Source organism: Mustela erminea, chromosome 16 (genome assembly GCF_009829155.1).
Source record: "Mustela erminea isolate mMusErm1 chromosome 16, mMusErm1.Pri, whole genome shotgun sequence".
In the NCBI taxonomy this organism is placed as follows: Eukaryota; Metazoa; Chordata; class Mammalia; order Carnivora; family Mustelidae; genus Mustela; species Mustela erminea.
Window position 1 is genome coordinate 60915422 of NC_045629.1, and position 144179 is coordinate 61059600.

Genomic DNA, 144179 nt, shown 5'->3' on the forward strand with positions numbered 1-144179 from the left:
GACCAGCAATGTATGAGAGCTCCTGTAGCTCCATCCACACCAGCACTTAGGGTTATCCGTGTTCAAGATGTGGGCCATTTTAATAGGTACAGAGTAGTATATCATTTTTGTTTTAATTTTTATCTCCCTGATGAGATATGTGACACATCTTTTCATAAGTGTGTATGTCATCTGAGTATTTTCTTTAGTTAAGTGTCAAAGGCTTTGCCCCCCCCCCCTTTTTTTTTGAGTAGGTTGTTTGTTTTCTATTTGTTGAGTTTGGGAGTTCTTTGAATATTTTGGATAATAATGTTTCATTGATCCTTTTGCAAATATTTTCTCCCAGTCTGCATTCTCTTGATGTTGCTTCTCATTTTTTTATATTGTCTACCATAAGGCAGAAGCTTTTAATTTTAATGAACTCTAGCTTATCAGTTATTTCTTTCATATATCAAATCTTCAGAGTTGTACCTAAAAGGGCATCATCATACCCAACAGGTTTTCATCTGTGATCTCCTAGAAGCTAAATTTTGCATTTCATATTTCCATCTATGATCCAATTAGAATTATTTCTGTGAATAGTGTAAAATCTATATTGAGATTCATTTTTTGGCATGTAGATGTCCAACTGTAATGTTCCAGTACCATTTGTTAAAGACAATTTGTCCCATTGTATTGCCCTTGCTTCTTTATCAACTCATCAGAAGATGAGTTGACTATATATATTGGGATTATTTCTGGGCTCTCAATTCTTTTCCATTGATCTTTGTGTGTTCTTTCACTAATACCACACTGTCTTGATTACTATAGTTTTGTAATAACTCTATAAGTTGGGTAGCATCAGTCCTTCCATTCTCTTCTGCCTCTTCGTTATTGCATTGGTTATTCTGGGTCTTTTGCCTCTCCATACAAACTAGAATCAATATGCTGATATCCATAAAATAACTTGCTGGGATTTTTATTGGGATTGTATTAAATCTATATATCAAGTTAGGAAGAACCAATATCTGGACAATTGTGAGTCTATCAATTAACTTGGAACATCTTCCCATTTATTTAGTATTTTTGTATTGTTTATCAGAGTTTTATACTTTTTTTATAGTTTTCCTTATATAAATGTTACATATGTTTTGTTAGATTTATTCATTTGGGGGATGCTAATGTAAAATGATGGCATGTTTTTAATTTCAAGTTTCACTTGTTCATGGTGTTATATAGGAAAGCAATTTTTTTTTTTTTTTGTACACTAATCTTATATCCTGAAACCATGCCATGACTACTTATTCCTGGAGCTTCTTTGTCAATTCTTTTTGATTTCCTCAGAGACAATCCTGTCATCGTCAAGCTAACAAACAAAATCTTTATTTCTTCCTTCATTATCAGTATACCTTTTGTTTCCTTACCTTGTCTTATAGCATTACTAAGGAATTTCAGTCTAATGTTGAAAAGGAGTCATTAGAGAGAACTTCCTTGCCTTGCACCTGATCTTACTAAGGAAGTTTTTAATTTCTTACCATTAAATAAATTTTTTTTGTAGATAGACTTTATCAAGTTAAGGAAGTCTCCCTCTACTCCCAGTTTATTGAGAAATGTTATCATAAATGGGTGTTAGAGTCTGTCAAGTATGTTTTTCTGAATCTATTGATATGATTGATCCTGTAATTCTTCTTTTTTAGCCTGTTGTTTTAACATTATATTTATCAATTTTTGAAGGATGAACCAGCCTCCCACACCTGGGATATACACTATTTGGTCAGAGTGTATAATAATTCTTCTTATATTTTTATGGATTTGATTTGCTAATATTTTGTTGAGGATTTTAAATCCATGTTATGACAGGTATTGGTGCCTAGTTTTCTTTTCCTGCAAAGTTTTTTGTATGGTTTGGTATTACGGTAACAATGGTTTCATAGAATGAGTTTTAAAGTATGTCCTCTGATAAAGATTGTAGAGAATTGGTATGACTGGATTCCCCTGGAGTTTTGAACTCTGGAGAATTATCTGCACTGAGCTTTCAGCAATTTTTCAATTACAGTTCAGCTTCTTCTACCTAGCACTGGTTCCTGTGATAGCTTCACCTTCTGAGTCTCTGCTCCTGTTAGTCACAGCTCCTTATATTTGCCTGTCTGCCTCCACAGTCCAGGCAGCAGTTTGCCTTGTGTGTTTTTTCCCCAAACCCCTGCTTTTAAAAAATATTTTATTTATTTATTTATTTGCGAGAGACTTCAGGGGGAGGAGCAGAATGGGAGGGAGAGGAAAGAATCTCAAATAGACTCTGCTGAGCACAAAGTCCAATGAAGGGCTCAATCCCAGGACCCCGAGATCAGGACAGAAGTCCAAACCAAGAGTCAGATGCCCAATGGAGTGGGCCCCCCAGGAGCCCCTGTCATTTCCTCTTATGCATCCGAAAAGAGTTCTTGATTTTTCAGTCTGTTCAGCTTTGTACTTTTTCTCAGAATGGAGTAGCATCTTTAAACACCTAAAATGTTGAAATGAAGGCAAGAGATTTACCAAGACTGCTGCCAAAGTGTAAAATAATAACCAAAGATAACGGGAAGAAAATGAATAAGAAGGGATTTCTCTTATATAACATACATTATCCTAGAATCACAATTATTTGTTGAATATGTTAGCAAAAATTATTAACAAAAATACAGCAAAATCACTGGTTTTAAGCCAAATTGATTATTTACAAATATTATCAACCTTTCCAATCTTCTGATATAGTCCAAGAAACATTTCTTCAATCTCATTATTCTAAGTCATTTATTTAAGAAAACATGTTTTGTTTTTTTGTTTTTTTGTTTTTTTTTTTTTAAAGATTTTATTTATTTATTTGACAGAGAGAGATCACAGTAGGCAGAGAGGCAGGCAGAGAGAGAGGAAGGGAAGCAGGCCCCCTGCTGAGCAGAGAGCCCGATGCGGGACTCGATCCCAGGACCCTGAGATCATGACCTGAGCTGAAGGCAGCGGCTTAACCCACTGAGCCACCCAGGCGCCCAAGAAAACATGTTTTTGAGATGCTAAATATATTATTAGAACTAATAGTCACAGATCTACTGCTTCAGTAAGAGTCCCTTCAATAAACTGAAGCCATTGCACCAGCAGTAAATTTTACAAACTTGTAATGACTGTACACGTTGCTACTATAGAAATGCATGAAAATTTAAGAGAAATATATGGTAGATTTGTTGTTAAAACTGTCACACAGATCTGAGTGGTCACTGAATTCTGAACGATTTTCTATCCTCTGAAGGCATTATTTATAATTAACATATTTTTTAGTCTAGTCTTAGGTTTTCAATTAACGTGACTCATTCTTTTAATTGGATGTGAGATGAACTTGAGCAATTTCTAGGACACTTCGAATACTTGGATCATAAACATGATTGGGGCTGGCTTTGTAGATTAGCATATCTTGTATATCCAGCACAAATGTAATTGTTTTCTTACAAGACCGACATGCTTGTTTAAGATTGTTTGAAATAAGTCACAAAAGGATTTTATAAACATTTTTCAAGCCACATAACAATGGCTTATAAGTAAGAATTATTTTTATATTTTCTATAACATTAGAGTCATTACCAAATGCACTTAACTCTTTCGGAAGACACTAGAGATTTCTTGATCAAAAGTCTTTTAAATCATTTGCATTAGAAACTTAAGGTCATTGTCCAATATAATCAAACAAAGCTCTAAATATGTTTTGCATTTTATAAATATATTCCCAAATAAATATGTAAGAATAATAGATGTTTTCCAGCATCAAATCTAAGAAATTAAATCACATCCATAGCACCAACCTTTCGTTTCATTTCACATAATCAATATCAAGCCAAATATCTCCATCCTACTAACTATAATAAAAATACTCCATTATTTTACTGAATTGCCTTCATCGATTTGGAAATTGATTAGATTTAATATTTTGTTTCAATATTTTTTTTTGGTAGTATTTTTTTAATCAAATTTTGCCACTTCATTTTCAGTTCTTGGTCTTTATTATGAGATATGATAATGCTTTTTACTTTTTTAAGATTTATGTACTTATTTTAGAGAGGGAGCATGTGCATGGGCGGGGGGTTACAGAGGGAGAGAGAATCTCAAGAAGATTCCCCACTGAGCACAGAGCACCACACGGAGTTCATTTCACAACACTGACATCATGACCTGAGCCTAAATCAGGAGTCAGATGTTTAACCAGCTGAGCCACCCAGACATCCCTGATGCTAATGATAAAGTTTACCATATCATTATATTTATTTATTTTTATTTCACTTATTTATTTGAGAGAGAAGGAGAGAGTTTAAACAGGCAGAGGGGCAGAGGGAAAGGGACAAGCAGACTGTCTTCTGGGAAGAGAGCCCAATGCAGGGCTCAATCTCAGTACCCTGACATCATGACCTGAGCCCAAGTCAGATGCTTAACCGACTGACCACCCAAGTGCCCCTTCATAGCATTACATTTATATAAAGTTGTTTGTCGGTTAAGGAAATATTGTTTTAAATTGAGTGCAGTTAAGGTGAAGATATGACCAAAGAAGGGGAGAGAAATGTATATAGAAAGCTGCAGTTTGGACTCCTGGGTGGCCCACTGGTTAAGCGTCTGCCTTAGGCTCAGGTCATGATTCCAGGGTCCTGGGATTGAGTTCAGCTTCTCCCTCTTCCTGCTTCTCCCTCCCCCTGCTTGTGTGTGTATGCTCACTCTCTCTTTCTGGCAAATAAATAAATAAATAAATAAATAAATAAAATCAATCTTAAAAGAAAAGAAAACAGCATTTCCAGTGCAAGAACGATTAAAGTTTGAGAAATCTGACACAGAAGATTCAGGAGACAGTAACTTTTTAAACAATCATTTTATCTATTTTCAATATTTGTTTTTCTTCTTTGTCAAACTTGTATAGGTGATTCTTCTTGTTCAGTGCCACAGCCCGATATCTCCTTATTTTATCTTACTGTCGGGTGTTTCATAGTGATTTAAATTAATTCTTAATTATGCATCTTAAATTGCTTTTCTTCCCCATTTCTTAAAGCATTCTAAGATTTTTCATTAAATGACAATTCATATAATAGGATATTTTAAGCTTCTCTTTTATAAAAAGAAGCTTTAGAACATTATTCTTATCACCATGTATTTTGGTAAGAGCTCTAGTATGAAAATGGGATTGTTACCTGCAATTTAAATGTACAGAATGCGTTGATTATACACTGATGTTTTGTCAGAATATTTTTACAAAGTAACTACCTTTTGTGAAAATTAAACATTTCCTTGATCCTGCCTTTCTGAATTCATAAAACATACTATTGAAAGCCCTTTTGGAATTTCAGAATATTATTAAATGGAAAGAGGATGGTAACCAGGTGTGCTGTTCAAGTACAAATGAATAGTCTGGATCTCTAAGACATGAAAATTCTAGAATAATTGTCTTTAATAGCTCATTCCCTATTAAGTATGAATATTAACAGAAATTCCTTCCCTATAAATCATTCTTTCATTCCAGTCAGGATCAGTTGAGGTACTGAATTATGATCCTGCTTACCACAATAAAAGTAATTAAATAAATAAATAATATTAAGATAAACAAGAAAAATAATAAAACTTGTCAAAAGACAAAAATTTCACCATCAGCCTTAACCATCTAGTCACAGGACTATGTCACAGCAGCCACCTAGAACATTTTTTTTCTCTGTTTTCTCCTTTCTTTTTTTGTTTCTTAAATTCCACATAAGAGCGGCATCCTGTGGTACTTTCCCTGACTGACTGATTTCACTTAGGATAATACTCTCTAGCTCCATCCATGTGGCTGCAAATGGTAAGATATCTTTCTTTTTTATGGCTGAGTAGTATTCTAGAGTGTGTGTGTGTGTGTGTGTGTGTGTGTAACTCAAATGATATATGCACCTAGAACATTTAGAAAGTGCCTACTTCCCTATTAAAGAAAATGGACAACCAAACCACCAAAAATGTTATGGCAACCAGTAGCATTAAGGGAAAAAACAAATTTTAAACCAAAATAAGACCATGTAAAAAAAGACTAAAAAAATAGTTAGAAAAAAAAAAAGAGGGGTAATCCCTAGAGTAAAACCTGTTAAACAGAAATCAAAACTCCTATTAAAATTCTTAGAAAATTTTGGGGTGCCTGGATAGCTCAGTCAGTTAAGGGTCTGCCTTCAGCTCAGGTCATGATCCCAGGGTTCTGGAACTCAGTCCTGCATTGGGCTTTCTGCTCAGCGAGGACCCTGCTTCTCCCTCTGCCTTCTGCTCCCCCTGCTTGTACTCTCTCTCTCTGACAAATAAATAATTTAAAACAAATAAATAAATAAATAAAATTTTTAGAAAAACTCAAAGATAATTTTTTTCGATTAAAAAAACGGAGCAGCAAAAAATATCAAAGCAAAAATATATGTTGCTGAATATAATTAGAGATAGATAGATGACAGATGATCCATGGATAGCCAGATTATGGCTAAATTAATAGATAAATATCATCCAAAACATATAGTCTGGAAAATAGTGTGAAGACTTTTCCCGTCTTTATCTTTGCAATGAAAAAGACAAAGATATGAGAAGCCATCCAATCATGAATGTCAAACGTCTGCTATGTAGCGGTTAAAGAAAATGACAAAAAAAATGGAAAAGAGAAAATTAACTAAGATATATATAAAGAAATGTTGTAGAACAGAAGATAAATTATAGCAATGGCAGTATATTAATATTTATACACAGTTTTAAAAGTTTATGATTTTTTAAGGAGAAAAATAAAGAAGCAAAAGATAAATATATTCATATGCTTATTACAATACAAGACCAACTTAAAAACGATAGTTCAGAATTTCTATGGAAAATACACATATGATTATTGAATACATACATGGAAAAATATTAAAACATTTTAAGCTTTGATAATTAACCTAGACAAGGATACCATGGCAGCTCAGTAGAATAGGATAAATCTAAAACCATGACTTTGTGTGTGTGTGCATGTGTTTTACATATATGCAACATCATATGTAGATAGGCAAAAATGTATGGGAGTTTTCACAGGATATCTGTGATGTTTATAACCATTGGGGGATGAAATGATTTTGTGACATATTGTCTAGGAAAAATGAAATTATGCTTCTACTTCATGTTGTCAAACAAGTTAAAATATAAGAAAATCATTTAATAGTAAGGCAAAAAAAACAGAATAGTAAGGAAAATATTGACATGTTTATCTATTTATAGAGTATAAAATAACCCTTTATGCAAAAGAAAATGTGAAGGTATAAATTAAATGACTGATAGAATTTATTTTATTTTGATCTAAAATTTATTCCTGTAACAAAATCTTTGTATAAGAAAGTATAACCAAATATGATTTAATACCTGCATTTAACATTATTTTAATATCATGGGGCCAGTTTTATGTATAAACACACATACACACACTTTTAAGGGAGAAAGAAAACTTAAAATTCAAGAGAAAGTGGGCAAATAATACAAAGATAAAATTCAAAAAATGGATCAAAGTGACCCACAAATATAAAGAAGAAAAGCTGTCTTATTCATAAAAAATCATGAATGCAAAAAAAAAAATAACACTTTACTAGGTATAATGTTCTTGCAAATGTGTTTTGTGGACCTGGGAACATTAAATATAATTTATTAACCTGTTTTAAATGTAATTGCATAGAGGAACACTGAAAATTTAATACTTTAATTATCTTTTAGAACTTCCTGTGTGTCTCAGTGAGGAAGCTATTCAGTAAATGTTGTTCTGGGTCCAATATATTTTTTATATTTTCAAATCCTAAAAAATAAAATAGAAGGAAATCCAAAGTGTACATATTACCTTTCAACCACGAAACATCACCTCTTTCTTTTCTGGGTCTCGCCTGCCCTGTGATGTTTACGGTGAATAAGGAAAGGGAATCCACAGTCATGACAACCTTCTACACTCACTGCCATAATTACCTAACTCCATATTCACTGTTCAACAGATTGAAATTTAAGGTCTTTCTCAAACCACTGAAATTTTTTTTTTACTCAGATAACAATGACACTATATTGAAAAATCTAATAAATATTTTTATTTCTCAGCTTACCAGCTCTTTTTGTAATTGTGTATACTCATCACTTCTTGTTAAATATCTTTGGCTCTTGCAGCAAACCTGTTTTCTTAATTATAAGTTTTCTGTACCTTCCTAAGTCCCTCCTTCCTTTATGATATCTTTTTCTTCATGAAGAGCTATATTTATAATCTCTTATAATAATCAAGTATCATAATATTAAATCCATGAAAATCTAAGGAAGTCAGTTTTACTCTTGTTTACTCTTACATCCAAGCAAACAGTCATCAATTCCTTCTAAATTTATTTCCTGAATATATATTAAATCTATCCTTTCCTTTCCATCCCTGTCACTGGTGCCTTTGTTCAGATCCTCATCAAACAAGGATTATTCTATGCAAGATAGTCTAGCACTTTCTTAATTGATAATTCATGTTCCAATCTTGTCTTCATTTAACACTTTCTCCAAATTACCACTGAGCTTTCTAATACTAATATGCAGATATACTCTAATATAATTATGCTGATATAATCAATGCCTACATAAGAGATGTCATGCTCCCTAAGGTCAAATAGATGCCATCCATAGTTTGGCCTCTTGAACCTTCCATCACCATAAATGTGCATGACTTTTCTGCCTTAAATATTACCTTCAAGTGAACCATTGCAGTTTTAAAACACCAGGGTTTTATCCTTGATTAGGAAGGGTTCTTTGCTCATGAGGGTCCTTTATGTACACTATCTTCACTTCTTCCTTTACTCTCCGTTTACCTTTTAAATTTGAACTGAGGTTTAAAGAATTAACTTTTTTTTTAACTCATAAAAATCAGTCTTTCCTCAAATCTCCTGCAAGATTGTCCTTTGATGAATTGTGTAAATCTGTCACTGAAATTAACATATAATATATTTTTTTGGATTTTAGTCTATGATCCTTTATTTATTTATTTTTTTTGGATGATTAATTTTAATGTGTTGATTGACTGGGCCACAGGATACTCTGATAGCTGATTAAACATTTCCAGGTGTGTTTTGAGGGTGTTTGAGAATGAGATTAGCATTTGAATTGGTGGACTGAGTAAAGCAGATAGGCTTCCCCAGTGTGTGTGGGCTTCATCCAATCCTCTGAGGTCCTGAAAAGAACAAAAAGGCAGAGGAAGGTTAAATTTGCTGTCATTCTGATTTTTGAATCTCGACATCTATCTTCCCCTGCCCTCAGTGCTCCTCGTTCTTATGCCTTTACTGTGGGCCTGGAATCTGCACCTGTAGCTCTATAGTCTTAGGCCATTGATTGATCATACTGGCTTTCCTCTGTCCTCAGCTTACACACAGCAGTTGGTAGACTCAGCCTCCATAATCACATGAGCTGGTGAGTTAGAACAAACCTCTTTACATGTAGTATATTCTATGAGGTCTGTTTCTCTGCAGAACCATAAAGCAGTCTGTCTCTCTCACTCCTTGTACATGTGGGTTATTCACTTGTATATCTTCAGTCACTAGTATAGGGACAAACATAATAGAAATTCAACAATTATTGAATGACAAGCAGTGAATGCATTTGCTCCACTGTTGGATGGTGTATAACAAAAGCCTGAACACATCATCTAGGATGGAATGACAACTATTAGAGCCAAAGAAAAAAAGGAAACAAAGCCAAAATGAACTTAACATATCCCTAGTAAATTTATATTTTTGTATTAATGTTAACATAATTTCATTTTGATGGTTACTTTTTTTTTTAAGATTTTATTTATTTATTTGAGAGAGAAAGTGAAAGAGAGCACAGCAGTGGGGAGGGAGAGGAACAAGCTGACTCCAATGAGGGGCTCAATCCCAGGACCCTGGAATCATGACCTAAGTCAAAAGCAGAAGTTTAACCAACTGAACCACCTGCACCCTGATACTTATTTTTCACTTTTCCCAAATACTATGGTATTTTAAGTGCTTTATAAATATCTTATTTTGAGCCAGATGTCCATAATCTTAAATGATTAGGAAATATCTATTATTTCAGGCAAATATGGAAACAAAAATACATATTTCATTCCTTTCATATATAAAATAATATGACCTAATTTATATGTACTTCTCAGTAAATTCAATTCTATATAATAAAAAAAAGATGTGAGTAGGTTCTCAATTGTTGTAATTTTAGATCTAAGTTATAATGGAATAAGTAAAAATCATATTTTTATCTACTCTGTGGCTTTCTATCATGAAACAGTTTCTTGTACTCAGACTTTGAACTAAAATTAATTATTTCTTTGAGTATAGCAAACATTTGATGCAGTTTCTATTTCACTAAGACAATTTCAATAAAAGTAAAAAAACATATATTTTTGCCAAGCATGAATTTATCATTTATATACATAATTCTATAAAGTTATATTCAAAAAGAAGTAAAAATTGTTTAGTTTATTAATGATATATGTTTTCATTATAATGTAAGCTAATTTTATCTTGAAGCATTTGGAAGTTAATGATCCTGAAGAGTACATATAGGAAGCAATATTCTGATAGTTTCAGGATGCATGGAACTATTATTCCTTAGAACAAGATAAATAATAATGAGAAGAATCAATATTGTAGTTTAAATTTTATGGATTTTTTGTTATCAAGGCAAAATTTGATTGCCAGTCATATTATAATCTACAAATATGTAAAGTTTATGGTATCTTTCTTCTGAGTATATTAAGATTCTTTTGTTAAATATGAACTATGTTTCACCTACTTCTAGACAATTATTTGGATACACCACAATGCTCCTTAAATGAATAGTTTTAGAATTAATAGTGCATATTTTTCAACCAGGAAATTTTTTTTTTAAATGTGTTTCAAGATCCTACAGACAGAATGTGAAGTCCAATTGTATCACTTTGTTACTGCATGCTTTCGTTTCCTTAAGTAAGGATATTCACATAACATACTTTATGAAGACTCATATATGAATTTCTTTGGGGAGAAAAAAAGAAAAGAAGAACTGTGGGGAGAAATAATAGTTCATTTTTTAAAAAAACTAACAACTTGATTTTTATTCTTAGTAATGCCACGATCTCATATGCTTTAGGTTTAATCCTTTTCTAGCTTCTTAGAGTAAAATTTTAAAAATTTCTTGGCAACATCTTATTTTCTACTATAAGCACTTATTGTTAAAATTTTTCCTTTGTGGGTTGCCTGGTGGCTCAGTTGGTTAAGCATCTGGCTATTGATTTCAGTTTATGTCATGATTTCTGGGTCAAGGGATCTAGCCCTATATCCAGCTCTGTGCTCAGCAGGGAGTCGATTTGAGATTTTCTCTCTCACCTCTCTCTCTCCCTCAAATAAATACATCTTAAAAAAAGAAAAGAAAAGAATGTTTGTTTGCCTAATATTTCTGTTGCATCCTCAATAGGTTGTGTTATAATTTTCATTCAATTCAACATAATGTTTAATCCTCTAGTGATTTCTTTCTTGGCCTGTATAGTCCTCAGAGGTATTGTTTTTAATTCCACATATTTGAGGATTTTCCAAAAGTCCTTCTGAAAATAATTTCTAGTTTTATTCTGGTTGGCTAGAGACCATAATTTCTAAGATGTCAATCCTATTGAATTTATTGAGACTTATTTATTTGAAAATCATATAAAATAGTTTAGTGAATATCCTATTTGCGTCCCACAATTTTGGCTGGAGTGTTCTATACATGTCAGTGGGGTCAAGTCTATATTTTTACTGATTCTGTGTATGTCAAATTATCTTTTCACTTTTTCAGACTGCTTAAATTCTCAACCAAAATGGTGAATTTGCCTATTCCATTAACTGTTATAGATTTTCTTTGAAGTATTTTATGTATGTATATATTTATATTTTTATAAACTCTGAATGATTTTCAAGAAATATCAATTTTTAACCCTCATAATATTCCTTGATTTTCAATCTACTTTGTCTGAAAATATGTAGTTACCTCAGAATGGGATTCCTTTTTAAAATTTATTTTAACTCATGTCTTTATGTCTAAATGGCTTTTTAATAGAATTACCTAGTTGGACCTTGCTTTTTTATCCCATCTTTTCTTCTTTAGAATTTTTATATCAACTACTTTATTATGAATAAGTTACCATTTTATGATGTTTTATATTTGTCTCATTTGTTCTTGATTCCTTTTTATTATTTTCCTGCCTTCTTTTGGGTTAATTATTTTTAATAATTCCCTTTTTATCTTCACTATGGGCTTAGTAGCTATATCTCTATTTACTGCTTAGCCCGGGGTTTATAATGTATATATTTAATTTTTCAATGTCTGCTTTCAAATAACATATAAATTATACATAATCTAGGAAATGTGGAGTACTTTTCTCCTCCTATCCCTTGTGCTGTTTTTGTTATAGATTTTCTTTAGACATATATTACAGATTTCACATTGTAATTATGTGCCTTTAAACCATTATAATTTAAAGACGTTTAACAAAATAATAAAAAATGTTTTATGTTTACTCATATATTTGCCATTACCAGAAATCTTTATTCATGTGCGTAGGTTAGATTTTCCACCTGCATTTGTGTTCTTCTTTATCATTTTATTCCTGTCTAAAGAACTGTCATTACCATTTTTTTATAATGACTGCTGACAATGAATCCTCTCAGTGGTATTTTTGCTGAGAAAATCTCCATTTCATCTTCATTTTTGAGTGACATTTGAAAGCTTATTGAATCCTAGCCAGCTAAGATACCCCTGACTACCTCAAAGATAGCACTACATTGACCTTTGACTTGCACAGCTTTTGCCAAAAAATCTATAACTTTTTACTAATTCATCTATAAGTAATGTGTCATTTGCCTCTGACTGCTGTTAACATTCTTTCTTTATTACTGATTTTCTGTCTTTGTGTCTATTTTAATAAAATTCTGTGGGTTTTATTAAAGATTATGTTGGCCAATACTGACCTTTTGCACAGAAAATATATATATATATATATATATATTCACAAGTTGTTTCAACTTGTGAATATTTTCAAAAAAAACTGTAAAACTTTTAAATGATTTACACTGAAACAGGTGAAAAAATATGGAGAGATTTAACATTAAAATAATGAGTCCTCTAATCTATAAACATGGTAAACATTTTTTCCACATTATTTATTTTCTCATGGCAACATTTTATGTTTTTAACCATGCACCTCTTTTATTAGATGATTCTTAAGGACTTAAATTTTTGGATAATACTATAAAATCTATATCAAAAATCAATTCTATCTTCTTCTGGTATGTAAATGCAATTGATTTTCTTGTTTTGACTGTGCATGCATGTAGCCTAAAAATTATCGTGTTGGACATATGCCATTTTTTATGGTTTGGGTTTATTTCGCTGTACATGCACCAAAGTCTCCACAACTTGCATACTAAACATATTCTTTGTATGTATCTTTATATATGCATTATTATATATTATTTATAGATTTCACATATTTATAAATATACTTGGATTTTATTAATGAATATAAATAATAATTATTATGTTCAGGACTTGATACTACATAAGAGGCATTCCATATAGTATTCTCTATTTAAGTCAAGCATACGTACACACTACCATCAATTCACTTTTAACTGGACATTCACAGAATTGTACCTAAATATAAAATAACTTAATGGGATTCAAATGAAAATATTCATATCAGTTTTATGAATAGTAAACCCAAAGCAGAAACTGTCCAAATGTCCATAGGTAGTAGAATGTTTAAGTAAATGGAGGATTATTCATATAAAAAGACAATATATAGCAACAAAAATAAACTATAGCTATTCTAGTATTAAAAGTGTTTTCCCATAGTAAGCAATACATAGGAATACCTACCATATTTATTTCCGTATATTATATTTAAAGCAGGCCCATCGAAGATGTCATTCCAATGACTTTTAGATGGCAAAGATTTTGACAAGAAATCTGTCACTTTTATCCTTTATCTGTAAACGAGGTTTCATTTTCCACAGTCCCCCCCCCCCACCAAGTTAACATGCTTATCTCTTGGGAGAAAGGTGAGGTTTGTTATAAGAATGGGCATTGTGCCTGCTTGGTTTTGATATCTGTTTTGTGATGTGGGTGAGTGTAGATCTGTTCATTTTACAGCAATGCATTGAGTTCATGTTCTTGGTATAGTGTCTATATACATGTTATATGCAATTGAAACATTTAAAAATAATAGAAAGGTATGTTATACATACACAGAGGTACTTCACACATGTACCTATATATATGAAAGAAAGAATGTCATGTGTGTGTGTATGTGTGTGTGTATATATATCCATATATCTCATTTTAAAAATTTTATGTATCTTATGTGTGTGTGTATATATTGATATATACACACACACATAAGATATATATTGATATATACACACACACATAAGATACATAAAATTTTTAAAATGAGATATACATATGTATATATTTAAAAATTTTAAAATGAGAGATATATATATGTATGTGTGTGTGTATACACACACACACATACCATTCTTTCTTTCTTACAGGAAAACATATTCTACATCATATATAACATTTTTTCTTTTTTTTTTAATATTTTATTTATTTGACAGAGAGTTAGAGAGAGAGCACAAGTAAGCAGAGCATCAGGGAGAGGAGGAGAGAGAGAGGCAGGCTCTCTGCTGAGCAAGGAGCCTGATGTGGGGCTCGATCCCAGGACCCTGGAATCATGACCCGAGCTGAAGGCAGCTGCTTAACCAACTGAGCCACCTGGGCACCCCCATTTTTTTCTTTCTTATATGCACTAATATTTAAAAAATATTCTTCTGTATTAGTTTATAATTATGTACCAAGATGATCTAATTTTAAAATTTTATGTATCTTTAGGATTAAGCAAGTTGTCTTGAATTAGAAAGTATAATGTATTCATCAGATTAGATATTTTTGTTACATGAAAATGGACTATTATACATTGGGTTCTCATATTGGTACATAATTAGATAGTCATTCCTTTATGAATGTGCCCTAACTTGTTTTTGCCATTTTCCCAATAATGACTCTTTGTGTGTATATTTATTTGAAAGATAAATTCTTGGAAATGAAATTTCTCATAAAGCTAAGTATTAAAAATGTTGATAGATAATGCAAAATTCATCTTCTTAATTGATTAAATAAACATTCATTCCTATCAATAATGTAAATGGGTTACTGCTTACAAATAGACTCCCTAAACTAGGTAAATAGTAAAATACATTTTTTAATCTAATAGGCAAAATTTAGTCTCATATTGTGGCTTAAATATACAATATGCCTTTTAATAAGGCAGAGATTAGACATACATTAACACATTACATATAAGTAACATTTTTGTCAGTAAAAAGCCTGACTCCTTTTCATTATTTCTCTGCTCGGTTATTTATTTTTTTCTTAATTATTTTGTATGCAGTGTTGAAAACATAAGACCAAAGTCCCTAGGAGAGATACTATCCTATAGTGATTTTAACACTAATACTTTAGCAACATAAGCGTAATACTTGTGCCCGATGTTATACTGAGACTTTAACGCTATAGTTCTTTTACAATGGCTCTCCATTAATTTTTTGGTGTGTGAAGAAACAATGCTGCATACTCATGTGTAACAAAATATCAGACTGTGAGCACCACAAAGATGTTCTTAATTCAAGATATGCTTACTTGAAATAAGTTTTTGTCATTGTACATCCTTGAATAACCTCATTGAATTGCTTAATACTTACTATGTCTAAATATATAGTTATTCTTAATATACCCAACATATAAGGTATTGCTCTTATAAATACTAATGCCAATAATAAAAAAAATAGCAACAGAAACAGATATGTTACAGGGGTTTTGAATGAAGTCTAATGAAGTGTATATAATGGAAGATGCTGCTGTTTAATTGCATAGAAATTTCAAAAGAATTATACACTAAGGATAAAGATTAGTAGTAAAAATAAATATTTTATAAACAAATATTAAGAGATCATTTTTAACATAGCCTAAAAGGAAGCTCAAATAATATATTTTTTGCTTTCACATACCAAAACAATTTTTACCATGCATGCTATTGGGGTTATACTTGATAATATTAAATACTGACTAGAATGAAATAGAATTTTACCAAGAAAAATTTAATATTGCTTATTTTCACACAATTAAATAATTCCCTGAAATCATATGCACAGATAAAGCTATAAAAATAATAAAACAGCAGGGATCAGAGCAGCATGTACTTTAGCAGCACTAATTGACAAAAATTTTCTCCATCAGTAATATTTAGATTTTTGTGTAAACTAGGGTATTTACTACACTATAGTTCAGACTCCAATATAATGGCAGTGAGATGTAAAAAAGGGAAATTTAATTATAATAATAAAATCTTGTGTACATAGAACTATGTTCATTAGAAAGTGTATCCCAATTCTACTTTTGCTTGCAACTAATTAGGCATCTTTACTTTCTAATCATACTTCAATTATTGGCAAATAAAATAGTGTACACTGTAAGTTCAAGTCATATCCAAAGTTTTCAATGCATATCCTACTTAAAAATAATTATCCTTACATTTCATTGAAAACATAATATATGTCACTGGTGTGCTTGTTATTTCCAGAAATGGAACTACACTTCCCCTAACAAAGAAACAAAGGTGTGGCAGCATCTTAGCAAAGCTTCCATTAAACAACACATTTCATGTTTTAGTGTTTATCTTCATATTGTATTGCATGAGTTTAGAATCACTACAAAATACCCCACTACAGGGAACTCTAATCCCACTTTTCCAAGTTCCAGCATCAGTGTCATCTTTTCCAGCAAGCATCATTCAAACATACCAGGAAACTAATGTTATGCCCGAGTTTTCGCATCGGAGAGACGACCAAGGAGCCAACACCGATGAAATCACACGAGAGTTTATTTAACAAGCTAAAGCTTGGGCCCAAGTATACCCGACACAGCGGAGTAGGGACTTGGACCCTGAACCGGATTACAGTCAGAGTGTTTAAAGGCAGAGTAAGGGTGGACTCGGCAGTGGGTGAGGACAAAGGAGATATTCAGAAGGGTTATTAGGGTAAAGAAGACTGTCAGGATATTGGAGGCCTGGTTATTATCAAGCCAAGGCCGTTTTTCCCTCTAATGAGGCACTAACATGAAGACAATTGGGAGTTTCCTAGTGGGATGTCACATTTCTCCTATCAAGCATCCTTGTTAGTGAGATTTAGCACTGGGACATTTGTAAACCGAGGGAGACTCCTGTCTTGCAGGATTGTGATCTCTTCAAATTTGTTTTTCTTTTAGGGCAGCCAGGAGTGACTGAGGAATGTCACACATACTACCGAGGGGAGAGGAGCAAGTGGAGAGGGGGTGCAAGGTGCCAGCTTTTGCTTTGTCAAGATGGCTGTACTTACGTCAGGGCTAGACTTGAGGTGGGTACAGCCTTGTTTTTCTTGGCCTCCACACTAATGGTACTCTCCTGTGTTTCCAAAGTCCTTAATCGTGACAGTTACTTGATCACACTTCTACCATGGCATCTATTACAGTGTGTTAGGATTTATCTCCATTTCTGTTAATCATGGACCTATTTTAAAGCAGGGATGATGCCTTAGTCACATTTGTATCACTTGCTCCAGCTTGGTGCAGTGCCTTTTGTAGCTGACCTTATTGAGTGAATGAAAGACTTATTGAAACATGTAGATGGAACTTACTGAAGGACAGTTTTCACCAAGCACTTGATACATTACCTATTATTATGCTGCCCCTAAAAAAAAGTCAAGCATAATTTTTATTGAGAGAGAAGTTGCTTTTGCTGGTATTGATTTATTCTGTGGTTTCATAAACCTTAGCATTACTACATTTTTATATATTTTTTTGTATGCTGTCCTTTTAAAATGTTGCATCATGAGTAAATGGTGAAAGAATTAGATTTTTATTTTGGTATTTTTCAACTTTATTGAGGTATAATTGTTGAAAATTAAGTTTCACATGTTTCAAGTGAGTACTATAATGGATTTTGACATAAATATGCTTTCATGACACCATCTCCATGATCAAAATAATGAATATATCTATCACTCCAAAAAGTTTCCTTTTACTATTCCTTAGTAATTAAAGTTAATTGCTAAAAAGGGCCCCTTTGTAATCTTTTCCCACATCTCACCATTTGCCTATGTTAAAACAGTCAATGAGGGGCGCCTGGGTGGCTCAGTGGGTTAAAGCCTCTGCCTTTGGCTCAGGTCATGAACCCAGGGTCCTGGGATTGAGCCCCACATCAGGCTCTCTGCTCAGTGGGGAGCCTGCTCCTCCCCCCTCCCGCCTGCCTCTCTGCCTATTTGTGATCTCTGTCTGTTAGATGAATAAATAAAATCTTTAAAAAACAAACAAACAAAAAACAGTCAGTGATCTTTCTGTCATTATATATCAGTGTGCATTATTTAAAATTGTATGTACATAGAATAATGAAATATGTGTTTTTGTTGGAGGACTTTTTATTGGGGTACAATTGAGAAACTACATTACATTAATTTCAAGTGTACAATGTAATGATTCAACATTTGTATACATTGTGGAAAGATCACATTAAGTCTATCTACCATCTCTCACCACACAAAGTTACATTTCATTTTCTTTTGGTGAGAAGTTTTAAGATTTACTTTCTTAGAAACTTGCAAATATTATTACAATAATATACAATATTATTGATTATAGTTCCCTCAATGCACATCACATCCCCATTACTTATAAGTGAAGTTTGTACCTCTTGATCTCCTTTACCCCTTGTCCACCCCCCAACCCCTCCATCCAGCAATTACCTGTCTGTTCTCTGTATCTATGAGTTATGTTTTGTTTTGTCTGTTTACTTCTTTTGTTTTTTAGATTCAAGATTTAAGCTGAATAAATTAAGATTAATTATTAGGTTGTTAGATTTTTAGATTAATTATTAGGTTAAGATTTTATAGCTGAGTAGTATTCCATAGTGTATTAGTATACCACATCTTTTTTGTCCATTTACCCATAGATGGACATTTAGCTTGTTTCCATATCTTGGCTATTGGAAATAACACAGCAGTGAACATAGAAGCTACTATTGTCTGAGTTCTTCCATTCAGTACTACTGTTTTTTAATGTATAGGTACTTTACTAGTTTTACCATTGAGTGATATTCCATTGTATGGATATATTACAATTTATTCACCTACTGATGGGCATTTGGGGTTATTTCATTTTTCAACTATTACAAATAAAATAATATGACATTTGTGTACAAAAATACTGGCTTCTTTTGTTTTCCATTTCTTTACCTTTTATTAGATAAGTACCTGTTCAGATATCTCCTTTTCATATAAAAAATTATATGAAGGATAATATGTATTGACTCATTTATTAGATATAGGGCTATTCAGATTATTTTTTTAACTTGTATGATATTTGGTTGTGTCTTTCAAGGAATTGTTTAAAATTTTCTTTTATTTAAATTTCAGTATCCATACAATAAGTATTGATGGCATCCCCCACTTCTGATATTATTTTGCATTTTCCTTATTATTTTCATGGCTACCCTCAATGGGGTATCAATTCATTATTTATCTTAAAACAAAAGCTTTTTTTTTATGAACTTATGATGGTTTTCCTGTTTTCAATTTTATTGATTTCTGCTCTAATTTTTATTATTTCTTTGCTTTAGACCTAAATTTCCTTGTTTTGGACCTAAATTTCTCTTCTTTTGTTACCTATGGCGGGAGTTTATGTTATTGAATTCAGGTCTTCCATCTTTTCTAATATATATGCATATAATGGTATTAATTTTCTTCCAAGCACTACTTTCTCTTCATTTCACAAATTTTGATGTTATATTTTCATCTTAACTTAGTTCAAAGTTTTTGATTTCTCTTGAGACTTTCTTTGGTCCATATATTATTTAAAGCTGTGGTGTTCAATTTCCAAATATTTGGGGATATTTCAGCCCACTTTTATTTGATTTCCAGTTTATTTTTATAGTGGTCGGAGAACACACGTTGTAAGAATTCTTTTATTTTAAATTTGATAATGTTTTGATAAGGCATGTTTTATGTCCCAGAATGTGTTGTTAGAGGAAGTCCCATGGGAGCTAAAGAAGTCTGTGTACTGTGTTGTTGTTTAATGAAGTATTCAAAAAAGTCTTTCATATCTAATTAGTTGATATTACTATGTAAGAAACTAAATCCTTTCTGGTTTTTGCCTCCTTGCTTACAAATTAATGAAGAACAAGTCTGGAAGTTTCCAATTATTTTAATGGATTTGTCTGTTATTCAATTGCAGGTCTTTCAATTTTTGCCCATTTTGACACTCGGTTTTTAGGTGCATCCATGTTAATGGTTGTTAGGAATTCTTGGAGACTTGCCACTTATGATTATGTAATGTTCCTCTTTATGCCCTAGAACTTTCCTTGCTCTAAAGTCTTCTTGTGCATAGGTATTTTAGCTTCCTTTTATTAATGTTAGCATGAGATATCCTTCTCTTTCCATTTACTTTTAACCTACCAGAATTTTTATGTAAAGTGGGTTTGCTCTAGATAAAACATGTTTCATCTTTTTTTTTTTTTTAAGATTTTATTTATTTATCAGAGGGAGAGAGGGGGAGAGAGCGAGCACAGGCAGACAGAATGGCAGGCAGAGTCAGAGGGAGAAGCAGGCTCCCTGCTGAGCAAGGAACCCGATGTGGGACTCGATCCCAGGACGCTGGGATCATGACCTGAGCCGAAGGCAGCTGCTTAACCAACTGAGCCACCCAGGCGTCCCAAACATGTTTCATCTTATTCACTTACTCAGCTTGACAATTTCCATCTTAACTGGTATGTTTAGACTGTTCACAAATAAAGTGATTACTGATTTGTCGTATTAATATTTACCATGTGTGTAACAGCTTTCTATTGATTGGACTCCTTCTTGTTGTTTTTTTTTTTTTCCTTTCTCTCTTTTTTGCCTTCTTTGGTTTTGATTGAGCATTTTTTATCATTCTAATTTATCTCCTTTATTAACATAAGAAGTATGGTTCTTTTTTTGTCTCTTACAGTGGTATCTTGTCGTTTTCCATTTACAACTAATCTAAGTCTCCCTCCAGATAATATTGGACCGCTTCATGAGTAACACAGATCCATTATAACATCGTGTTTCCAATTCCTCCCTTCCATCCCTAATGGTATTGCTCTCATTTATTACTTCACTTATCCATATACTCAAACCACCCAATACTATTATTACCTCAAAATTATCTTTTACTCTTAAGTTAATTACTAGTTCAGTAATCAAGTTATTTTTTAAAGATTTTATTTATTTATTTATTTATTTGGAAGAGAGAGAGTGGGAGGGAGAGAGAATCTGAAGCAGATGATGGTGAGTCCAGAGGCTGACACAGGGGTTGATACTGGGAACGTGAGCTCATGATCCAATCTGAAACCAAGAGTGAGCCACCCAGGCACTCTTCAAGTTAATTACTTTATGGTTATCTTTTTAAGTCAGTAAGTATAATAAAATATTTTATTTTACCTTAATGTATTCCTTTTTCTGTGCTCTTCCTTTTGAGGTAGATCACAATTTCTGACCTATATTATTTTTCTTCAAAAGACTATGCGTCTATTATCTATTGATGGAGCTTGCAATTTTGCTAGCCTTTGTTTATTTGACATAGTATTTAATAAAAAGTTTTCAAAGAAAACAAAATTAAATAACTAGAAGAATCTAAGTATAACCCTTTACTGTCTAAAAATCTTTTCAATGCTCCACAATTCTTAGAATAAACCTCATTTTATTTATAGTGTTTGATAACATTTGGCTCAGGTTTATTGTTCCAGCCTTAAGTCTGTTTACTCTTCTTTCACCATAATCAGATATTTTTGCCATTTTTTGCAAAATGTACACTCAGGCCCCTCATGTATTACCCTCATATATGTTGTCATGTCTGCCTGGAAAAACATTCATTTATTGAGTTTGTAACTGATTATTCTTTCCATTCCTTCAGTTTTATAACCATATGTTTCTTATAAAGATAACTTGCCTTTGACCAGTGTAAACAAGAACAGGTCTCTTGTGCTAAAATTATGTAAAAACCAATATTTCTTTTTTAAAGTATATATAAAAATTATAATTACCAGGTTTGTTCTCTAATTATGGTCTATTATTGCTGCTTATCCTGGTGCTATGGTTCTATTTCATGATTATATCTCTAGTGTTTACCTTAGCGTCTAGCACTTAAAGTATATCCAATGAATATTCTTTGAGTAAATTCATTAATGCTTGGTGAGAGGGCTATCGTTATTTTGACCTAATAGATAATTTAATTGATAGGCCCAAACTAGTAATCCATTTTTGTTTCTTAGTCCAGACACTGTCGTATCTTTACAAAAACACAGACAGTATTTTTATTTTGTTTTCTTCAGTGAAGGTGGCTATCACTTTTTCTTTCTAGTTTGTGCATAGCATCATTTTAAATTTATTCTTGTAATGACTATGATACTTTTATTTATTTTATTATTTTTTAAAGATTTTATTTATTTGACAGACAGAGATCACAAGTAGGCAGAGAGGCAGGCAGAGAGAGAGGGGGGAAGCAGGCTCACCGTTGAGCAGAGAACCCGATGCGGGGCTCGATCCCAGGACCCTGAGATCATGACCTGAGCCGAAGGCAGAGGCTTAACCCTCTGAGCCACCCAGGCGCCCCTATGATACTTTTATTACTTCTTATAAATACTTATAGATATACATAAGAACATAAAGATGGCTAAATTTAAATAGTTTTCCATCTTTCTGTGATTGCACTAAAATGTCACATTACTATCTGTGTCTATTTTCTGACCAAGAAAATACCTTCTTTAAATCCTTGGAAATTTTGTACATATGCAATTATACATAAAATATTTTTATTTTACTAATATTATACTATTTGCACAATGGTCTCAGCTTTTTGGAAGACTGCTGAACATTATATGCAGAAATAAACTTCTAACCAAGAAAGTGTTTTATAAATATACCATTGTTATAAGTAGAGGACAAAGCACTCAAAAGTGAGATGTGTGACAGCAAGACTTGACACCAGAGAGCATTTTACTGTGGGGGGAGGGGAAGTAGTCCAGGTGAGACAAGGATATGCCTGGTTAACGGCTGATATGTTTACACCATCTGCTCTCTCAGGCTTCCATTTACTCTGAGGCACAGGAAAGTATGGCAAAGTCACACAAGGTCACTTAGTTCTTTGAGAAAGTCATTTAAGGAAAAAAATTTAGGTATGCAGTTAAGCTTATTTAATAATACAGAAGTGTTTAATGCTAAGAAACTTTCAGGCATAATTTTTATTATTATTTAAAATCTATGTTCTCTTAAAAAAAACTCTTGATATTAAAAAAAAAACCTCCAGATTTTTTAAAATACTACATTATTCACAAATACAGGTGAATTTTTGTCATTCATTTTGTGAAAATTCACTTATTTGTTATTTCATTATTAGTGTTGATGACATTTCCTTGGTTAAATTATTGTTATTATTACCTCTGTGTATTATCTTTCTTGATAGCTATTTAGTTAAGTCCTACAATGTATGCTTCATAAATACATAAACCTCTCTTACTAATTATGTATTCCTATTCTGTTACAGACCATATGTTTATGCTCTCCACCCCCCCAAATTCATATGTTGAAAACCTAACCTCCACTTTTCATAAGCTTAAATTTTAATTTTCTGTCAATGGCAACACTTTTGTTGTAACTCTGTATCACAGGGGAAATATTTTCCTACTGGTTAGAGTTGAACATTCATATTGAATTAATGCTTGTTTCAATCTGTTTCCACACTTTTAATTGTTAATAAAAGAAAAAAATTCGTCTCTTAATTAATATTTCTTTCTAATATCTATCTTCCCATATTTGTTGCATAAAATAACATGTATCTTCCTGGTAAAGAGACAATGGCTACTTCATTCCAATCACCAGGTGCTTCATGATAATTTGCTAAATGCCCCAAACAAACATATTTGATAATAGCTAACATGCATATAACATTTTCTATGTGCCAAGGGCTGTTCAAACACCGTATGGGTATGAAACTCCACAACTGATAAACTGGCTGCTTTTATCTTCTCCATTTATACAGGAGGGAATTTGGGATGTGAAAAGGGCAAAATTGGGAACATTCATAATTATGGGATTTTTTTGGCATCATACTTCTGCTCTTACCTGTGATTTTTTTGGTTTGGTTTATTTAAATTACAATTAGTTAACATGTAGTGTAGTATTAGTTTCAGGAGTAGAATTTAGTGATTCATCAGTTACAAGGAACACACGGTGCTTATCAGAAGCGCCCCCTTTAGTGCCTATCACCATTCTGAATCCAATGGACTTGACTGAAACTCATGAGGAGAAAAGAAAAAAGAAAAATTCCTGATGGTATTCATTCGATTTCTTCCTTCACAAGGGGAGGCTGTTTCTTTTCCTCACAAAGTGCGTGTCGCAGGGTGGAGTTCAGATCAATGCTCTTTATGCTTCAGCCCTGTGGCGCATACAGATCATGGCTCAATTCACCTGCGTAAAACCATTTCTAAATTAAGGCTGATATCATCTGGCAGCACTACTCTCTTAGCCTCTTGATTCCTGACATCTTAACTTACTGCAGATAGCACACCTGGCCATCCTAACTGATATTAACACCCAAATATGCAGTTTTACCAGAGCTCTGACTTCTAATATCCCTCAGGTTCCCACTCATTCTCTTTTGCCAAGACATTTCAAAACAGTGTTTTTGCACATGCGATCTCCACACCTCTTTACTATTTATGCCACAGGACATGGTGTTGCTCTTAAAATGGTGCTTGCTGGTCCCTGACGATTCTCCCATTACTAATTCTGAAAGCACACTTCAACTTTCTTTCTTTTCTTTTTTAAGTTTTTATTTAAATTCCAGTTAGTTAACATAGAGTGTAATATTAGTTTCAGGTATAGAATGTAGTGATTGAATGCTTCCATACAATACCTAGTGCTTCATACAAGTACCCATCTCAGTACCCATCACCTAGTTAACCGATCCCCCTGCCCACCTCCCCTTTAACAACCCTCAGTTTGTTCTCTCTAGTTAAGAATCTGTTTCTTGGTTTGCCTCTCTCTCTCTTTTTTTTTTCCTTTCCCCATGTTCATCTGTATTGTTCTTTATATTCTATATATCAGTGAAATCATATGGTATTTGTCTTTCTCTGACTGACTTATTTTGCTTAGCATTATACACTCCAGGTTCATCCATGTTGTTGCAAATGGCAAGATTTCATTCTTTTTGTTGGCTGAATATTTGTGTGTGTGTATGTATGTGTGTGTGTATATATATATATATATATATATATATATATATACTACATCTTCTTTATCCATTCATCAGTCAATGGACATTTGAGATCTTTCAATAATTTGGCTATTGTTGATAATGTTTCTATAAACATTCGTGTGTGTGTATCCCTTCAAATTAGTATTTTTGTATTTTGGATAAATACCTAAAAGTGCAATTACTGGGTTATAGGGTGGTTCTACTTAGTTCTTTGATCCCAACACCATTTTTAAATTAAAAAAAATTTTAAAAAATTTTATTTATTTATTTGACAGACGGAGATCACAAGCAGGCAGAGAGGCAGGCAGAGAGAGAAGAGGAAGCAGGCTCCCCGCTGAGCAGAGAACCAGATGTGGGGCTCAATCCCAGGACCCCGAGATCATGACCTGAGCTGAAGGCTCACTGAGTCACCCAGGAACCCCTTCTTAAAAATTTTTAATTGAAGTATAGTTGACACATAAATTAATTTCAGGCATACAACATAGTGATTCAACAACAATATATATTACAAAATTTTAATCAGAGAAAGTCAAACACCATGTGATTTTACTTCTGTGTGAAATCTAAAAAACAAAATAAATGAACCAAAGAACAACAAGGAACAGAGAGAAACAGACTCATAATAGTATAAGCTCAACTGTTTTTCAAAGTTTAAAAAGTTATCTAGACTATATTCTCCAAATCTCAGTAGAATTAAGACAGAAATAAATAACAATAACAATAAATATTAAGAAATACTAAGATCTTTGAAAATTCAGCTATACACTTTCAAGTCACCACTGGGTCAAAATGGAGATCACAATTAAAATTTATAAACATTTTAACAATAACAGTGACATATTAAAACTTCTTGAATTCAGCTAAAGCCATACTTGCAGGCATTTTTTGAAACTAAATGTTTCTATTATAAAAAGAAAAGCTGAAATCAATTATTTAAACATCTATCTCAAAAAGAAAGATCTTACAAATTAATGCTATTTAAGTGCTAGAAAGTGAAATGATAAAAGATAAATGAATTAGAGAATTAACATACAATAGAACAAAGCAAAAAAATTAAAAATTTGTACTTAAATGACTAGAAAAATGCTTGATCTTCCAGCATGATTGAGAAATACAGAGGAAAGAAAGTACCATTAATAGTACTGGGAATAAAGTGTTACCACTATGGATCCTAGATACATTACAAATAGATAATAATAGATATAATAATGGATATTTGAACAATATTATACTTAGATAAAATTGATAAACCTCTGGAGTATTATAACCTCCTATTCATTATATCAAATAATGAAGAAGGAATTAATTCCCTACTCATTTTATGGGAATAGCATATCCTATGTAGATTAAAAGAAAGGTATGTTAAAGGCTGTTTAATGAACACAGACGAAAATTCTTAAAATATTACTGATCAAATGCAATGATGTACAAACAAGGATAATATATCACCATGAAATTAAGTTTGTTCCAAGAAAGCAAGCTGGGTTTAACATTCAGATATCAATAGGTAGAATTCACATCATTAATAGACTAAAGATGAAAAGCATATAATCTTCTTAAAGATGGCAAAAATGTGTTTGCTACAACTCAGTACCCACGGGTGATGATGATGGCGATGATGATGTTAGCAAACTGGGAAAAAGAGGGAAGCCTAGATAAAGAGTGGAATTCTAGCTGTGTGTTAGCTGACTGGTATTAATTAGCTACATTATGAGAGCTGAAATCCACATATACCACAACTCAGCAAAAATGAAGTCTGATTACAGTACTTTATGCGTAAAGTGAATGGATATTTTGTATATAGATTATGTTAACAGAGAAGACATTATGTCGAAGAAAAAAATCATAAAACATATAATTTATCTTGTTTTAAGCAGGAATGTATTATATATGTCATAATAACCCTTCTGTATATTAAAGATCAACTCAAACATTTCTATTTTATCTTCTAATGGGTGAAGATAATAAGGAAGAACTATAGATGTAGAAAGACAAGAATAAGGATTATTTTTGTGTTTTTAAGAATATATTATTAAACCAAAGTTTAAAACAGTTCAGCAAAAGGTGTGATAAATGGATGTTCAAGATGCTTTTGGTGTTTGTTTTGTAAGTGCCATTATGAAAAAAAAAAAGCATTCATTTTGATGACTCAGTGTGTTTAACATGATCAGAGAAGAGAGTTTTATCAATTCGTAGTGTGTTTAAACAGAAAACTCATTGAGGTTGAAATCAGCAGACAACAGCAAGAAATGCAGAGGTTTTGTCATTAAACCATGAAATGAAATAAATTCAAAGTGAATATCCAAAGAATTCAAACCATAAGAAATGATTATTTGATAAATTGTTCTCAAGTTTGTTCATGAGCATATTGTGTTATTTCAGTCCACTGGGTATTTCCTGTTTTATCTCAGTATATATGAATATTCACTTTTATACACTCAGATGCAAGTTGTCTTGCCTTAGCAGAATTTTCAGAAAAAAAAAAAAAAAAGCTGTGATTCCATAGTTACTTATCATTCAGTAATGAGGGATAGAATTTTATTGAGAGCAGATGAAAGTTTCACAGTGTAATTCAATATTTATTTGGGATTTTGACTAAATATTATGTATCAATATTAAAGATGTATTAATTAGTTGATAAAGTTTATAAATAATGTAATTAAAAATATCTTGCAATGACATCTCACTTGATCTTTGCCATCTTTAACACTGTCTTCAAAACTGAGTACACTGGCAGATGGTAATGATCTAATAAATGCCTTGAATTCACCCTTCCCCACTATAAATCACTTCTGTGTATAAATAACATCTATTTGCTACAGATATGTACTAGCCATAGTGGATAATTTTTATAAGATACTTTTTTAAGTATTCACTTTTGAGTTCATCATTAGCAGGCTAACATGTCCTCAGTTAACTGCAGTGTGCTGAGACATATCCCATAACACAATTTACAAGATTAGTATTAATGACAAGGACTTCAGAGAATCTACTAAGGATTAATTCAACACATTTTATTCAGAACCCACTACATGGCATGTAATTGCACTAGGTGCTAAAGGTAAGAAAGTATGAAAAAACAAAACAAAATAACAACACTAAAGCAATGGAAACCCTCACCTGTCCACCTGTCCTTAAGTCCTTTATAGTATAGTAGGAGATTACACAAGGATACAAATAGCTAAAACATAAGATAGAATGTAATATGTGATATTGGAAGTATAATAGTTCTGGGATTTCAGAGTTGACTGATAAATTTGAGTCAAGAAATGGGGGTGGGGGTGATGGAAACAACAACCCAGAAATAGAGGCACCAAAACCAATTACAAGTTTTGGTCTTGGGCAACTTTGATATTGAATCCTTGCTCTTAGTACATTTTCCTGATTTATTTTACTTTTTATTAAATGATATTATAAAAATACTATATATATATATATACATATACCTATATATGTATATATAGGTATATGTGTATATATATATATATATATATATATATATATATGTGAATGAAATGGCACATGTATGTTAAGTGTTCCTTTAAAGTACTATGAATTAGAGTCACAAAGATTATAAACTTTATGATATTTAAAATGACACAACACAAGAACTAAATTAAAATATTTAGTGTTGGGATCCAACCATTAGTTTTTTCTTTTTCTTTTTCTTTTTCTTTTAAAGCTTTCCAGGTGATTCCAATGCATATCGTAGTTTGATAAATACTACTTAGTATTTTATTTGTGGATAAAAGACTATACAGATCAGAGAAGATAATTACTTGACAGGTAGTGATAGATTAAATGTTCCCATTATTTTTATGTCTCTTCTTTTTACTTCTAAGTGTCAGTATATTCTCAATATACTGTAAGTTTTAAATTCATCTTGCTTTAGCTTTCTTTAAAGTTACTAGAATGCCTTACCTAAGAGATATTTATTCTTACTATTAGCAAAAGGAACATAAGTGTAATGACATTAAAAATTAACTCATTTTTTATACAAAGGATTTCTCATTTCTGAAGACAATCTATCAAGTAATCAAGTGGATTAGACAGGCAAGATATTTCAGTTGAGGGGAGATCATTAAGGTCTAGAACCATAATGAGGTATTAATCTGTGGATATAGAGTATAATTTCTAGCACAGAGCACACATCTGTATCAAAATGCCCTGAAATATCTATTGCCAAAAAATAGTCTAAAACTATTCACCATTTTCCCTTTGTTTGTCTTTTTTCTTAATTTGGAGAAAAAAGATGGACTTAACTGTCCTTCCTACAGCATGAAACATGAAGGAGATTATTTTCTACCTACACTAATTTGCATCAGTCATTATAAATTAGATGATGAGATGAATGAATAATATATTCTTCAAAACTTTATACATAGTTCTGTCATTACAAACTTCTCATTCTTGCCACTTAATATTATTTCATTTAAGAACTAAAGGAAGCGCCTTTCTCAGTCTATATAAATAATAAATGTAATGAATGATTGGAGGCCAACACTGGCAATCATTTGAAGTTTAAAAGAGGAAAGAAAAGGAGTGCCTGGGTGGCTTGGTTGGTTAAAAGTCTGACTCTTGATTTTGACTCAGGTCATGATCTCACAGTTGGGAGATTGAGCCCCATGTAGGGCTCTGCACTGGGTATGGAGCCTAAGATTTTCTATCCCTTTCCCTCTCCCTCTGGCCCTTCCCCCACTCTGTCTTAAAAAAGGGGGGGTGGAGTGGAGAAGAGAAAATAAGGTTACTTTTTCCACAAGCAGGCCGGATCACATCTACAGAGCTAATTTAAGGCAATTTTTTTTTTCTTAATTCAATGAATTCAAGGATAGCTTATCAGAAAAGAGCCAAGAAACCAGAGGAGCTTGTATGTGAGCCCTGTTTAGTGTCACCAGGACTAGAAAATTATTTGAGCATTGTTGGAAAATGTTTATTTTGAAGAATGTCTGCTCTCAAAATTTTGAATGTCTTACTTATCATCTTGTAAATACGGTCAGTTATTTAATTAGGGCCCAACAAAAACAGTGAAATTTCTTTGACTTTTGGACAATCATTTAATGGTCATTTTTTAATGTTTTGAATTTGTCTTGTAAATAATAAATGCATACAAATATTTTTAAGTTGTAATATAGTTAACATACAGTGTTATATTAGTTTCAGGTGTAAAATATAGTGCTTCGGCAATTCACTACATTACTCTGGGCTCATCATGATAAGTGAACTCTTAATCCTCTTTACTTTTTCACCCATCCCCCTCCCCACCTTCCCTCTGGTAACCATTTGCTGATTCTTTACAGTTAAGAATCTGGGGTTTTTTTTGGTTTGTGTCTTGGTGGTTGTGTTCATTTGTCTTGTTTCTTAAATTCCACATGTGTGTAAAATGATTTGGTAGTTGTCTTTCTCTGAATGACTTATTTCACTTAGCATTATACTCTCTATATCTATCCATGTTGTAAAAAGCAAGGTTTCATTCTTTTTTATGGCTGACTAATATTCCATTGTATATACCACATTTTCTATATCCATTCATGTGTCGATAGACAGTTGGGCTGCTTCCATAGTTGGCTGTTGTAAATGATGCTGTAATATACATAAAAGTGCAGATAACTTTTTGAATTAGTGTTTTCATATCCTTTGGGTAAATATCCAATAGTGGATTTAGAAGATCATATGGGATTTCTATTTTTAATTTTTTGAGGAACCTCCACACTGTCTTTCACAGTGGCTGCATCAGTTTGCATTCCCACCAACAGTGCACTAGGATTACTTTTTCTCTACATCCTCACTAACACCTGTTGTGTCTTATTTTGTTAATTTTATCCATTCTAACAGGTATGTGGTGATATCTCATTGGTTTTCATTTTCATTCCCCTGATGACGAGTGATTTGAGACACATGTTTTCATATGTCTGTTGACTATCTATATGTCGTCTTTAGAGAAACATCTGTTCATGTCTTCTACCCATTTTTAATTGAATTACTTATGTTTTTGGTGTTCTTTATGTATTTTGGATACTAACCCTTTATCAAATACTTCATTGCAGATATCTTTTCCCATTAAGTAGGTTGTCTTTTAGTTTTGTTAATTGTTTGCTTACTGTGCAGAAGCTTTTTATTTTGGTGTATTCCCACTTGTTTATTTTTGCTATGGTTTCTCTTGCCTCAGGAGACATTATCTAGAAAAATGTTACAACGGCCAGTGTCAGAGAGATTCCTGCCTCTGTTCTCTTCTACGATTTTCATGATTTCATGTATCACATTTAAGACCTTAATCCATTTTGAGTTTACTTTTGTGTAAAGTGTAAGAAAGTGGTCGTTTCATTCTTTTGCATGTAGCTGTCCAGTTTTCCAACACCATTTGTAGAAGTGACTGTCTTTTTACCATTACATGTTCTTGCCTTCTTTGTAGAAGATTGATTGACCATATACTCATGGATTTATTTCTGGGCTATGTATTCTATTCTATTGCTGATGTATCTATTTTGTTCCAGTACCATACTGATTTGATTACTACAGCTTTGTAGTATATCTTGAAGTCTGGGATTGTGATACCTCCAGTTTTGTTCTTTTTTTTTTTTCAATATTACTTTGACTATTAAGGGTCTCTTGTGGTTCCATACAAATTTTAGGATTATTTGTAATAATACTGTGAAAAATGCTGTTGATATTTTTATAAGGGTTACATGAAAGCTGGAGATTGCTCTAAGTAGTAAGGACATTTTAACAATATTTGTTCCTTCAATCCATGAACATGCAGTATCTTTTTTTTTTTTTTTTTTTGCTATCCTCAATTTCTTTCATCAATGTTTTCAGAGTACAGGTTTTTTACTTTTTTGCTCAAGTTTATTCCAAGATATTTTACTATTTTTGGTCAATATATACAAAGTTTTTAAGTTTCTGTCTTCACATTTATTTTCTTAGATCTTAAAAGTAAATATATATTAAAGAAGAAAACAGCAGGTATATTATCAAGCTAATTAGAAGAAACAGAAGTTGTCATATACCAAAGAAAACTATTATTTTTTTTCTTTTTAGACATATCATTGTTATAAATGACAACTCATAATTATATAGAGCTTGAAATTACATCCAGTATTTCACATAGCTTAATTTCAAATCTCACGAATAAACTATATAGGGAGAATATCCCCCAGTTTAGAGAAGTCACTGGATCTTGAGATGCAATTCACCTCCTTGAACTCTGCCCATCTCTAGAAAGGACTCAGCAGATACAGAGAATTGCTGTCAGTCTGGGTCCCAGAACAAAATTTCCTGAATGTGGAAACAAATTGTAAATGGTTATGCAATATCCTGTATATTCCCCAGACACTTGCACACTAACTTCATATAATGAGCGTATCTGTGAACATCAGGTCTGCAGATGGATCATCCAAATTCAAATTCTGGATTTTACTTGCTGAGGTAACTTTATATGTTCCCTTACTTAGTTTATCAGTGCTGAGAGTTCTCACTGGCAAAATGGGAATAACGATGCCTATCTCCTAGCACAGTGAGGAGGGCAAATGAGATGATTCATACAAAATACTAAAAAGACAGTCTGCCAGAGTCAGTGTGCACACAATAGTTGTATTTGATCATTACTACCATGAAACATGCCTTTTTAATTAGTGGGGGTCCTATATAAGTACAGTGTGGATTCAAAGAAGAAAATGAAAGAAATATTGTAAGTAATTCAAGCATTAGTGATATTAATATTAATTTTAATATTAACTATATAAAAATTAGATCTTAAAAGTTATATATAGTGTGTACTATACTATGTATTGTATATAGTATAATAGTATATATTACACTATATATTACATATGTAGTATACATGTAAAATAATGTATAGAGTATAATCAATAGGTGAAAGATTTCATGTATTGTCAGTGATCCGGACATTTAGTAAAAAAAGAAAAAGGCAAAACTTTCCCTGACTGACTACAAAATACATGTTTGTCTATATGTGTGTAATGAGTTTATGTGCAACCATATATATTCATTATGTATGCATATGAAAATATACATAAATGAATTTAATAAAACTACCTATAATTACAGTGCTTTATGTTTCAGATTTTATGAAGTTTCCCATAAGATGCTAGTGGTATTTTTATTAAATGCATTTTCCTCAAAAACATGTAAAATAACTTTCCTGAAAATATAATCTTGAGCTAAAGAGGTGTGTATTTTAGGCTATCACTATAAACTTTAAAAAGCAGAGTATCATAGGAAAGACAAAACAAGCAAGCCAGAAACTCACTTTTAAGGTGACAAACAGAAGAATACATTGAGGACAACATAAGCAATCTTTAACTAACGCTGTAAGTTAATATCTTAGTAGTACTTCGGCTCATTTCCTTTTAAATTCACCTTTTTATGGAGTGCAAAATACAATGTTGACTTTGCATTTTCAAAACTACTTGTACCAAGTGGTATTCTCGTTTTCCTCAATATTTTTAATATGTATGTATCATGGTCAAATAGCACACATAATTACCTTTTTTTATTCATGGCTAAGGCAAAATTATGATATGCAAGGATTATCATCTTCTCATTCTAAATATTGCCTTCATATTTATTATATTTGCTACACCTGTCATTTTTCCCTAGGCTATTAAAGCCTTAAAAAAAAGTCATTGGGAATCAAAGAAAGACTAGCTGAAATGCGGGCTTCATCTGTTTTCCATGGACAATTGGATTTTCTCATTTATTTATACTGGCTTTTTAGGACATTAGACGCTAGGATTTTTTTTTCTTTTTCTTGCTTGAACTTAATTTTCCTGTCAAGTAGATAGGACAAGGGACCAATTTAGGAGCAGGATTAATTGAAGAATTAGGCTAAACTATTCAATTCTCAGCTCAGGCATACTGATAAACAAAAGGAAATATAGAAGCCGATGGGACCCAAGAGATATAACCCATTGTTGTAAGCTTTAGCAAGGAAAAAAAAAAAGTCAAAACCAAGAAAACAACCTGCCACTCGAGACTGGAGGTATTAAAAACTGAGGTATGTTGAGGATCGTATGTCAGCGCTGTTGATTCTTCACAGCCGGTGGGTCAGTAGTCTTCTGACGGTGTTTCTTCATAAAAACCTACGGGGAAACTAAGGGGTAATCTTCCCTTGGATGTGTTCATGATCCACTGTAGCAATCACATTGGCTCTGGATTGAAAACATTGGCTCTTAACAAAGTAAAGGGTGCTGTGTGTACATACGGTTTCCCAGGGGGTTTTAAGAAATATGGATCTCAAAGGTGAAATAGAAATTAAGAGGCTTTAAATTACTAGAAAAATTTTAGAAAGAATCTTCTTTTAATATTGAGGCTAAAAATGTTTTTTGTATAAACATTTTGTATGTTGTACAAATGTACAGATGTTTTAAATTTCATAATTTGTCAAGTAGTCATAATTGTCTCATATTTCCATTCCCTATGAGAAGATAGTAGAAAACAAAACAACAACAACAACAACAAAAACAAAAAAAAAAAGTGAGAACTTGCCCCAGTTTAGTAAAAGCAAGGTATCTCTGATTAATCTTATGCTGAAGATGTCCCCTAATTTGTTTTAAGTTTAAAGGTCTTACTCTCTGGACAATGGTCATAGATTAATTTTTTAATAGTAAACTGAAACCAAGCTAATTGTCTCAGCCTATCCCATTTTCTCTCTATATAAATGATTATTTTTATGGTCTTTGGCAAATGTTCTTCTATTAGACTCAATACTGCATCCTGAGAAAATAAATTTATTTGGCATAACTATCCCAGACCTTAGAATTTGGCTTGATTTCTAAACTTTGTATTGGACTCCATATAGCTTCATATAATTCATAGAACTTCACATAATTCATAGACCCCCCCCTTAAAAGTGGGACACAAGAAATATATATCCACTGACTAATTAGATCCACTGACTAATTCAGTTCCTAAGGTTCCAAAGTAACCTCACCCTTAAATAGACTGAAAATGATCAATCTTCACCTGTTGCAAGAATCCCACCTACAAACAGGCTTTTGAAAGAAAATTCCTCTAATAGAGACTGAATAGAATTAGCATGGGAGAAAATGCATTCTTTTCCTTTAACTCCTTCAGATTTTAACTTACAAGGATTTAATTAATATGTCATTATTTAATTTACCCCTGGAACATTAGTAACGGGAGTATTGATATTCAAGCTTGTTGGAATTTTATCATTGACTATATTCATACTTTCCTCGGATCCCATGTCAGAACCTCTGGTGAACTGTAATAAGCAAAGTGGATGTAGGTAATCTGGAGGAAAAATAGATTAAGGACTTCATCTTTGGTTGAACTTTTTGAACCCACTCTGGAGACTTTTAATAACAAATTTGAAACTGCCTAAGGATGATCCCAAAAGGACATTTAAAATAGCGGTGATCGGCATGATGTAACAGCACAAGAAGCTCAGGAAGAGGTGGCGACCGTCGTGCTTGGCTATTAATCAGGATAGGAATAGCTCTGATTAATCACAGGCTCAATGGCTATATTCACAGTATAGAAAAGGTAGAAAAAATATATGAAGAAGATTGGAGAGAAGAATTGGGGACTTTCGCCATCAGTATTATCTTTCTTCTAATTTCTCACCCAGTTTTGCCTGGAATAAGCTGCACATGTTCTTATTGGAGAACATGTGATGAATGTAGCATATTGCATACCATTGAGCCCTGCCTGAGGGAGTCTGCTTGAGGATTCTCTCTCTCTGCCCATCTCCCCACTCGCATGTGCTCTCTCTCTCTTTCTCTGTCTCAAATAAATAAATCTTAAAAAAAAAAAAAAAAGAAAAATGCTTACTCAGGTACAGCAGTAAAAATTTTCTCCAGCTGCCTTCCAACTGTTCAGAATAGTTGGCGTGGCTCTGCTTTGGGGCTTCTGTAGCACAAGATTCACACCCAGAGTCATATTTATAGAAATTACTTATTCATGTTATTATCATTTGCTTCTTTAAAGTTGGTTCCTATTTTACCTACAATACCTGTCTCAGGATCTGACATGTCTTGACAAATATAGGTACTCAAAAAGTGTTTATAAAAATAAACTAACATTCCTTACACATGTCTAGAGCTCACAAGCAGTGCCTTTATATTTCTTTTGTTTAATTCAGAATAAAAATGTAACTGATACATTCAAAATACATATGTGGAGTTAATGAATAGATCTGTAACAATTAATAATATTTTATGAAAAAATATTGTCTGTTTAAAACAAAAAACGGGGGTGCCTGGGTGGCTCACTGGGTTAAAGCCTCTGCCTTCAGCTCAGGTCATGATCCAAGGGTCCTGGGATTGAGACCCACATCGGGCTCTCTGCTTGGCAGGAAGCCTGCTTTCCCCTCTCTCTCTCTCTCTCTGCCTGCCTCTCTGCTTACTTGTGATCTCTGTCTGTCAAATAAATAAATAAAATCTAGAAAAAAATAAAAAATTAAATTAAATTAAAATTTTAAAATAAATAAATAAATAAATAGATAAATAAATAAAACCAAAAACAGACCACAAAAAATATTGGTAGGTTCACATGGGAGACTTGTTATGAGCTTTCATGGGACAAAGGAGGGTCACAGCATCCTTCCTGCACATTCTTTCTTTCTTTTGGGCAGGAGGGGCAAAGGGAATGGAGAGAAAGAATGTTAAGCAGGGTCCGTGCACAGTGTGGAGTCTGAAATGGGGCTTGATCTCAGGACCGGAGATCATGACTGAGCTGAAAGCAAGAATCAGACATTCACCAACTGAGCCACCCAGGTGCCCCTGCACTGGCTGTTTGTTAAGTAATTTTAATTCAAAATAATCCATATCCTAAAATGGCATATTTGGGGGTAGCATGTTTTTCTCCCCTTCAAGTAAAAACTTTCCTCAGCTGATGTGCATCAGGGAACAGCTAAAGGTCAAATAACTCTCTGAGCCAAGGAGGACTGGAGATTTCTAGGGTGAAGAGAAAAGAGAGGGGTGTCGTTGTGGCTTGGCTGAGGCAGAACTTCTCCTCATCTCGAACTGCTTTAAAACCTGTGTTTGAAAAATACAGAAGTTATTGTGGGATTCCCTGCCTCCTGTTAGAGACTGTGGGGGCAGTACCATCAGAAAACTGTCAGAACAATCTTTGAGAACTGTTTTTGCAAGACTTAAAATTATTCAAGGTCCAGAGGAAGGTTTGAAATTCAGAAAAAGGAAAGGGGGAAAAGAGAAGGCAGGAAATTCTAAGGAGGCACGGCTTGCAGCCCGCGAAATTGGGACGTGGGGGGGGGGGTGGGTGAGCCTGGTGGTGAGTGTTAAGGAGGGCACGGATTTCATGGAGCACTTGGTGTTGTATGTAAACAAGGAATCTTGGAACACTGCATCCAAAACTAATGATGTATGTTATAGTGACTAACATAACACAATGGAAAAAAAAAAAAAAAAGAAAGAAAGAAAAAAGAAGAGAAAAATAGGGTCAGTACCTTTGGTCAGAAAGCCCACAAAGCAACATGAAGAATGCCTGCACAATTGCTGCCAGTGAATCAGATGATTAAGAAGCATAAATTCTGGGGCACCTGGGTGGCTCAGTGGGTTAAACCTCTGCCTTCAGCTCAGGTCATGATCTCACGGTCCTGGGATCGAGCCCCACATGGGGCTCTTTGCTTGGCAGGAGCCTGCTTCCCTCTCTCTCTCTGCCTGTCTCTTTGCCTACTTATGATCTCTGTCTGTCAAATAAATAAATAAAATTTTAAATAAAAGAAGCATAAATTCTCTATAAGAGAATTTGCATTTCAGTTTATTATTTATCCAGCCCATCCTCATTCATCTCAGGCAAGAATCATTGGGTACATCTGATACTCCAGATATTTTAGGGATTTTGAATACAATGAAAATATTCATGCCTTTAAGAAATCAAGATTATAGTTGGTAGAGATAGTGAACAAATTGTTAGAATATATGAATAAGGGCTATTTTGTATATACATATACATGTAGAATACTAAAACCAGTAACCAAAAAGATATTTAAAGAAGAGAGGGATGAGAAGGAAAAGATTGAAGGCAAGAACATCACTTACGAGGCAGTTCTAGCCAAATCTGATGCTGCACTACAGAGCTGCTGAAAAATGATGGCTGTGGAGAGAAGAAGATGTATTAAAAAATTTTTTTAAGATTATTTGGAAAAGCTTCAGTTCAGGTGTCACTGATTGACAGCTGTGGTTGCCTGGAAACTAAGAACATTTAATGATATCCATTGTTTGGTAATCAAGCCTGATTGTATCCCAGACAGACTAGAGGTGGAGTTGAACATTCAGGAATAGAAACCCATAATAAGCAGAGGTACGAGGTACCCACAATTCATCTTTCCCTCCTGAGGCTTGGAAAGAAAAGTCTCTGCAGGAGAACTAGAGTCATAGTGGAGTGATGGCTGATAAGGAAATTTAGCCACTTAATAGAGTTTTACTGTTCTGATCAAAATTACTTCTAATAAAATTACTACTCAGGAAGAGGTGATTTGGAGAAGCCTAGTGTATTAACATTTGCATATCCTTTCTCTAGGTTAACATATAATAAAATAAAAATGCAAATAAATGATTAACAATGGTTCTTTGCAGAAATAATAGGTAAAAGAGAATTTGACATACATATTGGCTGTACATATCTTAGTGTTTATTTACTAAATTCAATAATATTCTTTCATATATTTTATATTCCTTATTAGATTGGGAATGTCTTCTTGTTCCTTAGTTTTCACTTGATCATTTCAGTATGTAAGACCTATAATTATGTATAATTATATAGTTTATTACATATAGTAACTATTCTTATTAGTAACATTGCTAATAAGAACCGAAATAGATTTTTAGACAAAATAGGTAAGGAAATGTGATTAAGATCTAATTTTATAGCTGACCTTCACAAACTCTGAAGCAAAAGTATAAAGGTAGGTTGGGTCCAAACTATTAAAACCATTACCGTCTTGTAAGAGAGTTAACACTCTATTCCAAGGGCCATCTGTCCATTACTCATCTATACCAATAAACTCATGGAAGTATACATAGTCATATAATGAAAATAGTTTCAGACTGCATAGCCTATAAATATAATTCCCTATCGATATTGGACTTTGAGTAACACATTAGGCACTTTCTTCTCTCTTCAAACTAACCCCCTCCTCTGTTGTAGTTATCAAGAATTCTGTGCTAGCAGGTTTTTCAATACATATTTGGTTAGTACTGATTTTAGTCAGTTCGGGGCTTCTAGAATAATAAATGATGGTTTAAATTTTTTAGATGTCAAATATGTACCCTCGGAAAGTAAATAATAACGTTATGAAATCTGAGGGGTTATCTGTGTGTTAAGGTAGACACTGTAACAAGCTATTCATGCTTGAAGGTAAATCATAAGATTGCTTCCAGCCAAATTCAGAATTTTTCTCAAAATAAGACTTTAAATTCACCCTAGGAACTTAATTAGAATACCCAGACATCTGTACTATGAGGCGTTGAAAAGTTTTGTATTGAAAATAAGAATAAGGCAGTCATTTCTTAAACTGCATAGAATCTATATAACAGTTGTAAAGTTGGGGGTTGTTTCTTTTTTCTTTCTCTTCTTTCTTTCTTTCTTTTTTTCTTTTTCTTTTTTTTTTTTTTAAAGAGTAAGTGAAGTGCATGGGTGCATGTGTACAAGTGGGTGTGGAGAGAGGCACGGGCAGAGGGAGAAGAGAGAGAATCTTAAGCAGGTTCCATGTCCAGTCTGGAGCCAACATGGGGCTCCATCTCATGACCTTGAGATCATGACCTGAGCAGAAGTCAATAGTCTTAACCTACTGAGCCATCCAGGCACCCTAACAGTTAATTGTAAAGTATTAATTTATTTTCAAAATTATGGATTTCTCTTATTCAGAAAGATTTTCATGTCATGCAGAATAAAAATGAAAAAAAAAAGAAGAAAGGAAGAAAAGAAAATATTTTTACTGAATGGCAGGGAGACATCTAGGCTTTCACTTCAGATGTCATTCTGTACTGTTTCTCCATCATTAGGTATTCTCATACCTGGTTATATTCATATTTAAGCATGAATTTAATAGCTCTATAATATAGAGTAATGTCAAGTGTCTTGAAGAATATCTTTATTGTTGAATACTTAAACTGTTTGTAAATTTCCACCTTCTAAATAATGGTGAAACATGTGTCTTGGTGCGTGAAGATGCTGGCTATTGGGGCCAATTTCAGAAAGGGAGAAATATGGTTTATAAAGTTGTGTGCATATGTTTGGAGGTGATATCTTGAATTTTATTAATATGTTTCCTGCTTTATTCTTTGTTCATTTCCTCATAGTGGTAATGTTGTGATTCTCTTATCAATCAACTGTATTAAAAAATGAAGCCTCATATTTTCTAGCTTATTAAAAAAAAACCTGTGACCTTTAAAAAATAATTTTCTTAATTTCATGATCCATATACTCTTGCATCACCTTTGTGAGATGGAATTTGATCTGTGCTTCCTCCCCTAATGCTAGCAATAGTATCAGAATAAAATCCATTTCTTTTTCTCATCTTTTCTGTTGCAATTTTTTTTTAACAGCTCCAAAATATACCAGCTCTGTTACATTAGGTGAGTTGCATTTGCATTTGGTGTGTCCGTTTCCTCACTATCTAATCAAATTGTTGAAATGATTCATGAAATAACGCATGTCAAAGCATGTAACACTGACACACATTACACATTGAATAAATATTTCCTTTATACTCCTTCAACAAGAGAGTACACTTTAAGGGACACTGACTGAATTTTCTGGCCCTGATCTTGGCTTATAACACACCTGAGCCTATCAGATATAGAGAGGAGTGTGAATGTCCCTTATGTATAATCTCTGCTTCCCTAATCATTAATCTAGGATTATCTTGCTGTTGCCTCTGTGTATGTTGATGATAATGAGTTTTGAAATTGAATCCCTGGAGAGTCTGCTAAGCTAAAGAACTGTCCAAGTGAGACATGGCCCCAGCCTTCACGAATTTTACATATCATGGTGGTTGGTGACAAGCATGGAATCAAAAATAATATAATGCAGAATTAACATGAAAGCTATAATAGGAGCAAAAGAACAGAATGATGAAATAAAAATTGACCCCTTAATACCTTTGAAGTGCAAATAAACTGTGTCTCTGGAATAGATTTCTACTATATTATTTAACCTTAAAATAATGAGCCTAATCAAAACAATTCTCTGGTTCTGGTGTCTGAATTTCCCACACTAGAGAAGCCTTTGCTAACATCAAGGACAAGGGGTCCCTGAATAGTTCCTCTGATGTTGCCTGACTCTCTTCTGTCCTCTAGTGGCAGTCTGTAGAATTACTTCACCCTTATTTCAAGTTTGAACCATCCTATGTTCCAAACAATTGTCCCAAATCCTGCTTGCCGGGAATAAGAAAGTGGAAGACAATATGTAGACAAAAGAATTTCATAGAAAATAATTTCAAGTTCTCTGAAAAATATCATAAAAAATGACTTGTACCACAGATACTTTCTTCTAAATTTATCCTGGGTTTTATGTTGGTTTGACTAGTTGGTTGCCATGTTAAAACAGAGGGAAATAATAACAACAATAACAAAAAAATAATAATAATAGAATGTGAGTAAAAAGGAATAAAATAGAAATTTATGGAGATTTTACCATGTATCAGGGACTGTGTTAAATGCTCCAAATACATTCTTTCATTTAATTCTCACAAGAAACTATGAGGTAGACATGACATGTATGCGATCAAGAACTTGAGTTTTAGGGTGCTTTGTTCAAGGACACACAGCTAGCCAGTAAAATATTTGAGAACTAGCCCAGTTGTCTAGCTTCAAAGCCCTTACTTAACAACAATCCGTTCTTCTCTGTCAAACATAGTATGAATAAAATTTCTTTGGTAGCAAAGAATCACAACAAGAGCCCAAATGTTATCATTTCTTTGTCCCATATTTTTCCCTTGTTGTCATTGCATTTCTCTGTTATACATTACCATGCTTCTTTAAAAAGTATCTAATGAGATAATGCCACTTCTTCTTCACTTCCCTGTCATAATTCAGTCTAACTCAGTCTGGCTTTTTCCTCTGTTTCAGTCCCCTGAAAATACTTAAGGTTACCAATCACCTGTGTCAGGTATCAGGAAATAGCAATGATATACATGTAGATTTCCAAAGATTCTTATTTAAACTCTCAGGAGTATTGTTTTGAAGATTTTTATTTATTCATTTGAGACAGAGGCAGCACAGGCAAGGGGAACAGTAGAGGGACAAGGAGAAGCAGACTCCCTTGCTGAGGAGGGAGCCTGACATGGGGCTCGATTCTAGCACCTGGGGGTCATGACCTGAGCCAAAGGCAGATGCCCAAGCTCCGACTGAGCTGCCCAGGAATCCCCAAACTCTCAAGGGTATTAAACACAAAAGACCACTCCCTCCTTTTTAGAAATGTCCCTCCTTTAAGTGCCATTAACATTATTCTTCTAAAATTCTCATTTCTTTTTTCCTTTGTCTCCCTCCTCTTCCTCCTTCCCCTTCTTTGATCTTCAAGTTCATCTTCATCTCAGTAGAGCTTTGGGTTTATTTCGTAGACACAAATCCTCCAGTGGAATTCTGGATGAGGGAATTTTTTAGCCTCACTTTTGGCTCTCTGTTTTACACTCCTAGATTAAAAAGTAAAGATGTGTTTATCCACATTACAGCCTAATTTGTATCTCTATGAGATCTCTAACCCATCTAAGTAATTGGCATCTCCATTTCAAAGTCTCAAATTCGTCTACAACTAAACATATTTTAAATATTTATCTTGGTTTTCCTCACCAAATTACAATATCTTTATCTCTATCTATTACCCCACACTCTGCTCTCAAGAATTGCCGTGTTTATCTGCCTGGCTCTTTCAACTGGAAACCTTGGAACCAAGCTTTATTTCTACCTGCTTTCCCCTCATCTGCAACATCCCATCCATCAGTCTTTTTTTTTTTTTTTTCCTGTCTTTTTGCTTTTCTCCAACTCCCCCCTCCAATGCCATAGTCCAGGCCACCGACATCAATTTCCATCACTACTACAACTACCTCTTAATCCTCTCACTTGCTCTAGTTTAGCCTAAATCTCTATTTACAAAGACCTTCCTAATAGTCAAATATTATTGGGGTGCTTGGGTGGCTCAGTCAGTTAAGCACCTGACTCTTGGTTCCAGCTCGGTTCATGATCTCAGGGTCTGAAGATCAAATCCCGCCTCCAGCTTCACGCTCAGCATGGAGTTTAAGATTTTCCTTTCCCCGGGGTGCCTCGGTGGCTCAGTGGATTAAAGCCTCTGCCTTCAGCTCAGGTCATGATCCCAGAGTCCTGAGATCTAGCCCCACATCGGGCTCTCTGCTCAGGGGGGAGCCTGCTTCCTCCTCTCTCTGCCTGCCTCTCTGCCTGCTTGTGATCTCTCTCTGTCAAATACATAAATGAAACCTTAAAAAAAAAAAAAAAAAGATTTTCCTTTCCTTTCTCCCCTTCTGGCCCTCCCCTCACTCATTCTTTCTCTCTCTCTCTGTCAAGCAAATAAGAAAGTCTTTAAAAATTCAAATATTATTTCACTTACCTACTCAAAGTCTTTCCAAAGCTTCCAGTTTTACATAGAATAAAAGTCAAACCTTGAGCGGCCCAACACAACTTGGCTTCTACCCACATGTACCTCTACTCTTCACCTTGTGTAAAATTTCAGTCAGTCTGCTCTGCTTTCATTTTCTCACACATATCCCGCTTCTATTTCCAACCTTGGCCGGAATCTTGGTTGCTGAATCCTCGTACACTGCTACAGAAAACAAAACAAAAACAAAACCAGTACCTTACACTGGTTGCCATTTGAGGAATGACACATCCTTTCTAACGTTCTTGACCCTGAAGAGCATTGCTTTTCAGCTACCCCTATCCAGCCCTTTCTCTTGAGGCTTTGCTATATATTTTTTTCTTATCTATTATTATCTTCTTCTTTTCTTTTTTTTTAAAGATTTTATTATTTATTTATTTGACAGACAGAAATCACAAGTAGGCAAAGAGGCAAGCAGAGAGAGAGGAGGAAGCAGGCTTCCTGCTGAGCAGAGAGCCCGACAGGGGCTCGATCCCAGGACTCTGGGATCATGACCAGAGCCGAAGGCAGAGCCTTAACCCACTGAGCCACACAGGCGCCCCCTATTATTATCTTCCAATATAATAAATAAATTCTTGGTAATTATGCTGCTTTTCTGGCCAACTTTTTTTCCAGTAGAATGTAAAATTCAGGAGAGTCAGGGCTCTTGGTCTGTTTTCTCCATCTGTGTGACCACCCACAACAGAGCCTTGCATATTGAAGTTCCATGATTATTTGATGAGTGAGTGACAAAACAAGTAAGCCATTTGAAGAAACCTATATTATGCCAAAGAAACTAGAATATAGACTTTTGGCATACCCATTCAAAAGCTGTCTCCTCTTACTCAAATTCTTTTATTTTCTCTGAAAATGAATTTGAATTTTTTGGCATGAGAAATAACATGCCTTGTTTTTTTGACAAGACACCTGTGACAGTTATGTTTTTAGTTTGTTTTTTTTTTTTTTTTTTACCATGGCTTTTAAACATATATTGAAAATAGGTTATAAAGAAAACTCAGATCTCTCTCAGGTCTAAGAAGCTAATCTAGACTGTCAACACATTAGTTTTCACTAATCTCCCCCCATTACCTGAACATATTCTAAAGGCCATAGTGAAAAACATGCTTTTTTAAGATTTTATTTATTTATTTGACAGAGCGAGCACAAGCAGGGGGAGAAGCAGGCAGAGGGAAAGGGAGAGGGAGAAGCAGGCTCCCCATTGAGCAAAAAGCCTGATGCTGGACTTGATCCCAGGACCCCAGGATCCTGACCTGAGCCAGAGGCAGCCACTTAACCAACTGAAGCCACCCAGGCTCCCCCATGCTTTTATTATAAAATAAGATTTGTTAGAGCACACATTTCTGTTCACAACTGTAACTCAGTTCTCAAATATGCGCACATTAAGTTCATCCAATTTTACAGTTTTGGAAATATTAAAATACAAAGATTTAATTTTATCATAATGTTTCTTAAAACCCAGCCAAACGCAGGTAGGGCTCAAGATTATTGATGTCTTAGAACCTGTATTTTACTAGCTCAAACATATTTAAATGGAGCTCCACAAAGTCATTTTATTTCAGTAACTGGGGAATAAAAAGAGGTAATAGAATGGCTTTCTATTTTAAGAAGAATAAAATACATGCACAGCTTTAGAAGGGAGAAATTTTAAAACTCATTCCAGTATTCTAATATTATTGTCTTATATGTATTCCAATGTCAATATAAAATGCATAGTGCTTTTATTATATTTTATTCACTCTCTTATTCCACGTTAGTCTACTGAAATTCTTAAAGAGAATTTGGGGAACATAATTGAAAGAGGAATGTGCATATATGAAAGTGTTTCCTGAACTCATTATTGTTCTGGTAGGATTAATTCTAGTCCCTTTAACTACCTATTTCCAAGATTTTCCTGGTCTTGTTGTCACATTAATACACCATTCTCTTGAGAGCCTTTGTATAGCCTAGTCACTTAAAATAAGCACACATAGTTCATTTTAAAATCATCTTCTCTTGCTTTTGTATTAAAGGTAACTTTTTTTTCCCCCACCATTTTAAAAGAACTCTTCATGAACTAAGGAAATAGAACAATGATTGTCTTATATTACTTCAAATATTTATTGTATTTTTAGAATTTTATTGTTATATAATATATATTTATAAAAATCAGAAATCATAAGCACAATTAATTTACACAAAGTGAATACGCCCTGGTCTCCATCACCCAAATGAAGAAACAGTTATCAGCTTCAACACAGGAGAGTTCCCCTGCCATAGATTAGAGATATATTATGTTTATTTTTTTATAAATTCATGTAAATTAATTATTCAGTAAATACTTCTTTTGTCTAGCTTATTTTACACACCATTATGCTGAGATCCATCAATGTCTTCATACAGTAATAATTTATTTTAATTCATTGTATAAATATATCATAACTTATTATGCATGATTTTTTGATTGATATTTAAGTTGTTTTTGTCTTCTGGCTATTGATGACAGTGCAGGCATGAATATTCCATTATGTATTTTGGGGTAAAGTTTGAATACATCTCTATTAGGATACACCTATAAGTAGAAATGCTAGATCATAAGGCATGTAAATACTCACCAGTAGTAGAAACTGTCAAATAGTTTTCTGAAGAAACTTCGTCAACTCATTCAGTGTATGCAAGTCCCAATTAATTCACAGGCAGGCCATCAGAAAGAAATCATGTTTATTTATGGCCATTCAAGAGAGCGTATAGTGGTACTTCATTATAGTTTGAATCTGTATTCTCTTGTTGACTAAATATTTCTGCACATTTTCACATGTTCATTTGCCATTTGGATACTTTCTTTGGTGAAGGGACTCTTGCCTATTTTTCTATTGGTTTAATTTTATTAATTTAATTGTACTTATTTTTCTATTCTCTCTACATGCTTTTGGGTATAAATGGATCTCTCTCTCTCTCTCTCTCTCTCTCTCTATATATATATATATATATATAATTTTCCACTTTATTCCTTATCTTTTCCTTTTTTAAAGATTTTTTAAATTTACTTTAGAGCGAGAGAGCAGAGGGAGGGGCAGAGTAAGAGGGAGAGTGAGAATATGAAGCAGACTCCCTGCTGAGCTCGGAGCCAGAGTGGGGCTCAGTCCCCCCACCCTGAGATCATGACTTTAGCCAAAGTCAAGAGTCAGATGCTTAACAGACTGAGCCACCCAGACATCCCTATTCCTTATCTTTTCAATGATGAAAAAGAGATTTTTAATTTAAGTGAAGTCTAATTTTTTCACTCTAAGAAAATGAAAGCCATCCTTTTCCAGGTTGGGCTTCAAGACTTCCCATTGAATTTGGTTGCCATGTTACCTTAGGACACTCTAGTCTGTTTCAGTTTTTTCCTAATTTTTCATGATCTTGATATTTTTTGAAGAATATCGGTTAAATATACATATATTTTTAATAGCCCTCAGCTTAGCCTTGACTAATGTTTTGTCCCAGTCACGCTGTGGTAATGAGTAGAGGGGAGCTGTCCTTCCCCTGCGTCATGCCAGTGGTTCACAACTGAAAGCCTGACCAAACTGGGAAGGAGTTTACCCTGATCTCTGCTTTAGATGGTGTTTGCCAAGTTCTTCTTCTTTTTTTTTTTTTTCAAAGATTTTATTTATTTATTTGACAGACAGAGACCACAAGTAGGCAGAGAGGCAGGCAGAGAGAGAGAGAGGAGGAAGCAGGTTCCCTGCTGAGCAGAGAGCCCGATGCGGGGCTCGATCCCAGGACCCTGAGATCATGACCTGAGCTGAAGGCAGAGGCTTAATCCACTGAGCCACCTAGGCGCCGCTGCCAAGTTATTCTGATATACTTCGTTGGTTTGGAGGGTTTTGTTTTGTTTTGTTTTTAGTTTTTTTGCCGTAGAGGAAGATCTTTTATTTGTTTTTGTTTTTTTTAATTATTTTAATTTATTTGTTGTTGCACTTTCTCCACTCCATCCTGAGTATTTGCTTTCTAGGCTCTGCCTCTTCAATTCCCATGGCTCCATCTGCTTTCCTTCTTTTTTTAAAGTTTCTATTTGTTATTTTTTTTAAACGATGTATAGCTGTCATATAACATTATATGAGTTTCAGGTGTACAATATAATGACCTGACATCCTTGTATATTGCAAAATGGCCACCACACTAAGTCTAAATAATATCTGTCACCTAATTATATATTTTTTTTCTTGTAGTGGAAACTTTTAAGATCTATTCTAAGCAAATTTTCACATAGCCTTTCTTATATTAGTTACACCTTCATTAATAAGACCCGTAGCTATCTGTTGAACTAAATATTATCAGTATCCTCATATCACAGATGGGAAAACTGAGGCATGAGTTATAGGGTTTTGCCAGGCTGTTCCAATGTAGTTAGCATTTTTCCCCCCACTCTGTACTCTGTTTGTAAGCATTCACTAAGTCCAGCCCATGTCCACGGTGGGGATTAAGCTAAATACATATCATTTGAATATATTACCTGAAAGTCCTCCATCATCAGACTTTTCTCTCCTTCTTCATATTTTTTATTCAATCATTTATATCATTATGCAGTCATCAATATCTATTTTCTTCTTTGAATTATCATCAAATATGATCCTTACTAATTTTGTCTAAAATAGCTCCAGTTTTGGAGTTCTTTTAGTTTGACTTCTCTGTTCTTTTGATGTGTTTCCATTATTTTAATTTAATTTTATTTATTTATTTGACAGAGAGAATACAGGCAGGCAGAGCAGCAGGCAGAGGGAGAGGGAGAAGCATGATCCCTGCTGAGCAGACACCCTGATGTGGGACTCCATCCTAGGACCTGGGATCATGACCTGAGCCGAAGGCAGACGTTCAACTGACTGAGCCACCAGGTGCCCCCATGTGTTCCCATTATTCACATAACATCCCTTTTCTTTCTGGCACCATATACAGTGTTGTAGTCTCATACTTTATTTTTCCCATCCAGGCCTAGAATTAGCTATTTTCTCAAGGATCTCTGTATTTTTTTTTATTTTTTATTTTTTATAATCATATAATATATTTTTATCCCCCGGGGTACAGGTCTGTGAATCGCCAGGTTTACACACTTCACAGCACTCACCACAGCACATACCCTCCCCAATGTCCATAACCCCACCCCCCTTCTCCCAACCTTATTCCCCCCAGCAACCCTGTTTGTTTTTTGAGATTAAGAGTTACTTATGGTTTGTCTCCCTCCCAATCCCATCTTGTTTCATTTATTCTTCTACTACCCCCTAAACCCCCCATGTTGCATCACCACTTCCTCATATCAGGGAGATCATATGATAGTTGTCTTTCTCCGCTTGATTTATTTCACTAAGCATGATACACTCTAGTTTCATCCATGTCGTCGCAAATGGCAAGATTTCATTTCTTTTGATGGCTGCATAGTATACCATTGTGTATATATACCACATCTTCTTTATCCATTCATCTGTTGATGGACATCTAGGTTCTTTCCAACATCTTCCTAGGAACATCGCCAAAGGCAGGGGAAGCAAGGGCAAAAATGAACTATTGGGATTTTATCGAGATCAAAAGCTTTTGCACAGCAAAAGAAACAGTTAACAAAACCAAAAGACAACTGACAGAATGGGAGAAGATATTTGCAAACGACGTATCTGTATTTCTTTTTTAATTAGAAAATGGCATAGAATCCAAGATCTGGGTTGGGCTGATACCTATAAGATGAAGCCAGGAAATACATGTACATATGCTAACCATGTGTCTTTATTTATACATGTGTGTGTCTGTGTATGTCAGCATGTATGTATATTAAAGTAAACATGAGGTCATATTGTCATCTTTGACTCCATTCTAACACTATGGGGTTTCCCCCCTCACTTACTCTTTACTCTGTGAAAAACCTGACTAATTATTTACCATTAATTTACATATTTGTTCAACCCTAGTATAAAGGATGCTAGTATGTCAAGTAACTTCAGAATTGCTGAGCTGAGGCCCTTTCTGGAATTTACTTTAGTTAGCTTTCTTAGAGTCCTCAGTTCTCTGAGGAGCTAAAGTATTTTATCGTTTTGTAGATTAACTGGCTCATTTGGCTTTTAGGGTAGGGTAATGATCTCTTTCAACATTTCTACATCTGAACTGGAAATCCTATTTTTCTATTTCTTTCGTACCACTGACTCATAGTAACTATCCACTTTCCTCTTACACTGTATATTTAAGGCTACTTTCTATCACTATCTCTCTCCTAGTTTTAATATGCTATAATTTCATAATTATTAAGATAAAATTCTATTTATAATATGATTTCTTCTTTGGCCACAGACTATAAATCTACATATTTAAATTCAATTCTAAATACATTTTATAGTAATTTTTGAGTTATTTTTAGTAAAATTGCAGTGTAATCAGAGAATACATTTATAATTTTAATTTTTTATTTTCTTATACTTCTTGATCAGTATATGCTGAATTTTCTGTTTTGTGGGCTTGAAAAGAATGTTTACTACATATTCAGGGCACAAATTATGCATATATAGTAAGGAGAATTTTATTAAATAATGTTGCCAAAGCATTTATATTTTTACTGATAGTTTGTCTGCATGTTCTATGTATCTTTAATGCAAGTGTGTTTAAATCTCCTTATATGGTGGCTTCCTTCATTGTTAACATTTTTCCCCCTCTTTCTTTCTCTTCTTTCTTTTTTCTTTCTTTCATTTCTGCTGTGTTTTTTTTTCATTAGGGATTTTAAAACCATGGTATTAAGTACAAAATGTTTAGAATACACAGAATGAATCTTTTAAGATTATAAATTATCTTCTTTATATCTAATAATTAAATTTCCTTGGTATCTTTTATGTGTTATCATAATATAGATACATTAGCTTTCTTTTGAATAGTGTATTGATAAACATTAGTTTTAATTATTTTACTTTTAAACTTTCTGCATAAAAAATCTTTAGATATGTTTATTACACATAAAATAAATTTGGGTGTTATCTATTTAGCAATCTAATCATGTTTAGTACATTTACTTAATATAATTTCTCATTTATGATTTGCTTTTAATTAATTCCACCTACTCTCTGTACCCACTTTTCTCGTGTCTTCAGTTTTTCTCATTATTTTCAGATTTCTATTTTTACTCATGTATGTTCAATAATTTACTAGAAGTTTAAATTTTCCTTCTTGATTTAGCAAAGACTAACATCTTACAATTTTACACTTTTGTTATTCCAGAAAATACCAGAAATTTAGGACACTGCTAATCATCTGATTCTGCCCCTTTCTGATAGACATTTCAGAATCCCTAGTGCTTATTAGCCCACTTTGTCTGATTCCTTGAGAGGGGTACCTTCTGCAAGGTGAATATGACTGTTTTGATGACATAAGCATGTATGTATATTTCTTTAAGTTGATTTATGCTCTGCTACTTCTGGTAACATAAAACTTTTTTTTTTTTTTAAGATTTTATTTATTTATTTGACACACACAGAGAGAGATCACAAGCAGACAGAGCAGCAGGCAGAGAGGGAGGGGGAAGCAGGCTCCCCGCTGAGCAGAGAGCCCAATGTGGGTCTCGATCCCAGGACCTTGAGACCATGGCCCAAGCCAAAGGCAGAGGCTCAACCCACTGAGCCACCTAGGCGCCACGCAATTTTTTTTTTTTTTTTTTGTATATAAAATCTGTTTATATTGCTTTAACTACTGTCCAGCTCTGGTTTTTCTTTGGCAGTAGTGACAATAAATGCAACAACTAGCACAAATGTTGATAGTATTTCTGTAGATGGATGACATAGTCATGATTCACAGACCAGAAAGAAAGAAAGAAAGAAAGAAAGAAAGAAAGAAAGAAAAAGAAAAGAAAAACCCTCCAATATGGCACTTAAAAACTGATCTATAGATAGATCATTTCGGTTAAATCTTAGTTGTCCCAGTTCCTAGCTATAAGATCTCAGCAATTAACTTTTTGGAGCCCCAGTTTTCTTTTCTTTTTTTTTTTTTTAATTTTATTTATTTATTTGACAGACAGAGATTACTAGTAGGCAGAGAGGCAGTCAGAGAGAGGAGAAAGCAGGCTCCCTGCTGAGCAGAGAGCCCGATGCGGGGCTCGATCCCAGGACCCTGGGATCATGACCTGAGCCGAAGGCAGAGGCTTTAACCCACTGAGCCACCCAGGCGCCCCGAGCCCCAGTTTTCTGATCTGCAAAATCAGAGTAGGAAAAAATACTTATTTCACTGAGCTGCTGTGAAGTTTAAATGGGTTATTATTTGTAAAAGATCTTGAAACCATTCACCGAACATACTGGGCACTGTGTAAGTGTGTCTTAAATAAACTTCAAATTGCAAAAAAATGTTAATCCATAAGTGTTGGGGTCTGAATGTTTATTTTCTTCCACACCCCAATTCATAATTTGAAATACTAATGCCTAATGTTATGATATAGTGTGTGGAGATTTGGGGATGTGCCTAAACCATGAGGGTGGAGCCCTCATGAGTGAAATTAGTGCCTTATAAAAGAGGATGCAGAGAGATCTCTACCCACTTCCACTGTGTGAGAAAGCATTTGTCATGAACTAGGCAAAGGGCCTTCACCATACTGGCACCTTGACCTTGGAGTACCCAGAATCCAGAACTGGGAGAAATCTCTCTTGTTAATAAGCCATCAGCTGGAAGGACTGTGACAGTAAGTAGAACTTAGTTCATGCTTTGTTTTATTAGAATGATGAAGAAAATACGGGGGTCTGCCAGTGACGTAAATAGTTTTCATAAAGGGATCACAAAAATAATCTCCCTTTATTCAAATTTTTCCATTTACATAGTATAATTTTCTCATTTAAATATTTTTTAAAGATTTATCTTTTAGAGAGAGAGCGTGAATGGAGGGAAGGCCAAAGAGAGAGGAAGAGAGAGAATCCTCTGGCAGACTTCCTGCGGAGCCACAGCCTAATGCAAGGTTTGATACTAGGATCCTGAGATCATGACCTGAGCAGAAACTAAGAGTCAGACAGGTAACTGACTGATCCACCCAGGAACCCTCATTTGAATATTTCTAGATATGCTTTATATGGAGCAATGCTGATGCATGTTTAATGCACAAAAGCCATGAAAATATTATTTTTGCTTAAGAAGTCTTTGGATGATCATTCTGATGTATTTTTGTATAGACAAATGATGAAAATATGGTAATATGCAAAATACAGAAGTATTACCTGAGCAATTTATAAATTCAAAATATTTCAAATTCCAACATTAATTTTTTTCTTTAAAACAGTATAAGAAGTTGGGGTGCCTGGGTGGCTCAGTCAACTGAGCATCCAACCTTTGGTTTTGGCTCAGGTCATGATCTCATGGGTCCAGAAATCAAGCCCTGTGGGGTCCATGCTCAGCCAGAAATCTGCTTGAGATTCTCTCCCTCAGCCCCTCCCTGCCACTGGAGTACTCACACTCACATTTTCTCCTTCTCTCTCTTTCTCAAATAAAGGGATAAATCTTTTTTAAAAAGTATAAGACATTAAAGATATGATCAAGTTATTAACTTTCTTAGGGAGGTAACACTACGGTCAGGAGTGTTATATTTTACACTATTTTTTGGTAGGTACTTTCTCTTTATTAAAGCTTTATATCCCATTATATATCTCAGAATTTTCTCCTTTTTTATTATTATTTCTGAATTATAACAACCCTTTCATAGGTCGATTTATTTATTGTCTTTATAACCCAATGCAAGTTTGTTTAAAAATTCGTTCCAACATATTTCTTTTTTCTGTTTTTGCCCTTTTTTTGGGGAGGGGGATATACATGGATAACCTAAGAGTTATTGTGATACTGTTTTTTTTTTTAATCCTAGATATAGAAACAATCTTCCTAATAAAGTTAGGATTTGATACTTGGGAATCTGTATTTCCATAAATGAAAACTTTCCTTAAAATAAATCTTATAATGTAAAGTCATTTTATTCTTAACAAAACTTCATGTGTATAGCTGGATTCTCTCTACACACATTTATTTTCATTATTTAGCACAGATACATTGATATTTCTTATCCCCAGTGATACTCTTATTTACAGTTCTTATCAAGAAATTTAGATGAAACTTATCTCAGACAGCAATGACATTCATAAACTCTGGACTATCTTGAAATACTACCAGATTATCACCTAATTTTGCTAATGGAGTCCCTGAGCTCCAAAATGATACAGTTAATGTGTCCAATAATGAGATTTATATGAAAATCAGTATATAGTGAGTAGAATAATTCAACCTTTCAAGAACATTCTAGGATATCCAGTCCTAGAAATATGTTTCATGGGTCAGATATTATTAACAAGTAGTTTCTAACGTATTTTATATAAATATAGTGCTGTTTTTTGTTGTGCCTGAATACCTCCTAACAGAGACATCCTACTCCTACATGATAGTGATAAACTCCGGACAATTTTTTTTTCTTTTTTTAAAATATAATCTGAGGGCTCTGTGTGGTGAACAAGAGGAAACAATCTTGGAGGTGGTGTCAGTGTCTGTGCAATAGAGAATTGAATATTATAAGAAACCATTTCATTGTGTTTAACCTGAGTGGAGGCCACAACTGATGCCTAGGACAAAAAAATGAAAGTTTATAGAATATGTATTAGAAGAATTAAATATTAGATTATACAACCACAGAAGAGATGATTCAAAAACTGTATAGTTCTGAAGTAATTAATTTAAAATTAGTGCACAAAAAGGATAAAATAAAAATGTGGAAATAAAAAAAAAAACAGTTGAGTGTGAAAGTAGCTAGAACTTCTGCTGCAGGATAAGATGCAGGGCATGGTGCTCCTGCTAGAGGGGGGAAAAAAAGGTCCAGATTAAATAAAATTTCAGAGAGAGAAAAACTTTCCCTTTCTAGAACCTATAATCTCTTGGTAAATATGACTGGAAGATTCTGTGGTTCTTTTTTTTTTTTTAAGTTTTATTTATTTATTTGACAGACAGATCACAAGTAGGCAGAGAGGCAGGCAGAGAGAGAGGAAGAAGCAGGGTCCCTGCTGAGCAGAGAGCCCAATGCGGGGCTCCATCCCAGGACCCTGAGATCATGACCTGAGCTGAAGGCAGAGGCTTAACCCACTGAGCCACCCCGGTGCCCCTGTGGTTCTTTTTTGTACAAAATACCATGTACATGGGGGAAAAAAACCAGCAAAATAAAAATGGAAAAATGAAAAAAGTTATAAAAACAATGGAGAGTTGTTGAAGCAATAAATATTTCAGAAAACAGAGGGAGAGAAAGTGTATTTTATGAGGCCAGTGTAAGTAAAGTGAATATAGCACAAAAGTATAATAAAAAATATATACTATCTTTCATAAACAGACCTAAAAACCTTTAATAAAATATTAACATATTAAATCCAGCAGTTCATAAAAAGTATAAGTGTTAGCAAACATTTTGAAGATATCTAAAAAAAAATACAGAACTAACTGTACACTTACTGATAAAAGATTGAATTATGTTCTTCTAAGATCAGGAACGTAGCAAAGATGAAAATCCTCACCACTTACAGTTAAGTATTGTACTAGAGCAATTATCCAATGCAGCAAGGTCATAACAAGAACTCAAAGCCATGAAGATAAAAAAGTGAATTTGACTTTATTTGCAGTTATGCTTGCTTACATAGGAAAAAATCTGAAAAACTCTACGAATAACTGTTAGACCTGAACTAACAAGTGAATTTATCACAGTTCAGAAAAAAGATCAATATGCAAAATTAATTATAGTTTTATATATTAACCACAAAAAAAGGAAAGTTGGAACTAAAAGTAAATTCCATTCAGGTAACATCTGAAAAACAAAATTCTTAACCACAAAGTTAATAAAATAGAAATTACAAAAAATTTAATAAAATAGAAATTACAAAACATTGCTGAGAAAGCTTCCACAGGATCTAAATGAATGACGAGATATACCATGATTAGTAGATTTCATACTGTGAAGATAGGACTTATCCCTAAATTGAACTACAGATTCCTTGAAATCAAAATCCAAATTCAAGCTGGCTCTTCTTCAAGATGATTTTGTGGGTGTGCACTGTTTTTATTTTTTTATTTTTTAATTTATTTTTAGCATAACAATATTTATTATTTTTTCACCACACCCCGTGCTCCATGCAATCCGTGCCCTCTATAATACCCACCACCTGGTACCCCAACCTCCCACCCCCCGTCCCTTCAAAACCCTCAGATTGTTTTTCAGAGTCCATAGACTCTCATGGTTCACCTCCCCTTCCAATTTCCCCCAACTTCCTTCTCCTCTCTAACTCCCCTTGTCCTCCATGCTATTTGTTATGCTCCACAAATAAGTGAAACCATATGATAATTGACTCTCTCTGCTTGACTTATTTCACTCAGCATAATCTCTTCCAGTCCCGTCCATGTTGCTACAAAAGTTGCGTATTCACCCTTTCTGATGGAGGCATAATACTTCATAATGTATATGGACCACATCTTCCTTATTCATTTGTCCGTTGAAGGGCATCTTGGTTCTTTCCACAGTATGGCGACCGTGGCCAGTACAGATGGCCCTTCTTTTCACTACATCTGTATCTTTGGGGTAAATACCCAGTAGTGCAATTTCAGGGTCATAGGGAAGCTCTATTTTGAGATATCACCTTATACCAGTTAGAATGGCCAAAATTAGCAAGGCAGGAAACAACATGTGTTGGGAGGGGATGTGGAGAAAGGGGAACCCTCTTACACTGTTGGTGGGAATGCAAGTTGGTGCAACCTCTTTGGAGAACAGTATGGAGATTCCTCAAGAAATTAAAAATAGAGCACTGTTTTTATTTTTAATCTTATTTACTTTTTAAAAAGTTTAAATTTCATAATACTTGTATATTTACAGAAAAGTCTCAAAAAAGTATTTCTATAACTCACACCCAGTTTTGCCTCTTATTGACATCTTAAATTACTAAATGTTATACTCACCAATTTTGGTGTGTCTGTGTGTGTGTGTGTGTGTGTGTGTGTGTGTGTGTGTGTGTGTATTGGATGCTATCCCACACCAAAAAGCAATTCTCTAACACCATCTGGGTGTCCAACAACTTACTCAGTTCTGACACTATCTGGAGATAGAATCATATCCTACAGATGAAGGGGTCAGTGCCATGAGACTGACCCCCTTTCACTTCAGGTGCCAATTTCAAGTCCACACTGTTACCTGTACTTCTGACAGACTGGCTATGGATGAGGGGTTCCACCATGCCTTCCTTGTATTCCATTAATTTGCTAGACTAGCTCACAGAACTCAGAGAAACATTTTCTTTACTGGATTGTCGGTTTATTTTAAAAGGATGTAACTCAGAACAGTCAGATGGGAGAGATGCATATGGAAGGTGTGGAGAAAGGGAAATAAGCATTTATTCCCTCTCCAGGAGTGCACCTCTCCCCAAATTTCCATGTGCTCAACACCCTGAAGCTCTCTGAATTTGATCCTTTTAGTTTTTTAGTGGAGGCTTCATTACATAGGCATGATACATTAAATCATTGACCATTGGCAAGAGATTCAACCTTTAGCCCTTCCTTCCTCCAGGAGATAAATGAGGTAGAAATAAACATTCCAACCCTCCACGCATAGTTGGTTCCCCTGAAAACCAGCCCCCACCCTTAGGTGCTTCCCAAAAGTTGCCTTGTTAACATAAACGCAGTTATGAAGTTGTAGTGAATAAATTACAAGACACCCATTTCCCCTTTATGGCTCTGAAGACATTTCAGGAATTGAGAGCAAAAGACCAAATATTATGATGAAAGATGCTCCCATTGCTCTTAATGCTTAGCAAATTCCATCGGCTTTGGGAGTTGTGAGCCAGGAACCATGGACAAAGATCAAATATATATGAGAAATATATTTTGGTCATCCAAATAACCAAATCTGAATTTTTTATACATCATAATATCAAAACCACTATAGTACGTTTGTCACCAACTAATAATTATTAATGTTAACTAAAGTCCACACTATATGTAGATTTTTTGAGATTGTTCTTATTTCTGTTTCAGCATTCTATCTAGAATACATTTTATTTAGTCATTTTTCTTTCAGGCTCTTCTAGACTTAAGAATGATTCATGCTTTTCTTATTTTTCATGACCTGAATGATATTGAGGATTACTAATCAGGTGTTTTTTGAGTTCACAGGGTATTTTTCTCATGTTTAGACTGGTGTTCCAGGTTTTGGAGAAAAGATCATAGAAATAAAGTATCATTTGCAAGCTCATCACATCAAGGTACATGCTAACATAACTTAACACTGATGGATGTTAAGGTAGGCCACCTGGCTGAGGTACTATCAGCTTCCACTATAATGTCATGTGTTTTCTGATTTATTTGGGAATAGATCAATGTGCACAGCTACACTTAGTTGGCAGGGAGTTATGCTCCACCTTCTTGAAGGTAATATGTGAGTTATTTGGAATTATTCTGCATGAAGTTTTGTTTATTTTCCCCCATTTATTTGTTAATTCAATAATAATAATTTGTTTGCCATAAATACATGAAAACCCAACAAATGTAAATAGACCAGAATTTGCAGAAAGATGCATTCAAATGAGATAAGTGGAAATTTGAATATATGATTTTGAAATTTGAAATTTGAATTTGATTTGAAATATGAACAAATGAATAGTGAATATTTATATGAATGAATGAATATGTGAAGAAGAAATTTGAAAAAAATAAAGTGAGAAAAGTGCAATAGTCAAGTAGAAGCATAAAAACATAGATTCAAGGTAAAAAGGCTTGATTCAAGTTCATGAGGTTCATTATATATAGAGAAGGGTTTCAACAAAATTGGAAATAATAGTAATTTAATAATTATATTTAGGGAGTGCAGAGATTTAAAATATGTAAAGTAAACTTTCATAATACAGCCAGGAAAGAAATTTACAATAGTAGTTTTTAAAAACCATGTAACTGTGATAACTCAGGCTGACAAAGAGATGCAGTAAGCAAGTAGAAAAATTTAGACAGTCAATAAATATGACAGAATTTCTGTATGCAAGGGCCACCAATATTTGGAGAATATGATAATGTGAATTGATTTCTAACATTACAGGATATTTACAAAATTGACCACGTGTAAGACATTAAGCTAGATTCAATAAAACTTTACGAATTTTCTTTTTCTTTTTTTTTTTTTTTTCACAAAGACCTGGCTTGCTTCAAAACTTTACAAATTTTCAATCATTATCATTGAGTATATTTTCTATAATGGTTCAACTAAATAAAGAAATAACAAAGGGTTAAGAAATATTTCATAACCTTTTTAATGTTTTACTTCCTAAATGATGTCTGGCTCAAAGAAGAAATCCTGATAGAAAAAAGAAATATTTAAAGCTGCACAACAAAAACACTGCAACATAATACCAGTGAAGGAGTAAAATAATGTTGATAGCAAAATTTATTAACCTAAACTCAATATTAGACAAGAAGAGTGGCTGGAAAATACTGAGCTAAACACTCAACATAAGGAGTCATTCAAAGAATAACAGGACAAATACATAAAAAAGAAATATATCTGTTCAAAAGTGTTGAAGATAAGACACATTTTAATGAAATGGTGAAGAGGAAAAATAGAATCAACTAAATGAAATATTTTGTTTTGAAAATTTAAAAAAATATTTTAAAAACTTTTTAGATTAATCTTAAAAAAATAAAAAGAATGGATTATATTGAAATAGAAATGACAAATGTGAAGTCATAAATGTTGAAAAGGTAAAAAGCAACAACAACACATGCAAAGCACTAAAATAGAAACATTAATTCCTTATTATTTTCAAAAGATTCTATTTATTTATTTTTGCAAGAGAGAGAAAGAAAGCACAGGAGCACAAGTGGAGGTCGGGGGCTTGGAGGGGCAGAGTTAGAAGCAGGCTTCCCACTGAGCAGGGAGCCCAATGTGGGCCTATATCCCAAGACTGTGGGATCATGACCTGAGCTGAAGGCAAGTGCTTAACCAGGTCAGCCACCTAGGTGTCCAATATTAATTCTTTTATGAGAAAAAAAGTATCATTATGATAAATGAGATTGAAAGTAAAAATAACAGAAATTTTGACTCTGCCAGTATTTGCCATTCACTACAAAGACAACTGGAGAAGCATGTGTCTTAATGACAGGAATTATCACAACTTATTTTTATTTGTTTCTGTGTTTCTCAACTAAGGACTCTGAAACTGCCATCCACCGATTAGAACTAGCCTTTAATGATGGCAATGCTCTTCTTCAAATTGCAGTGTTGGATTTTCCCTTTTTGTCTACCCCCACCCTTCCAATGTTGAATTTCTTGATGGAATAATACGTTTTAGAATATTGGAATTATAAATTAAAAACTTCCTTCCTGTAATTTTGTAATCTGGGATAATGAAATGTTGGGAAAGGAATATTATTAGGGGACACCAAAGAAAATCTTATATTATTTTGTAAGCCCTTACAATTGATTTCTAAAAATATGTTTCTCCTAAGTGAAGCTTGATGAGGTACATAGTCTAACTGTCTCAGTTAGAAAGGTTCATGTGATCAATAAAACCTCTTTGGAGTTTGTTCTAGTTAATTGGGGCGTTATAACAACACCATAGATGGAAGGCTTAAATAGCCAACATTTATTTCTCACAGTTCAGAAGTCTGGGAAATCCAAGATCAAGGGGACTACATATTCAGTGTCTGGTGAAAGCCTGCTTTCTGATTCATAGATGGTCATCTTCTCTATGTATCCTCAGGTGGAAGGCACAGCAAGGAATCAAGCTCCTCTGCTTCTTCTTATGAGGGCTCTAATCACATTTATGAGGGTTCCACCCTCATAACCTAATCACTCCCTAAGTTCTGACCTCACTGTACTGCCATATTGGGGGTTAGGACTTCAAGGCATGAAAATTGTGGACACACAAACATTCAGTCCACAATAGTCTTAGAGTGAAATTGACTCTCCCATCACTTAAACTTGTTTTGGGGTGGTTGGTGAGAAGGGTTCCTAAGACTGAGAAACCAAAAGTTCTAAAAAGTGAGGATGGCTTAATATATATAATAGAATAATTCCCTAAGCATTTCCTTAGATTTTAGTTATTTCTCATATCCACTTGGTACTCCATGTAGAAGAGGATAAGATTTTTGACAAACAACCCAGTTTAGATTTTATGGTGGCCATATTTTTTCTTTTTTCTTTTTTTTACCATATTTTTTCTTACTAAAACTTTCATTCTTTCTTGATCATAAAAGCAGTTTATATTAATTATAAAAAAAGAGAAAAAAACACAAAGAAAAAAATTCATATGTAACCCAAGTCAGAAATATTAACATTTTTGTATGTGTCATTCTCTACTTTTCCTGTGAATGTGTTGCATTTCTATGTATGTGTATATGTGTAAGCATGCAACAAATACATTGATGGTCACTTTTTATTATAGAAACTTATGAGCAAGAATAAAACCCCAGTTTCTTCTGAAGAGTTATATAAACTAAATTCGGTTTAAATGTGTTGAGAGCAAAATATGATAATATTGGAAATGATTCACTTTGATGAGGGAAATGTGTAAAAGAAAAAAGAGAGAAATTCCTAAAAGGCACAGATCATCTAGTCATTCCATCATTCAAACTGATCATTGTTCATGCAATCACCTCTGCCTTTTTATTCAAGCCATTTTCTACATTGAACAAAGAATACTGTTCATGTATAAATTATTGTACACCTACAGACCTGTAGGCAATGCTTTTTTAAATAATGTGTCTTCATTTAAGTCTCATAACATTTTGCTTAAACTGTTGAAGTTTCTAGACTGTAATTATCTTAAAACATGAGTTATGCTTCTGTCTTCAATTGATTAATCCCTCCTTAAGTTGCAAAAAGGTCTGATGAACACTATTAAACTAAATTTATGATTTTCTTCCCTTCAAAAAGCAAGCAGACTGGGGTTGTCCCTCCTCTGTGCTTCCACAGTACCTTCTGTAATCCTTCATTTTAGCACTTACCTCACCGTGCTATAATTATTTGCTTGCATTTGTCTCTCCCATTAAATAATGATCCCATTAGAACAACGCCTATTTCTTATTCCACCCTAAATTCCTGGCACCTAGCAAAATTCTTGGCATATGTAGACTTCAGGAAATAATTGTTAAATGAATGAAACCATCAAACCTCTTATATCACTGTCACCAGTTTTAATGGCACAATTTGTACAGCAATGTTGACAGAATGGCCAGCTTTTCCTTAAGTTATCTTTAGAGATTTCATGGCTGCTTTACACACATCGAATGTTTAAATGTGCGTAGGTTTAGCAAGCCCTATATAAATTTACAAATCGTTAAAGAATTTAACATGGTAATTATAAGCTCCTCAGATGAATAATGCATTTACAGATACTAACTGGTTTCTGATTTGGTCTTTGTCAACATCAAAAGAGAAAAGACCAGTAAACATTTCACAGTATATATGTGTTTCAAATCAACAGGTTGTACACCTTAAACTTAGTATTCTATGTCAAGTATATTCCAATAAAGATGAAAAAAAGACATTAAAAAACAAGAAATAGGATCAGAACACTTTCACACAATACTCGGAAGGTCACACGGGACCTTATGTATTGAGATACAGAAAATCTCTACATTTAAAAAATTGTAATGGAATAGGATGGCCACTAATAGGTGAAGCATCTCTGTTCTCTAGAAAAAGGTCATTATTTTAAACTTTAGAACATACTAATTGATTTAAATAACTGCTTTAAATAACACTGTCTATATAAGTCATGCTAACTAAGAACAAGAATAGTGATAAATCTATATTTTTATTAGAAGATATAGAGTATTTTAACTAATTGTTGGCTTCATTTGATTCTACCAATGCACAGAGTGTTTTTAAACCCTCTGCTAAAGCTACTATCAGACTATGTATTATATTCTATGGGTTACCTACAATGGTGGCGACTTAATTCATAATTCTCAGAATTATAATATTGTGTATTTTTCTTTTGTTATAAAGATTTTATTTATTTATTTATTTGACAGAGAGACACACTGCAAGAGAGGGAACACAAGCAAGGGGAGTGGGAGAAGGAGAAGCAGACGTCCCACAGAGCAGGGAGCCCAATGCGGGGCCTGATCCCAGGAGCCTGGGATCATGACTAGAGCCGAAGGCAGATGCTTAATGACTGAGCCACCCAGGTGCCCCAATATTGTGTATTTTTCATCCTAGAACCTAACTAAACTTAACAACAGTCTAGAAATAACCTGCAGCATTTTAGGACTGTGCATGGCAAAAATATGGGTGATTTTTCAAAACGTGGGAAGTCTTGGCCCTGAGGGTCTTTTACGATGACACTGTGTGAAAGGCTAGCCGGAGGTAAATCAGGTGCTTTAAGTTAATGAAAGCAATTTAGTTCTAGAATTAAAGTTGGAAAGTATAGGTGAGTTAAATATATAGAACGAAACTACATGAGTCAGGCTTAATTTAAAATAATTAACACTGAATCAGATTTGAAGCAATCAAAAATAGGAAGCAAAAATAATACACAATTTTTGAAGTCAGATAGGTTTGGAGGTGACCATTGAAGCTCCAGGAAATCATTCAGTTTACTACTGCCCTCTGTAACTTGGGATATGTGAAAGAAGAAACCCAGCCTGAAGGAAGGTATTGGAAAGAGCCGGCCAAGGTGAGCTCTAAGCTAACAACAAATGTTGACAAAAAAGCATGTCAATCAGGATGGAGACCCCTTACAACTCCTCCGAGATTCAAACTCCTAAATTTAATTGCCCAATTGCCATGTTTACTTGAAAGCCATATGAACATTTTCAACTTTATTTTTGCCTTCAAAACCCTCCATTTCCCCTCTCCTAGTTAAAGGAACCAGTATCTGCTGTCCCTCTCAAGAGAGGGATTTAGCAATCGTCCTTGATTCCTCTGTCTCATTCAGTTCCACATCCAATTCCTGTCACTGCTCCCTCTAATCACGTCTCAAAGGCATCACCCTCTCTCGGCTTCATAGGACTTCAGTCTAGCCATGGGCATCCGTCTCACCTATATCACCCAGATGGTCTCTCTGCTTCCACCACGAATCCCTCCCATTTTTTTTTTTTCTCCAAAGGAAAGCCAGAACAGTTTGTACTAACATAAATCCACTCCTCTCTTCTCTGCTTAAAATCAGTTGGATATCTTCCAAGGGAAACTGAGTAGAAGCCTCACCCCGTGTGACCTGTGACCCCGTGTGACTTGGCTCTTAGTTATCTCTGAAAATTTTGTCTGTGACATTTCTTCCTCAACAAATCTCCATTTATATTGGTTTGTTTTCAGATTCTTAAACATGGCGATCCTTATCCTCTTTGGTTATTTCTGAGATATAGCACATATAAAATTTTCCGTTTTAAAATGTATACTTAAGTGATTTATTTATTTATTTATTTATTTATTCATTTATTGTGGGGAGGGGAGAGGGACAGAGGGATGGAGGGTCGAGAAAGAGAGAGAAAACCCCAAGCAGGCTCCATGCTCAGCCTGGAGCCCGAAGTGGGGCTCCATTTTACAATCCTGAGATCACAAACCGAGCTGAAATCATGTTAGACACGCAACCGACTAGGGCAGCCAGGCACCCCTTCTTCAGTAATTTTTAACATGTTCCCAATGTTACGCAACCATTACCACAATCTAATTGGAGAATATCCTTAGCATAAATATTTAGCAATATTTTTAGCACCCCACACTCATTTGCAATCCCTCTTCATTACTCACTACTCCCCATCCCTGGAAGCCACTGATTTAGTTTCTGTCTTTGTAGATTTGCCTGTCCTGGACATTTCATATAAATGGGATCATGCAACGTGCGGTTTATTATGTTTCACTTCTTTTACTTGACCTTACTGTTTTTAATGTTCATCTATGTTAAATGTATTAGTTTTTCATTCCCTAAATAACATTTCATTACGTAGATAGATGTGCCATATTTGTCTATCCATTCATTAGTTGATGGAAATTTGGGTTGTGTTTCTTTGGGGCTATTATGATTAATGCTTACAAAACATTCATGTACATGTCTTTGTTTGGGCATGTGTTTTCAATTCCCTCTTCCATTCAGTTTGAAATTGCTGTTTCATACGGGAAACCGCGTTTAGTCCTTTGAATTCTGTATTAGATATTTCCACACCAGCACTACCATTTTATGTCCCATTGGTGGTGAATCAAAGTACCAATTTCTTCATGTAGTCATCAACCCTGGCTATCCCGCCTTAGTAGAGGTGGTAGTAATACTGGAAGCAGGGTAATAGCATCATTGTTATTATTCCCACCCTAGCTGCTGTGAAGTGGCATCTCATGCTTGATGTGCATTTCAGTAAACACTAAGAAGAATGAGTAGCTTTTCATGTATTTACTGGCTATTTCTATATCTTTCCCCAAGAATACTTATTCAGATTGTTTGTCCACTTGTTAATAATAATAAACCAATAATAGTAAGTGAAATGTGTTCCTCAGTTCCGTTAACCACGAGTTATCAAACTGGAGGAGGGGGCTATGGTAACCTATGGTTTTCAGCCAAATGAAGCAGAAGTGAGGTTAGCCTGGCCACCTGAACTACTTGGAATTGGTGTCTGAAGTGGGTAACAATCTTATGGGACTGAGCCCTTAACTTGTGGAGTCTCTGCTAGCTCCAGGTAGTTATAATTCAGTTTATAATGTGAATATTCAATTATAAATTGAATTATAACACACACAATTGGGTCCTCAGGAGAGTTAGAACATTGGTTAATGCAAGAAAAAAACCCCATTCATTCTGTGGTAGAGATATTCCATAGGTAAAGTAAAAGCTATCTTTTACACATACACACACACACATGACACAACAGTCTGGCTATAAACTAGGCCAAAAAGAAATTATAAAATAGGGGTGAAAGACAGTTTTGAACAGTAGCAAAATCCTTGGTCTTTCCGTACATATGGCTAATTTAACAATCTGAATGGTCCAATATTCAATTTAATGGAGTAGTAAAGTCACTCATGTTTAGTATAACAACATGTAGAATCCCACCATTTTATATCAGGATACAGAAAAGAAAAAAAAGAAAAATTTTATGATTTATAAATACTTTAAAAATTAAAGCACTGTCCTAAAAAAAAAAAAAATTAAAGCACTGTCCTAAGGAATCAAATTAATTCAAAGAAATTAGCAGTATGGATTTGTTGTTATTGCTAGAATGTTCATTCATTACAAAACCTAATATCGTCTTTTTTATTAAATTTTACTTACTCTACTTTCTATCCCATTGAAGTCACAGTGAATATACGGTATAGATTTGGCATAGCAAACCAAATAATAGGCTTTCAAATAAATAATCCAAATAAAAGATTTAAAAATTAACTGGTGGGTAGAATAAATATCAAGAAAGCCGATAATATATCTATATCACTTTATCGCAAAAAAGCATAAGTCTTCATTTGACACATTTTACTGATTTTCATAGGTAGTTCTATGTTTAAACTTCCCCTCTGTAAGCAGTGGATTTAATACGAATTCTCCTTCCTGTCCGCAACTTTATAGAGCAGGAAGTGAAGCTGCTTCCATAGGGGGCAATCCTGTGGTCAAAGGTGAGGATTTGGGACAAGGAGAGAAAAAGTGTGAATTTACTGTCTATAAACAATAACAATTGCTACAACACAATTAAGAAAATTCCAGTGTCTGTGTTTTGAAAAGACTTCCCCGGAGAATTGTCTCATTAGAAGGTAAATGAATGATGTGTCTGTCTAATTCTGGCTTTCAAAAAAATCATCCTCTTTCTCCAGAGTGTCTGCTTTCTTCAAAAAGTAATCACCACCTGGCCATATTATTACCAAGTTGATGAATTATAGAAGTTTTCTTTCCTGACATCTTTGGGTGATACTCTGGGAAGAGAGATATCCCAGGAGGATGGAACAAGCTGCAAATGAATCAATCCAGGGTTTAACATTTTAGTAGAATAAACAGATATGCAAGCAAATAATTTTAATAAACTAATATGACAAATATTTACTAGAGTTTATCATTTGAACAAAATGGAAATCTGCCTAACTGTGCCAAAAATTGAATTGATTAATCAATGATTAACTTAACTGCAGTTAATTCAATGATATCATGCCCCTAGTTCAAGTTTGTTAAAGAATATATTTTTATTTTTATGATCCTTGGTATATATAATTGCCCTCTGCTTTTCAATTTTACTTTTCCATATACAATGAACATCACCGAGTAAAAATTGCCAGAAGATATGTAATGCTGATACTCATCACTGAGGAGAGGAAGAACTACATGGGTTGACAAGTCCATAATTATATTGATGAATAAAATAAACAACTTTTTAAGCTAATTAATTTTGCTTTTATGTTGCAGAAAGTAGTTCTAACTTTTGTTACATTTACTTTAATGCCCAGGGCACTTGGCATAGCTAAAAATAAAGAATATATCATTGCTGATCAGAATGATAAACATGCTCTTACCTTTCAACTAATTTTTAGAGAATGTTAATTAGATAACTTGTTGCAAAAATACTTAATGAGTTCTCATGTGAAGTGGAAATCCTAAGTATCTTCCTTTTGTGCCTTAATACAGACTTGATTAGTAGCTCCAGGGTAATTATGTTTCAAAGCACTAAAGCAAGTATATTGGAAAAAGGTACATTTAAGATTATAACTAATAAGAAATTATATATGATAAAAATTTAAATATAATTTATTAGGAATATTGCAGTTTTGCCAAACTATGCAAGTAGGATTGAACTATATGAATTCTTAATACATTTTATTTGATTTTTGGAAATGATTTAAATATTAGTACTTTTAAGTACTTCTGGTATTTATCAAATGTCAATTTATTTGATGCAATTTATAAATAGATACAAATATACAGCTTATAGCATATATCTACTAACTGAAAAACACTTTTCCCCTTTAGGTACCTGGCAAGTACTATCTACATTTCAAGGTCTGATTCATTAAGAGCCTGTCATGCCAATGAATTCCTACCTCCAATTTTCAGTTTTCTCCAACACACCTAATTAAAACCAACAGTTCCATTTTGGATATACTGCTATTATTGTTCTATGAGGTGTCTAAAACATGACCTTCTAAATTATATTCAAAATGTTCAATATATGAAAGTATGTGTTTTTTCTTCAGATATGATATATATTCTCAAAAATATAAAAACAGTCATAAAGTTTAATTAAGAACCTCTACCCTAGACTGTGTAACTTGCCAGAGGGAAAAGATCTTAAATTTTAATTATTAATTGTAGATACGGGATAATGACAAATGTATACATAAATCATATTCACATTTTAAAGAACAAGATGAATACCATATGCCCAACAGCTGAAGAAATACAGCCGTAATACTATTTTTCTCTTCATCTTCTCTTGAAATTTCATTTAGATAAATGTTACACCCTCACTGTACTTCCTATATCTCATGACTTTCATATTTTCTTTCTTTTTTCTCTTCTATTTTGTTCTACATCCATCACTAATTCGAACTTCACCTCTGCCTAAGTTGTTATAAAAACTGCAGCAACACAACCTAAATTTGGGGTTTAAGATTGCCATCAGACTCAGCAGACACAATTAGGTTTTGATCTGATGCTACGTTTACGTAGCTTTACAGATGGCTACAAGGTAGGACTTAACAGCAGGAACATAATCTTCATCTCATCAGGAGATCCAAGAGCTAAACAGGTATAAAGCTTCTTTGGCCTCCTCATCCACACAGACTCTGTATAAAACAAATGAAACAAGCATAATATCCATCTGATGTTGTGTTTCTCTAGAAAGAATTCACATTTGCATATGTTGGGCACCTAGGTGTTATGCGGTGGCAATCCTAGATCACCTTAATCTGATCAGAAACTATCAGACTTGAACCACGTATTTAAGTCCTGACAGTACTGTTCTATTTAATGTTTATTGTTATTCTTGGGATTTATATCTGTAGAGTTCTGCTCTATTTATTGAGCCCTACATCCCATGATAAGTATAATTATGGGTCTCCCTTGGCTGTATGTTGTTTCTGTTAGTTCTTTCTAAGCATGTTTTTATTTCAGTTCATTGGAATGTTATCTGTAGAAATCTGTATAAGCTGTTTTGTCAAGATAGCATTTATATGAACATACCCCACATTATCTGTAAGCACTAATGAATTATGATCCCTCAAAAACAGACTCTTCAGAGATAATTCTAAACTGGATAGTATATGTCTATGGGACAGGCTTTTGACACTAAATTCTCAAGGGAGATTGTGTTTTGTTTTCCTTTTCAGCATCAAGCATCTATAGGATGACTCACAGTTTATGAGTATTAATAAATCTTCCAGGAAATATGGTACTTAAGTCAGATGCCTGAACACAAAGATTTGACTCAAACAGAATCTATTATTACATGAACAGAATCTTAAAGTCAGATGGAGGGAAGCAGACCAGAAGGAATTACCTGGTGCCTTTAAGAATGGAGTAATAAAGTAGGAATTAACCAGTTTCTGCTGCTTAGATGATGATTAAATAGAAAAGTATCTGAGTGAAGTTCTAATTCCTCAACTGGTTTTCTTGTCCTGTGCCAATGTGAAGGTTATAGTTCAATTTGGTCTAGCTATTCTTGTTTTAAATATAGAGCAAATGGTCCTATTAAATATATGTAATGTGTGGAAAAGGATAAAATATCGGCAATTTGTAAAAGCAGAAATATAAAATTTGAGGAGTATTTATGTTGTGAATCAATTTGGGCAACTATCACTAGAATGCTAATATTAGTTCCTTTTGATTCCTTGTATTTGAGACACTAAATGACTAGGGTAATTAAATTTCTGGAACTATGAGCCACAGCTGTACATAGGTAGGTACTGTCTCTCAGGGACTGGTTCTTATTACCTCACCAAACATGTAATTTCCACATGTAGTCCTTTCTTGTCTATTATGGCATATGTGTAAAATTTTAAATATACTATTTTTTAAACAACATATGATGTATCTTTGTATATTAACATATTAAGAATATAAAATATAGCAATAGTCTTAGCAGTTGGTCCACCTTATAGATAGCCATCCCTATAAAGTTTTGTGTTTTTCCTTTTGCTGTTTCTGTATATTATTTTTCCTTCTTCTACTAATTTTCCTCATTTTTGAGGGTACATAATACAAATAGGAAAAGGAACCATTATTGTCTGAATTATTTGTAGCCTTGTTTGTGTCTAGTTGAACTATTAAGTAACCAAAAAGATTACATGGAAAATTATTTGGTTTCCTTTTTCATTAGTTTTTGTTTTTTTTTTTGTTTGTTTTTATCCTTCCTAGAATATGGTGGGTTTGTCAATAAAGTTATTAACAAGATAATTTGCCTAGCCTCAGATTACCACCTACTCATTTCCCAAAATGCTCCAGAAAAAGCTGTTAACCAAAGCTGAGCTTATTAAAATGTGGACGTAAAGAAAATCACCACCTTGGGAATGTCCCAGGGTTTTGTGTCTAAGATTGCGATTTTATGGTGAAATTTGCAAAAGGGAAAGCAGATTGGAATTGGGGATAGTTTAGTGCATAAAATTTTGGATTTCTATGCACAGTGAAGTTTGATTCTTGAAAAGGTCTTGATAAACAATCTGTTATTTTTGATAAATAAATTTTGTTAAATTTGTCCATCGTCTTATCTTATAGGAACAAATATTACTCAGCCATATTTGCCTGCTATCAGTACTATTTTCACATGGAATGAGAAAATCATACCTACTTCTAGAAATATGTAACATAAGGAAAAGAAAACATGTTTGGTCTCAGTACTGGTTAATACCGTTGTTTGCATCGGTACTAAGGACCTTCAGCTTCTTTGCCCTTTCTTCAAGGGACCAACGGAAAGAACCTACTTTAGTTTTTAACCTTCTGATCTTTTCTTTTGCCCTGCTACAAAATGATTCTAAAAACCTGTCTGTTCAGAATTAACCTAATTAACCCAACTAAAATCATACTTCTCCTAATGAGTTTCCCCTTAGCACTTACTAATGCAGTTCAGACTGCATTATTTTGTTCTTATTTAGTTCTGCTCAAGTAAATTAGATGAACTCTCTGACACACAGGCCGGTTTTCACACCACAGCATAGTTTCATTCTGTTCCAGGCTTCCTGACAGCCTGTCATTATGCCTTCATTCAGGTTCCCTTCAGCAACTATTTGCATCACTTTTATCATATATGTCTGTTGTAATTTTGCATATATTCAGGTCCCTGCAGAGAAAGAATAAAGAATTTACACACAAATACCAGACTTTCCCATGTTGTATCCTTCCACACTGAAACAGAGACTCCATTTATGCCCACAGCTGTCAACATAGAAACTGTTCCCAGGATTTTAGTTATAATAATCAAAAAGAGCACAAGATGAGAATTACTCCATTTAACTATTTATTCTTAAAAAATAAGATAGATAATTTTTACTTTCTGGAATGAAATTTGTTTTTTCTTATTTCCCAACCTTTTTGTAAATGATTAGATTTTCAAAACTTACTAGAAACTTATGTTTGTGAAGGTAAAGTATTGTTTTTAAAGAAAAATTAGTCCTATGTTTTATACTTAGATTTTCAGGAAAAAAAGTATAATATCTGGTTGTCCTACATTTTCCTTTGTTCTCATCCCCTCCATACTTATATGGTTACTATATATACTCAATAAAGTTTTGGGATTTTTCTTCTTCCATGAGCAGTTTGTTATGCGTTTGGATTACAATTTTAATAGTAGCTGTGTGATACATTAAATTAAATTAATCTGTATTCCTTGGACTTTGGTTGGTTTTTCTTTTTCCTGTGAAAAAGAAAATCGCCACATGTGTCCTAATTTAATATAAAGGGATCAAAATTGATTATTTAGTTTTAAGTTTAAATGTTATTTTGTTAAAGTTTAATTTGTAATTAAAAGTAATAGTACACACTTGATCATGATAGCCCACTTATATCATAAATGCTTAGAAATACTTATTGAAGAAAAATACAAAATCGTTTTGGGAATGCACGTCTTCTAGAGATGGATGGTGATTTTTTAAGACTAAGTTTAAATATCTTTCATAAATATAATTTCTTTTAAAGCTGCAAAGTTTTTTGAGTATAGTTGACACATGATACTACATTCATTTCAGGTATACAACATAATGATTCAGCATTTCTATATGTTATGCTATGAATTATATGTATATATTTTTATTTTAATTCCAGTATAGTTGACATACAGTGTTATGTTAGTTTCAGGTGTACAATGTAACAATCCAACAATTCCACATATTACTCAGTGCCCATCAGGATAAGTGAACCCTTAATCCCCTTCACCTATTTTACCCATCCCACCTCCACCTACCTCCCCGCTGGTAACCCTGTTTTTCCTCTATATTTAAGAACCTATTTTTTGTTTAGTCTCTTTTTATTTCCTTTGTTCATATGTTTTGTTTCTTAAATTCCACATATGAATAAAACCTTATGACATTTGTCTTTCTCTGACTGGCTTTTTTTTTTTTTTTTTTTTTTTTTTTTGCTTAGCATTATACTCTCTAGATCCTTCCACGTTGTTGCAAATGGTAAATTTTCACTCTTTTTTTAATGGCTAAATAACGTTCCATTATATATACCAATCTTCTCTATCCACTCATCTATCGACAGACACTTAGGCTGCTTCCATAATTGGCTAGTTAAATAATGCTGTAATAAACATAAGTGTATATTTCTTTGAATTAGTGTTTTTGTATTCATTGGGTAAATACCCAGTAGTACAACTATTGAATCATATGGTAGTTCTGTTTTTAATTTTTTGAGAAACCTCCACAGTGTCTTCCACAACGTCTTCCACAGTGGCTAGTTTGCACTCCCACCAACATTTATTTATGTGTATATATTTATATATATAATTTATTTATACATATTTATTTATAAATTATTTATTCATATTTATATTATAAATTATTTGTTTATATTTATATATACTTATATAAAGCTACACACACACACACACACACCCCTCCTTGGTGTTCTCCTTTGGTCTAAAATGCCAGACAGTTGTATATTCCTTGCTCAAAGGATGTAAGTTAATCCACTTTGACAGCTCTGGAACTGAAGCAGCCCTCAAAGGTCTGAACAACCATGAAAGAGGCTGCCTCACTTCCTACAGCTGAGCAGCAAGTACTCCTTTGAACTGGGAATTTAACAGACCTCTGTGTCTACTGAGGTGCACTTTGGGGCTAGTTGTCTATCTCTCTGAATTTGGGAAATGCTGCCTCCAAGACTCTGGTGTCTCTTTTTTTTTTTTTCTTAGAAGAAGAATGTTAGGGAGAAAAATGCTTTTCTTCACCCCTGTAGTTTGTTTCTAGGCTACAGTCCGCCTTCATCGTTCAACTTCCCCATTATTCACTTTAGATTACACTTATCCCAGCTAGTTGGTCTGGTGTGTTAACTCTGATCTTCATACCTGAGGAGTCGAGTCCTGGGTTATCATGTACTTCATGATGATAAATGCTGCCTTGCCTACAATAGTGCGTTAGAACTTGGAATCATGTTTTATTTGTATTTCAGACAGACCATAATATAAATGCCTTTGATTCCATTATATCCTGCTTCCTGAAGAATGGCTTTCCCTCTGTTCAGAATGTTGTCTAGATGGTAAAACTTCACATGTGCAGGCTGTTCCAACTTTTTGTTAAGATAGTAGCTGCTGAGCAAGGTGGTAAGTGTTATGGTCAATCTCATGGTCATGGTTGCATTCCCATACCTCATTTGTGTTAAGTGGATTTCTCGGTCTGATGCAAGGTTTTCTAAGAATCCACACTGGTGGATCATACACATATTCCTATGAGAACATATCACCGGATTTGTGGAAACTTTCTTATTCTTTCCACACCAATTTGCATAATTCTATTATTTTTAATAGAGGAATGAGATTGGTGTTATTTGTGGTTACATGGAGTACTATAGCTTATAAAGGATCCAAAATATGTGCTTTAGAATTCGTTCTGCCTTTGACAGAATATGAGAGAGAGACTGTGAGTCTGTTGTATTTGAAGACTTGAGGATATACTGTAATATATATGATGTACTTCTCAGTCCTTTACTTCTGAATTATAGAGTATGTCTCTCAAAAAATTCACAAGGAAAAAACTATGTGAACAAGAAAGAATTCATAGTTTTTGTCTCTTCAGGAATAAGGGTCAGATCTATTTGGCCTAAAGCAGATTCCAAAATTCTAAATTTTCAGTGTCAGCTTAAATTAAATAATATTGACTAGACTTATCATGGGAGTTGTTTCATAATGTACAAAAATATCAACTCACTATGTTGTACAGCTGAAACTAATATGATATAGTATGTTAATTGTACTTCAATTTAAAAAAAGAAAAGTAATTTCAAGAGTGCTAAGACAGAGACTAGCTCCCAAATATTTTGTTTCTTCTTACAAAAACAACATATTCTTCTTCTACAGACTTTAGAAAATATGAATAAACAGTAGCGGAAGCAATAATAACAACTAATATTTAAACTGCATTTACTGTATGCCAGGTATTGTACAAGTATTATTGCAATCAATCCTCATAATGCATTTATGATAAGTGCACTATTTTTAATATTTTTTTATGTATAGTAAATGAGGAATGGAGGTTTAAGCACTCTGCCTAAGGTCAAATACTTCCATCCAGTGTAAATTTCTAAACTTTTACTAAACATTTAAGAAGATGATTGTTTATAGAATGTTTTATTTAAATATTCCTAACATTATATTTTGATACTAAGAACTAATTTATATACAGAATAAGATTTAATGTTGCTAATAAAATGCCTCTTAAATCTCTTTTGTTTATAGACCCAGGAATTTATTTCTTAAATATGTGGAATATATTTTTATGTGTCTTTGAAATATATACACATTTGAGCCCATGGATAATTTCTTTAGATGCTATGTGGAAGTTAAATTAGAAAATTAGAGCACCAAAGAAACCTCAAAGGAACAATATTGTGAAAGATTACTTGAGAGTTATAAAATTAAATTTCTTCTTTTTATTAATACTGGCATGAAATAAATAACTGGTAGATAGATATAGTAGAATTAAATGGATCATTGAAATAATACTCCAGTGAATGACTCATAAGAACCCCCAAGAACTTGTTTATCTGGGATGATTTATATTTTCAGAATGGCTGTTCACTTGACAAAGTTTGTTCCTGATCTTGCTTTTCTGGAACAAATTAATGATGAGAATCTGGCTTTCGTGATTTTATTTTTCATAAGCTAATATTGAAACTTCATTTTTTTTCCTGGTTTATACCTATGTGTTCTTAGGTTGGTTGATACTTTCTCTACCCCTTAACTTAGAGGGTACTCATCATTGGAATCAAGGATAATTCTGAGCAATAAGTTTCTTCCTATATTATCTGCTGAGGCTTACTATTTATTAGAAGAGAAAATTTACAATCAGTAATATATTTAAGATCTGTCAAGGAATATGTGATGCACTCAATTCAGGTAACTTGAGGGGAATTTAGTAAAGGGCTCATTTTCAAAGATAAAGGTAGAAACTATAAGGAATAGCATAGACCCTTAGGGCTTACTACAGAAAGAAAGTTTCTATTCCTAAATTGAAGAAATCAAAGGAGAAGGTCAGATTACCAGAATCTGGGAAAGATAGCTCTGTGGAATGAACCACCCAAAGAAACTGTGGCCCTTGATTGAGGGATGCAGACAAATCCCAAAACTAGGACTCTGAGGAAATTCACAGAATTAAAATTCTGACCTCACTATTTATACAAAATTTTTAAAAGATTTTATTTCTTTATTGGACAGAGAGAGAGCAATCACAAGTAGGCAGAGCAGCAGGTAGAGAGAGAGAGAGGAGGAAACAGGCTCCCTGCTGAGCAGAGAGCCTGATGCCAGGCTGGATCCCAGGACCCTGAGATCATGACCTGAGTCAAAGGCAGAGGCTTAACCCACTGAGCCACCCAGGAGCCCCAAACCCTTTATACAATTTTGAAACTCTTATGACGCATCCCATTGGCTAAAACTATTTAGAATTTTGTCTCAAAGCCAGACAACTTGGGAATCCGTTATGTAGCCTATATTGGTAAAGTCTTGATCAAAGGACCACTCTAGAGAAGTAACATAGATGTGGAGTAGCAAAATAAAAATCATGAGAGCAAGCATCTGGATGAAATATCCACAGAAGATATAAATTTTTCTGACTTTTAAGATCATACATATGAAGGGGAAAGGTACTTTTTTTGCATGGAAAATAATACTGATTACTCTCCTGGCACTTTTTTAGACACACTGAGGTCATTGGAATGAGAAAGACAAACTTTCTATCCTCATGAAAGTTATACTGGAATGAAAAGAATAAAAATAATGGTAGACAAGTACATAAAGTGATTATAGTCTTAATGAATGCTCTCCAGGAAAGAAGTACTTGAGGAAAAAAAAAAAAAAACCAGAATAATACATATATAGAGATGGAGCGAAGTAATGATTAGTCTATTTCACAGATGTGGAAATTTAGAGATTGTCATTATGCAAGTTGGCATATTTTAATGATATATATAAAAGACCTAAATTTTGTGTGTTCACACCCAGTTTTATTTTTTCCTATTCCCTGTCAGGGAAGATAGTGCTTTAAAATATTAATCCTATGTTTCTTCCAAACCCATAATTCTTTGTACAATTGGTATTTCCACTATTTAGTGAACAAAGCTTCCTGTGCTGGTGGCCTCAGGAGAAAGGTGATGAAGTAGAAAGCCAAGAACTTTGATGGCTCTCAAATAGTGTGGCCTTGTGGAGATTCAGGATATAAAACAATCACTGTGAGTAATGACAAAGTATCTTACTGACACTAGAAAACTTGCCAAACAGGAAAAGGTGGAGATGGAAAGGCTTAGTCTTGAGCAGAAAAGAAGAAAACAAAAGCTAATAGATAGGACTTTTTCAGATCAAATCAGACGAATTTGGATATGACAACATAATTGTGCCGCTGCATTCCATGAAGAATCAGAATATAAGGGGGAAAAAAAAAAACGAACCAAACAAAACAGGGCAGGGGCACTTGGGTGGCTCAGTCATTTGAGCGTCCTACTCCTGGTGTCAGCTCAGGTAATGATCCCTGCATGGGCTCTATGCTCAGCAGGGAGTCTGCTTGGGATTCTCTCTCCCTCTCCTCTGTCTCTCACCCCACTCATGCTCACGTTCTCGCTCAAAATAAATAAATCAATCTTAAAAAGAAACAGAACAGAAATGACTGCCTCGTATATTCAGTTAGAAGTTTCAGGAGTGATTTTCTGAAAGTATGTGGGACCACAAGAGATAAAAGAGCAGTAGAGTAATTTTCACTTACACAGAGGTAGTGAAATGTCCTACTTAACAACATGAGAGTGCACCATAGGATTTCCTTTGTTTCTAGAGTAGCCAGGGATACTCCACTCTAGATAGGAACAAAGAATAGAAGAGTCAAACCCAGAAGAGAAAACACAGAAAACCGACAAAACAAAGTACATCTCAATCAATGCTGCTGTCTTTGAATGATGCCAGGCGCCATAGGAAACCCTCTCCCACTTGACTCAGCATTTAACTTCTTAGAACTCCAATGCAATAACAGGGAACGTTTCTGCAACCTCAACAGATTAGGGTTTATTAGAGAAATTAGGAATCTTCATGAGAGAAAAAAAGAGAACAAAATATTCTTTGCATATCTGATCTCACAAAAATACAATTCAAACTATTCAACTTCAAGATGTTTTAATGTTTGGATTACATGTTCTTTTTCTTTGGGCAGTCATCCATATTAAAGTGATTCATTAGGTTTTAAACTTTTATCGTTTTTGTTTTATTTCAGAAAAATGTAAACCATTAATTCTTCTATTCAAAGCCTGGCATGAGGAAAGCATTTGCATTTTTGTGTTATATACACCTGGAATTTATTCAAACTAACCTCATTTTTCTTATCTGTATGATGAAAAGAATACCATTTACCCTCTAGGGATATTTTCTGACATAGAAATAATGTAAAGAAAGGTCTCACAGAGTATATGTTTAATAAACAGCTGTTTAATCTTCCTTTTAAAGTTGGTAAGTGAGTCTATAATTCTTTGAGGATTTGATAAACTTGATGTTCACACTTGACTGATTTTTTTTTTTTTCAAAATAATCTGTTTCTTTACCACTCTCTTTATGGTAGTAAACAGTCATTTGGGAATAAATTACTGTCTTGGAAATGCTAGTTTTCAGACCCAGGGAATATTGCAGTTGTTTTTGCTAAGTCACATGTGCTATAAATCTGGGAAGACTTCTCTAATCACAGAGTAAGTATCCATTACATGATAGGCATTGCTTATAGTTGTCAAAATTAAGGAGAAAACACACACACATGAGAACCAAAGAAGAAATTTATGACTGGAAGGAAGATGTGGGCTGATGGTATTTCTGATTTACTCTAATTCTTTTCATGGTTCCCTTCAACTCTGATAATGATATCCAAGTGGTTTAATTCAATCCAATAGTAGGAACAATAAGTAAAACCATGACCCACCTTCAAACTCACACCTAAGAACGTGTGGGAATTGTATAAAGTAGAAAGAGAATCATTTAGAATATCTGTTTTTCTACTTGAACTGTGTGATAGCATACCTTTGGCTACTATGAGTACATATTTATTGTACACATATCACAATTTTAAAGGAGCAATAGCTAAAAACTCTAGCTAAGAACAGGTGGGAAGTCAAATTAAATGAAAAACTGAATAATTGGAGTGGATAGAAAAAATATAATGTCAAATGACAGTGATTATTCAGATAGCATCCACAAATAAAATAAAAGAAACTATATTCCTAATAAAATCTATTAAATTTTAAAGACTTATTTACTTTAGAGAGAGAGAGAGAGGGCAGGTGAGCACAGGGGTAGAGAGAGAGGAAGTGGGAGAGAGAGTCTTAAGCAGACTGTGCTGAGCACAGAGACCCCGAGACCATGACCTGAGCCTTAACCAAGGATTGGATGCTTAACCAACTGTGTCACCCAAGCATAGTAAAAATCTGCTAATTTTTAAGTGGAAAGATACAATATTTACAATGAAATATTAGTTAAATGTTATTTATTATCATTTAATATAATTGTATCTAATTATTAATATATTATGGATCAATATTTATCAAAATATTAATTACATCATGCTAAATATGCAATATAGTTCATATTATAGAAAAATGATTTTTATAAATGGGAGATAAAAAATGGAAATGAAAGGAGAGGTAAGTGGCAAAAAACAAGTAAACAATAAAAGTGTAAGATTCAAAAATAAAACTGTAAGAAACTGTTCACATAGAAAACAACGGTATAGAGAGATCACATTTAACCATTTTTTATTTGGAGTTCAAATAATGTCCATCTTAAAGTTAAACACATTAAGTTAATGTATAACAAGGATGTCAAAATAGAGATGAATAAGTCAGAGTAGAGGGGAGATTAGGGGACAGATTGGTAGAATAGAAGCACACCAGGAACTAAAATATAAAGAAGGACTTGATTTCATAAAGTAGATTTAATCAAACAATTCCGTGTGTGTGTGTGTGTGCGTGTGTGTGTTTCTTTGGGAAATCACACTATTCTTTACACCACTTATTGGATACCATCTACAAGTAAGATCAATTACATCACCATGAAAAGAACTAACCTATATTCAAATGTCTCTGAATAAACCAGGGTTCTTAATAAAATAAATAAATAAATAAGAAAATAACCAACCAACCAACGCTACAATACACAAAATAGTTCTGCCTTGTCAATAAATACAGAATTTGGTTCTTTTTCTGTGAACGTCTAAGCCCATCTTTCTAAAGGACCCAAACCACATGCAGATGCAAATAAAATCATGTTTGGAATGTGAAATTTAAAAAAAGAAACAGGATATTTAAGTAATATAAATTCATTGATAAATACTATAATTTTTTTTAAATTAAATTAATGCTGGTAATGTGTTTGAAATTCTGTACAATATATTCAGAATATCTACTATAACCATGCCCCTGTCAGAGCATAGCTGCAAGTCTGGCTTCTGTTTGAATTAAAAAAAGAGAGGAAAGAGAACTCAGGAAATGCATGCTAGAGGCCAGAGAATCCATTGGCAAGGCAAATAGTTCTGTGCCTCAGTCTTAGTGAGACCCGAATGCATTATCCCCACAGATCTTAAGTTCTAAATGGTAGCTGGGTGTTTTTCACTGATTTCAGGGTAAAAAAAAAAAAAAAAAAAAAACCAGAAAACAAAACAAACAAACAAAAAAAAAAACACTTTACAAATCCCTAGACTGTGAGGATGGGAACAAAAGTGGGGTTGCTCAAGGACTAGGGAGTCTAAATATTTATTACCTCAACTAAAAATATGTTTTGTGCTGCTAAAAGTAATTTTGAAAACCACTGATTTAGTTAAAATTAACAGTACAAAGTCCCCCATTATTTTACAGATAGACATAGAGATACATAGTTATCATTTCCCAGGTTTAATCACAGTTTGTGATCTAATACAGTTAAAAATGCTCTTGGCGGCCTATTTTCCGTATCGCTCTTCTCAGGGACTTCATGAAATACACTGGAACACCAGCTTCATTGATTACAAGCTGGGTAGTTGGACAAATCATGGCTGTCTCACAGGAGTATTACTAACCTCACCTTTGTTTCTGTGGCTGTTGTTAATTATTGGGGGGTGGTCTGAGCTTGCTCTAGCCAGTTTCTGGAATACTCCCTTTATATCAGGAGTCTGCACCTCGGAGTCCTGTTCTCTCTGTTGGACTTCCCTGATGATTTCTGCCTAATTCTGATGCTTTACCTTTCTCGCTCTGGCATTTTGTTCCTTTCCCCCACATTATATAGTGCTATGGGCACCAAATCAGCCTCGAATACTCACCCATCACCTTCTCATCACTTTGGGATTCCTCTAGTGTCGTCTGTATACATAGTGAAGCTGGGGTTCTGGGTCCAATCCGTCATTTAGGTGAATGAAGCCAGTGTTATCCGTGATACAACCCCTGTAAAATGAAGGTTTAATTCTAGCTGTTGGTAAAGCTATGGATCTGTTACAAAATTGTTTATTTTGAAGTGATACTCTTAAACAAAATGCTCAGTTGAATGGGAGGAAAATGATCTGTTCTGATTTCTGTCTATGCATAGAAATTTTAAATTCTATAATGGTCATTCAATTGCAGATTTCTCTCCTAAGTAAGATTCATCATCATCATCCTCTTGTTTTTTTTTTTTTTTGGTTTTTCTTTTTTTTAAGATTTTATTTATTTTTTAGATAGACAGAGATCACAAGTAGGTAGAGAGGCAGGCAGAGAGAGGGGAGAAGCAGGCTCCCTGCTGAGCAGAGAGGCCAATGCGGGTCTTGATCCCAGGACTCTGGGAACATGACCTGAGCTGAAGGCAGAGGCTTTAACCCACTGAGCCACACAGGCGCCCCCATCATCCTCTTCTTGTCTGTGGGGTAATTAAAACATTACTTTGAAAAAAGAAAAATAAAGTCCTTTAAAAATTTTTAAACAATTTTTTTTCTACTATGTTCCAATGAATTTGTTTTTATTGGGCTAAAATCCCAAGGAAACTGACTCTGAACACCTGATTACAATTTTGAACCATTACAGTCCTTTGAAATTTAGATTCCAGAAAGGTAATATGTCATCATGCAGCTTTGAAACCACATTAAAATATTGCTTAGGTTGCCAATATTTCTCTTGCTTTTCAGTGCTTGCAGAAAAAATAAAAGTAGCATTATCAAAATTTTTCTTCCTGTTTTTAAGTTGTTCTATATTTTCGTGGTAAAAACCTCACCAAAGCAAACAATTTTCTTCATCCATATTCAAACCATCCTCCAACTTTTTCATCAAATGGAAGTCTCACACAGCCTCTCACTCAGCCTCTCTTTTTTTGCTAAAGTGGTTCCACGTGGCCGCACAAAATACAGAGTTTAATTTAAAAGGAGGCAATAGAATATTGGCATCAGCCAATTGTTGATGTCAAGGGAGAAAATGTAAAGAAGGTTTGCCTATTACTGAAAGGAACCTAAAGGTGATTTGTGAATCCCATCCACTTTCCAAAAAACATATAAATCCCAATGCCATTATCAACTTCAGTAAACAAGTTTCAAAGATTAGGTGAAGTCAGCACTTGAGCCCACAAAGCTTAAAAAGACTTTTAGGATGAACTAAAAACAAGGACAGAAAACCTGCTGAAAAAAGTAACACACGATCATTTATGTTTACTCTAAAAAGAAATTAAAAATAATACATGTATCACCAGATATGATTTTGTTCCCCAAGATAATCCAGATCCATTTAGAAATATTTTTACAAGAATATGATTACTGACATTTAAAAGAATGAAGGAGTAGAGTATATATTGATAACAAATAATATTTAAAAAATATGCCTGATACCATCCCAGTACATAGCTTCTGTGATGCCTTATGGGGTCTGCCCTATACAAGAGCCCCTTAGGAGTTGTTCTTATACATAGGTAGATGATCTGAAAAATTGCAACCATAAGAGACTGGACCTGGTGTTGGCCTTTTTAGTGCAGCCCATATTTAACCTGGCCAACACCATATGATATAGCCTATTGAAATAGTTCCACCCAATATGGCCACTGTGTAGTCAATGGTGATGAAGGAGCGGTTTCTCTATCCTCAAAAAAATTTCATACAATGAATATTGAAATTAAGAATCACCAAAATATTGCTAATTTATCAAAAGACTTTAAAGAGCTAAAATATAGTGACTTTATTTTAGACTCTTCATTTGATCCTTTAGTCCTAGAGTCCATGTTAGGAAATTGGAGTAAAGCTAAGAAAATGAGTATAAAGGCATTGTCGTCAAGACCTTACGTTCTAGCAGAGAAGATAAGTTACAAAGCAAAAATGTATTAAACATTTTAAAGCGTTCACTAGAAGTAAGTGTAATTTTTTTAATGGGAAAGTCGAAAAAGAAGGGAATAAATTGTTTCTGCCCCGATAAATAAAGGAAAGTTTCATAAAGAAGTAACATCTGAGATAAATTTTGAAGGATAGATAAGTTAAAGAAGATAACGAAAATAAAGAAGGAGAAAAAGAGCATACCACCCAGCTCATGTGAATGCACGTTTTTAAATACATAACAGAATGATTCTCGGTGTTTAATTCAGATGTTCTGAGTGGCCAGAAGGAGAGAGAAGGGAAGGGGAAGCAAAAGTTAGCAAATACTGTATATCACAACTGTTGAACTAAAATTAACTCTCCCAATCCTCAATTTTCTCATCCTTGGAATAGGGACTATACTGCTTGCAGCAAAAATTTTCTGTAAGAAGTCACTGAGTTCCAAACATAGAGCCTCTCATATAGTAGATACCCAATAAACAGCAGTTTCATTTCCCCTTCCCCATCAAAAAAGGATGGGAATACAGGGGAAAAAATTGATGTAAGATTACACGTAGTTATTAACGAGAATATGGAAGAGCTGTGAAAGAAATGATTGAATAGGATGTTTTCCTGTATCGTGTGCTACAAATCTATTGTTATTACTTTGCTACAAGGATGGTGAAAAGTATGAATGTGTAAGTCAGATGAAAATGCTAATGTGTGAATTGCTTATCTTTTAACAAATTGCTTTCTTTAACACTTTCAAAAGGATACAATTTTTATAAGTGAATCTAATTTTCTATTGACCTTAGACTTCGATTATGAAATTACGACATCGTCTGATAAACCAAAAGTTCCTTATATGTAAATATAAATATATTTAAAATGGCAGCAAATCTTCTCAAATCATGCATTTTGAAGGGGATGATAATTTTTTGCTATATTTTTATTAATCTGGAAATTGTTGCTTCCTTTAGGAGAGATTAACTCAAGTAAATTCAGTGTGTATTTACTGATTTCCTAGTATGTCCCAGGTACTTTAATAGCTTCACTACTTAAAAACCTAGATCAGATATGATTAAGAAATAGATATAATCTTAAGAAACTTATGCATCAAAAGGGAAAAATTGAAGATTTCATGATTTGTATTAATGACAGAGGATGTAAATGCTATAAATTTTCTACATCCTATAAATACTATGCGATGCTGCATAATTGAATCTAAGAATAAGTTGTAAAATTATGCAAGTCATAAGATTCAACAAAATTATTTAATTTTACTCAATTTATATTTTTGTTTCAAACCAAAGAGCATAAAGCATATTTCGCCATTTGCTTTAGTAGAAATAAAATGCAAGGAAGCTTCCATAATATTTTTAAAGTAAATCTACATTTTACACCAGTTAGCAATATTTTATGTTGCATTAGAATCTAGACTTTTAGTTCAACATGTAAAGAGGGAGAGTGACAGGAGAGAGAGACACAGAGAAAGACATTAAAATGTCACAAAAACATACAAGATAAACATGTTCTCTTTCACTGCCTTGCACAGTAATAAAAGAATGCATTGGAGAGTCAATGACATTTGAACTATGTTTTAAATGATGAAGAATAAAGGAATGGAGAAGGTATCTTAAGCAGAGAAAACATGGGCACTAAAGAAGAGGCTCAGACCTGCAGAGCATCATCAGAAAATGGTGAGATGCTCACCACTAGCAGGAGAGAGGGGAGAAGTGATAGGATGTAAAGATCAAAGTTTAGATTAGGCCAAATACTAAGGAGCCTTAAATACCAGGTGAAGGAGTTGAGGTATTATCCTCTGTATAAGAGATTATACCGGAGGTTTGTGGATACAGATGCAGTACGGTTAGATTTCTCTTTGAGAAATAGAATGTTGACAACAATGAGAATGATGGATTCAAGGTGGCAAGAACAGTTAGCAGGCTTATAACAACATTGCAGGTGGAGAAATTAAGATGGATTAATCTATCGAGTGACAGCAGTGAGGGCGAAAAGTTATCCACTGGGGTTTGAGTGACAGAGACCTCCTATAAAACAATTCTCTAACAACGCTTTAAAAACAAGCTTATTCATAATAACTGATATGTTTGATGGATTCTGAGAATCATATTTTAAGAACAAATGTAAAAAAATATTTTGTTCAGCTATCTACCCAATATAAAATCTCCTCTAGAATAGCAAGACAAGTATCATTTTTCATTCCTTATTCACTTGCACCTCTCTATTGCCTGGGACAATACGCAATAATTCTGTCTTCTCATTTGTCTTCCATGATGAACAACACATTATTATCTATGTGTTTATTTTTTCCTTATTTTTTTTTTTTTTAAGTAAACTCTACACCCAAGGTGGGGCTTGAACTCACAACAGCAAGATCAAGAGTCACATTGTCTACTGACCGAACCAGCCAGGTGCCCCTGTTTCCTTAATTTTTATTTACTAAATTCTATCCATGTATTATATCTCCATGTCTCTTGGCTCTTTTCAAATTCCATTTCAGTGTGCTAGTTATAGTGGGCATTGAAACAGAGACTACCTCAGGTTATTCTTTAGTAAAATTCAAGATATCAAAAGAAAACAAACCAGAATAAACATTCTCATATAATTAGCCATTAACAGTAAAAAATACAACCGTGTAAGACATAATTCAAGTGTGAAGTTATTTTTAGGAACAGAGCCATTGTATAATGAGCTTTAATCTATGCACTCTTAAATTGGATCAACATATGAATTTCCTTTCATACTAATAAAAATTAGTTCAGGATGGGAAATTTTCCAAGTTGAATTAGTTGAATGAAGATGGACAGAGTAGGTCTCAGCTCTGAGATTATAGTCAGCCAGATTTCTTGGCACTAAGTTATCAATTTATTAATAGCATTATAGATAAGATGTTAAAATCAGCCACACTTACATGGATTCTTTAGCCATGATTCATTAAGATAATTTTATAATTAACTGGATTTTTAATGTGGCAAGCCTGTAAGAAACCAAGTAAACAGCAGAAATGAGGATATTCTGTAACTTATTCTATAAACGCAGTCAAAAAGTAAATTCTTAACATTTAATAACATGCTTTTTCCACACTCTGTTTCCACAATGTTTCTCAATCACTATATCCTGTTAGAACCACCTGAAGTTATTTGTATTTGGCAAGGGAGAAGAACTTCAAGTGAAAAGATATTTTGTTAATTTGATTATTTTGGTGTTTTTTGTTTGTTTGCTCGTTTTTGATAGCAATTATTATGGAGATGATTTGGGCAGCTTAAGCAAACAAAAAAAGGCAGAAAGCAATATATATTATTTTGTTGTTGTTGTTGATACTATAAATAATGGGAAGACAAGGAATTGTTTTAAGCCTGATTGAAATCATATTTGTAATTCTAGGAGATCACACTATTGACAAATCTGAATTAGATGGATTAGACTAAAATGATAGGAATAATTTAAGAGGCTATGTCAAAGAAAGACGCATGGCTGAAGGACTGAACAATGTAGCATTGATAGGAATTACAAAGATAGGAAAATGGGGTGCTTGGGCTGTGCCGTAGGTTAAGTATCTGACTCTTGGTTTCAGCTCTGGTCATGGCCTCAGGGTTGTGAGATGGAGCCCCACATCAGGCTTCACACTGAGGGCAGAGTCTGCTTGAGATTCTCTCTTCCTCTCCCTCTACCCCTCCTGCTCATGCTTTCTTTCTCTAAGATGAATAAATAAATAAATCTTTAAAAAATAAGAAAATATTTTCAATTTGGGAGATATTATGAATATAACTTGTTGATTATATGGGCCAAATAAGTGAATATAACTTGTTGATTATATGGGCCAAATAAGTGAAAGGCTAGGGTACATAACAACACCATTAACACCATTACAGGAGGTGATGCAGGTCTTATGAAAACATAATTATTATGTTACTTGCCTTTAAAAAAAGTTCCATATGGAAGTATAAAAGTAAAAGTCAGGAGGTAATATTGGGTTTCGTTACTCATAATAATCTGTGGACCAGCAGCACTGGCATCTCCTGGGAACTGGAAAATGTGAAAGATTGAGGAGAGAAACGGCGTTTAAAATATATCTAATGAGATGCTCACAGGAAGAAACTGAGAGAATGAATGAGAATATATTCAAAGATGTAATGATTATAAAGTTTCTAGAGTCTGTACAGGAAGGTCAATGAGTAGCAAGCAGAAGGACACAAATTCATATGTGGACATATGTTGATAATACTTCTAAACAACAAACATAAAAAATAACTTCAGAAGACAGACAACCAGATGAAACATTTAAAGTGAAAAGAAATATGTGTGTGTGTGTGTGTGTGTGTGTGTGTATAAAACAGAACTGTGTTAAAAGAACTATGAAATTTTCTATAAGAAAAAGGACAACTCAGAAATATGATCTTATTTTTTAAAAAATGAGTGGAAATAGGGGTGCCTGAGTGGCTCAGTGGGTTAAAGCCTCTGCCTTCACCTCAGGTCATGATCTCAGGGTCCTGGGATGGAGGCCCGCATTGGGCTCTTTGCTCAGCAGGGAACCTGCTTCCCTTCCTCTCTCTGCCTGCCTCTCTGCCTACTTGTGATCTCTCTCTGTCAAATAAATAAAAATAAAATATTTTTTAAAAATGAGTGGAAATAGTCTTTAATATACACATGCATAAACACCAACATTCTTCTTACAAAAAAAAAAAACCTGAGAAAAACTAAACAAAAAAAAATTGCCAATAGCTTTCTTTAAGCAAAAGGATTTCCTTTTTAAAAAATACTTTATTTATGTATTTGACAGAGAGAGAGAGAGCACAAGCAGGAAGAGCAGCAGACAGAGGGAGAGGGTGAAGCAGGCTCCCATGGAGCTGGGACCCTAATGTGGGGCTTGATCCCAGGACCCTGGGATCAGAACTTGAGCAGAAGACAGACACTTAACCCACTAAGCCATGCAGGTGCCCCAGCAAAAGCATTTTCTACAATTTTTTCTATCTTTAATGTTTGTTATTAAAGATCTTCAGTAGCTAGGCATTAATGATATAATAAAAACAATGATTAATCAAAATTATCAGTTATTCGCACTTATTTGAACATCTTTTAAAACTAATCCAGAGTTTCAGATAATTTTGATGATGGTTCTTTTTTTTTTTTTTAAGATTTTATTTATTTATTTGACAGAGAACACAAGTAGGCAGAGAGGCAGGCAGAGAGAGAGGAGGAAGCAGGCTCCCTGCTGAGCAGAGAGCCCGATGCGGGACTCGATCCCAGGACCCTGAGATCATGACCTGAGAGGAAGGCAGCGGCTTAACCCACTGAGCCACCCAGGCACCCGATGATGGTTCTTTAAAGGGAAGAAGTATCAACATTTTCCATTCTTCTCTTTTCCATTTTCATGAGGACGATCAGTATTTTCCACAAACAGAGGTACTTGGGTGACTCAGTCAGTTAAGCATCTGACTCTTGATTTCACATCAGGTAGTGATCTCAGGGTCATGAGATGGAGCCCTGTATCAGGCTCCAAGTCTGCTTAAAATTCTCCGTCTCCTTCTCTCTCTGCCTGTCTTTCCCTCCTCATGCTTTCTCTCCCTTTCTAAATAAATAAATTAAATCTTAAAAAAAAATTTTTCCACAAAAAGGATACCAATTAGAGTCTTAAGTGTTAGATATTCTATAATCACTTGTCATATTCTACTAATGCTTGTCAATTGGCTGACCAGAAATTATCTGTGTATTTTTATATATATAATATGATATTTATGATAACTTCTATATTTGATTAACCTGAAATCACTTGATTAGGTTTTAACTGTTTGTATTATAGTCAACATGCATCTTCTTAAGTAAGATCATCTATATTAACCACAATGTCTGTATACTTAATGAGAAGTTAGTGTATGCCCAATGATAGTGGTTTAACATTGTTTACTAAAATACAATTTAAAAATATTCATCTTGACCAGGAAAGCAAATTGAAGATTTCTACTGAAAAAAAAAAAGTTTATTTCATTTATTTGACTCCTTCAGATTTTTTTCTCTTTTTCCTTTGCAATTAGTAACCAGAAGCATTTCATAATCAAGATATATTTAGGATTGCTTGTGCAACTCAATTTTTAATGCTTCATTGTAACACTAACACTCAACTGCACTTGCATATTCTGTGTGTTGTGGGGAAAGAGTAATTAGGAATTACTGAATGTGTCACAGGACAGTTTTCCCTCTTTGTGCTTTTTTTCCTAGTAACTTTAATCTTCCATACAATTATAAGTAACTCAAATATTGAAAGTGATTATTAAAAAAAAGTTTTCATTTTAGCAGTCAGGGGTTGTGAAGATGGTGTAGAAAGTTCCTGTATAACTTTCTCCTAGTTTCACCTAATGTTGCTGTCTTACTTACATAACCACGGCACATTGATCAATATTAACATACTAACACTAGTACAATACTATTGACAAAATGTACACCTTATTTGAATTTCATCTTTTCTACTAATGTTTCTTTGAATGTATCAAGATCCATTCCAGAACACTACACTGCTATTTAGTCTTTTTGTCTTTCTCTCCTCCAATCTGTAATAATTTCTAAGTATTCCTTTTTTTTAATCATTTGGGAAAATGTCTCATCATATCCTCTGATCATTTTTTCAAATTAGGTTTTTTTGTTTGTTTGTTTGTTTGTTGCTATTGAGTTGTATGAGTTTTTATATGTATTTTGGATATTAACTTCTTTCAGCTACATCATTTGCAAGTATTTTCTCCCATTCAGTAGGTCACCTTTCATTTTACTGATGGTTTCCTTTGATATGCAGAAGATTTTATTTTGATGTAGTCTAATTTTTTTTTCATTTTTTGTTTTGGTTGCCTTTATTCTTGGTGCCAATTCCAAAAAGCTACCACCAAGAGCAGTAGCAAGGAACTTAATGCCTATATTTCCTTATAGGAGTTTTATGGTGTCAGGTCCAACTGTCTTTAATCCATTTTAAGTTAATTTTTATATATGGTATAAGATAGTGATCCAGTTTCATTCTTTTGCATGTGATTTTTCAGTTTTCCCAGCAATATTTATTGAAAGAAGCTGTTTTTTCTCCACTGTATATTCCTGGCTGCTTTGTCATAAACTAATTAACTGTGTATGTGTGGGTTCATACTGTGTTCTTTATTCTGTTCCCTTGGTCTATGTGTCTGTTTTCATGCCAGTACCACACAGTTTTGATTATTACAGATTTTTAAGATAATTTGAAATCAAGAAATATAATGCATCCATCTTTATTATTCTTTCTTAAGATTCTTTTGGCTATTTGAGGAGTTCCATGGTTCCATACAAATTTTCCATTGATTTTTTTCTTTTTTTTTGTCACTGGATTTTTCAGTAAGCATTACATTGAGTTTATAAATTACTTTGGGTAGTATGGGTACTTTAACAATGTGAATTCTTCCAATTCCATAACATGGAATATCTTTCCATTTATTTATATTATCTTCAATTTCTTTTGTCTTATAGTTTTCAGTATATAGGTCTTTTACTTCCTTGGTTAAATTTATTCTTAGATATTTTATATTGATGCAATTATAAATGGAAATTTTCTTTTCAGATAGTTCATTGTTAGTGTATAGAAATGCAACAGTTTTTTGTATTTTAATTTTGTATCCTGAAGCCTTATGAATTCATTTATTAGTTCTAGTAGTGTTTTGATAGGATATGTAGGGTTTTCTATATTAAAAAAACAATGTCATCAGCAAACAATGACAGTTTTACTTCCTCCTTTCTGACTTGGATGTTTTGGTTTTGGTTTGGTTTGGTTTGGGTTGGGATCTTTTTTGGCTGATAGCTCTGGCTAGAACTTCTAATACTATGTCGAATAAAAGTGGAGAGGGTGAACATCCTTGTCTGGTTCTTTATCTTAGAGAAAAGTTTTCAGCTTTTCACCTTTGAGTATGATGTTAACTAAGTCTTGTCATATATGGCCTTCATTATGTTGTGGTACATTCCCTTTATACCCTCTTTGTTGAGAGTTTTTATCATAAATTAATATTGAATTTTGTCAAGTGCTTTTTCTGCATCTAGTAAGATTATCATGTGATTTTTATCCTTCATTTTTTAAATTTGGTTTATCATGTTGACTGAGTTTCAGATGTTGAGCTATCCTTGCATCCCTGGAATAAATCTCACTTTATATCTTATAAGATCCATTAATTTTAGGGGCGCCTGGGTGGCTCAGTGGGTTAAAGCCTCTGCTTTCGGCTCAGGTCATGATCCCATGGTCCTGGGATCAAGCCCCGCATTGGGCTCTCTGCTCAGAAGGGAGCCAGCTTCCTCCTCTCTCTCTCTCTGCCTGCTTCTCTGCCAACTTGTGATCTGCCTGATTCAAATAAATAAGTAAAATCTTTAAAAAAAAAAAAAAAGATCCATTAATTAAAAAAAAAATGGAGAGAGAGAGAGAGAGAGAATGCCTGTGACTATCTGTCCTATGTTATGTATATGGGTTTTCAGTAATCATTTTGAAATATTTATTATAAATATTATATTGGTAATTCCCTATAAAAATTATATTGGTAATTCACTTCTTATACATACATATGCGCACAGGCACACACAAACACAAAGTAATAGTGTGATCATTGATGATATTTGAACAATTTTGGATCTTACAGTTGATATGCTAAATTCAGACTAAATATTTACTTACATTAACTTGCCAAACTGTACACATCAGATTCTAAGTTTTACTCCTTTCAATTATATTCCTGTATTTCTGTCATTCTTAAGTACAACAGGCAACATTTGCCTCACCTGGGTTAGAAACTATTGTTTAAAACTTAGTAATAGAGAAATTAATCCAGTACCACTGGATTGTACACTGACTAGACTAGATCAAAATCAGATAGCATGACTTCCTGGACACATACCATACATACGACTCTGTATTTAAAACAAAAATAAGAAAGAGACTTAAACTATCATATTATTAAATGCACAAATTCTTCAAAATAAAAAAATGGACACTACTATTTCTTAAAAAATGATCAGTTGAAAAACAAACAGACTCATAAGTACAGAAAACAATCTGATGGTTGCCAGAGGGTGAGGAGGGTAGAGGGCTGGGTAAAACAGGGAGAAAGGATTAAAAAGTATGAACTGCTAGTCATAACATAAATAAGACATGGGATACAGTGTACAGCATAGGGAATATAGTTAATATGAGATAAAAACTTTGCATGGCAACAAATGGTGGCTAGTTAATTGTGGTGATTAATCACTTCGTAATGCATATAAAATCTTGAATCACTATGTTGTGCATCTAAAGCTAATATGATGTACACCAACTACACTGCAAATAAAAAGTAAATAAATTTTTTAAAATGATCAGTTGATACAAACTTTCCTAAGTGCAGGTAAATTCTAACTAACCTGGGTGAATACCAATATAAAGAGAAAGCCCTCCATCAGGAAGCAGAAGAATCCAGGGAGAAAAAAATCCAGACGTATAAAATTCATTGTATGCTGGTATTTGTTGAGTGATTTGTCCACCTTTCTGTGTTAGCTCTATTAAATTCAGTGCCCCAGGAGCCTCTACTAGTTTAAACAAACAGATAAAAATCAGACATCTCCTCAGCCTGTGACTCTTTTCAGCCCCCACTGTGCTCCATCTAATGTAAAATATTCTTTGGTATAACTTTGTTATAAAATGCTCAGTGAAATAGCATAGATGCATTTTGGTGAAATTTTGAAACAGATGGGGATATTTTAGCTGCCCTCACCCCTTTTGCCTGAACAATATACTTTGTAGGCTAAAACATTTTCTTAAAAACAAGATAGGAGCTGAATATATTCTCAGGCTGTCTTGAGAAAACCATGAAAATAGATATCCATGAAGCAAGTTCTATTGTTGTTGTTTTGTTGTTGTTAACACTTACTTGCTTCCCACGGGGGCCTTTTAAGAAGCCACAAGTAATTTCGTCACGTTATGTGCCTTTGTGAAGTTCCATTTAAGAGGATATTTTAGTAAACAGTTTTGTCATGCATATTACACGAAGAAGGTTTTCTCTTTCTTGATTTCCTGTTATGTCTGACCCTCTGTTTTCTTTCATCATCAGTTCTTTTCATTCTTTCTTGTTGTTGTTGCCCTTGTGTTTTTGATGGTGTTTTTGGTTTTGTTTTGTTTTTTTAAGATTTTATTTATCTATTCATGTGAGACGGAGAAAGAGAGGCAGAGGGAGAAGCAAGCTCCCCACAGAGGAGGGAGCCTGATGCAGAACTCAATTCCAGAACCCCAGGATCATGACCTGAATGGAAGGCAGATGCTTAACCATCTGAGCCACCCACTCCCCTGTTTTTTCCTTCGTTAATGATTAATCTTTTTCCTTTCTACTTATCTTTTCCACCCTTTATTTTCTAACCAAACCTACATAGAACAATATAATAATTCGTACATAAGAAATTTCTTCCCGTCCTTGGATGTACAGATGTTTTTCCCTGCAAAAGGTACTAGCACATGCTCAGCAGGTCAATTTTTCATTATTCTGTCTCCCACATAACTCTCATAAATGGAGTCTTCCTGACACAGACTTACATATTTTCACATATGCTAATGAAAGTGACATTTTACAACTTTATTCTATATAGAATGTGTTTTATTGTTGCCTAGAAAGTATATTTGCACACTATTTTTAGACTTTTCATAATAAGAATCAAACATTGACTTAAAATAGCTGCCTTCTATTTTCATTTATGTTATATATTGAATGTGACCACTTGTGATGTCCCTATGCTTCATTGGATTTGTTCTATAAATTGGTTTTCCTTTTTTCCAGACATATTGTCTTGAATACTTGAATACCAGTTCTAAGACAAATTAAATCATTAATATGGTGTTTACTTTCCTATGACCTCTGACTCTGGACCCTCCAACTTTCAGTCATCTTCTGAGCTCTCTAAATGCACTCTTCACCTAGAACTCCTTACACAGACTCCTCTTCTGGCTGGAGAACCTTTACTCCTGCCCTAAGATTTCATGTAAACTCACTCTTTCACAGGATTTCTCCACCATTCCCAGCATCACTTCTGCCCAATCCATATGTTTTAGGCATTGAAGTCCTATGGGCTTTGTTTCCTTTTAGGGATTTTTCCTACATCTTTGATGTTCACTCATCTTTCTTTCTCAAAGTGAGGTTAGAGCGTATCTGAAGATCAGTCTAGAAAATTTGCAGGTCCCAATAGGACAGAATGGAGGGAAAGCACTTCTTCAGAAAGTGAACAAACTGAAACTGGTGCAATACAAACCAGAACCAAAGTGGCTAGGAAGCTATCTATATATGGCTTCTTCAGCCACTATTTTACAAGCAAAATGACGCAGATTTCCAAAGAGCAGTGTGGATTAATCAATGTGTTATATTATTTAGTCCTCTCTACCACTGGCTGTGGGTTTCTTGAAATAATGATTGCATAATCCATCTAACTATCTGCAGAAAACCATGCTTGGGATGCTGAAGTTGCTCAATAATTGTTGAATTAATTAATAAAAAAGGGAGTAAATTAGGCACTCACTGATTTTACTTGATTCTTTATCAAGTAAAAAGAAGATTCCACAAAGAATCACAAATTTCAATATCTTCATGTATTTGAATTAGATCTACTTCTTTGAACATGTCTTCCCAATCGGTAGGAAATTTCAAGCCGAATTCTCAGTAGTGAAATACAGCATTCAAGGTTATGTGAGGCTTCCCTTATGTAAATAATACATAAATAAGATAGTTAAATTATCCTAATAATATCCCAAATTAAATTGTTTGCACTAATACAAGCACATATATATTTTTTTCTTTTTTTCTGTTTCTATTGTGTGTAATAAATATTTAATCACTTTAAAATTTTGTTCAGTCAATTTAACTACTTCTGACAGCTTCCACTAAGGAAATGTTTTCTTTCCCTTCCAAAGAAGATTCTAAAAACATTCACCAAAATATCTTATGGATTCTACACATATATAACCCTGGAAGAAATCTCTTCTACAATTTTCTTCAAAGCAAGTAACATATAAATTCACTAAAATACTGTGTTACAAGGATGCTTGGAAACACTCCTAATGATAGCTGTTGTGTTATTGGGCTGAAGACTGTTGGGTGAATACACCAGCTGCCATGAGTTAAACTTCAAGAAAAATATCCAAGTTTCTGGACACTAAAACATTCACGTTTGCTAGAAGTAAAATTAAGACATTATCTTAAGTGGGCGCCTGAGTGGCTCAGTTGGTTAAGCGATCGACTCTTGGTATTAGCTCCAATAATGATCTCTGGGTCTTGGGATCAAGTTCGGTGTTGGGCTCTGCACTCAGTGAAGATTCTGCTTCAGATCCTCTCTTCCCCTCCCTCTGCCTCTCCCCCAGTCTCTTTCTCACTCTCCCCGCAAATAACTAACTAACTAACTAAATAATAAATAAATAAATAAATAAATAAATAAATACATAAAATCAATCTTTGGGGGAAAAAAAGAAGCTATCCTAAGAATGAAAGAGATTGGATGACTTATTTTTTTAAACAGCATGTTTTATTGCCATTGGTAAAAATGAAATTCACAAAAAGAAAGCTATTATCAGTTACAAATAAATGATGTGCAATGGCAAGATTTTTTTTAATGTTGATTAATTCCTGTGCTCTATACATATCATAAAAGAAAGTTTGTAGGAAGAGAAAATGGAAGGCAGGTCCATCTGCTTTATTAAAAGAGAATTTATTAATTTTTGTAAGAAAAAATATCTAACAATTTTTTTAGAATATTTTTTAGAGATATTTTTGCCATAAGTTTTCCTTTTTGTTTTGTTTTGTTTTGACCTGAAACTGAAAAACTGAAAAAACATACTGAAAAAAGTATGCTTACTTTTACATTCAAAATTGGTCTTTTTCCTTTACTTATTACTACAGAATTAACATGTATACATGTTATACAATTTATATAATCCGAAGTTTAGAAAAAGGAATGGTTAATTTATTTCCAAAAGTCCTGAAATTGAGTACTTTATAAGAAATAGGACATTTAGGGCACCTGGGTGACTTAGTAGGTTAAGCAGTTGACTCTTTTTTTTTTTAAATTTTTTATTTTTTATAAACATATATTTTTATCCCCAGGGGTACAGGTCTGTGAATCCCAGGTTTACACACTTCACAGCATTCACCAAAGCACATACCCTCCCCAATGTCCATAACCCCACCCCCCTTCTCCCAACCCTCCTCGCCCAAAAACCCTCAGTTTGTTTTGTGAGATTAAGAGTCACTTATGGTTTGTCTCCCTCCCAATCCCATCTTGTTTCATTGATTCTTCCCCTACCCACTTAAGCCCCCATGTTGCATCACCACTTCCTCTCTTCATTTCAGCTCAGGTCATGATTTCAGGGTCCTGGGATCAAAGTCCAGGTTCTAGGTTCGGTGGAGAGTCAGCTGGAGGATTCTCTCTCTCTCTCTCCCCAAACCCCTCCCCCATTCTCTCTCTATCCCTCTCTAAAATAAATAAATAAACCTTTTCTTTCTTTCTTTCTTTTTTTTTTAAGAAATAGGACATTTGTCTGTTAGTCTGCAATAATGTTACTTAATATTTGTAGAGAGTAAACCTAGTATCAGAACTTTAAATACACTTTGTAAGCTAAACATGACTATGAGTTACGTAGGGTGATTATTCCCATTTTAAAGATGAGGAAATTGCTATAGCAAAGATTTGTATTAAGATTAAGTATTGCTTGGCCAAGATCACCAAACTGTGGAAAGAACCAAGAGGCCCTTCAAAGGACGAATAGATAAAGAAGATATGGTCCATATACACAATGGAGTATTATGCCTCCATCAAAAAGGATGAATACCCAACTTCTGTAGCAATATGGACAGGAGTGGAAGAGATTATGCTGAGTGAAATAAGTCAAACAGAGAGAGTCAATTATCATATGGTTTAACTTATTTGTGGAGCATAACAAATAGCATGGAGGACATGGGGAGATGGAGAGGAGAAGGGAGTTGAGGGAAATTGGAAGGGGTGGTGAACCATGAGAGGCTATGGACTCTGAAAAACAATCTGAGGGGCGGGGGGTGGGAAGATGGGGGAACCAGGTGGTAGGTATTAGGAGGGTACGTATTGCATGGAAAACTGGGTGTGGTGCAAAAACAATGAACTCTGTTATGCTAAAAAGAAATTAAAAAAAAAAATCAAAGAAAAAAAAAGATTAAGTATTGCTTGCAGTCACCTGAGTCACAGAGTTGGGAGGGTGGTCTCTGATTTGAGTGTGCCATTTAAATTTTGCCTAGTTTCTCTCAGCCTCCTTATTTGGAATCGATTTCAAAAGATCCAGCAGGAAAAAGTAGAACCTTGTTAACAGATTTTCAAGTTCTGAGAAAAGCATTGCATATTCACTTCACTTGGCTATCTAATCATAGAATTTGTTAGAATCTGTTATTCTGGATAGAGTCATTTTGGTTTTTAGGAATGCTTTTCTAATTTAGGGCCACTGTGTTTTACTCTGGTGAGTGTATAGACAGAAGTTTTACCATACACTTATGATCTATGAGATTGGGTGTGCCTTTAAAACAACTGAGTTATAGTTTTCTCATCTGCACAGGAGAGATGATGCCTACCTACATTATAGTGCTAATGTTAGGATTTCAGGATCATTACCTATGTAAGGTCCCCTGGATGACCCTTAGCACACAGTCAATGCAAAATAATTCATTTTAATTCCTTTATATTCCTGAATCCCAACTTAATTTTCTTTCTGTTTAAAATCTGCTACCACCAATTATATATTTTGAATCTCCCTTTTTGGACAAATGAGTAGAAGAATTTGGCTTAGAATCTCTTGGATACTAACCGATACTCAATATTTATTTTCCCTTAATATCTCACACACAGTGCAAAATATATTATTCCTGTTAATATTGCCCACCATTAACCCCAGATACTTCTCCTCTTCCATTTTTCTACTGCTGCTTTGCATCCTAGGACCACACAAACCTTCATCTGCCGTTCCTCTAGGGATCAACTTCTAGGTTTTATCCTCATCAACCCTTTACACCCTTTTCAAAATTCAAATAAGTAATTCCTTGTTTTTGAGCTCCCTCTGATTTCTATACAGAATGGAATACTTGACTTTAATGCAAAATCGGACCCATTATAAATTTCCACCAGAGTATTTTGGTTATTAAGATCTCTCAACTCATTGAGATATGCACACAAATGGCTTATTTGTTCAAATTGCTACCCCATTACACCATATCAAAATTTACTGCTAGATAATGCCTTTTTAAAACCATAATTTGCAGTTGCCTTGGCTATAGATGCACTTTCATTATATTTTTCAATCTGAGAGGTGTTAATGTTAGAACATTGATTTAAGGTTTAATTCTTTTAAATATCAGAATGTATTTGACATATAACATTCAAGTTATATATACATATATAATTTATATATTATAATATTATTGCCACTGTAGTGATGATTAGCATATCTGTCATGTCACATAATTATTCTTTTTCAGTTTGGAGAGTAATTAACATCTAGCCTTTAAGCAAGTTTGATGATTATAGTAAAACAATATTGTGTACATTCAATCTACTTTGCATTAGATTTCTAAGACGTACTTACTACTAGTTTCAAGTGTGTATACTTAAACAACATCTGTCCTATCTCCTCCCCATCGTCCCCTGGTAACCATCATTTCAGTCTCTGTTTATATGAGTTAGACCTTTTAAGATGCAATGTGTAAGTGATACCATCCAGTATTTGTCTATCTCTATCTGACTTTTCTCACTTAGCATGTCCTCAAGTTTCATTCATGTCTCAAGTGGCAGGATGGCCTTTTTATGGTTGAGTACCATATTTTTCTTTATCCATTCATCCCTTGATGGATACATTGGTTGTTTCCATATCCTGACTATTGTGAATTGTGCTGCAGTGAACATGGGAGATGAACATGCAGATATTTATTCAATATCCTGTTCTTTTCTTTTAGGTGTATACCCAGAATTGAAATTGATGGATCATACGGTGATTCTGTTTTTAATTTTTTTAGAAATTATTATATTGTTTTCCGTAGTGGCTGAACCAAATTACATTTCCGCCAACATTGTATAAGGGGTTCCTTTTCTCCGCATCCTCACCAACATTTATGTTTTGTCATTTTGATAATAACCATTGTAACCAGTGTGTGATACCTCATTGTGGTTTTGATTTTCACTTCCCTAATAAATAGTAATGTTGAGCATCTTTTCATGGACTGTTGCCCTTTGGATGTCTTCTTTGAAAAACATTTCTATTTAATTCCTCTGTCCATTTTTTAATCAGATTGTTTGTTACTGAGTTATATGAATTCTTTATCTATTTTGGGTGTGAATCCTTATCTGATGTATGGTTTATAAAATTTTTCTCCCATTCTTTAGGTTGCCTTTTTATCTTGTCAAGTTTTATTTTTCTGTGCAGAAGCCTTTTCACCTGTTGTAGTCCCACATGTTGATTTTTGCTTTTGTTGTTTGTGCTTTGGGTGTCCTATCCAAAAAATCATTATAACAACCACTGTTGAGAAGCTTCTTCCCTATGTTTTCTTATGGAAATTTTATGGTATCGGGTTTTATGTTTAACTCTTTAATCCATTTTTAGCTAACTTTTCTGAGTAGTACCAGATTTTATTTTTCTGCATGTGTTTATCAATTTCCCCAGCACTGTTAGTTGCATTTGGTGTTTTTGGCTCCCTGGTTGAACATTAGTTGACTGTATATGTGCGGGCTTAATTTGCAGATCTCTATTCTCTTCCATTGGTCTATGTATGCCAGCATCATACTGTTTTAATTACTACGGCTTTAGAGTATAGCCTGGGATCAAGAAGTGTGATGCCGGGCACCAGGGTGAATTAGTGGGTTAAGCCACTGCCTTCGGCTCAGGTCATGATCTCAGGGTCCTAGGATCGAGTCCCGCATTGGGCTCTCTGCTCAGCAGGGAACCTGCTTTCCCCCCATCCCCCGCCGACTTGTGATCTCTCTCTGTCAAATAAATAAATAAAATACTAAAAAAAAAAAAAGAAAAAAAGAAAAAAAAGTTTGAAGCCTATAGCTTTGTTCTTCTTTGTCAAGATTGGTTTGGCTATTTGGAGTACTTTGTGGCTCCATGCAAATTTTAAGGTTATTTTTCTATTTCTGTAAAGAATGCCTATCAGAGTTTGGGGGGGGCGGGAAACTTACATGGCTAATTTCTCTAGATGTTTTGGGTAGTAGGGACATTTTCTTCCCTCTTTCTCCCAGGGTTCTATTTCTTCAACATGGGTAACTTAAAGAGGAGTAGACGGTCTTGGGCTGACTTTCACATAATGTTTTCCATTCCCTCTCTGTACATGTCCCTCCAAGGTTGGTTAAAATGGAGACAGGAAAAATAGGAAGATGACTTCATGCATTGGAATTTAGAGGTGCTGCTCTCCCATCTCCTTGGGAATGCCTTACCATATCATTTCTCCTAAATGCCCCCTCCCTTTTTTTGCTTAAGTAATACAGGGGTAGGCTGATGGATAAGCAGATGTCCAAGTTTGGAGGAAAAATTAAAAACAAAGGCTTTCTTTTTCAGAGGTACTCCTGAAATTTATGACTATTTCACTTTGTGCTCACTTTTCATCCAATAAGAAAGCTGCAGTAACACTCTTCTTTCCTACAGGTAGAAGATTAAAAAAATAATAAGTGCCCTTTAGCTAGTCATCTAGGGCCTATAACCAATATGCTTCAATACAGTTGAGGGAATCGTCCATGAAAATGCTAATTTTGTCATTATTTAATTATCATACATAGAATATTTAGACAGCATCAATTAAGGAATGACTGCCTTCCAGCAGCTTTCATAAATTGGAAGGGTACAAGACCCCAAATAGCAGGTTTTACCTGAGATGTCATTCCTTTTCATATGGCTTTTGAAACCACTTAATTTGAATATTTATTTCTCTTTACTCTCCATGTTTCTGAAATTCCAAAAGCTGAATTGAGCATAAATTGGTCTATTAATATAGTACCCACTCTCTTTTGAACAAATCTTTCCCTATGTCCTTTACTCTGTATAAAATGGCTTGTGTATATATGAAACCTGCCTTTTAAAGTAGGTTTCTCCCTTATCTACTGGAAAATGCATCAGCTGGAGAATAATCTTCACCAGATTTCTGAAATGAAGTTGTCATTGATACTTTTGCAGTGGGTCTCTTAGAAGCCAATGAAGACTAGTTTTCAAAGACTAGTTTTCAAATTTAGGTCTCCAAATTCCATAGTCATGGTCAGGGTTCCAATGTATGTAACTAAACAACCCAAGGCCAACGTGAATCTAGAGTGAGAAAATGAATGTCTCTTGAGCCCATGGACAAGCTATTTGAAGATAAAGACAGTCCTTCATATTGCTGTGGTTTGGTCATAGATAATGAATGGAATTTCACTCAGCTACTCCAGCACTGTTGACTACCTAAAATCCAGAGCCTCACACACTAATTCCCCTGGACACACAAACCATTTACTCTACTTGCCTGCATATTGGATAGAAAACACACACACACACACACACACACACACACACACACACTCACATGCCCAAAGTAGCAAATAATTGTTTCATTTTCTTGTTTCATTTATTTTTTTCATGGTATCCTAAATTTTTCCTCAGAATTAGCCACTTACTAAAAAAAATCTCAGCACCCACATACACATTTTAAGGACTATGTTTAAATAGTTCAAAGTCATAATAAGTCACACAAACATTACTTTTGATAAGTTCATGTGTTCCTATGAAGCCCTGTACCTTATAAAAAGAGCCAGTCATCTGTACAAAAATAACCTCTCACCTGCAGTTGAGGTCTCATTTGTTAGAGTCACCTGTCAAATCTGTAACACTTAAGTGCACAACTCTAAAAATGGGCAGGATGCACAGGATGTACAAACTATTAAAATGAAAAAATCTGCATTGTCTAAGTTCACTAACTCATCATGGAAACTTAAACTCACTTGATTAAGGACCAACCAGAAGTTCCCATTCTTACTTTGTACCAAATCTCTTTCCTTGGAGGTTTTTTGGAGTTTTGAGCTTAATATGTTGGTTGCTGACAGTTCCCTTAAATTAAACGTACTTCTTTCTGCCCCAAACTATAGGTCTTGCACAGAGCAGTTGGGAACCCCAGTCTTCTTCCAGGAGAAATGTAACAAGTCTCAAAAACAAAGAAGCAAGTAAGCCCCTGTGTCTGCTGCAGGAGAGTAAAGAAAGGAGAGTAGTGAGAACATGCTCTCACTCTTAAAGTACCTATGTAAGAAGGTCATTATTAGTATCATTTCTGACAGGTGTCACAGGTGTTTACGTCATGGTAAGCACCCGGTAAATAGGAACTTTTATTATTAAATTACTATTAGCTTTTTGTATTTATTCCTTGGGTTAGACCAAACCTATATGTATTGTGTTCTCTCTACTTTTTTTCCTTGTAATCTTCTCTGGTCTTTCAAAGCCATCCACACTGGGTGAGAGGAAGAACACCCAATAAACGAGCGTCATGCAAAAAAACAGTGTGAGTCAATCTAAAGAAGAAACTAGAACAATGTAGTCCTTTGCTCCTTGATGTAAAATTCACCTCAAATAAGATGAGCATTTATATCCTTTCTTTAATACTTGGGACCACATATTCTAACATAAAAAATAAAATCAAATGTTCTTAGTAAGCTAGCAATATGGTAGAAACCAAATGCTCCCTAATAGTTATAATAAATGAATTAAGCATAATGCAATGAGGACTTGAAAGACACAGGTGTGGTACCTGTAGAGAGAAGCAGACTGTTGGTGGCTAGGAAAAGCTGATTGGAGAAAGAAGCCTATAACATTTGGTTTCCATATAATTCTATCTAATTTCCTGCATGTCTATGAGCAAAAATGTATTTTTTAAATAGCATAGTTAAAGAAAAATATTGACTTTTTTGTTTCTTTTGTGTATCTTTTTGTTTTAGTCACAAAAAGAAAGAGCAACATATGTCTGACACAGTAAAATCAATAACTCTAAGAATTAACTTACCTTTCCCAGTAATAGAATTAGACATACACATGAATAATGTATTTTATAGTATGAAAGAGGGAAATACGTGTGTAGGAAAATACAATTTACTGAAGGTAGCTAAGATTGCTATGAGAAATGCCCAGTGGCATTGAGAGTAAAATAGAATGGATTTGCTGGGATCCATACTTCATTTTGATACAGAAAATGTGTCAATATGAGGCCTACTTCAGGGATGATGAGCAATGCTTTTCTTTTCTCTTATTTTTTTAGTGAAGTCAGGACATAACTCTTTTCATGAGTAAGTAGTATTTGAATTTGATCATAGTTTGTTTCTTTCTCTTTTATGGGAACATGGATTGTCTATCAAAGAAATTCAGAAAGCATTTACAAAAATGTGCACCACATATACTGCTTCAGAATTAAGAAATGTTGGAGAAAATGTGTCAGTGTTTTTAAGTTAAGTAGAAATTCCTTAAGTAGAAATTCCCTTCAGTAGAAGTTTTGAGTTGAGTAAAACTACTTTTTTACCTCACTGGAAAAATGTTTAAGTCCCAAGGAACCTGTCACCAAAGGAAGCTGTCAGTTTGTATATTTCTAACTGATTACAGAAAGAATCGTGTGCCATTGCACTCTCCCTCTGGCCAAGAACATTTATAAGGTCTTAGTAAAATGTGAGGATAGTTAACTACCTAATACATAACACTGGGTAAATGTACACATTACTCTGATTAAGTGAAAACACCACTAACTGAACCAACAAAGCCCAACGATTTGTCTTAAAATAAGTGTCTCTTTTGTGTTCAGTAAATGGGAATACATTCACTATCTTTCTCATTCTATATAATTACAGCAGATGGGAACGTTTTCCTTAGATTGAGAACTTGGCATTTTACGTGTTTAATTTGGCTCAAGATACAACATTTATAGAACTGCATTCCAAGCAGTGATTTTCTAAAAGATTCCCCATTGAATATGAATGTAATTATGTTAAATATTCCACCCAGAAATTATAACCCTAACCCTAAAGGTTATTTGTTGGGCATAAAACAAAAACATGGGCCTTTTTTGTTGTTTTCTAGACCACTGAGCAAAAGTCTATAAATTGTTACTCCAGGGTAATAACTGACTTAAATTTGAGTATGAATACAAGCAGCTCTAACTAACAGACAGAGTGATATACTAAGCTTATTTATTATGGTTTTGCTCACTGATTAATGTCAGGGCTGTGTCTGTGTGACTGGCAGGCCAAAGGCTGACAGGAAAAGGAAGAGGTAAAAAGAGAAGGAGATAATTTGGAATATCTGTCAAGCATCTCTGCTTTTACTCTTTTGCAGTTGCTCTGCCTAATGGTGAGGACTGGGCCACATACACGACTAGCTCAAATCATTAAGTCAGTGTTGAGTTTTATGAGAATCATCAGAGTATATAGAGAATGAGGAAGCCAGGTCAGCCAAAAGGATCTCACCCACCTCAGGTGTCAGGAAACGTGGAACAAGTGAAATGCCTGCTGTGGCAGCTTTGGACACAATACGTAGGCTATACAGAATCACAAACTGTATTCAAAACAACTTGATACCCAGGAGAGGATGTCATCGTGAGCACTAGGCCAGGGACCTACCGAGTTTGTCTAATATTTGTCATTTTTTTCTGAGGAACATGTAATGACTATCAGAAGGGAGGGACAAAAGAGGACAAAAGCAATTTCAAGAAAGAATAAATGAAAGATCAAGATGTTCAGAAGGAAGCTAGAGGTACACAAAGTATGTATGTGCTTGGTGAAAGTGGTACTCCATCTCAGATCAAAGAGTGAGAGGGATAAAAGAATGCTATTATTAACACTGGTTAACAATGTGTTGCATGAAGATCTTAGAAAGGATGACTCTAACCTGCATAGAAAATGAATGTGTGAAGGAAAGCAAGAATCATGGCCAAGGTTAAGGGTTTGGTGAGAATAGAAATACGCTAAGAGGAGAAAAAGCAGAAACTCTGCCTCTGAGCTACAGAATTCATAGAATGCTTTTCTATACTGAATGGGTGTTGGGTTTTTTTTTTTTTTAATTATTACAGTAACACTTTCTTCTATATAGAAACTCACCGCTGTAAGGCAGCTCCTACACAGACTTGGCTCCTTGCGGCTAAGCACAATTTGAAAACCTCTGATTAGAGGTTGAATGTGGCTCTTGCTCTGCCCTTATCAGCAACAGTAAAAAATAAATAAATATTAAATATGGAGAACACTATGGCCTTATGAGAATGGTTTAAAAAAAAAAAGAAAGAAAGAAAAATAACAATGAAAACCCAGCAATATCACATCCTGGTAAGGAGGAAAAGGCCATCTCTAGAAGGGATGTAAAATAGCAAAAAATCCCCTGGACAATAGTTTGGCAGTGCCTCACAAAGCTAAACATAGTCTCACCAAACAACCAAGCAATTGTGCTCCTAGGTATTTACCCAACTGATCTGAAAACATATGTTCATACAAAAACCTGCATGCTAATGTTTATTTCAGTTTTGTTCATCATTATGGAAAACTGGAAGTAATTCAAGATGTCCATCCATGAGCAAATGGGTAAAAAACTGCAGTACATTTATACACTGGAACATATTCAGTGATAAAACGGAAAGATTATCAGCTCACACAAAGACAGGGATAAGTTTTAAATGCATACTAAGAAGTGGAAGAGGTCAGTCTGAAAATTCTTTAGAGTATATGATCACATTTATAGGACATTCAGAAAAAGGTAAAACTGCATAGATAATAAATGATCTCTACTTTTTGGTTAGGTACTAGTTTCTTAGATAGGATACGAAAAGCAAAGGCAACAAAGGAAAAAATAGAAAAATCAGACACCAAAATTAAAAACTTTTGTGTTTCAAAGGAACTATCAAGAAGATGATAAGAAAACTCACAGGGTTGGAGAAAATATTATCAAATTGTAAGTAATAAGTGTTAGGAAAGGCAGTCTCATTAGTCTTCAGATCTCCACTTATCCACATAAAAATGAGCCCTGGTTTTGGAACGCTTCCTTACCAAGAGATAAAGAGTTCACACAACCTGTGCTGCACTTACCATGTTGGGTGGGAACATCTTCCCCTGCTTCAGGCTCAATGAATGTTCTCCGGTCTCTGCTCAAAGCATGTAGATCATATAGCATCTAGCCAACCCTGCAGTTGTGTCTATCCTCTGCCAGGAGGATACAGAGTCCTTCCCTTTGGTGGGAGAAGGGTGTGCACATGTAAACTGCCTTGCACTGGCTGCAGGAAGAGACCTTCCTGCAGTGGTTCCTGAAGCAGTTACGGAGGACCAGTACACACTACTGAGGCTGATCTTGAACAGTCTCTTCTCTATGAAAGTACAGCTTTGTTCCTTCCAGGGCTTGACTGTGTTTGTCTTCCTTGGGACTCCGACATAAAGATGCAATGACCGGAAGTGTTGAGAGTCCTTCCCTGGAATTGATAACCAGTGCACAGTACTCTGCTTGACAATAAGAAACATGCATATAGAATGCTTTTAAAACTCTTACAACTCAATAATAAAAGAAATAATCATGTTTAAAAAAAAAAAAAACAGACAAAGGATCTGAATAGACGGTCCTCTAAAGATAGGTATAAAATGGCCATTAAACAAATGAAAAGGTGTTCAACATCATTAGCCATCAGAAAAAAATAATGCAAATCAAAGTCACAATGAAGCACTCCTTTACATAAACTGTGATGTCTCTAATAAAAATTAAGATAATAATAATAAAAAAAAATAGAGTGCCCTGGTGACTCAGTGGGTTAAGCACCTGCCTTAGGCTCAGGTGATGATCTCAGGGTCCTGAGATCAAGCGCCACCTCAGGCTCCCTGCTCAGGGGAGAGCCTGCTTCTCCCTCTCCTCCTGCACGTCAATCCCCCTCCACGCTCATGCTATCTCTCTCACTCTCTTTCTCTCAAAATAAATAAAATATTTTTTAAAAATTAAAGGAAAAGAACAAGTGTTGGCAAAGAAATTGGATCCCTTATTCCCTGCTGGTGGAAATATAAAATGGTGCGGCCACTTTGAAAACAGATTGGCAGTTCCTGAAAAACAATCATAGAGTTACCATATTACTGAGCAAGTCCACTCTTAGAGAAATGAAAATGTAGTGACACACACACACACACACAATATACACAAATGTTCCTAGCAGCATTGTGCATTATAGCCAAAATGCAGAAACAATCCAAATGTCCATTAACAGATTAATAGTTAAATAGAATTTGGTGTATTCATACAACAAAACATTATTTGACAATCAAAAGAAATGAAGTGAAAAATTAAATCACAGTTTCCAGTCTGGCATGTAAAGAACTTGGAAGTCAGTACTTCATCCTAACAAGTAAAAATCTGAACAGAGAAACAGCTCTTCTGAACAGCTCTTCTTACACCCATAAATAAAGGGAGATCCCAGTGTAAACGGCTGCCCCTTCCCTTAGAAAGACTGTAAGGAATACAGAGGATTACGACTTACCAGAGCAGAAACCCACAAGCAGAAACAGCCATGGGAAGCAGCGCCAGGGCAAAGGAAACTGAGCCGTAATTGATGAAAAGCTGGAGGCTCAGGGTGGACAATGAGAGAGATTCAAAACTCCAAGGGGACCCAGTCATTGAAGAGCCCCCACACTTTTGTGAATTATACCTCCTGAAGCTTCAGAAGATTCTCACAGTGAATATATATTTTTTAGAAAAATCCCCTCACACTTCCAGCTGTGGAAGAGGAAAAGGAGCCATTAGGAAATTTGTCAGAACACTCTGTTCTTAACCAGGTCTGCCCTCAGCAGAAACTGTTTAACCCTGAGTCTGGGCTTTTATCATAGCCTGACTGACCTAGGGGAAAGGAAATACCCAATTCCAGTCGATTCTAGCTATCCTGCCCTACTTATATGGGACATTAAAAAAAAAAACAACCTGGGACGCCTGGGTGGCTCAGTTGGTTAAGTGACTGCCTTCGGCTCAGGTCATGATCCCGGAGTCCTGGGATCGAGTCCCACATCGGGCTCTCAGCTCCATGGGGAGTCTGCTTCTCCCTCTGACCTTCTCCCCTCTCATGCTCTCTCTCTCTCTCAAATAAATAAATAAAAAATCTTTAAAAAAAAAAACCTGAGAGGCACTTGTAAAGACTACAATCAGATGTACAGTCTTATAAAAAACTAAGTGTAGGACTGTAGAATGCTTCCTTCCCCCGACACCACCACATTCCTAAAGTCCCCTTTATAGCAGTCCTTTTACTCTGTACGCTATTTTTTGCTATCAAGAAAATATTATAATATATTACAGAGTATTATCAAGAAAAATATACCAACAGGCAAAAACAAATCAAATAACTATAGTTTGAACAGACAGAGTGACATCAAAACCAGATTCAGATAAGTCATAGATGTTGGAATTATCAGATGATTAATATGCTACGGGCTGTAATAGTTAAAGGAGACCACATTCAAGAACATGTAGGCAATGCAAGTCCAAATGTTGAAATTTTAAGAAAATAAGCAAAGTTAATACCAATATTTCTCAAACTCATCTAAAAAAAATGAAGAAGAGGGAATTCTGCACCTCTAAACATTGCATTGTTAAATTTTGTTTATTTTAAAAACATAAAATGAGTGACAGTATATTTTTGACTTGCTTTTTCTTCTATTCAATAATATAATATGGATTTATCCGTATAGGTACATACCTGTAGTTCTTTCCTTTTTATTTTGTACAGTAGCCCACTATATTAATATATGTTATGCATTTAGTGTATTCATGTTGAACTTTTTTATATTATTTTAGTATGTGATTATTACCAACAATGTTTCAATGATTTTCATTGTACATTTCTTCTGGTGTACCTGTATTTCAGTTCCTTTATACCAAGTGGTAAAATCACTAAGGGATAGCCTATACATATATTCTACAATACTAGCTAATACACACATGCTTTCCAAATAATAATACCAATATATATATTCTCTATAGCATTGTATGATAATTTGCTTAGCTCCCCATCCTTATTTATGTATATTATTATGAGGCTTTTTTAAGAAAACAAACAAAATGGGGTGCCTGGATGGTTCAGTGTGTTAAAGCCTCTGCCTTCGGCACGGGTCATGATCCCGGGGTCTTGGGATCAAGCCCCGTATCAGGCTCTTTGCTTGGTGGGGAGCCTGCTTCTCCCCCTTCTCTCTGCCTGCCTCTCTGCCTACTTGTGATTTCTATCTGTCAAATAAATAAATTAAATCTTAAAAAAAAAAAAAAACCTATACCAGTCCAAGAAATAGCATGTATTAATGTAGTTTTATTTTGGATTGCCCTAAGTCATGAGGTTGTTTCTTTTTTCCTTATAATCATGCCACATATATGTGGCATGATTATATATTACATATATGTAATATATATACATATAGACCCTTTATAATCCTAGTCTGGAAAGTGCCTTTTCATGTCTTTTGCCTGTTTTTTTTTCTTTGAATATTATTTTTTTAATTTGTACGAGTTCTTTCATTATTCAACTATAAAATCAATCATTCCTTCAGGGGTGTCTGGGTGGCTCAGTCGGTTCAGTGTCTGACTCTTGGTTTTGGCTTAGGTTGTGATCTCAGGGTAGTAGGATCAAGCCCCTCATCCCCAACCAGCTCCACACTGAGTGTGGAGACCACTTCACATTTTTTCTCCCTCTGTCTCTCCCAACTCATGTGCACACATGAACGCACACTCACTTTCTCTCAAATAAATAAATAAAGCCCTTAAATATATTCATTCAGCTTTTTCCCCCACTCTGTTCTTTGCCTTCACAAACAGAATTTATAGTTGAATTCATGTTTTGTATGTTTTGTATTTTGTTTCATTTAATAAATATTTCTATATTCTATACACATGAAAATATTTTCATATAACTATCCCTATTTTTTTCTCCTTAATGAGATTTATTGATTTAGTTAGTTAGTTGTCATTGACCCCCTTCACCCATTTCTCCCACCCCCCATCCTCTTGCCTCTGGCAACCTCTAATCTGTTCTTTGTATCTATGAAATTTTTTTTTTAACTGTTGTTGTTTGCTTGTTTTAGATTCCACATATAAGAGAAAACATACAATATTTATCTTTCTCTTTCTGAATTATTTCACTTAGCATAAAAACCTCGAGGTCCATTCAACATGTTACAAATGCAAGATTTCTTTTTTTTTTTAATGGCTGAATAATGTCCCATTGTGTATATATGTGTATATCAGTTTCTTTATCCATTCATCCATTGATAGACACTTAGATTATTTCTATATCTTGGCTATTATAAATATGCTGCACTGAACATGGGAATGCATATGTCATTTCAAATTAGTGCATTTGTTTTCTTTGGATAAATACCCAGAAATGGAATTGATAGATCATATGATAGCTATATTTCAATTTTTTGAGGAACCTCCATACTGTTTTCCACAGTGACTGCAACAGTTTACATTCCTACCAACAGTGCACAAGTGTTTCCTTTTCTTTACATCTTTGCCAGTGCTTATTTCTTGTCTTCTTGATCACAGCCATTTTAACAGGTGTGAGATAATGTCTCCTTGTGGTTTTGACTTGCATTTCCTTAATGATTAATGATGTTAAGCATCTTTTCATGTACCTACTGGCCATCTGTATGTCTTCTTTGGAAAAATGTTTACTCAGATCTTCTGCCTATTTTTTTAATTGGATTGGTTTTTACTATTGGGTTGTATGAGTTCTTCTTTATGTATTTTGGATATTAGCCCGTTGCCAGATACATGGTTTGCACATAATCTCTCTCATTCAGTAGATTAACCTTTCATTTTATTGATTGCTTCCTTTGTTGTGCAGAAGCTTTTCATTTTGATGTAGTCCCACCTAATTATTTTTGCTTTTGTTGCAATTCCTTTTGGTGTCAGAGTCATAAAGTCATCACCTATGTCAAAGAATTTACTGCCTATGTTTTCTTTCTAGGAATTTTATGTTTTCAGGTCTTATGTTTAAGTCTTTAATCCATTTTGATGAATTTCTGTATATGGTGTAAGACAGTTGTCCAGTTTCATTTTTTTGCACACAGCTATCCAGTTTTCCCAACACCATTTATTGAAAAGTCTGTTCTTGGGGTGCTGGGGGACTCAGTTAAGTATCTGCCTTTGTCTCAGGTCATGATCATAGGGTCCTGGGATTGATCCCCCACATTTGACTTCCTGCTCAGCAGGAAGCCTGCCTCTCTGTCTCTCTCTGCCCCTCCCCCTCCTGCTCATGTTCTCTCTCTCAAATAAATAAATAAAATCTTTAAAAAAATTTTTAAAAGTAAAGACTGTTCTTTCCCCAATGTGTATTCTTGGCTCCTTTGTTATAATTAATTGGCCATGTATATATACTCTCTATATTGTTCCATTGACTTCTATATGTCTGTTTTTATGACAAAGTCATATTATTTTAGTTACTGTAGCTTTGTAATGTAGTTTGATATCAGGGAGAATGGTGGTTCCAGCTTTGTTCTTCTTTCTCAAGATTGCTTTGTGTATTTGGCTTTTTGTGTGTGTGCGCTTTCATACAAATTTTAGGATTATTTGTTTTTTCTTTTTTTCTGTGAAAAAACCATCGGAATTTTGATAGGATTGCACTGATCTGTATATTGCTTTGGGTAGGATGGGCATTTAACAATAGTCGTTCTTCCAATCCATGAGCATGAACTATCTTTTCATTTATTTGTGTCTTCTTCAAATCCTTCATAATATTGTGTAGTTTTGAATATACAGGACTTTCACCAACTTGGCTAAATTTATACCTACATATTATATTCCTTTTTATGCAGTTGTAAATGTAATTGTTTTCCAGGTTTCTATTTCTGTTCATCATTAGTTCATCATTAGTGTATAGAAATGCAGCACAGTTTTGCATATTGATTTTGTATCCTACAGCTTTTCTAAATTTGTTTATCAACTCTAACAGGCTTTTGATGGGGTCTTTAAGGTTTTCCGTATAGGATGTCATGTCACTCACAAATAATTATTGAACTGATCTTAATATGGTCTCCAAAATTAAATGCGAAACTAATATAAATCCATAATATAAACATGGAAGCTGCTCGGTGTGCTCTGATCTTCCCTCATATCAGTGGTTCTCAAAAAAAACCAAAAATGGCTAATGTCAAATAAAATGTACTATTTTATGGAAATGGTGTGATAAGGACTGTTCACAAGAGTTGACTTACCAGTTGTGTTTTTCAAACCCCAATAGTTGCTTCTTGTAAAATTAATAATAGTTAATTTTTTTGGAGACTTAACTAAAGTCTGGCATAATTCTATGATTTTTACATGTATTAATTTTTCATTCTTCAAAATAACTCCATCAATTAGATACCTCTACCATTGTTTTGTGCCGACAAAAGCACTGAGGCAGAGGGCTAGTAGGCAATATGTCTAAGGTCAAACAGCTAAAAAATTAATAAAATTTAATTAAAGCTTAGTGGTGTAGATCCTGTAGCCATATTCTCAATGAGTATAATATATTGACTCTGTAATAGTGTATGGTCAAGGCAGGCTTCACATGCATATGATCTCTGCAGTTGGTTTAATGCCCACATTGCCTAGTTCATACTTACTTCATAAATTCTGTCCCTGCCATCATGCACACATTGTAAGTCTACTGTGCAGGCCCATGGGAAACTGCTGAGGGAAGTTGCCTAACATCAATGCATGCAGATGATTTTGTAGCCAGGAACTGATACAATCTGGAGGTGTCTTTACTCGCATCTGGTGGTTGATGCCGGAGGTTGGCTGGAACTTCCACTGTGGTTGTTGAACAGAGAACTTACAGTCTGTCTCTGTGGCCTGAGCTTTCTCACGGTATATTAACTTCAGAGTATTCTGACTTCTTACATCAAAGACTTCTTACAGACAGCTTATGTAAGTGATAAATGAATAAGCTGCTGTCTTTTTCTTACCTATCCTCAAAAATCACGTTCTGGGGGCACCTGGGTGGCTCAGTGAGTTGAGGCCTCTGCCTTTGGCATGGGTCATGGTCTCAGGATCCTGGGATCCAGCCCCGCATCGGGATCTCTGCTTAGCGGGGAGCCTGCTTCCCCCTCTCTCTCTGCCTGCCTCTCTGCCTATTTGTGATCGCTTTGCCAAATTAAAAAAAAAGGAATCACCTTCTGTCACTTCTACTGTCTGTTATTGGTTAAAGCAGTGACAGATTCATGGGGGAGAGTACCTAGTTCCTACCTCTTAATAGGAGAAGCATAAAATAATTACACCATAATAAGCATCTTTAATAGTCTCTCATAAACTCAGAAAAAGCAGGACCATTTATGATACATTTGGAAATCGTCTTATATACTTACTATGGATCTATTTCCATAAATGGATCGCACAAAACTTGTGATATAAGACATTGACTTCACATAGGCTCACAGATTACATTCAAAACATAGCATAGCACTTGACATGTAACAGGTGCTGAACAAATATTTACTGTTGAGTTACCATCTCCGTTGTCATTATTGTATTGAACCTTCATAAAAGAATAATATGAGAAGAGTTATACTTTGCATACAGGTTACAAAGTTAATTAGAGGATCAGAAAATATAAGGTTGACTAGCAGAGGTTTTTCCAGTAATAATAGATTTTAATAAAAATCACAGGAAATAGATAGTAATAGAGGAAATTGGTCCCTGAAAATATTATAGTGGAAATTGGAGTCAGGTGATGAGAAAATTATGGATTTATTAGACAATTATTTGACTTCTTTACAAAAGGCAAAGTGAATTGACTTTTATTGGATACAATTTGAGTTAATTCTATTTTTAAATGCAGGCAAATACAAACTGTTTATAAAATCTGAAAGTATCATAGTATGAGAAATGGTTACTATGGAAATTAGAAATTTTGGATATTCCATCTTCTGCTTTGAATACACTATATTAAATTAGGACTTCCACAAAACTGAATTTAAAACTCAGTCTTATGAGGAAATGCCATTCCTATGCATAATTTGTGAAATATTTTAAATTTTGTTTTTATATGTCAGATTGGTAAACTCAGCAAACTCACCAGCCATGTTTACATGAAGGGAAGAATTGAGACAAGTCTCTTAATTACACATGCAATCCAATTGACCCCACCATGATCTTCTTTCCAGAAGCTACTATTGAGACGTAGTATTACAGCAATATGTCTAGGCATATGTATAGAATACAAAATAAGTAAAAAGTAGTAGTCTCTGTATTACCCAACTTCTAATTTCACTTTTCATGAGTCTTTCTTTCTTATGCTGAGCAATGAAGGACACCTCAATTTTCTGTTTCCAAAAATATATTTGTAAAATTCAAAGATGAAGTCTAAAGTATTCTTCAAACATAATTATTTTGTCAGAAGTTAGATGCAGAAACTCATTAGTGTCTAGTAATCAAATAAGAGAATTCAGAAAGCATTCATTCTTTCATGTATTAAATATTTGTGGATTGTTTGCCATAGGTAATGAACACAGATCTAGGTACTGTAGACACCAATGTGTATAAGACCCATCCCAGACTTTGCAATTTTCTGGGGAAGCAAAGACATAAAGCAACAACTACAATGTAGTGAGACTTTGGTAAAAACTCTAGAACACATAGGAGGGGCATTATAACAAGATAGCAGCAATCAAAGAAAGCTTCCAAGAGGAGGGCACCTTTGAGCTGAGATATGAAAAATGTACCAAAGCACTTTCTTACTAAAAGGCTCTGTGTTATAGAGGGCAAGGATTGCATGGAGCACGGGGTGTGGTGCAAAAATAGTGAATACTGTTATGCTGGAAATAAAAAAAAAAAAAAAAAAAAAAAAAAAAGGCTCTGTGTTTTTTGAGGAAGAGTTTTTTTTTTTTTTTTGGTTTCGTTTTGTTTTGTTTTGTTTTTGATAATTTGTGGATGACTGTAAAGTATTTCCTTGTAAATATAATTTAGATAATGCATGTAGCCACTAAAGTAAGTACTTGACAACAAATATACGATACAAAATTTAACTACGGCATCTGCTTCCTTTACTTAAATTGAACTTCTTTAACAAATCTTTCAACTGAATTGCATATTTGATCCCCAAACCTCTACTTCTTTTGGTCCTATATGTCAAAATGCTCAGAGCCTTGGATCAAAAGAATTTCATGTTAAGTTTCTGAACATAAAGATTTTGTTCTGATTTTAATAGTGATGTATATTCATTAAACAAAATTTGGAACATGCAAATACAACAGAAACAACCAAGAAAAAAAATGCTACTTAGACTTTTCCCATCTATAGTAAAAATGACTAATATGTTGATTTGTTTAAACATGTAGGATATGTAATTAGAAAAAAAAAAAGTTCAAATTCCTCTATTCCCAATATTTAACACTCTAGTAGAGAAAAAGATCCAAATGTACCTGGGATGACTTGAGGTCATATTTCTCTGTGTTACAAATAATGTCCCTTTACCCTAATCTTAAATTCTACTACCAGATTAAGCCTTCCATGGTAACAGAAAGTATCAGGGCGTCCGTCCTCAGAGTGTCTCCAAGCTCTCTTGGCCTTAGCTACTCGGAGCGTCACACACATTCTTCTGCTCCAACTTCTTTATGTGAACACACCCTGCAACTTTATGCCTCCATATCTATGCTAGATGCTTCCACAGATGTTGTCTTTCTTCCACAGCCACAGCCTTTTTCTTTCTAGGTAACATGCTCTAGTGGGGGTTGCCAGTGAGCTCTATGGCAAAATGCGGTTACTATACCTTTTCCTGGTTAGTGTTGAATCTTATCATTTGACCTTGATACAACACAGTAGGAATAAGGTTTTTCAATAAATGAGAATCCTTTGCTTTCAGATGTATATTTTCTCTCTGTTGGCATAAAAAAGGGAGCAACATTTTCCTGTCTTTCCTTGTATCCGAGCTCAAAGTTCCTGTGCATGAATCTTCTTTATCCTCTGTCAGCACCAAATGATACCAAGCAAAAACCTTTTGCAAACACAGTTAAAAATTATGTGCATACATGTGAAGAAGAGGGACAATATTGCTCTCCCAACACAATCCCTGTTAGGCTCATGTTCAATGACTTGCTAAACGTGTAAAAAGAAACATTTTAAAACAATGCAAATATGGGATAATGGGTGAACATGTAGAGAAAGGCATTGAAAACTAAACAGATCTTCCTAATGTTTTAAATTTTGAAACTGTCAGAGCACTTTTATTAAACATCAAAAAGAGATGATAAAGTAGGCTGCTCTTTAAAACCAGAAATTACACTAAGGTTTTTATAGAAAAGGTGAAAAGCAAACGTAGCTCTAGGACTGAGAACCCAGAGAGTTCACTGTAAGTTCAGGTACAAGTAAGAAGGTTAACAGTAAGTACCACCACTGAGTTATTACTAGTTGCTACATACTCATGTTTCATTAATTCCCACAGTTATCTAAGGCATACTTCACCAACTCACCTACATTTGAAGGCTTATAATAAAGTTGAGTAAAAACAATGCCAGGGGTAAAAATAATTTCACAGGAAAAAAAGGTTCTTGTTATTTTACATGAAATGACAAAAAAAATTATGATGGAGATCAACGCATAATAAAATTTTTAATTTTGCTTGAGGCCAAATTAATTAATTGAATTTTCTTTATTTAAACAACTAGTTCACAAATTCAGTTTGGTTAAAAGTAAAGAATGGGATGTTGTACAGCATGGCATCTAATTGACTAAAGTAGATTATTACATAGTTTTCATTTCTTTAGCCTTGCCCTCTCTTTACCAGAGGACACTCTGAATCAGTGACTGTAATGCGGATTCTCCACACTCAGGGGAATGAGGAAATGAGAATAGCTCCTCTCAGCAAACACGGGGTTGAAATGAGAGTGGCTTCTCTTGCTATTACATCTAATGAACCATGTTCTTTCTATCATAGTTCTTGCTTCTGTTCGGTTCAAGTTCTCAGTACTTGAAAAATGAGTATTTCCAACAAGGAACCCTAGAATGTTACCAGCAGATTAGAAGTTGAGATCACCCCCTCTCCATTACATGCTTATCGGGCCATTGGAAGAAAAGCAAAGGAGGGGAAAAAATGGAGAGGAGCTAGAATGTTGGTAGGTATATGATCCTGGACTTTATGAGGAAATAGAATAGATGCTAAAAAATAGAGCAAGAAATAAGCAAGGAAAAGATGGAACTAAAATACTGCCTGTTGGGTGCCTGGGTGGGTCAGTGGGTTAAAGCCTCTGCCTTTGGATCAGGTCATGATCTCAGGGTCCTGGGATCAAGGCCCACATCAGGCTCTTTGCTCAGCGGGGAGCCTGCTTCCCTCTCTCTCTCTCTCTGCCTGCCTCTCCATCTACTTGTGATCTCTGTCTGTCAAATAAATAAATAAAATCTATAAAATAAAATAAAATACTGCCTATGTAAGATCTCCAAAGACTGTACTTCTTAAGGAAAGTTGGATCAATCCACAACGTTAAAAAAAAAAAAGACACACACACACAAAAATCGGAAGTCAAGTGAGATGTTACCAAAGGTAAAACGAATATGGAAAGTGGTGGAGAAAACAGTAATATATATAAAATCTCAAAATCAATTGCAAAACTGAAGAAGGTAGTGTGTATTCATTTTCTTCTATCCTATGCTAGACATATATTTAAATATATTAGTATATTTTGCAATTTATTATAGAGATTACTAAATACCACATAGGATATTGAGGCAGAACTAAGAGTGAAATTTAGGAAAAGGTGGTGTCATACAGAGATTATAGGTTTTTGTTCAATAAGAGGTTTCATGAAACTGACCCTCATTTGGGGGGAGAATAAGAATGTTTTTAATTACAGAAGAGATTTTTATATGATGTTAGGCAGAGCACTGCTACGGCTATTGTTATTGTATTTTGTGTAGCTTGGATATTTGAGATGGGCTAGAGGTGTATTTTGATGTTAAGCAGTCAAAATGGTCCACTGTAGCATATGTTTTTTCAGTTTTTGGCTCTCTATAATTTTGAAAACATCCTATGCAAATGTGAGATGTGTCTAGAACTTATTACTGTGTCTCCTTTGTTTGAAGTCAGAAATGCAGTTTTCCTGCCTTTCTTGTAGGCATTGACGTGAACTCCATCAATGCAAATTGTTTATACCAACTTCAAAAGAGATGCAAGAATTCGAAGAAGTAGACTTCTCCTTGAATCTCCTCTGGTGATATAATGTCAAATCCAGCTGCTCAGAAGTAATCATGTCAGAGGTTTTAGAAAGAATGATCAGTAGTAGAGAGGGTTGACAGTGTTAACTATGGTACCTGTGCCCAGTGATGCTTATCCAACTTGGTATGCTGAAGGGGTTATATGCTCTGAATTAGACACTTCTCTTGGCTGTGTAACTTGCAACTCTGACCATTGGGAGATCTATCTATCTATCTATCTATCTATCTATCTATCTAGATATAGATATATCTATCTAGATATATCTACTTATAGTGGGGCTATCTTGTTTATAATTATGAACTTTCTGCAAATGCCCCAAAGTGATGAAGTGACTGAGTACAGTGATATATTCCATTTCTTGGATGAAGAAGGGATAAAAACTAAAAACAAAACAAAACAAAACAACGCACACAAAATAGTTCTTTATCTCCAATTCTTCTAAAGCAGGGAATACAAAATGTACATTAATATCTCAAAAAAGTAACCTTCCCTATGAATGTAAATTCTCACGTAATTAGAAAGAAGTTCTCATTTAAATCTATTCCCAAATCCCCCCACTTAATTTTTCAATAAGATGTGTAAAATGCAAACATTTGCGGGAAGAAAAAAAAAAAGATGGAAACACATGAAAGAAAAAGAGTGTCTAAAAGCAGTCTTTTTAAGACATGAAGTGATTTTTAGATTTGAATGGCTGCTGTTGTAAGACAAAAGCAGCTAAGAAAACAACTTAAGGGTGGAAAATTCCCTTCCTGTTTAAAAAAAAAAAAAAGTACCTATGGCAATTTAACATAATTAGGTCTAAAACAGAACAAACTTTGAATCTTACAAAGAGGAACAAGGTACTGAAAAGGGCACAAGAAAAAAATTGGAGTGGACTTCAGTGGTTTCTGGACAGGGACTCGGTATGTCAATTTATGGGGTTTCCTCTCTGGAAAAATGTTATAGCAAAGGTGATCTGTAGAGAAGTGTTCAGATAAGGACGCCACAACTTTCCTCTTTTCCAGGGCACACAGTATGGACATTCTTCTAGTTGCTAGGTAACTGGCAGAAACTCCCCCCAGAAATTAAGGTATAGGTACTAAGCAAATTTAGACATCTAGAAATTTTCTACAGGATTTAGAGCTAGAGGGATTCACAGAACCTGAGATTTAGAAATAACTGGGAAGAATCAACAAATGAGATTGTGGGCCATATTACCTTGCATTTTGGATTTGAATCAGATTGTAGAGTTGTGCTAGATGTAAAGTTTCTCTGAGAAGATTCTTCCCAGGCTCCTGAAGAACTAGAGAACTTTTCCTAACAAGAATCAACTATCATCATAATCTGCCTATTGTAGATAATGCTACTATAAACATCAGGATGTATGTATCCCTTCGAATTAGTATTTTTGTACCCTTTGGGTAAATAACTTGGAGTGCAATTTTTGGATTGTAGGGTGTCTATTTTTAATGTTTTGAGAAACTTCCAGAGTGGCTGCACCAGCTTGCAGTCTCACCAACAGTGTAAGACTGTTCCCCTTTCTCCATCCTCTCCACACCTGTTGTTTTCTGTTTTTAGCCATTTTGACTGGTGTGAGGTGATATCTCATTTTAGTTTTGTTTTGTTCTGTTTTTTTATCTGGTGATGAGAGATCTTGAGCATCTTCCTGTGTGTCTGATAGCCATCCGTACGTCTTCTTTGGGAAAATGTCTATTTATGTCTTCTGCAATTTTTTGATTGTATTATTTGCTTTTTGGGTGTTGAGTTTTGTATGTTCTGTATATATTTTGGATACTAACCTTTTATCACATTTGTCATTTACAAATATCTTCTTCCATTCTGTAGGTTGTCTTTTAGTTTTGTTTCTTGCCAAATTATAGAAAGAACCCAAATGTCCTATCAACTGATGAATGCATAAAGATGTGATATATCTATATATAATGAAATATTATCCAGCCATTAAAAAGAATGAAATCCAGACATTTGCCATGATGTGAATAAAGCTAGAGAATATTATGCTAAGCAAAATAAGTCAATCGGAGAAATCCAAATACCATATGATTTCACTCATATATGGATTTTAAGAAACAAAACAAAAGAACATGGCGGGGGAGGAAGAGAGGAAACTGAAGAAACAGACTCTTTCCTAGAGAGAACAAACTGATGGTTACCAGAGGGGAGGTGAGTGGTTAGATGGGTTGAATCGGTGATGGGAATTAAAGAGAGCACTTGTGATGAACACTGGGTGTTGTATGTAACTGCGGAATGACTGAATTCCATACCTGAAGCTATTACACTGCATGTTAACTAACTGGAATTTAAATTAAAAATTAATTTTTAAAAAGGAAACAACTATCTTATATCATTCCCTTTTGTAAATGATCATTAATTTTTTTATTTTTTTAATAATTTTTTATTTTTTTATAATTTTTTATTTTTTTATAAACATATATTTTTATCCCCAGGGGTACAGGTCTGTGAATCACCAGGTTTACACACTTCACAGCACTCACCAAAGCACATACCCTCCCCAATGTTCATAATCCCACCCCCTTCTCCCAAACCCCCTCCCCCCAGCAACCCTCAGTTTGTTTTGTGAGATTAAGAGTCACTTATGGTTTGTCTCCCTCCCAATCCCATCTTGTTTCATTTATTCTTCTCCTACCCACTTAAGCCCCCATGTTGCATCACCAGATCATTAATTTTTTTAATATACAAAGCTAGAAATCTAGACCAAGCAGCCTTTTTTTCTTTCTTTAGTTTTCCTTCCTTCCTTCCTTCCAATCATAGCTCTCCAGTTCCAGTGGAAAAGGGAGATTTAATAAAGAATGAAGTTTTTAACTTTTTTAAAGAATAAGTTACTTCTCTCCACCTAGTTAAAAAAAGTAACATAATTTTTTTAAAGAGAATTATATTCTTCATGATTTTGTGTGATATTACAGAGAGATTTAAATTTTCTTTAAAGCATTTAAGTATTTGACTCCTTAAAACCTCTTTAAAGCTGAAAATCTTATATTAGCATAGAGAAACATTTAAAGCAGTTTCATTTCAGATTTATATTCATATATGCAAGTATGTCTTAGAGTAAATCTTTCAGCTGGATTTTGAAATATTCTAGCAGAGTAAAGAAAAATCACTTTCTGAGTTACTGAAGTTTCTTATTACTCCAAAAGTAGCAAAATATTTTGGTTCCTTAATTAGTAAAAAGCCTCTACCCTTCATCAAAATTAGTCATGTTAGTGAAGTTTAGGATCATTTGCTTTCAAGATAGAGCCAGTAGACTTGGTTTGGGCTGTGAATAATTTCAAAATAATCTAAAGACTTTGTTCATAAAATGTACATTGATGGAGGCTGCAATTGAAAATACACCTTTTTTTAAAATTTTTTATTTTTTATAAACATATATTTTTATCCCCAGGGGTACAGGTCTGTGAATCACCAGGTCTACACACTTCACAGCACTCACCAAAGCACACACCCTCCCCAATGTCCACAATCCCACCCCCTTCTCCCAACCCCCTCCCCCCATCAACCCTCAGTTTGTTTTGTGAGATTAAGAGTCACTTATGGTTTGTCTCCCTCCCAATTCCATCTTGTTTCATTGATTCTTCTCCTACCCACTTAAGCCCCCATGTTGCATCACCACTTCCTCATATCAGGGAGATCATATGATAGTTGTCTTTCTCTGCTTGACTTATTTCGCTAAGCATGATACGCTCTAGTTCCTTCCATGTTGTCGCAAATGGCAAGATTTCATTTCTTTTGATGGCTGCATAGTATTCCATGTGTATATATACCACATCTTCTTGATCCATTCATCTGTTGATGGACATCTAGGTTCTTTCCATAGTTTGGCTATTGTGGACATTGCTGCTAGCTGGTGCAGCCACTCTGGAAAACAGCATGGCGGTTCCTCAAAATGTTGAAAATAGAACTGCCCTATGACCCAGCAATTGCACTACTGGGTATTTACCCCTAAAGAAATACACCATTTAAAGTTTCTTTCAGTTACTTGTGTCTTCACGAAAAACACATTTAATAAACTCTTAATTTTTGGGAGGTTCTATCCTACCTAACTTAGAAGACATAAAATGCTATTAGCTCAATATGCCCACCATAGGAGTAGAAGTTAAATATGTGCAGAAATAATACTGCATGCTTAGACTACAGAGTAAAATTGCTGACTATGTAATGCTTAGAGAAGTTTACAAAATTGATATATGTAATCATCTGAATTTGCTCAAATTTAACAAAAAGCTGTAATTTCTATATATTTATACTAAAAATGTTACCGATGTAATTTTAGACTACCTCAATCATATTCTCCTCTTTTTCTCTTTATTTTTCCAGAAGTGACCATTATTTTAGCCTTATGATAAACCATGTGAACCTCATCATGTGTTTTTACTTAAATATTAACCATACCTTATATAGCATCTTGAATGTTTTGAGTAGCTCTTTAGTTATCTTTTATTACATGTAATTAATTTTTATTATGTTTATACATTTCTGATCTAATTAATTCATTTTAAATACTATATAGAGGAGCACAGTAAATATAGGACTAAATGTTTTTACTTCCCTAACAATTACTGATTCTGATATTTTGTTATTACAAGCAAGAGAGCATTGAATATCTTTAGCACATCTCATATGTGTGTGAGAGCAGGAGTGCTCTAATAGAAATTGGGGGTTCATGGAGAGCATCTTCAGATTTTTCTTAAATGAGGAGACAAACAAATAGCAAATGTAGATTAGTTTGCTATTGTGTTGAATTTTATCTATTCTCATTAACTGTTTATACTTAATTTGCTTTAAATTCTCCCCATCTAATGATATGCCTACATGAGCTTTCATCAGAATAGAGATTTTTGTTATTTTTGAAATCCATTTGAAAATATATTCTTTTGCCTGAAAATTTTAGTCTCTTTATACTAATTGTGGTTACTGATACGTTCAGAGTTATTTGTACTTTATTATTTGTATCATCTTTTTACTATTATTTAATTTATTTCTTAATTTCTTTCTTAACCCTTTTATTAGATTGATTTCATGCCATTTCTTAGCCTTATCCTTATTTTTATAAACTCTGTTTATATTGTTCTAATGATTTCCTTTGAATTTTTGCTATGAGTACTTAATATCTCTATCCTTTTCCAGAATCCTGTTAACTCCAACCTTCACTTTTTAAAATTCCAGTCAAAATTATGTATCATTATTATCCTCACTAAATTTCCATGTTATAGTTGTTTAGTAGATCTACTTGTTTGAAACTTTCTTAAATTAGTTATTTTATCATTATTGTTAAACTATACCTACATTTTTAGAAATTCTCTTGATTATTGTTGTTTCTGTAAGTTTCTTTGAATTGCTAAATTCAACGTCTTTTCCAAAGAACACTCTTCATAATTTCTTTCAAAGGTAAATTGGAAGCCATAAATTCTGTCACACTTTCTCTCAAAATTTCTTACTCATTTATATTATTTTAACTAAGGACACTTTTGACTAATTGTGAATATATAATTTTATTACCTTCAAATATTTAGTCTTTGATATTGATGATGACCTTTTATTGTTTCCATTCCTATTTATTAATTATATTAAATGTTATTTTTAATTTTTATTCCCAAATATTTCATTATTTCTAGTTCTTGACATACTAATTTTATTGAGTCTTACATGTTTTGATCAGATCTGAGGTCACAAATTCATAATTCAATCATGTCATCTGAGGCATGCTTCTCAAGGGCTAGACATTACTATATTCTTGGATATAAGGCTACATTATCTCTCTTCCTTCCACCCAATAGCACGGACTATGTTAGAAAGAATAAATTTTTCTGTGGAAAATGTGGGTTTCCTTAATAAACAAAGTAGAATTCAAGTGAACAATAAGAAGAAAAAATGTCCACCTACGGGAATTTTGTTTTCTAGAATCAATTCTGTCTTCCTTTGATAACAACCCCAATTGTCATATGAGGATATGTTATAACCCTCTATTAGGCCTGGTGCAGATGTAGAACACATAACCCAGCCTAAGTCAACCAATCATTACTTTTTCTCATCTACATTAATTGGTTCAAGGTTAGCTTGTGATTCAAGCATTGTAATCATAATGAATATCAGGAATATCCTTGGAAAATTTACTCTTTTTTTAAGGGTTTATATTTCAGAGGATGAGGTTGTGAGTGGTAATAAAAGAATCAGCTGGAAAAAAAAAAAGAAAAAGAAGCTAGGAAGTACATGAAGTAGTTTCTAGAGCTGTAAATTAAACCCTGCATCATAAATCATATGTAAAACCAAATTTGCCTCTGTCCAGTTATGTGAACCAATAAGGTCTCCCTAGTACATCAGCTAATTTCAGCTGAGCTTTTATTAATTAGAAAGAAAAATGGAGGAGAAAGATTCTTAACTGTTAAAACTATTACTCCTTAAAATATGAAGCCATTTTTATTACCTTGCATAAAGAACAGGGAATCTTAGATTCAGATATTTCCTGCATGGTGACTTTGAACACATCTCTTATTCCCTTTAACATCAATTTCTTTATTTTAAATTTAAACAAAATAATGCCTACTTATGGAGTTATTTTAAGTATAGAATGAGATGTTACATATTCAATGCCTATTGTATGCTAAGAATTTTTTTTTAAGTTGTCAGTGTTACTTTAGAGTTACTAATGATCAAATTACAAAATTATCAAACTAGAAAATAATCAATTTTCAGCTAAGCCATATTACCCATTTTGCAAAAAAAAGTCTATCTGGATCAAATAAATTACACAATATTATTTTTCTGTGGTGACTTTTGTGCTTAATAGCACAAGTTGAATTAGAATCCAGGTCTCTCAAGTGAAAATTCAGTAACACCTCCTTATTTGACACTATTTTTTATGTACTTATTTATTTAATACTCACAGTTTTCTATTTTTAGTTATCTATGTGAATTTTTTTTTTCCACAAAGTCAGATTGCCTTGGAAATTTCTAAGTAAGGACCATCTGGAATTTCTCAAGGTAATCTTTATTATCATTTAGGTATGGCTCCTTAACATGAAAAAAAAGCCTCTTGCTTTTCCTTATTCAAACATTCTCTGAATATGATGAAAGAGAAGGAGGGAAAAAGTGTAGGGAAGAGAAATACAAGATAGGAAAAATATTTTAGAGAATATCACTTATATGCAATTAATGTAAGCAGAAACCATTCAAATAAAAGTAGTTTTGAAAAAAAAGTAATTTTGAAAAACAGATGAACATTGTTTTTATACTTGAAAAGACAATTCTGCAGTGTGAGTCATCTGTCAATAGTCACAAAGCATAGGGGAAAAGAGGAGCATTCTCTCGTAATTGAGACAGAGGAGGTCAGTGACAATGTTATGGCCAGCAGCCCTTTGTTTACACATGCTTCCCTTGGTGATTTATGTTTTTCATAGCAAAAGCTGGGAGTCATTGTTAATATATGAATATATTACAGGTGTCAGAGGAAATGAAATCATTCTTGCTGAAGAATAAAGTAGAAAGCCATTAAATATGAAGAGTAAGTACTATTTAGAGCAGGCTGTTCATGTCTCACTCATAAAATCATCTCAAACAAAATGTGATGACTTGCAAGCTTCTTTAATATCTGTAAGCTATTGTGCTGTTTAATTTAGCAGGTTCTGAGCCCATAACTATTCATTTTCTTCCCCAGATTTAAATACAAAGAAACTAGATAGGTAAATAGATACATTTAGGTTACATGAATCTAACATCATACATATGTCCAAATACATACATGTATCTAAAAAAAGGTTTAAACTTAGTTTTAAACAGCAAGCAATTAACATGTATACAAGATTATTATGTAAGGTGTGGTCCCAGCTAAAGGCGGAGAGGATCAGACAGGAGACTATTCTTAAAAACTCAAGAGATTAAAAGGCGAACAAATTGTGAGATAAGGAAAAGGTACATATTCAAAATGTAGTTGAAAAATGCATATATCAATGTTATGTTGACGGAAGATTTAGGTCAAAAGAATGAATTCACATTAAAGTTTGCTAACATAAAATATAGTATGAATTATAATTCAATCAATTAGGATATCCAGTGACATCCCGTGGACTATGGGAATTATAGGAATGGTACAGATGGTAAAATTCATTAGCATTTATGCAGCATTTAAAATCGAAAAGGTAAATGAAATCAACTTGGGATGTATCCTCCTAAAAGAAAAGAGAATGAGTTTCTTGGGAAGCTATGGGCCAATATTCTGTATTTTTTATTTTGATATGCCTGGCTCCTACCCTGATGCATCACATAAGTTTAGGATCCATATATTTACAATATTCATAGAATAAATGATTACCAAGTTTAGAAAATAGGCAGAAACAAACTAATTTAATACTGAGAGAAAATGGTGTGTCCATAGGGGGAGAAAGAGTCATTTCTTGGTAATCAACTGGTTCTGAACATTTTAGTAGGATGGAGTAAAACTTTGAAAAACTCATCAGTAAAGTACAATAAAATCAGGAATAAATACTAGCTATTTGGGGAGCAAATACTTGCAAAAGACATATACAAGAGGGGCTGTTATCCAAAATATAAAAATAACTCTTAAAACTTAACCATAAAAAAGGAAATAACCCTGTTAAGAAATAGGCAGAAGACCCGCACAGCAACCTCATCAAAGAAAATATCCAGATAGCATATGAAAAGATCTTCAGCTCATTTGTTCCTAGAGAACTGAAAATTATAATAGCAATGAGATACCACTACACACCTACTAGAATTACCCAACCAGAATACTGGTTCTGGTTCACTAAATGCTGGTGAAGATGTGGAACAACATTGCTGGTGGGAGTGCAAAATGGTGCAGAAACTTTGACATACAGTTTGGCAGTTTGTAATAAAACATAACATATTCTTACCATGTGATCCAGCAATCGTGCTTCTTGGGATTGACCCAAAGAAGTTGGTAACTTATGTCCACAGAAAAACCTGCACATGCATGGTTGTATAGCAGCTTTCTTCATATTTTTTTCTTTCTTTTATTTTAAATATTCTTTTTTTAATTTCTTTTCAGTGTTCCAGAATTCATTGTATAGGCACCACACCCAGTGCTCCATGCAATACGTGTCCTTCATAATACCCACCACCTGGCTCACCCAACCCCCCCACACTCCTCCCCTCCAAAACCCTTAGTTTGTTTCTCAGTGTCCACAGTTTCTCATGCTTCATCTCCCCCTCCGATTTCCCCCAACTCGCTTCTCCTCTCCATCTCCCAAAGTCCTCCATGTTATTCCTTATGCTCCACAAATAAGTGAAGCCATATGATAATTGACTCTCTCTGCTCGATTTATTTTACTCAGCATAATCTCTTCCAGTCCCATCCACGTTGATACAAAAAAACTTTTAAGAAACCAAGATATTCTTCAGTAAGTGAATGGATAAAAAAAATTGTGGTACATCTGAGCAATATGTTATTATTCAGGACTGGGAAAGCTATCAAGTCATGAAAAGACACGGAAGAAACTTAAATATATATTTCTAAGTAAAAATGGAAAAAAAAAAAGCCAATGTGGAGAAGTTACACACTGTGATTCCAACTACGTAATATTCTGGAAAAGGAAAGACAATGAAGACAGTAAGAACAGATGGGTAGGGAGGAAGGGATGAATAGGCAGATCACAGAAGATTCTGAGGGCAAGACTCTACTTTCTGTGGTACTATAGTGATGGATGCATGTCATTGTACATTTGTCCAGACCCATAGAATGTACAACACCAAGAATGAGCCCTAATGTAAACCAAAGACTTTCGGTGATAACGATGTCTCAATATAGGTTTATCAATTATAACAAGTGTATCACTGCGGTGGGAGATGGAGAAAGTATGAGAGGTTGTGAATGTGTGGGGACAGGGAATATATGGAAACTTTCTGTACTTTCTCCTCAGTTTTCTTGTAAAATTAAAAGTTCTATTAAAAATTAAGGGTCCTGGGATCGAGCCCCACATTGGGCTCTCTGCTCAGCAGGGAGCCTGCTTCCTCCTCTCTCTCTCTGCCTGCCTCTCTGCCTACTTGTGATCTCTGTCTGTCAAATCAATAAATAAAAATGTTTAAAAAAATTAAGTTTGGGGTGCCTGGGTGGTTCAGTGGGTTAAAGCCTCTGCCTTCGGCTCAGGTCATGATCTCGGGGTCCTGGGATGGAGTCCCGCATCGGGCTCCCTGCTCAGCGGGGAGCCTGCTTCCTCCTCTCTCTCTGCCTGCATCTCTGTCTACTTGTGATTTCTGTCTGTCAAATAAATAAATAAAATCTTTAAAAAAAATAAGTTTATTAATTAAAATCATAAGCCATATATTTTAGCAATTAGGACCTCTTCAAGGAACTTTCTGATATACAGGAAATGTGTGCAGATCAGAATACAATGAACTGAAAATTTAATGTAACAGAGCACCTGGATGCCTCCCTCTGCCTACCTCTCCTCCTGCTTATGTGCTCTCTCACACTCTTTCTCTGTAAAATAAATAAAATCTTAAAAAAAAAGAAATGTAATGTAAAATATTGATATTTTTCTCTCTGAATGTTTGTGCTTTTTCATCTCAATATTTTATTAATATTCTCATTTTTCTTCTGAACGACCCCTCAGGTTTGTTGTTACAATGATGTTTTTTTCTTGAAGTTTGGTTTGAACACCAAATGCTGGCAAGAATATGAAGTAACCAAAGCACTCAAATTGCTGGTGGGAATGTAAAATGATACAGCCATTCGAGAAGACTCTGACAGTTTCTTACAAAAACTAAACTTGCAGTTGCCATAGGACACAGCAAATTCTTAGGCATTTAACCCAGAGAAATAAAAACACTTCACACAAAAATTTGGATACAAATATTCATAGCAACTTTGTTCATTATAGCTTCAAGCCAGAAACACCCAAATGTCTTTTAGTTTATAAATGTTCACACTAACTGTGGTCCTCTCACACCCTGGAATACTTCTTAGCAATAAAAAAACAACTTGGATAGAACTCAAGGGAATTGCACTGGGTATAGAAAGCCAACCTCAAAGTTTGCATGTTGTATCATTTCATTTATATAGCGCTTTGAAATGACAAAATTACAGACATAAAGAGCAGGCTAGTAGTTATCAGGTGTGCATGCCGTGCTGTGGAAGGAGAGGATATATTTATAAAATAGTGCACAAATCATCCTTATGATAGAACTGTTCTGTGTCTTGACTGTGGAGGTGGTCAGACAAATCGACACATGCAAAAATTTGCACAGATCGAAACAGACACAAATGAGTGCATAAAAAATTGGTGAAATCGGAACAAGATAAATAGAGTGTATTAGTGCAAGTTAACTGGTTGTGACATTGCACTATGGATGTACTAGATGTTACTCTTTGGTGAAACTGGGTGAAAGAAAAACGGGATCTATCTATATTAATTTTTGTGACATTACATGAATCAAGTATCTCAAAAATACATTTTCCATTGTTTTTAACAAATTTATATATTTGTCATAATAGAATCATAGATGGGCTGTGGTATTCGGGATGTTTCATTGTTACATTTGTTTCCCCCATTGTTCATATTTCTGCTGGTTTTCCACTTTTCTGGAAGATTTGAGATTCAGAAAATGTTTTCTCCATAAACAAGTTAATCATTAGTTTCAGATGCAGGGAGAATTTCAATTGTCATTCTTCAATTCCTCCTGTATCTCTTATTTTACATCTTGCACTATTTTTGTAGGCCTGAAAAAAAAATTTTGAATTCCCTTTTGCAGGGTTCTGCTGGTAGTGAATGAGCTTAGTCTTTATAAGAACTTGAATGGTTATAAGAATAAGAACTTTAATGGTTATAAATTCCTAATTAGGAGATGTTTATCAACATTTCTAAACATTATTTCATCTTCATCTACCTTCCAATGTGTATGTTGAGAAGTTAGCTGTCAAACTCAGTCTACTTTTTGTACCTCTCCAATAACCTTTTAGTCTTCATTGTAGTTGCTTTATAGACCTGCTGTTTGCCTTTCTTTCTAATCAGATTTACTATAATGCGTCTAAGTGTGATCTTCTTAAAATTGTTTTATACTTAGTGGGTTTCATTAGAATAAATTTAATATAGTGATGCCTGTCATCACTTTTGGGAAAGTTCTGAGCCTTGTGTCCTAAAATATTGTTTTTGCTTTATTTATTTATATCTTTCTCATCACTTAGGCCACTTGAATTCAACCTTGCAGATACTGTTTTAAGTCAATTGTATTAGCTTTAGGGTGGTACAAATGACCCAAAAATCTCAATGGTTAAAAAAAAAAAAAAAAAAGGTGTTTTGTTTTTTTCCTCTTAACTGCAGCCACTGTCCAACTATAGCACTGCCATTGCCTATATTTCTTCTTCATTTTGATACCCAAACTAATGGAGCAGCTTCTATCTCTGGAGAATGCTTTTCTTGCATTTGATTGAAAAAAAGGGAATTGCAGAATCATGTCCTGTCTCTTAAAATCTTCTGCTCAGAAATAAGAAAGGTTAATTCTGATCACATTCTATTGTCCGAAACCAGTCATGTAACCAAGTTTACATGAATGAGATCAAAATCTTATCAAAAGATCTATAAATTAACTGAAAAAAAAAGCAATCTACTACTACCTTCTACTCTATCCTCTATATCTTACCACCTCATATCTATTTTCATTATTTTGTTTTTCTATTGTTTTTCAAATATTTCACTTAATTAATTTACTAATTATGACTTTAGAGGTATCTGTTCTGCTGTTAAACACATCTTTTGAAATAATAATATGGTTACCATATATTTTAGTTCTAGAATTTCATTTCTATTTAATTTTTGCTCTTCTATACTAAGTCATTTTTCATTCTTCCAGTTCTCGGCCAAAATTGTCAAGCTTGAATTTATTTCTTTGAACATGTTACACATAGTTTTTCCCATCTGTCTATGATAATTTCACTATCTGAGGTTCTGTGCATCTGTTTCTGTTGTTTGTTGTTTCTGTATGTTTTCACTTATTATTTCCTTATGGGACTGATTATCTTTAATTATATGATGGACTTGAGATTTAAATGCTATTTATAGCAATAATTTCAGACCAAGGATGATGTTAATCTTTCTAAAGAAGTCTGCTGCTGCCAGGTGCAAGGAGTATTGGCACTCTACGATCATTTCAATCCAATTTCAGTGTAGAAAATTTTGGGAAGGGCCACTGGGAAGACTTGAAACTGGACACCAGTTCACATAAGTATCAGTTTCCTCCTTGATGGTCTTACTCTGAGGCTGAATTCTTGCAGCCTTCACTCTTGGTGTAAGGGGGACTCTACAGTTTTTTTCTCATATCCTACAAACTTATCACAAGTACTGCTTATATTCTAAGGTCTTTATTCAGAATTGGTGAAGTGCCAAGACATAATGAGCTCTCAAGGACAAGCTCACATCTATACATTTTAATTTTAGCTCAGATTAACCTAGTGAGCCTTATCTTTATTTTTAGATTTCAAATGTTTTAAAAGCTTGTCTTCAATATTTTCTGCATTTTTACTTGAGAGAATTGATCTGAATTACATATTCTGATATTCTATGTTGTCAGCTTTGATTTACTGATTCAACTCATGCAAAACATTTATTTAAGTAAAATTCAACTTTTTAATCTAAATTTGTTACCTATAATTAAATAGAATATCTTTCCAAAAATCAGCATCTTCTCCATGTGGATGAACTCTACTCTTGCAACTTAGAGTTGTCTCAGCCTCTGAAAAATCCAATCTCAGTTTGCTCACATGAAGGAGTCCATTGTTTTCTTTTAAGTTCCCTATCCTGCACCTGGAGTCCAGACATTCCTTCCAGGCAGAAGCCAGGATGATTGTAGGATTCTTTTTTTTTTCATCCCAGGGGTCAAAGCCCTGTGCTACTTCTATCTAGTGTCTGAAAACAGCTCTCTCACCTATTTTGCTCAATTTTCTAGTTATTTTTGGCCTAGGATTAAATTCAATCTTATTTACTCCATTAGGAATGTTTTTACCAATAAAAATATTAATTTATTAATAATTGATTGATAGGATATTTTTAATCTGTTTTGTATATAAATTGCCACAATATTTGTGAAACTACAAAAACTCTAATAAGTGGTATCTATAATGTGTCCAGATGTGTACTATTGCTATTCACTAATTAATAAAATGTACATTTATCAAAAAGTCAAAATGAGAATAAGCTTTGTCACTTTGAATTTCTTGCAGTCACCAGAAACTAAAAACTGAGCTAACAGCATCTGTTTAAGGAGTTGGAGGGGTCTTCATTTTTTATTTTATTAAAAGACAATCCCATCTTATAAAAAGCCAATGATTTTAACTCTGTTTAATTTTATGATATTAAAAAAGTTTCACAAATGCGTAGTGTGTCTGGAGTAAAGATTATTGAAAAAAATTGAGCGGAAAAGTGAGATTTTGAAATCTTTTAATTTACTTAACTCACATAAAGTATTAACTGTATCTATCCACCTATCTGTCATATAAAGATTTTTTTTTATTTCTATTTTTATTAACATAAAATGTATTATTTGTTTCAAGGATACAGGTTTGTGATTCATCAGTCTTACACAATATACAGCACTCACTACAACATATATCCTCTCCAGTGTCCATCACCCAGTCATCCTATCCCTCCCACCCTGCTCTACTCCAGCAACCCTGAGTTTGTTTCCTGAGATTTAGAGTCTCTTATGGTTTGTCTCCCTCTCTGTTTTGATCTTGTTTCATTTTTCCTCTCTTCACCTATGATCCTCTGTCTTATTTCACTTAGCATAATACCCTCTAGTTCCATCCAAGTCATTGCAAATGGCAATATTTCTTTTTTGATGGCTATATAATATTCCATCATATGTGTATGTGTGTGTGTGTGTGTACCACATATTCTTTATCCATTCATCTGTCAATGGCTTTCTGGGCTCTTTCCTTAGTTTGACTATTGTAGACATTGCTGCTGTAAATATTGGGGTACTGGTGCCCCTTTGGATTACTACATTTGTATCTTTGTGGTAAATGCCAAGTACTGCAATTTCTGGGTCATAAGGTAGCTCTATTTCCAACTTTTTGAGGAACCCCTATACTCTTCCAGAGTGGCTACACCAGCTTACATCCCACCAACAGTTTGGGAGGATTTCCCTTTCTCTGCATCCTTGTCAACCTCTGTCATTTCCTGACTTGTTAATTTTAGCCATTCTGACTGGCGTGAGGTATCTCACTGTGGTTTTGATTTGTATTCCCTTGATGCTAAGTGATGTGGAACATTTTTTCATGTGTCTGTTGGTCATTTGGATATCTTCTTTGGAGAGATATCTGTTCACGTCTTCTGCCCCATTTCTTGATTGGATTATTTGTTCTTTGGGTGTTGAGTTTGATAACCTCTTCATAGATTTTGGATTCTAGTTCTTTATCTGATATGTCATTTGCAAATATCTTCTCCTTCCTTCTGTTGTCTTTTGGTTTTATTGACTATTTCCTTTACTGTGCAAAGGAAAGGATTTGTTGACTATTTCCTATTGCTGTGTGAAAGTCCCAATAGTTCATTTTTGCCTTTGCTTCCCTTGCCTTTGGAGATGTGTCTATGAAGAAGTTGTTGCAGCTGATATCAAGAAGGTTGCTGCCTATGTTCTCCTCTAGGATGTTGACTGATTCCTGCCTCACATTGAGGTCTTTCATCCATTTTGAGTCTATTTTTGTGTATGGTGTAAGGAAATGGTCCAGTTTCATTCTTTTGCATGTGGCTATCCAATTTTCCCAACACCATTTGTTGAAGAAACTGTCTTTTTCCATAGGATATTCTTTCCTGCTTTGTTGAAGATTAGTTGACCATAGTGTTGAGGGTCCATTTCTGAGTTCTCTATTCTGTTCCATTGATCAATGTGTCTGTTTTTGTGCCAGTGCCACACACCTTGATGATTACAGCTTTGTAGCAGAACTTGAAGTCCAGAATTGTGATGCCACCAGCCTTGGTTTTGTTTTTCAACCATACCACCCTGGATACACCCAGTCTCATCTGATCCCATATACAAATTGTTTAATGAAACAATCCTCTTACTTTATCTCATTGCAGCCTACCCTTGCAAAAGATAAAACTACTCTCATTAGTGATTGGGCATTTCAATAGGTTTCTTTGGGAGGGAGGTTGTATGATTGATTTTCTTTTTTACAAGTTAAGTATAAGACCGTATCATAGATATAAATTAAAATAATAGCATTGCATATTTGATATTTCATCTATTATAGGTCAACATATAGAGATACTAAGTGATTAGTAGATAAGTAGGTAGAAGATAAACAGAGATACATAGGTGATAGATGAGAGAGAGACAGAATGAAAGAGAGAGCGAACAGGGAAATAGAAGCCACATGTTCTTCCAACCTGCTTGAATTTTTTGAATGAGAGTGTATATGTGTATGTGTGATCCATTGACACCCAGGCATTATAAGAAACTGCATATTTTAATGCATTTGTAGTAGGATACCAGATTTTAGAAAGTTGAATAAGTTTATACAAACTTAAAAACTATCCGTGGTAGGTAGAATTATCAACCCTATCAAGAGTCCATGCCTTAATTTGCAGAACTGTAGAAAAGGTGATATACCATGCCTTTGAGTAAGTTAATTTACATAGCTAAAAATAAGTGCAGATATAATTGAGTTTGCTCATCAAGTTGACCTTAGGATAGATTATCTTTGATTATCTGGGTAGGCCCCATGTAATCACAAATGCCCTCAAAAATGGGAGGAAAAAAAAATCAGAGGGTGAAATGGACAAGAAATAGCAGAAAAGAAGTCAGAGAGATGCAAATCATGAGAAAGTCTCCTTGACCTGCTGTTGTAATCCTGAAGATGAAGGAGGTTTATGGAAAATATGAGAAGGAATGTCAAGCCTTCTGACAGCCAGCAAAGAAATAGGGACTTCCATCCTACACTGCATAGAAATAAATTCTGACAACTGGAGACATGAGATGCAGAAACTTTCCCAGAATCACCAGCAAGTAACTTAGCTCTGATGAAACTTTGACTTTGGTCCTGTGATTAGTAATTTTGATCTTGTGATTAGTAAATGTTTCACAAATGTATGACAGAAATATTTCTGTGAAACTTCTGTTCTTGATAATGAAAAAGAATAAAATGTCTCAATATTTGGTTATATTTAGACATTTGCTTTATATCTTTTTAAATACCCTAGATAAAAATTGTTTAATTAAAATACTGCATCAGGTTAATGAGGTCCACCATATGCCTCTTTAATTGGTAATGATAAACTTTTTTATTATTTTGAGGGGATAAGTTACATTGAATTAATAATGTGAAATCTGCTTATATGAGGTTTACCAGTTCAGAAAAACAAGCAAGAAATTTTCTTAAGTTTAAACGGTATAGTATAATCTTCCTCTACTTCAATTCCTTCTATACACAATAATGATATAAATATGGCCAGGAATTTAATCTGTCCATAATACAAAATTAGAAAAAGATGCATTACTGTATTTACTACTGCCAAGACAGATGAATTTTAACTGCAAATATGCCAATAGTTTTTAATGCTCTCCAAAAGAAAGAAAGAGAGAGAGAGGAAAGGAAAAGAAAAAAAAAAAAGTAGGGGTTTTTTTCTGATTTTAATTTTAGACTTTCTAAACCAAATCAACTCTGCTAAGTAACCTCTATTCAAAGATTTGACTTTTACTCTGTTTATTGAGTTATTTCCAACAGAGTTTCAGACACATGTTTTAATGTCAGCTTGTAAAGGCCCCTTGTATGTCCAGTAGTGTAGGATTTTAACTGTGCAAGATTGATGGAGTCAGAAAAGAATCACTCACAGTTCTGGAAGCAGCAAATACAAGACTCTTCTAACATCAAGGTGGTATCTCACTTAACCGAATCAGAGAGAATGGATACTTAAGTATTCTTTCCAAGTAGGAAATGCTGCAAGTCATTTATGATTGGAAACTTCTATAACCCATTTCTTGATCTGCCACACCATCTCATTTTATTTGCCACAGCAACAAGAAGTATCCCAGATAGTGGCTGCCTGTCAGCTTAGGTCCCTAGGAAAAAACAACGTGAAACCAGATCTTAGTCAATTCATTATCAATGTATAGCCTGAGTGGGAGAAAATATTCATGTTTTAACCACTAATATTTTGTCATTAGTTACTATTTCTACATAACCTAGATCATTGTGATTGATACACACTTTGATTTTACCAACTAGCTCATTCCCAATTAACTTTCTCTTCAGCCTTTTGGCCATCTGTCTTTCTCTACTGAGTCTGGAACCTGTAATTGATACTTTAAACTCCATTTTTTAAGTGATTATTTATTTGTCTCTTCACAAATTATTTACCTGATAGTAACTAACTAGGTGTGAATAGAAGAAGCAAAACATCTCATGTAAGTGGGGGGTACAAATAAACACTAACGTTTAAGTCTTAACTGTAATGAAAAATAAAAATGGAACATACAGAAACTATGAATGTGATTTGTGTTCATGTCAAGGAGATCAGAGAATATTTCTTATAGGAATTAAAGATGAACTTGAGACATGAATGAATGACGAGCATTGACAAAAGAGAGAAGAAAGAGCATTAGGAAAGGGATGCTGGTGAGTGCGAAAGACTCAAAGGCCAGCATAACGACAGGACAAGAAAAGCAGATGAGTATGGTATGAAATGAGCTAGAGAGACAGGGAGAACCCAGGTTATAAGGGCCTTAAAGTCTCTGATAAGGAATTTGGTTTAATTTCCAAAGAATGAAAAGCTTTTAAAGGATTATAAACTGGGAAGGAACATAGATCAGCAATTTGCAAGATCTGGCTGTAGCAAGAAGAGATTATATAATTCAGCGAGAGTAAGAGCAGGTCGTCCAGTCAGGGGCTACTAGATTATTCGAAGTGAAATATGAGGGTGGCTTACACCAGGCTTTTAGTATGGACTTAAAAGAGAAAAAATGGATCTGTTGAGCATTAGAGAGGTAGAAGCCACTGGACTTTGTAATAGACTGCCCAGGAGAGTGAAAGAGATGAAATAGTTTTGGTTAATTTGAAGATCTCTAAAATGTCTGAGTGCATATATTGTATGGCACTTTATTAAGATAGGAAGAATTAGAAAAGGATCATCTTAGGAAAAAAGATAGTAAGTTCACACAAATCTCACACATACCTGAATTTATATAATTATTTTTAAATACGTGAGATATTCTCCAGTTAGACTGAACTCTTTATGGTAGAGCTATATGACTTGCTTATTCTTGTAGCCTAAAATAGATAGCAGGTCAATACATTCTTTGGTGGTGTGCCATAATGTGAAAGGAAGAAACAAGGGCATAGAGCAATAAATATTGTAAAACTCCTAAATGGAATGAGTAGCAAATATTTTAAAACTGGCATAAGGGAGTAGAGCTAGACAGTGACACTTCACCTGTGCGTGGTCACTAGTATTTAGCATCTGGCGAAGGAAGGAGAATGTCATAAATTGGAGGAAAATCTAAACTTTCCACTATCAATCCTGCATGTTCTTTTCTGCTGAACGGAACAGTTTGCCATTAAAATTAATCATGTTGATAATTATTCTAACAACTTCGTGATATATCTGTTCAAGAGATCATGGGAGGAAAACAATGGCTTTTTAGCAACCTCAGTCACCCTGTGCCCTGCTCTGGAGCGGAAGGTTGATACTCAACCAATCGTCGCTTCTGTTGCTGTTGCCGCTGTTTGTTTAGTTGACTGGTTGGTTTAAAAAAAAAAAAAAATCATTGTTCATCATGTGATGTGTGCCTTAAAACATTTATTTTAGTTGATGGCTTTCTTCTGACTATTTGGTATGATATCATGCATTTTATTGAAACATATGGCAACAGGGAACTTGAGTCTAAACATGGGCATCTGACAGATCTTGTTCCTTGCTGAGAAACAATTATTTCAATATAGCTTGACAGTATGGCTTTTTCTCAGACATTCTAAATTTCATTTTTCTCCTGAAGTAAGCATGCTGTTAAGAAAATTTATTCACAGGATACCTTCATTCAACCTACAGCCATAACAATAAGCTTTCTTCCTAAGCCCTCTCAGATTCCCCTCTAGTGACAGTAAGGAGGTACTGCACCTACTAAATTCAATACGGTCGTTTTACATTTTAAGTGTTTTAAATTTTTTATTTTTTATTTTTATAAACACATATTTTTATCCCCAGGGAGATGGAATTGGGAGGGAGACAAACCATAAGTGACTCTTAATCTCACATTTTAAGTGTTTAAATTCATTCCCTTTGTGTAGCCACCACTCCTAGGAATTAAATGAATCTAGAGCTTCTATGTCAGCTCACAGACATCACTCAGTCTATAGACGTCTTTGCATAATAACATCTGCCATTAATCTTGTCCTTTTTTTTTAAAATATGCCAGTGTTTTTGATTGCAAACTCATTCTGATATGTATCATTTTGTTAGTTTTCCTTAAGTGTCTTCTCAAAGGACACACCACATGTTTTCTAAAAATAGGTTTAATAACATTTTCCTTGTACCCTCATTCAATCAAGAAAATTATATCTAAAAATTTAATTTAGATTTATTTTTCTAATTGATCAGAGAAGGATTTATGGAAATATGTCTCTGGTCCACATACTATAAGTGAAATATATAAATCAAAGTTTGTTCATGCGTCTGAATGATTATTCATGCAACTTTGGGTCTTTGATATATTATCCTGATACAATTTGTGTTTTGCTCACATTATGGTTTAACTAATACATCCTTCCCCCAATGCATAATGCTTTACTTTTTTTTAAAGATTATTTATTTATTTAATTTAGAGAGAGAGACAGACAGAGAGCAGAGCATGAGAGAACATGAGGTGGGGGTGGGGCGAGGGGTTACAGATCCATATACAAACAGAGAAAATAAAACATCATTTTGTCCTCATGTATTAAAAACCTATTCTAACCTATTACATTTTTCTGGCTTCCTTATTAGAGTGTTTACTCTGCCATTAGAAAAGTGTTAAGTAGAAACAGGGAATGTAGTAGGCGTTTCAAGGAACAATTGTGAACAACTGATCTATACAGATCCCCAATGTTGAAATGTGCCCAAAATAAATTAAATTTGAGATTTCTTGTAGATTTATTTTTTGCTATAGATAGAATATGGATTCTGGGAGTAAGGAAACAAGTGTGGGTGTTCTGGTTGGCTCAGTGGGTTACGCTTCTGCCTTCAGCTCTGGTCATGATCTCAGGGTCTTGAAATCGAGCCCCCCACATCGGGCTCTCTGCTCAACAGGGAGCCTGCTTCTCCCCCTCTCTCTGCCTGCCTCTCTGCCTACTTGTGATCTCTCTCTCTGTTACATAAATAAGTAAAATCTTATTAAAAAAAAATAAAAAGAAAAGAAACCGTGGATTGTATTATCTGCCACTCCTTATCATTTAGTATCTATGTTGGCTAATTAAAACATTTAATGTTATAAAATAATGCAGAAGGTAATGTCAAAAGTAACCATTCCTTAATGCATTTTGGATGAACATGTTCTTAATTTTTATAAAAAACTTTTTACAGATGTTCTTATTATGGATAATGTGTTTTTTGTTCTGTTTAATTAATCTTTGCTCAAGTCAAAACCATAAAGAAGTTCCCCTCTGTTCTCTTCTAAAACATTTACTTTGACATTTAGCTCATAAAATATCTAAAATTCATTTTTCTATTCTTTGGGAAATTGTGTAAAGGTGAACTTTTTTCCTCCTATAGAGACATCTAATTGGCCCAACATTATTTAATGAAAAGATCATCCATTCCCCACCACACTCTAATGTCACCCTTGAAATAACAGGCGAACCAATAAGCATTAGGATACACAAATATGGAGGGGCTAATTGTATCTCTGATCAGATTCTATTAATTGAAGAATTTTTTAAGTCTTACAGAAGCAACTGGGTGTAAAGTGGACTGGTAAAGGATATGTCTAAGAGGTAATTCTGAGAGACCTAGATGCTGTATTTTCTTTTTCTAGAAATTGCTTCTTCTCTTGGCCTTTGTTAAAAGAGTGAAATGTGTATTACCATTGTGCAATAATTCTAAGGTGTGTATTTTATCATATTTGTTATTTCTGAAGTTGGAATTTATAGGTAAATAGTATTATTCTTCTTTCTTAGAAGTACACGAAGAATGATGGAGTTTAAAATGAACAGTGTCACAGATTTAATAACACAGTGTAGGATTCTACCTCTCTGGCTGGAGATTATTAAACTTCACACCTGACCCAAGACCATTCAGAAACCAGACATGTGTCTCTTCAGAATCTGTGCCAATTGTACTAACAAGACACGAGTAAAGTTGGTGGCTTATAAATCTGTACTGGAACTGGTAGGTGGTCTCAGAGATAACACCAGTGTCAGGGCATGAACATGAAGAAGTCATTTGAGAGAATGGGAGAGAAAGCTGTAGGGGAGTGTCTAAAGTGAGAGATCATGAGGCCCATTAGAAAAGGACAGAATGTGGATTTTCTTTTTCTTCCTAAAGGTCACCTCCAGTTCTCGTGACACAGGCATGTATTTCAACTTCTCTTTTTTATTTTTTTATTGAATAGACTTCATTACATATAGCTTTTGTAACATTTTGTGCCATACATAATTGATGATTCAGGTATTTTATTAATAAGGCCACTTGCTTAATATCATAAACTAAATAAATACCAAAGAATGTTGTTCTTAGTTCCATACCTATTATTTGTAAATAAAACCAGGCATGAAGAACTTCAAAGAACAAAAAATTTCTCTAAAGAAAATGTGAGATGGTGTAGTTAAATAAATATATTGGGTCAATATGCAGCACAGTGGGTTTATTGTTAAGAATTCCCTTGATAGGCACATGAGTGGTTCAGTTAAACGTCTGCCTTTAGCTCAGGTCATGACCCTGGGGTCCTGAGACGGAGCCCTGCCTGGGGCTCCTTGTGCAGCAGGGAGCCTGCTTCTCCCTCTCCCTCCCCCACTGCCCCCATTCATGCTCTCTCTCTCTCTCTCCATCAAATAAACAAATAAATCTTAAAAAAAAGAATTCTCTTGATACTTTGTTTTATTTTGTTGGATTTTTTTCCAAATTTTTATTTAAAGTCTAGTTAGTTAATATATAGTGTAATATTAGTTTCAGGAGTAGAACTTAGTGATTCATCACCTCGTATAACACCCATTGCTCATCCCAAGTGCCCTCCTTAATGTCCATCACCTCTGCTCACCCATCCCTCTGCTCACCTACCCTCCAGCAACCCTCAGTTTGTTCTCTGTAGTTAAGAGTCACTTATGGTTTGCTTCCCTCTCCTTTTTTTTTTTTTCTTATTATTACTAACATATAATGTATTATTTGCCCCAGAGATACAGGTCTGTGAATCATCAGGCTTACACATTTCATAGCACTCACCATTGCACCTTTCAAATTCCTCATATCAGAGAGATCATATGATAATTGTCTTTCTTTAACTTATTTCACTCAGCATAATACCCTCTAGTTCCATCTGCATCATTGCAAATGGCAAGATTTTGTTTCTTCTGATGGCTGCATAGTATTCCATTGTACATGTATAAATATAACACATCTTCTTTATCCACTCATCTATTGATGGACATCTAGATTCTTTCCATAGTTTGACTATTGTGGACATTGCTGCTATAAACATTTGGGTGCATGTGCCCCTTCAGATCACTACATTTGTATCTTTAGGGTAAATACCCAGTAGTGCGATTGTTGGGTTGTAGGGTAGCTCTATTTTCAACTTTTTGAGGAACCTCCATGCTGTTTTCCAGAGTGGTTGCACCAGCTTGCATTCCCACCAACAGTGTAGGAGGGTTTTCCTTTCTCCACATCCTTGCCAAATCTGTCATTTCCTGACTTGTTAATTTTAGCCATTCTGACTGGTGTGAGGTGGTTTTTCATTGTGGTTTTGATTTGCATATCCCTGATGGCAAATGATGTTGAGCACTTTTCCATGTGTCTGTTGGCCATCAGGATATCTTCTTTGCAGAAATGTCTGTTCATGTCTTCTGCCCATTTTTTGATTGGACTATTTATTCTTTGGGTATTGAGTTTGATAAGTTCTTTATAGATTTTTGCATCCTTCTCTTTTTTTTCTTCTTCCCCTATGTTCATTTCTTAAATTCCTCATATGAGCGAAACTGTATGGTATTTGTCTTTCTCTGACCGACTTACTTTGCTTAGCATAATACACTCTAGCTCCATCCATGTTTTTGCAAATGGCAACATTCAATTCTTTTTTGATGGCTGAGAGAAATATTCCATTTCATAGTCTCCCACATCTTCTTTATCCATCATCAGTCAATGCACATTTGGGCTCTAATTTGGCTATTATTGATAATGCTGCTATAAACAAACATTGGGGAACATGTGCTCCTTCAAATCAGTATCTCCTTGATATTTTTTACACAGTTATTTCTCATGATCCTCAGGGCCATTTATCCAACCATGTGGGTATCATTTTTACAAATGACAGGCTGTCTGCCTAGCTACACAGTCAAAGGATTTAACTTTTCTCCGAGTTTCTCTGATTCTCATATTTAATCCCTAATTCCTACAGAGTCCACATCAGACATCTCTAATTCCACTATTTTATTCATCTCCAACTTCACTTTACCACTGTAAACTATAATCTCTCAATGGTAACAATTTTTGTTGTTAGTCTACTCCTACTACTCAAAGACATTCTTCAGACTATTGTCAGAGAAATCTTTGCAAAATATAGATTGTATTCTGTGACTCTCCTCCTTAAAACACTTTAATATAAAATTATAATTGGGGTAAAATCTAAAATATTTGTTCTAGTATATAAAGCTTTGTGTAATCTTGACATTGTCTATTTCTAAAGACATGTGTCTTATTATCCCCTTCTCTTGTATTATTCTTTAATATACATGTTGCTTCCCCAGGAATTCTTCTTTGACCCCAGCATTTTGGGTTTTCCATCATCCAGTGCATGTCATAACACATGAAAATCCCTTCCCCTTTGCCCTTTGCTTGGATAAGACTGTATTGTTATTGTTCCTCTGCATGTATGTGTGTGTGTGTGTGTGTGTGTGTGTGTGTGTATATATATAGATATAGATATAGATATACAGATATCTATATCTATATCTATATCTATATATATTCTTATCTATCTACATATTCAATACTGAATTTTCAGCGCCTCTTGAAGTGCCTGGAGCCATATAAATTTTTAATAAAAATGGCTTGAGTGAATTAAGAAATATATGTCTTCTCTGCCTTTATAAAAAACTACTTTGACTTGAGTAAACATACTTAGGATATATTAAATATTTGGAGAAATAAGTTTGGAGACAAACTTGCTTCACTGTATGTTTATTTGAGTGTTAGAATATTTTTTCTTACTACTACTTAGAAGTTTGTGGGTTTTTTTTCTTCTTTTAATTAGTATACAATAAAAATGACTTTCATTTAAACAATAAAGTATTTAACTTATAATTAAAGAAATGTTAATGAAATCAATAACATATCATTTTTTATATAGACCAAGCAAAGATTTAAAAGAACAGTGTTAAATATATGTGGTTTATTGCCTGTTGATGATATCTCAAAAACGCTGTTAATAAATAAATAAATAAATAAATAATAAAAAGACTAGTGTTTGAGACTGCTGACAAAGGAAATTTCTAGGACAACCAAAAATGTACAAATTATTTTGTGGTTTTTTTTTTCAAGATGTATTTATTTGTTTGAAAGAGAGAGTAAGTGAGAGAGACAAGAAGGAACAGAGGGAGGAGCAGAGGGAGAGGGAGAAGCAGACTCCCCGATGAGCAGAAGCCCAACATAGGGCTCATCCTAGGACTCCAGGATCCTGACCTGAGCTGAAGGCAGATGCTTAACTGACTGAGCCACGGAGGCACCCCTAAATCCTTTTGGTTTATTGAGATATAATTGAGAAATTAAATCCTAATATACATTAAAATATACAAGTGTGATGGTTTGATATACATATATATTTGTTAAAGGATTCTCACAAAAGGGTTGAATAACCCATATATTCATCATCTCACATATTTATCCTTTTTTTTTCTTTGGTGAACACTTAATATCTACTCTCTTTTTTAATTAATTTTTATTAATCTATAAGGTATTATTTGTTTTTTTAATTAATTTTTTATTAATCTATAAGGTATTATTTGT